The sequence below is a fragment of the Wyeomyia smithii genome, chromosome 1 (genome assembly GCF_029784165.1).
Source record: "Wyeomyia smithii strain HCP4-BCI-WySm-NY-G18 chromosome 1, ASM2978416v1, whole genome shotgun sequence".
NCBI lineage: Eukaryota > Metazoa > Arthropoda > Insecta > Diptera > Culicidae > Wyeomyia > Wyeomyia smithii.
The window spans coordinates 66112014-66241176 of NC_073694.1; the positions used below are offsets into that span (position 1 = coordinate 66112014).

General features: G+C 39.1%; 5 protein-coding genes across 13 annotated transcripts; 2 read left to right on the forward strand and 3 right to left on the reverse strand.

Moving 5' to 3' along the window:
* Positions 1–10408: 10408 nt before the first annotated feature.
* LOC129722582 (serine/threonine-protein kinase S6KL) lies at positions 10409–66221 on the reverse strand. The gene is made up of 9 exons (XM_055676169.1): positions 65784–66221; positions 65324–65487; positions 64534–64765; positions 64343–64466; positions 64112–64210; positions 63887–64045; positions 61391–61479; positions 11204–11464; positions 10409–11084 (listed from the first exon to the last, which is right to left on the reverse strand). Exons 1-9 carry the CDS (start codon positions 65922–65924, stop codon positions 10959–10961), a joined length of 1395 nt encoding a protein of 464 aa, XP_055532144.1. The 5' UTR covers positions 65925–66221; the 3' UTR covers positions 10409–10958.
* Positions 47484–54314, forward strand: LOC129722590 (nucleolar protein dao-5-like). Its single transcript, XM_055676180.1, has 3 exons — positions 47484–47629; positions 47895–48004; positions 52855–54314. The coding sequence occupies exon 3, from the start codon at positions 52856–52858 to the stop codon at positions 53645–53647; it is 792 nt and encodes a 263-aa protein (XP_055532155.1). The 5' UTR covers positions 47484–47629; positions 47895–48004; position 52855; the 3' UTR covers positions 53648–54314.
* On the reverse strand, positions 61684–64024 carry LOC129722599 (autophagy-related protein 101). Its single transcript, XM_055676193.1, has one exon. It carries the CDS (start codon positions 63647–63649, stop codon positions 62993–62995), a length of 657 nt encoding a protein of 218 aa, XP_055532168.1. The 5' UTR covers positions 63650–64024; the 3' UTR covers positions 61684–62992.
* An 11658-nt stretch (positions 66222–77879) lies between the features above and the next one.
* On the forward strand, positions 77880–80223 carry LOC129718583 (polymerase delta-interacting protein 3). The gene is made up of 4 exons (XM_055669503.1): positions 77880–78529; positions 78586–79184; positions 79267–79472; positions 79592–80223. Exons 1-4 carry the CDS (start codon positions 78118–78120, stop codon positions 79701–79703), a joined length of 1329 nt encoding a protein of 442 aa, XP_055525478.1. The 5' UTR covers positions 77880–78117; the 3' UTR covers positions 79704–80223.
* A 419-nt stretch (positions 80224–80642) lies between these two features.
* Positions 80643–118451, reverse strand: LOC129718582 (inositol hexakisphosphate and diphosphoinositol-pentakisphosphate kinase). Of its 9 annotated transcripts, none has more exons than XM_055669502.1 (15): positions 118281–118451; positions 115888–116379; positions 109840–110166; positions 109674–109764; positions 109456–109610; positions 108629–109392; positions 108478–108563; positions 106899–108205; positions 106742–106837; positions 106459–106693; positions 102438–103766; positions 101625–101831; positions 100761–100899; positions 100421–100688; positions 80643–81768 (listed from the first exon to the last, which is right to left on the reverse strand). In XM_055669502.1, exons 2-15 carry the CDS (start codon positions 116128–116130, stop codon positions 80719–80721), a joined length of 6297 nt encoding a protein of 2098 aa, XP_055525477.1. In that variant the 5' UTR covers positions 116131–116379; positions 118281–118451; the 3' UTR covers positions 80643–80718. The 9 variants fall into 9 exon arrangements, with proteins under 9 accessions (XP_055525477.1, XP_055525476.1, XP_055525475.1 ...); XM_055669501.1 differs by having other exon boundaries at positions 106899–108202; positions 108463–108563; XM_055669500.1 differs by having other exon boundaries at positions 101625–101840; positions 106899–108202; positions 118281–118450.
* Positions 118452–129163: the final 10712 nt, after the last annotated feature.

The following is a 129163-nucleotide window of genomic DNA, read 5'->3' on the forward strand; positions in this document are numbered from 1 at the left end:
AAACTTTACTGTAATTTAATTAACACTAAATCTACCGTAGAAAGATAACAATAACAATGTCGTTAACTAAAATCATCTTCCTTTTATCCTCCGCAAATCGCTCCAGTGCTAATTCAGTAAATTTTCCACGATTGTTGTTAACCTTCTGCCGATGAACACTCAGCAAGCAGAGAGCACTCAACCATTGTTGACCTCAGCCAGGTTTTCACCCGACGTAATGTGCTGAACGAGAGCTCAATCGTGCTTGTTTTACATGGTGAAGCAAGTTCAATTTTAATTGCTTTCTCAGTCGCAGGTAAGAACGAACGGGCTTTAGCAAGCAAGCCTATAAGATCCCGGTCTTCCAAGTTCTTACCGTCTGCTCTCATGCTGTTGCAATGTTGATACCAGACTGCCAACTCTCCAGCAAAATTGTTAACGTCATAAAAAAATACGAAAGCTCCAGTTTTGCACTTTAACTCTTCTAACGACATGCGTATTACGTTAACAGGATGCAGCGAGGACAACGCGTAGGCAAGTGCAATATCTTCCATGAACCGTGTTTCCTGTGAGGTTGTTAGAGAATTAAGGTAAGGAATTGTCAATGCTCGATTCCAATACTAAGCTAGTTGATGCAGGTGGGTTTGCCCGGTACTTTTACCGCTGCAATGTCCTTAGTGGATCAACTGAAAAACCTGTGCAATTCCACGCAACATAGGGCAAACATTTCAATCAATTATTTTTGATCTGGCTGATATTTTACACAGATGTTTCAATGGGCTAAAAATGTCGTTTTGTGCTAACGTTAAAAAAATGGATTTTTTTCGGATGGTGGTAAAAAAAAAACTAAGACTAAGGTTTGATTAATTTCCTATGGAAGGTAATTTTGCTAGCTTACGTGCAGAAAAAATCTACGATCTTGCGTGCGGAATTTCGGCAGTTAGCCGGAACGTTCGCCATGGCGGATGAAAATATGCGTGTAGGCATGTTTTTAAATTCTTTTTTCATTTTATTTATCAATTTCTCCTCAAATTTCGCGACAAAATTGTTGGAGTAGATCTTACGCTTCAGGCTTGCCAGAAATCTTCGACGAAACGCAACTTGGGGACGTTGAGCGGGTTCACCAACTTGGGAACCACATCGACATTTAGCCGTTCCATCTCCTCAAATGCTCGCCTCGAATAGTGAGCCGACTCCAGATCCGGTCAAAACACCGTGTCTTCGGCCTTTTGGTATTTTTTGGTGAACGACGCTATTTCCGGCAGGTACTTCGTACTATAAATTCCCCCGTTCTCGGCCAGTCCGGAGCAAAAGAAGAGCAGAAAGTTTAAGAGATTATACCAGATCTCGACGTTTCATGCATTTCTAAGACCATTTTTTTCAGTATCAAGCATTTCACGAACTACCTGTGCATTTCTTATCGGCCGAAAAAGTGAAACTTTGACCGGTTTGAGGCACCACTTTTCGAAGTCCGACTGAGCTGAAATTTTGCAAGAAGACTTTGGCATGTGGAGTGTTAGTACAACGTTAGTACATGAAAATGTGGATGTTGTTATTTGTGTGAATGCGCGATATTTGCATTGAAAAGTTCTGTATCACTAAGCTCGAAGCTCTGACAACAAAAGGCTTTCGGGAAAGTTTATTTATTTCGTCAATTTATTTCGTCAATCAGGGTAGACTACATACAGTTTTACTTACATATATGATAAAATTGTTAATTTTGTCTTCTGTTCAAAGTTTTTCTTATTGCTGCCCTGGACATAGTTACGTCAATGTGTACGCAATATTGATTATATGTGTTCATCATTTGGTTCATAGGTCTGTGGCTCCTCAACGAACAATGTATGCAACAAACATTGTTCCACAGACTAACAGACATAACACTTCGAACAAATTTCCAATAAATTCATCGTTCGGATGATTCCAGTACTTTTCGTTAGTAACACTAGCACCATCTGCTGTCATGTTCGCGCTGCGTCATGTATTTCGACATCAGCGCCAGCGTTACTGCATGTGTCAAATGGGGAACCACAAAATATGTATGAGACTGCATGACAGCGCCCCAGACGGCTTTATCGCGTGATGATTGTTATTCGATTGGAAATTTGAAATGATCGTTTTTTGTGGCGATGGAGCTAGGTTCCAGTGTTACGTCTGTTAGTCTGTGATTGTTCGTTGAGGAGCCACTTGAAACAAACTTCTGGTTCTAAGTATGCGTGAGGGTACATAAAAGTTCAAGTTTTCTAGTAGGTTTTCTGATTTCACACGATGAGAGATTATATCGTTGATAAAAGAGACCTTAGGGGCCATCCACATACCACGTGGACAGCTTTGGGGGGGGGGGGGTTGGCAATGTTCATGGTCCATACAATTTTTTTAGAATTTATATGGGTAGTTGTCCACAGAGGGGGAGGGGGGAGGTCAAAATCGTTAAAAATCTGTCCACGTGGTATGTGGATGGCCCCTTAGCGATTTCTATTCGTTTTACAAGCGTTTCAATGTAATTAACATGCACCGTGATTCATATGATGGGAGGATCAGAGAGCTCCAACCTAGCTTCCTGAGTGCATACAACAAAAACTGTTTTTGAACTGATTCTATTCTTGCTACATGTGTGGGTAGATATGGGCTCCAAACTACACTACAATATTCGAGAACAGATCTTACATACGAAACATAAAGTGTTTTAATGGTATATGGGGTCTTTAAAATTGTAGCTGAACCTTTTGATGAATCCTAACATACTGAAAGCTTTATTGATCATTGTATCCCTGCATTTGTTCCACAAATGTTAGTTTTGAGTCAAGTATTACCCCTAGGTCTCTAAACTTGTAACTCCTTTGAATCAATTGATTTCCTAAAGTGAAACTGAAATCCTGATTGGTGTGTTTTTTCGAGTAGGATATAATGTTGCATTTTTTAATATTAAGATCCAGTAGGCTCTTGGTACACCAATTGAAGAAAACGTTGATTTCATCCTGAAAATGTTGCAGATCTACGCTGTTACGTATCTCCATGTACAATTTCATGTCGTCTGCATAGATGAGTACTTTGGCGCATTTCAATACAAGATTGACATCGTCGACAAACATAGTAAATAATAAAGGACCCAAGTGGGAACCCTGTGGAACACCAGAAGTGACTTTAATTGCTGTCGAAGTTTTACCTTTAAAACGAACAAACTGCGTCCTATTCGTCAGGTACGATTCGATCCATGTTAGCAGTGTCGCTCTCAATCCCATACGTTTAAGCTTATAAAGCAACAGCCGAATATCAACTCTATCGAACGCCTTACTAAAGTTAGTGTATAAAGTTTCAATGAAGTTATTCCTGTCCATCGCCCCTAAAGAAAAGTTCACAAATTCTAATAGGTTTGTTGAGGTAGATCTACCTTTGAACACATTTTTTGATTTACGATTGCCTCAAACATCTTGGGGATCGACGAGATGATTGCAATTCCTCTTTAGTTCTTGATATCTGACCGCTTACCAGACTTAAATATTGGGATCAAAAATTATTCTTTCCAGGCTAGCGGAAAAACGCCTGATTTAAGAGACAGGTTGAAAAGCCAAAAAAGGGGTTCAACAAATGAAGTTGCAAATGTTTTAAGTAATGATGGCGGTATCTGATCGGGACCCGGTCCTTTATTGGCATCAAGGCCTTCAAGCGACGTTAGGATTTCTTGAACAGTAATATTGTAAACTGATACGTCATTTTCTTGTTCTTTTAGGTAGGAAAAATAGTTTATGTCTGGAGTATCCTCTGATGTTTTATAATTGTTTTGAAAAAATCGCGCAAACTGGTTACAAATATCACAACTATTAGCTCCATCAAAGTCTTCAAATTGCATGCGGGATGGATAATTAGAAGTTTTCATTTTTTCGTTCGCGAAGCGAACGGATCGGATTTAATGTTGGCTTCTACTTTCGGATCGGATTTAATGTTGGCTTCTACTTTTGCATTAAAACTCTCATATGCTAAGGATATTTCTACGTCAAGTGCTCTGCAAATTTCTATATAGTTATTTAAGTTCTGAGAACTTTTGTCTTTCTTATAAGCTTTATGTGCCTTTTGTTTTCTGTTTTTGAGATTTCCCCAATAGCACAAAATATTACTTTTAGTGAAATATTACTTTGGTTCACGATAAAGTCTCACGAGCTTTATCAAGTATGTAGTTCGTGAAGCGACAAGACATCACCTTGCGCATCCTGAAAATTGTATGGTACATGCCTGGTCGCGTCGCACGTGAATGGAAATCCTGCTAGCGAAAGAAAAAATTACCTCGTCGCTTGAAAAATAAGCACACGCATTAGCCGTCTGTTTGCCGCCCCTCGATGATTGACGAGCAGGCGACCGCCTGCTTCGCCTACGCGTTAATCCGCCTCTGCATACATGCAAAGCCAAACGGGTTGTTATTTTTCATATCATTATATCTGTTGGTTCTTCCGAGCTGTCACTAATGACAGCCTTTACAGTCAGAGTTACCATTTCGAAATCTGTGTTTTGACAATAAAAATCTGTGACAATCTGTGACCAGAGAAAAAAATCTGTGATCATTTCTGAGATATGAATATTTGTTTAAAAACATAACGAGATTGATTAAAATGCTGAATATAGTTTGATAGTTTGTTACTGAGTCGTTCTATAAATATGTTAGCTTTGATTTTATATTGGCAATAGATTTTTCTCCAATCGATTGAAAAACCTGTTTAGCTTTTAAAATTGTATTGGAACAGTCAACTTGTTTTTTAACGTAGTTTTGTTCAGGTTGGTATTGAGACGAAATTCCCATTTTTTATAGTCAAACCATTTTTTTTATGGGATAAATCTGTGAAAATCTGTGTTTTTTCAAAAATATCTGTGATTTGGAAAAGGAAAAAAAATCTGTGATTGCACAGAAAAATCATGAAAGAAAGACCGATGCTCAGGGCCGGATTTAGCCGCTGGGGGCCCGGGCAGATTTTTTTTTGAGGCTCTCTTTTCTTAAAAAAATTAAGTTGAAATGATTTAACTCTTCGCTGGGAGGTGACGAGCAAAATAATAGTCTCCACTTTGTCTTCACGTCTGGTCCAGGACTAGGAGGGCCCTCGTGTCGAAAGGCCCGGGGCATTAGCCCCCCTTGCCCCATTTTAAATCCGGGCTTGCTGAAGCTATAATGAAAGCGAGGCTGTGCGAAGCATGTTATTTCTCACGTGGGGAATGATATCAACAATGGGAACATACATGAAATGGTTTGCTTCGTACTGGCTTAAGAGAAGAAACGAAGGAGTGCGAGTCCGATATCATCGATAACAGCCATAGCCGATCAGCAGGCTGTCAACAACGCAGTACAAGCCAAAAATGATCAAACTAGGCTGTAATGTCCGAATGAGCTGTCGTGTGCAACACAAGACAACTTTGCTGCCTTGTTTGAGCTTTAGCTGTATGTGAGCTCTTATGAATAGCTTATTCATGAAGCTGTTAGAGTACAAAGAGAGAAATCTCGTCAGTATAGTGTCGCACCGCAGTCATTTTCCGAAGCTTGGTCATTGTTCTTCATTTTATGAATGGTAGAATTTTGTGATTAATCAAACTGAAAGTGAGAAATGATTTATAGTGTCAATCTGTAGAAAACATCACAAAAGTCTATTCAAATAGATAGATACAAGTATGGTGTCTTTGACAAAGTTGTTCCTTATAAAATGTGCTAAAACTTTCCCGAAGAAAGTGATAAAATGACAAATATTTAATGGATCAACAATGCTGAAGGCACTAGGTCTCTAAAATTAAGTTTTTTGGGTCAAAATAATTTCGATCACGTTTTTGCAGCATTGGAAAGAAGAAATTAGGTAGTCTTCTTCTTTTTGCCTTTCTCCTAGAAAGTGCTCAAAAGGGCCGAATGCCGTATATCAATCAACTCAGTTCGACGAGCTGAGCATTTTCTGTATGTGTGTGTGTGTGTGTATGTGTGTGTGTATGTGTGTGTGTGTGTATGTGTGTGTATGTGTGTGAGTAACGCTCTCACAATCTCACTCGATTTTCTCAGAGATGGCTGAACCGATTTCAATGAAATTAATTGCAAATAAAAGGTCTAGTTGCCCCATAAGACCCTATCGAATTTTATTGTAATCGGATTTCTAGTTTAGAGGTTATGTATCGAAATGTAAAAATCACGAAACATCAATATCTCAAAAACTACACAACCGATTTGAACAAAAAATGATTTCAAATGAACGGGCTACCTTAAAAACGCTTAACTTTTGAATTTCATGAAGATTGAACTTGTGGTTCACGAGTTATGAAAAGAAACGTGTTCTGAAGACTGTTTAATCTCACTCATGTTTCTCAGAGATGGCTGGACCGATTTTCATAAAATCAGTGTCAAATGGAAGGTCTAGTTGCCCCATAAGACCCTATTGATTTTTTTTGCAAACGGATTATTACTTTATTTGTTATGTTCAAAAATGTGAAATCCAGCTATGAAAAGAAACATATTCCGAAGACTACATAAACTCACTCACTTTCCTCGGAGATGGTTGAACCGATTTCCACAAAATTAGTGTCAAATGAAAGGTCTAGCTGCCTCATATTACCCTATTGAATTGAACTGTAATCGGACTGTAACTTCGTCTGTAATGTATCGAAATGTGAAAATCACGAAACTTCATTATCTCAGAAACTACACAACCGATTTGAACAATATTGATATCAAATAAACGGGCTAGTTAAGGGTTAACTGATGAATTATGATTGAACACGTGGTTTCAAAGTTTAGCTGCCCTATACGTTCCCTTTTCGTTTGATTATAATCGAACTTAAGCAACCGTTATGTATTAAATTGTTAATAAAACAACGAAAGTCTATTATCTCAAAGATTACATGACTTATTTGAACATAACTAGTGTCATACAAGCGAGTCATCTCTCAAACTTACAAATATCAACCTTCATAACAATTTGATATGTGGTTCAAAAGTTTTGGAAAGAAAAGAAATTTAAAGACTATTCAAAACTATACCTGCTTTGATCAATATATATGGCCTCAACATGATTTAAATGTGGTATCGTACGATTTGAACGTTCCTGATATCGCTCGTGATTGAATTGTTCGAAATTAAGAGTAATTTCTTTTATTTCACTATTTCTTAAGCACTGACATTACTTCAAATTTCATATTTTATACTTCAATTAACATCAATACCAATATTTTACAACCCAAAGAGTGAATATACCTTAATTGGATTTGAGCATTCATGTGAATTTATTTTCACAAATAATAAGTTTGAATGAGAAAGGCTGAGTCTGACCGCTAGGTGGATTAATTTAGGCTTTTAGAGATAGCATGATGCCATCCCCCTGATGGAAACATGGTTTATACTGCATTTTTACTGATTTGAGAAACTACGGAGACTAACTACAACAATGGTTGAAAAATCTAGAGTATGGGCTTTTTTGAAATTATATACCTATTTGCAGTGTTCGATTATTGAGTTTTCACGACTGACATTTTTCAACTAGCACACAAAAACACTTTTCGGAAATGTTTTATTATACTGCAAACTTTTTCCGTCTTTTCGTTCTAGTTTTCACTAACCATGGGAAATTTTTCGGAATTTTCCTCTTAATGTTGCCCAAATTCTAAGGACAAAAAACGCGTTTTAATTTCATTTCGTAATTAGTTTTACGAAATTATCGGAGTTTCTCTAAACAAAACTATTAGCTTATTTAATTATGAATATTTGGCTATTATTAGCAGCGAGAAATTTATTTAATAGAAATTCTAAAGGCATTAACTTTCTACATTATATCGCTAAAAATTAAAAAACTCGAACTCAGTTAGCGAAAAAATAAATACTGTTCGCGGAATTCTTGTAAGTTTTGCTGCAAATATCCTGTGAGCTTATTGAGAAAATCCAAATGCAGCATCAGGCTTTTGTCCAGCTTTATTAAGGGTTCCTCTTATGAAATATTTCAAAAAGCACCCTTTTTCAGCATACAATGTTGCATGCAATCTTCTTGTATATAGTCCGCCACAAAGCTTGATCAAGCGATAGGCAAAACGGAATAATACACTTAATTCAGCACATTTTTCTTTAATAAGGTAATGTATCATGATCGGAACAGTTTAGACTATTTTCATGGTGCATCAATTTTCATGTCACATTTTCACCATTAGTATCGCATTAAATCATGAACAAATTTCGTTTATCGAAATAATTTAATTATCTGTTTACAGAAACAATAATTTATAGCTAATCCGACTTGAATTAATTCAAATATATTAATTTGATCTAATCATAGAATTTGTATCATGATCAGACAAAATATGTATCATAATCGGTATCACCATTTGATTTCAAAATCATTTCAACTCAAGTATTTTAGGTAGACAACTCAACTGTCTAAAACTAACTTTCCAAACAACATCAGAAGATTTGCTTGATGTTTTTGCTGAATATTTGATAGTTTTTTTTAAAAATTTTGCTTATAAAAATTATTTCGACCATAGTACATTTTCGGACTATTCCGATCATATTTTATTTCAAATATTTAGACTCGAGATACCATAAATATTCTTTACCAAAAAACATCCTTCGAATCCTAAAATACAATATATATTAGGTCATTACAAATTTGATTTTCATTTTATGGCCTGTTTGTAACATGTCCGAATTAAATGAAAATAATCAATGTCCAATTTATTTTGTTTTGCTTCTCAAGATTTCAACCCTTTTCGCTTCAGAAAGAATTTCTGGTTACGTCACTGCATCATACAAGTAAAATAAAAAAAAGGAAATATTTATTTTATGTTCGTTAATCGCATTTTTGAATATTTTTTCTATGATTCGATTATCGAATGAAATTTTTTTTGATGTTAAGGATAATCGAGTCCAACCTGTAATAAAAAAATAAAATTCAATAAATGAATTGAAGAAAAGATATTTTAAATGAAAAACTAAGCCAGTAACCTTTTATTATAGGCCCTTCAATTTGACAGTGATCCTTTTTTTTATTAAAATCTTGTATGACTTTTGAGGTGGCAATAAGAAAGAAGTACGATAGAACAACAATTGTTTGCGTAAATGCATTCGATATATAACTTCCACTTTTAATTAAGGTACACCGATGCAAGATAAAAGGCAGAGTAAACTATAACCATAGGCACTGGCGTAGCGTGGAGGGGACGGCAGGGGCGATCCGCCCCGGGTGTCACCCTTTAGGGGGTGACACCCATGAGGAAAATTTTTATACGTGTCACCTTCAAAAGGGTGATATCCGTGAGATTAACTATTAATTGAATGGAATTCGCGGTAAAAATCCCGCGAAAATTAGATAAATTTGCTCCTAAGAATAGGTATTATCTTAACCAAGTTTTCGAAAATGGGTAGATTTAAGGCAATTGAAAATGAACTTGCCAACTCTCACAATTTTTATGAAGACCACATACCACGTGGACAGATTTTTAATGATTTTGACCCCCCCCTCCCCCTCCGTGGACAACTGCCCATATAAATTTTTTAAAAATTGTATAGACCGTGGACATTAGCCAACCCCCCCCCCCCCAAAGCTGTCCACGTGGTATGTGGATGGCCCCTAACTAGTTTCGATACCTTCAGTTTGTCGCTGTTTGGTGTGCCGAAATTATTTCAAGACTGTAATGAAACTCGTGAATCCTAGGAAGAAACAAAGCAAAACATTCCACTGTCCATACTTGATGTCAATGCTGAAAATATAAAATAATTTCACAAGAACATTAAAAATATCACACAACTTAGATTCGCAGCTGCAGCCATAAATTTCAAAATGAACTTCCAAGGACAGCAATGGAAAAAAAATACCTTCGAACTTCGCTTTTGTTTCGTGCCAGCAAGTGGAACATGAGCATACAAGCATGATACAAAAAAGGTTGAAGGCTCTCTGACTCAGAGGCCAAGTTCAAAGCTAGAAACGTTAGTTCTGCGATAAGATTTCTAGATAACATCCATTCTTCTTCCTATACACACGGAAACATAATGTCACGACCGTATGCTTTTCTTCCTGCATATGCTTCCTTCTTCGATTAAGCTAATTATTATCGTGTTAACATGAGTTAAACTACCGCCAGCTTCATAAATACATTAGTGAACAATCAATAAAACACTACCATTATACCCGCATACCACACACTCCATCCCTCATTTGGTTGCTCATCAGTCAGCTAGGAGAGCTGTGGTTGTGGCTTAACATTTTAATGACAATTGGAAGTTTCCGGAAAATGCATCTTCGCAAACTGCACCCAGCAATAACACAAAAGCAATCAACAGACATCTTAAAACAAATTATCGCTAATTTGACTCTAAGCTACTACACGTGTCACTGTAAAATTACTTTAGTGGCAACAAATAATGTAAAGAAGCATAAACCTTTACGTATTATAAATAAAATATACCAGTTGAACTTTATGCCAAATTCAAAATGAATATTATTTCCTCGATTTTTTTTTTATTCTTACTTTACTACATGGACGGTTTTATCTGATATTCTGAATATGCGAAAAACATCATCATCATCTTTCTAGCGATCGAGATTCTCTATTTAAACAGACCAAAGATCAGACCTGAAGTTTATATGTTAGATTACAAGTTACAAAAAAAATAGATTCAGTATAAAATTGCTACACTTTGTCAGCTGTACTCTGTGAACAACATAGAGATTGAAGGTTGAACAATCATTACCCAATAATGGCACTTAATTTTTACCAAAGAATTCTTGCGCGAAGCGAAACCTCCTCTCCACTGGCGATAAGCAAGCTTGTTATTTTAGACCAATCTGTTATTTTAATTTGTTTATCCACATGCTCGCTGACCGCTGCTGCTGGCTAGAAAATCTACAAACAGCGATGAGGCTTCAATTGCGGCACCAATTATTATCTGTGAATCCGTTTGATTCGTCGTGGTACATCAGACGGTTTTACGCCGTGACCGCTCCAGCGTCATATTTATTTTAATGCGGTGCTAATAACTACCAATCGAACTCGAATGACCGACCAGATACCTGTGTAACAGTTTCTCTACCTTGTGCCTCTAATCTGCTGCTGCTGCTGCTGCTGATAGAAGTACCCGTCTCGAACAATTGCCGCGGTGAAATCTGTCGATCAGAAGACAGCTATTGTTAATGAACAAGTAATGATCAACCTTAATAATGTTGAAATTATAATTCAATTATACTAGCTAATGACAGACGATTTTTGTAACCTGCTAAAGTACCTGTTTTGTGCGAACCGCATCCCAGTTGTAATTTTTGTACAGTGCAATGCGCTGTAACTGCAGAACGGATCGGAGCCGATACTGAGGTTTCGTCTCCAGCAAGCGCTTCAACAAATCTTGTTCAGCTGGCGATAAGTCCGAAGCAGATTCTGGCAGTAGCTTCGGTTCCGCTCCGATTGGTTTGCGGACCTTACCGTTCTTGATGAGTCTGTCGATGTCATCGGATTTGTTCAAATACGATGCCAGGTCGAGCTCCGGATACTGAAAAGAGGATAGCAATTGTCAATTAGACATCAGTGGAATATTTTTCTTAATGATAATAATAAGTCCACATTCCACGTGAGCAGTAAAATCGTCCCTTCAAACCCCTTCCCCTCTGCCCCTCGTCCGTGGACATTAACCTTAACAACCCCCCTCATGCACCTCTCTCTTTATCCACGTAGACTTTTTTTACAATTAAAGTTAGAAAAGTTTGTTTCTGTGACTTATTTAGTGATAAAACATACAATAAACAATAAACAAAAAATAAATAAAATCAGCTCAAAACCAGCTAGACCAGAAGCGCCATAACAGAAAAGAATCCCTATCAGAATTTAGCCTAAAAGGATTGAGAAACGCACCAAAAGAAATTGAGTCCCAAATTTTGCTGTTTTTTGAATTATTGAAAACGCTTACCCCACAAAAACGACATAATAGATTCCAAAATCCAGTCTGTAATGACATCTAGTAAAACGAAATTAGAGGCCAAATAAAAAATAGCAAAAACTTTGCTCAAAATTCCTGAAAAGAGCGTCGAAACTACAGAAATTACCGAAGTAAAAATAGATATCCAATATTGATGTGAACCCGCTTACAAAACCAAATCAGAGCTACCAAAAATTTATCATTGTATTGCATTCCGAATAAAATATCCGAAGACATAAAAAAAGTTATTAAGAAGATTGCTTAAAACCAGTGAAAAATTGGCTTTATCTCTTAAAAATGCTGTAACTAGAGTTTTACTTATAATAGCTTTGGGTGAAAAGTGATTTTCATGTAAAATTTTCTCAGAATTTATTATTATTATTATTATTAGTTTGGGCTGAAACAAATTTCGAGCTCTTTTTATGTCAAAGGTTACCAAAGTTGACGAAAAAAGAATATCTTTGTTAAAAGTTTGTATGCAAGTAAGGTATGACGTTTGTAACTTGCGCTAAAATAAATGTTGAAAAATAACGAAAATAACACTTTATTATTATTAATAAACATTTCACTTGCCGTTTGACTACACTCTCGCTGTCACTGGACTTGTTTGTTGCTAAATTAAGGTGAAACGTTTATCATTGTTAATCTGCTGTTAACCCTGCTTGGATTTCGTCCCGTTCACGTTAAGAGCAGATCCACAAAACATGTTCCGTGTTTCCAGTCATTTTTGATTTGGCTGAAACTTTGCATGGACGTTTCTATAGGTAAAAGGCGCAACATTGGTTTAATTTTTTGAAACACGACTTATTTTTAAGAAGCTATTGAAAAATTCTATTTTGGGTAGGTATTGATGATTACAATTTTCCACGTTTGAATATTCGGAAACACACCTGAAGGTATCCAAATGGAGAAACCTGCTCCCAAATCGATCACGTACTGCTTGACGGTAGGCACTTTTCGGATGTTACTGATGTTAGGTCTTTTCGGGGACCAAACATCAACTCTGACCATTATCTCGTTGTTTGTAAGCTCCGCGCACGGTTGTCGAACGTGGTGAAATCTCGCACAGAGAGGACGACGCGTTTCAACATTCAGCGGTTTAAAGCTGATGGCATTGCAGCAGAATACGCCAGAGAGCTGGATCAACGGATCGCAGAACAGCAGGAAGAAGAAGTGGAAGACGTAAATAGGCTGTGGTAATATCCACGGCGCCATCGGAACGACTGCGAGAGAGGTGGTAGGTACGATGCGTGGAAGACAGCGTAATGGCTGGTTCGATGCCGAGTGCCAGAGAGCGACAGATGAGATAAACCGTGTCAGGAGCCGCATACTCACTGCGGCTACGCGTCAGAACAGAGAGAGGTACAGGGTGGCAAGAGCTGCCGAAAATAGAACCCACCGTCGGAAGAAAGGCGAGTACTAGGAGTAGGAGCTCGCCAGCGCAGAGGACAGCTATGCTCAAAACGACGTGCGGAGCTTCTATAAAACTGTCAACAGAGTCAGAAGCAGGAATTTCCCTGTGCCTGTCAAGGACGGCAACCTGCTTACTGAAAAACCGACGGTTGCAGCCAGGTGGAAGGAGCATTTTCAGGCATTATTGAACGGTGAGGAGCCGGATGAGCAGAGCAGGAACAGGATGACGATTGTGAGTGACGAACAAGCTGTGGAGCCACCAACACAGGAGGAGGTGAAAAAGGCGATTAGCGAGCTGAAAATGGCAAGGCCGCTGGGAAGGACGGTATCCCGACCGAACTTCTAAAAGCGGGAAGCGAACGGCTGTACTATGCGATTCACCAAATAATACTAAGGATCTGGGCGGACGAGCAAATGCCGGACGACTGGTTGGAAGGCCTCATATGCCCTATCTATAAGAAGAGTCATCGATTGGATTGTTGCAACAATCGAGGCATTACGTTTCTCAACTCCGCATATAAAGTGCTCTCCCGTATTCTGTTCCTTAGATTGAGACCGTTAACGGAATCTTTTGTTGGCGAATACCAGGCTGGTTTTCGACAGGGGCGTTCCACGACGGATACGCCAGAATCTGTTTGTGGATTTCACGCACCATCTGTTTGTGGATTTCAAGGTGGCATACGACTCAGTGAAAAGAAACGAGCGCTGGCAGATCATGCTGGAACACGGTTTTCCGACGAAACTAATTAAGCTGAGTCGTATGACGCTGGAGGGATCGAAATCATGCGTGCGGATAGCTGGCGAGACATCAGCCGCGTTCGTAACGTTGGATGGACTGAAGCAGTTGGGTGCGCTCTCTAACTTATTATTCAACATCGCCCTTGAAGGAGAAGTACGAAGAGCAAACGTGGTAAGAAACGGTACGATCATCACGAAATCTCACATGCTTCTTGGTTTTGCGGACGACATCGATATCATCGGTATTAACCGTAGGGCTGTGGAGAAGGCCTTCACCCTTTCAAGAGGGAAGCAGCGAGATTGAGACTTGTCATTAACTCTGCCAAAACGAAGTACATGGTAGCTGGCAGGGAGCGTGGAATATTTGAAGTGGTTGACGAATTCGTTTATCTTGTTACGCTTGTGACATGTGACAACGATATGAGCCGGTTGGTGAAACGACGAGTTGCAGCAGCGAACAGGGCCTTCTACGGACTACGTAACCAGCTAAGGTCCCGTAGTTTGCAAACTCGTACAAAACTAGCGCTGATACTCCCGGTGGCCCTTTACGGACATGAAGCATGGACGCTGGAGGAAGCTGATCGACGATCGCTCGGAGTTTTAGAGCGTAAAGTTCTGCGATCGATACTTGGCTGCAAACTGGAAGATGGAGTGTGGCGCAGACGCATGAATCACGAGTTGTACCAAGTATACAAACATGTTGATATAGTAAAGGTAATATACAATACAGCGGGATAGCTTTCAGTGGGCTGGACATGTAGCCAGAATGCCTGACGAGAGAGCCGCCAAAACTATCTTCAGTAGAGTCCTGGTTCTCTAGAGGCCGTCGACTCCGTGGTAGGCCTTGCACGCGGTGGATGTGCGCGGTGGAAGAAGATGCACGATCTGCTGATGTACGAGGAGACTGGAGAACGGCTGCCCAAGAGAGAAGAAGCTGGACATCTCTAATTCGTTCCAACCAAGTAAAGTAAGTAAATTGATGGTTACAAATATTTTAGGGCCAAAACGGTTTGTTTGATTGGTGTGACGTCTTCGGCAAAGTTGGAGATAGCAATTTTGTCTTTCCGAAAAAAAACATACACTCTTTTATTTTTTGAAAAAAAAATTAGAAGAAAAATTAAAAAATAATTATCTAAAAGAGCTCTTTTTTTAAAATCAATTTTTTCTTATATAAAAACTACAAGTAATTACCTAAACAATGCAATCGGTCCGATCATAAAGAAATCAAAAAAAAGTTGTGATTTTTTGAAAAAAAAATTTTTGTTCTTAAGCATTTATGCTCTCGAAAAACAATAAAATTAACAAAACGGCTTAAACATTTTTCTTCTCCTACCAATTTTGAAGTTTTCTAGATGGGGGGTGACCATTATCCACCTAACATAGAGTCTTAATAAATGTTAATCTAACATTGTCGTCAACGTTTTGAAACAAACGGATCTACATACTCTACTTGCGAAACAACTTAAATGATCAACAAATGGCACTTATCATCGAAATTAGAGGCTTATCAAATCCAAACGCTGTGCGATGAAACCATGATTGGAAAAGAATAGAAGAGAGTAAGCGATGGGGCACGAATATCAAGTTATGACAGCAGTCTAGGGCAGTGAACCTCTTTATTCAGACAGAAGCTTAGCGACAAATGTTGCCAGCTGAATCTTTCGTCGTCGAGCAAGAATACCAAGATTGATAGGCTCGATCTCTTTATGGAGGCAAGTTCAATGAGTCACGCCATGGCAAGTTTCTTAAAGCAATTCGAATGAAGCTTTTTGAACTTTTTCGAGTGTAGACTCCTGGTTGATGGGGAAGCCTAATTGGTCACACTAAAGAGCAATATAAAGCTTTCAAGTAAAACGGGTTATAGAACTCTTTGACTATTTTGGTTTTAAACCCCAACTGATAATTAGTCTTAGCAATGCAGGCGGATCGATGACTGGCAACGGAGAGTTTCTTGTTTAGTATCATGACCAAGTCATTTATCTGTTTAACTTTGTAAAGCATGACTCCACTGATGTGATAGTTGAAAATTATAGGTTGCATGTTTCGATAAAACGTCATTACAGAGCACTCAATAATAGTGACAATCAATTTCTTACTATGGCACCATTTATCAACATATCCAGGAACAACTGCAAACGATGACATCCATCTCCAAGCAAAATACCGACGTCATTCAAAAAAATTGTGAACAGAAACGGCCCCCAGTTGCTTCCTTGGGGTACAACGTGTCGATTTCCCTCGATAGTTCCGGATATAACTTTCATCTCCATCAAAAATTATTGTCTCCAGATTTCTTGGAATTAGTGCTGTTGAAATTATTGAAATTAAGAAAAGTGGACGAACTAATCATCGGAACACAACAACTGGAATCCCCTCAGGTCCAAGGGAGAACGAATTTTTCAGTTTATTGGCCTCAGCTTCGATTGTGTGATCTCAAACGTGTCCAGATTAAAACATCAGTGGAAACATCAATGACAGCTTGTTCTATCTCAGTTCAGAGGCAATGTCCGATGAAAATACAGAAGCATAGATTTCAGCAAACTATTCACATATACCAGCATCCGAATTCGATTTCCCACCATCAAGAAATGTAGTCGGTGGAAAAAAGCAGTGACTTATTTCATAATTTCTGCGAAATCGAAAATGTCAATTAAAAATACTATAAGGTATACAGCTCTAGGGTTGTATGAAATGGTGACGTGGTACTGTAATTACAGACATAATAAATTTGTTTGTTCAGTAATTTAGGCCTTTTGATTCTCAGCCTCCCCTTCATTTTTTCAGAAATATATTAAATTACACTCGGAAGAACTTTATAAACTTGGTGATGTTGTGCCTGTAGTGTTTTTTGTGCAAACAACTTTTAACAATTACAACGAAGTTAAAGTTTAAAAAGAATCATTTTTGTTTTTTGCTTTACAAGTTTGTTTCATTGCCAACAATTACTTTCACTGTATTACGAAGACAGCCAATATAAGTATATTATTTTATTTGTAAAGTTGAAAATAAAAAAATATCTATCAATGTTGAAATGTGAAAAAAAAGGTTCTGAATAGATCTTAGTAAAAGGACAAAAAATTCATAGGCACTCGCCGGCTCTTACTCTTCTATAAATTAATATTTTTAGGAAATTACTCGTTCGATATTATGTCGGTCACGATTATTTAGTAAATCTTATAACCGTTGCAAAAATGTTCAATTCTTGTTGAGTAATTTATGTTTTTTTTTATGGTAATCATATTCATGAGATAAACGTTCAATCACCATCAGTAGCAGTCTTGATTGAACGTCGTGCCCGCAGTAATGATAGACAACGAGAAACTAGCGGCGCTCTGCTCCACATATACTCTACGGTACTGTTGCTTTTACCAGCATGTTCTCTTTCAAGACATCAGTTTCTAATACGCTCTAACAGCAGGTTTATAAATTGTTCAAGAGAAGGGGTTATTTCTAGGTTCATGGAAGCGAACTTAAATTGACCTATTGGGACGGGGAGACTCTGTTAATTTTTTTTGGATATTGATACAGAGAATCTGTATGTCTGTGCTAGGAATGCTCGCATGTGATTGGTTCATTGTTCGCGTAAATTTGTCCTTGATACTTTTTATCCTTTTTTACCGCTTTGCAATGAAAAAATTATGATAACTAACGTATTACAAAATTGTTCAACATTTTATCTATCCAACGACATATTGGTTATTGTTTTCCATCATGTGGTTATGCTGTTATTATCGTTTGAATTTTGACGCAACATTTGCCAGTTTCATTTCCAATTATACAGAATACATACCATTATAGAAAACAAAGACGTCAAAGTTAAAATTAGGACATTTTTTTTAATTGCTACGCTTTAATAAAACAATAATTTGACAAAATGCAGCCAAAATGAGTTAAAAAATGTTTCTTAGATACGGAAGAAAATGAAAATTCGTCTAGTAGTATATAAAAAAGTCCTCTGAATGAACGTAAGCTAAGTATTCCGAATTAACTAAAAATGCTTGAGAACGCACCTTGCAACCAGAAAAAACAGCTATAAAAAATAATCCTAAATTTGGTTCGAAATAATAAAGAATATCTTATGAAAGAAAAATCCCGAGAAGAAAATGGTTGGAAAAAACACAAAATTTTCGAAAAACGATTCCAAATTAGCTTGAAAAAAATAAATGCACCTCTGCTAACGAGAAAATATATATTTCACCAATCCACTTCTGATCAACTGTAACGAACAAAAAAAATTAATCGATTTCCAAAACATGAACCTCTTAATTCATAGTTGAAAATACATTGACTCATCCCTTGCAAGTTATCATTCCATCTAGTCAAATGCAAAACAATAATCGCTATGCAAACAACTGATAAGCAACAATGAGCAGAATAGTAAACAACCTTACACCAGCATGCAAAACTATCAGATCACAAACTTGTCTAACCAGCATGGAATCAAAATTTGAAAAGTGACCGAAAAACTCATCGGCAATATCGTGCACTCACTTATCAATAGCGGCTAGAGTGCATTGGATGCCACCCGAACGAGGATTACCTTCCCGAGTGGACACCGTCCTACCGGCCAGCGTTTAATGCTAATCTAAACAACCGGAAATTCTAAATTGTTAAATTTCATTCTATCCCGCAGCCAGAGAGGTGCATACGACGGACCACACATTCCTTGCTTTCCATCTTTCTGCTTACCTGCCTAATTCCTGTTCCCGTTCCCCAAGCGCATAAGAATCTGGAGGGATACTAAGGGGAAAGCTAATCATGGTTTTATATATTTGATTTACTGCGGTCGCATTATTCGCTCGTTGGTTCTCGTTTCAGCCTAACCGTCCAACGTTGCTGGTGGCAGCGTGAGCCAAGCGCTAGTAGCTGGATGGAAGGACGCTTCCGTACGAGAACCTGTTGCGGCGAAACTCATTCCCAACGCAGAAACTATGAGGAAAAGAGGGATTTTCAGCGAATTGCATTCGTCAGAGCAAACACCACAGGGAATTGCATAATTGTGTGCGGTTTGTGACAAAAAATCAGCAAAGAGTTAGAGCGAACCGGAAAGTAATTTACCGAAACCCGATGGCGACTACTATCAAATACTATTAAAACAACTCTTTCGAACGGTTCTAAATAGGATCTTAAAGTTTTTATTACAACAGACGCTGCTGGATACCATATGCTACTTTGTGTAGCGCCGCGGACACAAATCCATTCGTTATCTTGATCGATGAGCGCACTTCCTCGAAAAGTTTCATTCCGAGCACATACCAAGGAACTACGATCAGACACGTTATTTTTCAACCAGATAACAGACAGTGGCATCAACGAAAAAGCAAGCGCGAGCGCGCGCGTAGGTAAGTTCCGGACGCCTTCTCGGTGGACGACGGCTGCGGCAGCGGTGGCGAAATGCGTTCACCGCCGACGGACGATGCAATGATGGTCGGTAATTGTGCTAGAACTTGAAAATTGTCAAGTTCTCGTTGATGCCGACGACTTGCGCTGAATTATCCAATTTATCGCAGGCATTGTGCAAATCACATTATGCCCCATGTGGTGCGTAAAGTGTGATTGAGTTAAGTGACTCCGCTGCTCGATCTAGTGGGGTGGTTTCTGGAATTTTTACTGCTGCCTTAATCTGTTGCCGGTGCAGTGAGGTGACGAAAGAAAAGTTTACGCTGCTATTCACTGGGCATAAATATGTAGTTTATTATGGAGAAATTGTACGTTAGATGCTAACCATACAAGTCAAGGGGGGCATGAACTTGGTAATTTGAACGGTTACGTGAGTTGCATTTGGTGTATCATCATCACAACAAAGTAATACGTTTCGTAATACATCTTTCTTGTATGTGTAGAAGTTTAAAAAAAACGTTCCAATGGAACTTGCAAACTAAAATGATGCAATGTTGTTGAAAGATTTAACCACTGCTGTTATTTGAACTGATTAACCGATCGAAAACAACACATTACTACAAGGGTTCCGACTAAGCATATCTTTGACGTATCATCAACACTGTTACATACGTCAACAAGCCGAAACCGGCAGCTTACTCTGTGAAAAGTTGACAGTGACTCATCCAATTCGGATCGGACGCAATAAACACTGACCAACGCGTCTAGTCATTTTGGGAACCGGCTTTCGCGGCTTCGTTGTTTATTGTTTCAACCAGATTAGAATAATAATGCAACCATCCGATCCGATTCTAGAGTGAGTAATCATTCAAAACTACAGTCTTGTGTGTTATGTTAAATCTTATTTAACATTGTACCTTTTTTTGTTCGATAAGAACATTTCAAAATTAAAAACAGGAAAATGTTTCTCGAAAACCCCACTCAATTACACATGCAAAGTAACGCTCTGGCTATTATTGTGATTTATGTGCTGAAAAACTCGGATGATTCACATGACTCCAGGTACTAATTAAGCAATTTATTTCACATTCTGCTCATTATCATCATCTGTCGCGATAAGAAAACCAAACGAGAAAACACTTCCCCGTATTCATAACCAACAAACATATTGCACAAAACCCCGCATCGATCATTGCTATACTTTAGAATAGCGCGGGTAAACATGTAAATACTTGAAATTGTGCTCAAAAGAGCAGCGTACGGCAAACAATCTCAATCACCTGTGTACCCATTAGAAAGTCTAATAACATCGGCACTGGCAACATTCAATAAATTTTCACCCTGAACTTGATAAGTTTATTCCGTTCGTGGAAGACTGCTGTTTGATTTATATGCATTGCGGATACGACCCGAGATCTGGGATTTTGATACTTTTGAGTAATGCGTTAATGAGCACGTCAAAGGTCACTGTTAAACTGTTAAACTGTTTCCGAGTCATATAAGGTAAAATTCGAAAAACATGCAGTTTCCACACCCGATCCCGATCCCGATCAGAAGGACGAGTCAAAAATTTATTGTGGATACTCCCCTACGTAGTAAAATAACAAAAATTATAACGAAAATGTTTCGACGTTATGACAATTCATGTTGCTGACATGCAGACTTGTTTTATTACCGCTAGTCAAAAATTAGGAGCCGCTCATCAGCAGCCGATGACTTCCTGGTCCTTTCCAGAGTAAATCGGATCAGGTTTTCGACTGCTTCTTGGTCCTTTATCGAGCGCATTTTGAAGATCCGCTCCCGGATATTTTTTTTTCGTTTTTGGTGCACCAGGTGTAAGAAACTTTTTTTTTTGTAGGTGTCAAGGACACATTCCAAGTAACCAATAAACTTAACGAAGTGACTGTTCATAATTTTGATAAACTTTTGATAAGTTAACCCGGTAATAAATTTGCATCTCTTTGGGTGTAATAACGTCTCATCACTACCTCCACTTCGTGGTACCGACTGGGATTGGAGCAACCAAAGGTGAACAATGGAAACTTGGTCGTATTCGAACGGGGAAGGGTTAGCTGTTCTCCTTGGAGGGCAGATTGTCTGAGCGTCTGTCCTTCATGTCAAAGGCGACTCAAACAGTGATTGATCCGGAGTTGACGGCTGAACTATGAAATACAAATTTATTGTGGATACTCCCCTACGTAGTAAAATAACAAAAATTATAACGAAAATGTTTCGACTCTTATGACAATTCATGTTGCTGACATGCAGACTTGTTTTATTACCGCTAGTCAAAAATTAGGAGCCGCTCATCAGCAGCCGATGACTTCCTGGTCCTATCCAGAGTAAATCGGATCAGGTTTTCGACTGCTTCTTGGTCCTTTATCGAGCGCATTTTGAAGATCCGCTCCCGGATATTTTTTTTCGTTTTTGGTGCACCAGGTATAAGAAACTTTTTTTTTGTAGGTGTCAAGGACACATTCCAAGTAACCAATAAACTTAACGAAGTGACTGTTCATAATTTTGATAAGCTTTTGATAAGTTAACCCGGTAATAAATTTGCATCTCTTTGGGTGTAATAACATCTCATCACTACCTCCACTTCGTGGTACCGACTGAGATTGGAGCAACCAAAGGTGAACAATGGAAACTTGGTCGTATTCGAACGGGGAAGGGTTAGCTGTTCTCCTTGGAGGGCAGATTGTCTGAGCGTCTGTCCTTCATGTCAAAGGCGACTCAAACAGTGATTGATCCGGAGTTGACGGCTGAACTATGAAATACAGTGTCTCGCCAAAAATTTATTGTGGATACTCCCCTACGTAGTAAAATAACAAAAATTATAACGAAAATGTTTCGACTCTTATGACAATTCATGTTGCTGACATGCAGACTTGTTTTATTACCGCTAGTCAAAAATTAGGAGCCGCTCATCAGCAGCTGATGACTTCCTGGTCCTATCCAGAGTAAATCGGATCAGGTTTTCGACTGCTTCTTGGTCCTTTATCGAGCGCATTTTGAAGATCCGCTCCCGGATATTTTTTTTCGTTTTTGGTGCACCAGGTGTAAGAAACTTTTTTTTTTGTAGGTGTCAAGGACACATTCCAAGTAACCAATAAACTTAACGAAGTGACTGTTCATAATTTTGATAAACTTTTGATAAGTTAACCCGGTAATAAATTTGCATCTCTTTGGGTGTAATAACGTCTCATCACTACCTCCACTTCGTGGTACCGACTGAGATTGGAGCAACCAAAGGTGAACAATGGAAACTTGGTCGTATTCGAACGGGGAAGGGTTAGCTGTTCTCCTTGGAGGGCAGATTGTCTGAGCGTCTGTCCTTCATGTCAAAGGCGACTCAAACAGTGATTGATCCGGAGTTGACGGCTGAACTATGAAATACAGTGTCTCGCCAGCAACCCAGTCAACATTTTCATACGCATATTCCTGTTTCGATTGAAATATCCGTACTCATACATATCATACAAACTCGCATAAGATGCGCAAAAACAGCATATGCGTACTATTTTGGAAGCGATATACATACACTAAAGTCGCTTTTTATGCGGAGGATACGTGCCGCGTAAAAAAACCGCGTAAATCCTGAATCCGCGTAGAAAAAACCCACGTAGATCCCGGAATCCGCGTAAAAAAAACCCGCGTAAAAAGCGACCTTAGTATACTGAGGAATAGTAGTATGCATTTCATTGATATAAGTATCGATATACGATAATATCCGATTGAAAGCGATTTATTTTATACTGTCTGACGATTCTGCGAATAATTTCGTAAATCAGTCAGCTTCTGGCATGATATACAATAAAAAACTATCTTCAGCTCAAGATAAAAAGCATTGTTTACGATTTTGACTTCGTGAAGATATAATTACGATCATTTTCATTCACTGATATACGATTTGTGGTTGACTGGGAACGCTCAAGACGGTAGCCACGTCGCAAGACTACGTACCGTAACCCTAGTAAGGTTGCAAGCTTAAACGAGCATTCTATGAACAATCCAGAGAATAATGCGAATCGGAACAATCGGTAGAGACCTAGACAACGGAAAAGGGCAACGATTGAAAACTTGGCATTTGGAATGTCAGGATTCTGCTCAAAGCGATCCGCGCAGGCAGGCGTCTTATCGAGAAAGCTGTGAAAAACAAATGTGGAGGTAGCAACCATTCAAAAGAAGAAGAAGGAGAAACGGATTGATAGTGTCCACAACACGGCATAAAAACCGTCATCGTCATGTTTTTCAGGATGCGGGTCAGTGAAGAAGCCCATAATTCGCGGTTAGGGAAAAAGTCCATAATAACATTGCCTCGCCGGCCAGCACTTTCCAGATGTCATCGTTGTGCGGTCAAACTTCGATTCAGATCACTATGTCGTGGAAGGCAATATTCGCGCCCGACTATCTAACGCATTTGAATCGAGATCAGCAAGGAAGATACATCTTAACGTTGAGGCTATCAGTGGAAGGAGTTATCGCCCAAGATTTCACCTGCGTCACCATGTTACGCCAACGCATTCATGAGCGTCCTTCACTTTCAAGATCTCGCTCCACTTGATCCAACCATCTAGCTCGCTGCGCGGCTCTACGTCTGGTACCAGCCGGATTCGAGACGAACACAATTTATGCGGGATTGTTGTCCCGCATTCTTACAACACGTCCCGCCCATTGTACCCTTCCAGCTTTAGCGACTTTCTGGATACTGGGCTCGCCGTATAGTTGCGCTAGCTCGTGTTTCATTCTTCGCCTCCATACGCCTACATTCGCCAGATCTATACGTTTTGTGAAGTTCGTAATAGGCACAACTTCCAGCTATACACCTTCCAGCAGTACGTCTGTGGATTTCTATAGTGCAGTTGTTTCTGACGTTAGCAATGATCAGAGGTACACAACTATCTCGAACTCATATTTGTCGTTGACTACGCTACTGCCTATGCGAGCCTTATCGCGCTCGGTTCCCTCTGCTAGCAGGTACTTGGTCTTCGACATATTAACCTTCTATCCAGCCTTTTCTGCTTCACGTTTCAGCTTCAGGTTTACTGTTCAGCAACCGCTTGGAACGTCCTCCCGACAAGGTCCACGTAGTCAGTCAAAGCTCCTTGCGTGTTTCAAACGGGTTTGATACCGCCTCCGATATCTTCACACAGGACTGTACATCGTGGCCCCAAATTTGTTAGTTTCGCTGGGAAGCCATTTTCGTCCATAATTTTCCATCTACACGTCGAAAGTATCGTCAGCAGCCTTAAAATCGATAATAGGTGGTGGATTTGTTATTCGTGACACTTTTGGAGGATCTACCGCAGCATGTCCGTTGTCGATCGCCTATCCACAGAACCGGTTTGATGACTTTCCACAAACCTTCGTCCTAGCGGCAAGAGACAGCGAATGAGCACTTTGTAGGCTGCGTTGAAAATCGTGACCGCTCGGTAGTTCTCACATTCCAACTTGTCGCTCTCTTGTATATTGGGCATATTACTCCTTCCTTCTTCCACTCCTCAGCATCCCAGATCTGAACCAGATCCATTGTAAAGCTGCTTCCACCTGTGCCTGTGCGGGATGCGTTTAGTTCCTTGTAAAACCTACGTGTTTCTTGAGAACGATACAGCTGCTCTATTTCCACACACTTCAGCTATCCCAGACGGCGCTTTTTGCCGGAAAAGATAGGTCTGCTGTTTTCCTTTCTGTTTGTATCGACTCACGATAACGTGAGTCCTGTGCTGCAGAATCAATGCTCGCGCTGTATTCTTCTCGTCTAGAATCGTTTGACACTCCACGTCGAACCAGCCGTTACGTCGATTCCTCTCAACGAATCCAACCGCCCCTTTCGCTGCGATGTTTATGGCTGCTTTCACAGTTCTCCAGCGGGGCTTCGGTAAGCTCTCTCTCGTCTTGCAACGCTGCCTCAAGGCTTTGCGCATACTCAGTATCGACTTCGAGGGATTTGAGCCATTCCAGATCATACAATGGTGGGCGACGGTAACGGATGTTGTTGACAACCGAAAGTCTTTCGCGCATTTTGACGATCAGGAGATAGTAGTCAGAATCGGCGTTTGCGCCACGATAGGCTCGGACATCGATAATATTCGAGATGTGCCTTTCCTCAATCAAAACGTAATCGATTTGTGGTTTAGTCTGTTGTGGTGATCTCCAGGTGTGCAGATATGGAAGGCTATGCTGGAAGTAGGTACTACGTATGGTCATGTTGTTAGGGGCGGCGAAGTCATTGAATCGAAGGCCGTTTTTAGATTGTAAGCCGGTGTGCGCTGAACCTTCCAATAACCGGTATAAACTCCTCCTCCAGCCCAGCCTGAGCGTTGAGAACTCCGGTAACGATTCTGATGTCATGTTTTGGGCATCTTTCGTATACACGCTCAAGCCTAGCGTGAAAGGCGTCCTTATCGTCATCGTTACTTCCAAGGTGTACGTTAATGATGCTAACGTTGCAGAAACGGTCTCTGATGCGGGTACTATCCAAAAAAAGACTTGCAGTACAATGATCCGAGTTTCCAATCGTTAGTCCGTTTCTGTTGCCTAGAACTATGTCGATTGTTCCGGTCCGTATTGACATTTTTCGCTTCCTGTACTAATAGTTTTCACGACTGGTTTGTAAGGCCTGTAACAAATCCCAGTCTCGCCGGAGTCCCACTCTGGCACCAGAACGTTGATCAGCCGCCCCTAACATGAAGAACATGCGCTGTTTTAAGTCGCACCAACTCGATGAAAAGACGTTCAGGTTGGCGAAGCATTTCCTCTACCGCCGAGATATGGTTAACGCGCCAATGTTTGCGTCACTTTTGTTTGATGGCAACATTGCCCAGGATACACCAACCAGTTGTGTCCGTATTCCAGACTCGAGGAGAAGTGAGATAGCACCTTGTGAGGACCGTAGCTAAGTTTAACCCTCCATCCAGGTTGTCAACTCACCATTAAAATCCCACACAAGGAGTTTCTATAGAGCGATTCGTGGAATCGAGATCCAGACCGTCCAGTTACTTCCATGTGTAATAACAGGGAAGAGAACCTAATTATCGTTAAGTTGCAGGTGGCAAGGCGTTGGTTGAAGAAGGTAGGAGAGTCGTCGAGAGGAACAGGAGAGAAATTGGGTACGTTGGACAAGCTGTATATTCGCCAACCTGGGACGAGGTGAAAAAAGTTGGCAGAGAACTGGTGAAGCACAAAGCCACTGAGAAGGACGGCTTACCGGTTAATTCATCAAATTTCTGAGGATATAGTCTGCGGAGAAACCTACGGACGGACTGAAGGACTACCCTATCTATAAGACATGAATTAGACTGTAGCAACCATCAAGGCACTCCCAAATTACGCTTATGGCATTCTCTCCCGTACCCTGTTTCGAAGTCTGAGGCCGTTGCAGGAAGTCTTTGTTAATGAATACAAGTACGGTTTTCGAGTGGGACGATCTAAAATGGAGCAGATATTCACCTTGAGACAGATCATCAACAAGTTTCGAGAATACAACTTGAGAACATCCCAGTCAACATTTTCATAAGTATAATAATGTTTCGATTCCAATATCCGCACTCATTTATATCATACAAACTCGCATTCGACGCACAAAAACAGCGTATGCGTACTATTTTGGAGGCGATATACGTACTGAGAAATAATGATATGCAATTTATTGATGTACGTATTTATATACGATAATTTCCGATTGTGAGTGATTTGTTTTACACTATCTTACATTTCTGAGCCTACAGTCGTAAATCGGTTAGACTCCACCATGATATAGAATTAAAACTGAATTTCAGCGCATGATAATATGCGTGGTATACGAATGTGCTATACGAAGAGCAGGTGTGCGAAGGAGCGGCACCATCATCACGAAGTCTCGCATACTTCTAATTGTTCACGTTATTTGTCAAAAGACGGAGGCGGCAGTAAGTGATGGTCGATTTTGACATATCTAAAACGCGATGAACCAAGTTGAGACATATTGTGAACAAAACCGCTTTAACAGGCTTGTGATTATATTTTATTTTAGAGTCATATGCTTTTGGTTGTTAAAAAATATTTTATTTTGTGCATTTTTACGCAAAGATTACGTAAATGCTGCTCTAAAGAAACGTACCGTGTTTGGTTCTGTCAAATACGGTTATTTCGATGCTGAGGAATGTCCGTGAGAAGGAAACCAATGAAGGAACTGCTTACTTCGGTATTACAAGTTTTTCACGCGATTGCATGTTTTGGGAATGATTCCAAAAGGAGGAACTGCGGTTTCTTATGATTTGAATCCAAGGGATGTTGAATGTCGTCTTTTCGCCTGTGAACAGGTATTGTGACGCCAGCACTAAATTAACCCTTAAAGGCGCACGACGTTAAAAAATCATCTAAAAACATAAAATCTATGTTTAACAGGTTTACTGCCTTAAAACCAACCAATATGCAAAAAAAATGGAAAGATTTACTTTTTATTGTGCAAATATTACCATGTTGTTTTTAAACAACACTGTGACTTTATCGCAGAATAAAGTCTAAACAATTACTTTTGTTAACAGTAACTTTAAACTTGACCTTTTGTTAGTATAATTACTGATAATTCAAACAATTTCACTAACAACTAACCTTATTTCAAAATTTATTTTCAAAGACAGTCACCACCAGTCGGAAATCTTTCCATGTTTTTTTCCGTTTCCGAGATATTGACAGCAAAATTAAAAACAAAACATTCAAATACAGTACTTCCAGCTGTTAAGTTTTCTTCGTTAGAGTCTAGAGAGCTGTTCTAATGAATTATATATCTGAAAAATACTAAAATACGTATATTTTAAAACGTTTTTAGTAGTGTTGTTTTAAAACAACATTGCGCATTTAAGGGTTAAAGTTCGGAAGTCGGACTTCCAACTTCCGAACCTTCTTCCGACTTTACAAACACATAGAACAACTGCGTGTTAACACAACATGGACTGCGGAAATGATTTCAATGTATTCGTTTTTGTAAACCGGACTAACAACGCAGTGGTGGCTGAGATGGTTGCAGTGTTGCGAGAACACCAGAAATAAACATCGGAAGTGAGCCTGACTGCCAGTTTATCAGCGACGTCTTGATAATTTTTATTCAAATGCACAATACTTCAGCGGTAAAAAGGAAGAGTTTTCTTCATCGCATCGTGACGGGTGATGCACATTAGTATTGTATTCATTACAGCAAACCAAAGTAAAAAAGTCATGAAGACTGCCTGGTCATGCTTCTACGTCGTCGGTTCGGCCAAATATATACGCTGCTGTGTATGTACTGGAATTAGATCGGTATTATTTATTATGATCTGTTGAAACCGAACGAAACCATCACTGGCGGGATGGTATCGACTTGAATGAATACGCTAGAACCGAGCAACCCGAGCAGAGGCGAGAAAAATGATCGTACGGCATGACAATGCTCGGTTTCATACTGCCAAAGTTGTCATATTTCCCAGACATTGCGGCGTCCAATTATTACTTGTTTCGTTCGCACATTATCTGACAGATCAGTAGTTCTGCTCATATGAAGAAATAGAAAAATGGCTTGTTTCGTAGATAGCTCCAACAGACGAACACTTTTATCGTAACGGTATTCGAGCTCTGTAGAAGGATGGGACAAAGTTGTACCTAACGATGGGTAATACATTGAATAATTTGAAGGTAACTTTTTTTTTCAAAATAAAGTTGTATTTTTATTAAAAAAAAAAAACAGGAAAAACGAACTCTGGAATTCACTAAGTGAAAATTATTGAGACTGATAATATTTTATTTTATTTTTTTGGAAATTATGAAAAGATTTCTAAGACTGCGAAAGTTTTAACAAAATATTGAAATACTCTAAAGCACCTTCCTTGCTTTATATTTAAAGATAACAATTAGGGTATCCTAACCTTGAAAAAACGCGTGAAATCATTGGTAAGCTCAATTTACTCTAAAAAAAAGGATTAATATTGAAAACCTTAAAAAGAAACTAAACTATTCAAATTGGAAACTATCTTCTGACGCTAACTTTTACAACACTTACTTTGAATAATGTAATCTGTTGCCTTCGTAAATGTAACAGCTGTCCATCATGAGGGAATGATATTTATTTAAAACTTCTTTAACAAGGATTAAATCAACACCACAAGAAACGAAACACACGTACCCGTATCTCGTTAAATTAAATATCATTAATGATCCGTATCCTCGAATCCTAACCGCTACAGCGTAGAATGCTATAAACTCCTAAACTGCCCGCATATACGACCACCCGGGAAATAATCTCCCACTTTGGAAATTATTTTGTACGTGTCTTATCTGATTCGAGGCAAGAGATCAGAACTCAAGCTAAGACACGGTTTACCGGTTGGGTTTATAGTTGTGTCGCAAAAGCTGAACCATTGAATCAAACAGAACCAAATTGCTGACCACGTGAGTGCAACTTGTGTGCACAGTGAACTTTCGACCTCCAGCCCAACAGAGGCTAAATACACATATTGCTATCAAGACACGCACCGAAATTATTAATGTGAATAATGAATGTCGAGACCGATTTATGCGTCTCGCAATTATCACCCTTTTCAGGACATATTGCCATATATTAGCAACCCGTCGAAAGCATAGAGCACAGGCAACGGCGCATAAATACCCACATATAAATTCAGACAGAAAAAGTGCAATTCTCACCAAATCGCGCCACGGTGTGCTGCACAGCCGGCAGCACGAACTTGGCAGCGGGATGATAAACGCATCGGCGTCGCTTCACACCGCGAGCCAAACCAGCAAACTCAGCGACTGGCATGCACTACAAATTCCCCATATAAATCAAGCGTCTCATTTGGCATTCTTTCCCGGCTGCTATCCTGTCGATTTGTCTACAATCGTTCCTTTGCATAGCAGTTTGTCCATATCCGCCTGACCAGACGCATTGGCACAGCAAACTGTTTCACCATTTCCGGACAACTTTGCTGTCGTCCTACGGCATGGGACAGACAAACCGAATGAACGATAACCGGACTGATTACCTTGTAACTGAAATTGAAACCACCTTCTTTGATAGTCCACAAACTTCCGCGATGCTTGGAACGGCTTCTCTGCGTGTCGATAGGTAAGACAGAACACCGGTATCTAAATTTAGGAATTGTTATATATTCGAAGCTCGTATTTCATTAAATAAAGGCGAAACAAAGCTGTTTTTCAATATAACTTCATTCCAACACAATCAGGACAACAAGTTCAAGTTCGTGATTGAGTTTCACTGAACTTTGACCACCCCCGTTACCACCCGGTATCACAGACACGGAACGTATCCATAAATTTGCTAAAAAAAATCGTTTAAAGCCTTCGGTATAACATTTCAATCTAACCTTTTGTTGGTTGTGGCTATCGGTATCGGTATGATATAGTTCTAGTATCTTTTTGATTAATCAATTTTAAATAGAATTTATATTTAGTTTATGCCACGTGCTGAAGAAATTTCGATAGATGTTGCATTGTTTATGCAAACACATTTCTGACGATACGGAAGAATAATAACTCAGATTACCGAATAGGTTTTTACTATAGCAAATACGTCATTAGGCGTCTGTGTTCACATAAAGCTAGAGCCTTGCATCATCATCGCTTCCACTAATTACTGAAGAGGTCGCTCTTCTGCACCGCCCCTCTACAGGAATATCCTATAGAACGAGTATGTTTTGCTTATATCATCTAACTGGAAGCTATTCTCTTAATGTCATTTGCAACAGGTATCAAACAAGTCATCGTTCTGCAGTTAGAATGAATGTTACAAAAACTCGAACTCTGGTCCAGAACGGCTGCTGCATCGAGCTTGCATGGCAGATACGGTAAGCGTCAACTTATGTGAGGATGAATCATTATGCAACAAAGACGAAGCAAACTCGTCATGGCAATCAAAATGTGCTTCGGGACAGCTATGCAATGTGAAATAGAAAAGACCATTTCCATTCACGTCTATACATTCTTTCATGTTACGTAAAACATTCCACCCCTAGCAGAAAAAGGAAACAGAAACGATAAGGGCCGTGCAGGATGCAACCCAATGCCTACCGCTTTCAAAACAATCCAACAAATGCGATGCTTCCATGTAAAGTGCATCGTTTGATCACACGGAGATTTTGCCTTCCCTGCAATTACCAAAATTGAAACTTTCAACATAGACATGGTACATATCAACAATGCATGTCACTGGATCTGGGCGACTAATGGTTATATAAGTAGATTTTCACTTATATATAAGTAGATTTTCACTTGATAAATTTTGCCTCGATATTACAAAATTACAAAAAAAACGAGCCTACCGCCAGCATCTTCAGCATACTCTCGAAGCAATCAGTTGAAACAACCTTTAAACATCAGAATGCGAAAGGTTCGTGCTGTGCTGCCTCACTGCTCTGATGCTGTGGGACATAATTTCCACCGGCATCTAGAATCCACCCGAATAAGCTTCAGAATTGTCGGCCAGCAAACTAAGCCCGCAACCGTCCACGACGAGTGAAGCAAGAGAGCGAGAAAGGAGCTATGAGAATGCGAGAGAGCCCATCAATCACCTGGCTGTACGAGAGACATGCAAGCAGCAAACCGAATGTGCACCTTCCGCAAAGTTTCTACTAAACAGCAAGGGCAGCCAGATTTTTGTTCTGGTGAAATGTTTACCTATTTTATTTTCTAACTATTTTGGATCTGTACAAGTGCTTCAGTGCATAAAATAATTAGTTACGAATACGAAGTTATGGAACAAATTTCTGTTTCAGTCGGTCATCTAGGGAACGGAAAATAAAGATCTCAAGTGACATAGCCGGATTTAGGAGGGGTCCAGGGTGGGCATGGTCCCAGGGCTCCTCACTTTTGGGGGCCTCCACAAAAGTTCACTTCTCGTGACACATGCCTAAATATAATATAAATAGTTATAGGGGAACTGCTCCATTATTCATCTCATACAACATGAACACACAATTGAAAACAGGAAAAAACGCATATTTTCTAACTAAATTAATCTGCTGATCCATGGAATGGATTCTTCTCATTTCACTTTAGATTGCTCATAACGTAAAATCCTCAAAAACTCAATGTTCACCTCAAATTTCCAAAAACAAGCTTGAATTAGCAGAAATATATGAGATGAATTTCTACGATTCCTTAATTTCAACTGTATGTATTTTCATCGGTTTTCACTGCCTTGAAGGAAATTAAAAGTTGCCAAATCAGTTTCTGTTAATACGAAAAAATTATACTTAAAATGTTGAATTATTCCGACATAATTGACATAAATGGACAGCACTGCAGTGGTTACCTAGGTTACCATATTTGCACGTAAACAGCTACAGCGGATATCTAGGTAACCTACTACGACGGGCTGCAGCTACGTTCATTCGTGATAATGTGATTCATTCATGATTAACAGTCTGATGGATATGGGGGCGTCATGAGATGAATAATTGAGCAGTGATTTAAGTTTTGAGATGGATATGAAATCGTTGTTAAAAATGGTTTGTTTTACAAAATTCAGGATAAATCTAGCTAAGTTTACTTAATATACAATGCTGAACGATTCCATAAGAGTACGTAAGCGTATTTTGTTTATTTGTTCAATGATTTCGTGAAAATTTGGTGTTTAATCCGTGTATTCCGTGCATTCGTGAATATCGGCTTAATGAGATGAATAATGGAGCAGTTCTCCTATAACTTAAACAAAAGATACATGAAAGAACCTGAAAACTGATTCAGGGAATCAACAAAAAAACATACTTAAAACCATCACAGGTTTCAGGATACTAACGGATATTATTCCAGGAGATGTCATATCGAATCAGCCTCTGAATAGGGTAACGGGGGTATTTTGGCCAGCTTTGGGAAGTGTTTGCACAGTTCATTAAAAACAAACACAATTTTTCAACATAAATACCTACTCTATTGCTTCCCCAGCTGGTCTCGAGGTACGATGCTGGCCTAACAAGCCAGTCGTCGTAGGTTCGAGTCTTGACTCGGGAGAGACTGTTAGTGTCAGTAGGATCGTAGCGCTAGCCCCGCAATTGTCGCTGCGAGGTCTGTGTATAGTTAAACAGAAGGTCGAATTCCGATACGGAATGTAGCACCAAGGCTTTGCTTTTTACCTATTCTATTATACCATGGTTAAAAGCTAAGTGCCTATTTCAATATACACCGCTCAACAATGCAATATATTGAAAAATATCCTAGAAAAATCAACATTTCTAAGAAGTACTAAAAACATATTCTGGTCCACCAAATTTTAACTTTGGCCCACCTTTATATCTACAGACGTGTATGGAAATAGTTCGGACTAATTATATTTAAAATCATCATCGGTATTTTTAGAGCAAAAATAGTGGGTTTGAGGAGAACATCCTTCTGCTGTGAATTTTTGTAAATTTTAGGCATCTAAAAATGAAATGATTTGGCTTATAGCGGTTTGACAGGCATTCTCATCCAATTTCATATCGTTAAATGTGATAAATTAAGAAGTAATTATCTGTAAATTGTCACAAGCTGCTTCTTTGTTCACGTGCAACGGCCGAGCGGTAATCAAATCAACATGTTAGAGTATACAGACTGTTTCTATGACATTTGATTGATGTTACCACAACGACGAATTGTTTCAAAAGCATAAATATTTGTTACAATAGCTTCCGGACGTTGATTTGTATATTACCACTTCCTCTCGACTTTGGGTTGACTCAGCCATGACTTTGAATATGTATGAACTAATTTTAAAATAACACTACCTAGAGCTAGTTTTTCGCCGAAAATTATAGTGTAGTATGAATCTTAGGTGTGTTATTCAATGTTGCATGCATAGTTTTCTAATATTCATTGAATTTATCAGATAAAATGCGTAAAATGTTGCCGGGTGGGCCAAAATATGCATGTGGGCCAAAATACCCCCCATAACCCTATTATCTCACTTCCGGAAATACTCAAATTAGGTGATATTTGTCCATCTTAGGCTGTTTTTCGGTAACCAAAAGCCACCATATTGAATTTCACAACAGCGTCTGGAGTTAATTTCAGAACTCTGAGCATCATTGTAATTTCGGAAATTTATTTGTAATATTTATCCGACAGAGGATCTTAATAAATAGGCGGCTAACATCTTGATTACAGCACGATTACTTACATAAAACAATTGTTTTCTATGCAATAATTAAAACAAACAATTATGAGTTGTCAAGAAAAGAGTCTGAGTAGAAATTCAGAGTTTGTCCATTTCTATTGTACTCCAACGCGAGATGACGGATGAGTTCATGCAGAACATAGTTAGTACGTTGCGAAAGTAGCTGTAAAATTCGCTGATGTCATTGAGGGTAAGAGGGGCAGCACAGTTGAAGTGACGACAGGATATTTTGGCAGCCATAGATGTCAGTTAGAATATTGAGTGCAGTTCGGACAAAACTCTTCTACACACTTTCGATACGTTAGGTCCAAAACTCGTAATATGGGTGCCACACGGCACAGGCAGACTCAAGTATGGAACGTACCAGTGAACGATAGAAGGTTCTCGAGGTACCAGGAACGTCAAGTTCCTTGCAAATTCTCATAACTAACTAGTTATGAGAAATTATTGATAATCGAAGTATAATGCTGCCTAGCTGAATGATTAGTGTCCAATAACAGACCAAAATCAGTGACAACGTCGCAATGTGTCGACAGAATGCGGCTTTCAAGTCCGTATGAACCGCATAAATTGAACATTTTGGTCCATACTCCAAGATGAGGAGAATTTCAGGATATTAGTCGTCATGGGTCTGCCGGGGTAAAAACTATGCCGAGATGGTGACTTCCGGTGTTTGTAAAATAGTCAAAAATGATAGAATTCTACCTAATATGTGTACTTCAGTAATCGGGATAATGCCCAGAGACCTAGAGTCGACCCCACATGCAATTTTGAAATCCATGGTTGCAGTTTCCGGCTCCAGGACCAAAAAATGACCAAATACGACCCAATGTGGGAATTTCCGTGATTAGGATGATGCACAGAGGCAATAAAGCGACCTCAAATGCCATTTTTGAATTCAAGTTGGTGACTTCCTGTTTCTTATGATCTCCAAGATGGTCTCGAGGTACGATGCTGGCCTAACAAGCCAGTCGTCGTAGGTTCAAGTCTCGGCTCGGGAGAGACTGTTAGAGTCAATGGGATCATAGCGCTAGCCCCGCAATTGTCCTGTACACTGAATGGTCGGCTGCGAAGTCTGTGTATAAATAAACAGAAGGTAGAATTCCGAATCGGAATGTAGCACCAAGGCTTTGCTTTTTTGACTTACTGTTTCTGAAGTATATCACAAAATGGCCCAAAACCACCTAAAATGAGCATTCCCGGAACCGGATTGGTATCCAGAGGCCGTAAATCGGCCAAAGTTATTATTTTGAATCTCTTTAAAGCCCCCACGTTATGTTCAGAGTGCTGGATAAAAGTTAGACATAAATATATTGATACAAGATAGCCTATCGTTATATTAGCATTAGAGAGAGTTGTAAAAGAATTATTAGTGAAATTCACCGCTTCAGACCATCATATTGATGATTTCTAACCGGGACATAAAACAGGCTGTCGAAATTCTACGTTAACCTTGTGGTCGTGTCTCACACACAACCTCTTAAACTTTTTCGAGAAAAACACATGCACTAAGGTCGCTTTTTACGCGGTTTAAGCGGCTTTTTTACGCGGATTCCGGAATTTATGCGGTTTTTTTTCACGCGGATTCCGGAATTTACGCGGTATTTTTTACGCGGATTTCGGTTTCTCTTCACTCGAATTGCAGAATTTACGGGTTTTTTTACGCGGATTCCGGAATTTTACGCGGATTCCGGAATTTACGTGTTTTTTACGCGGTTTTTTTACGCGGCACGTAACCCCGCGTAAAAAGCGACTTTAGTGTATAAGTACATTATATTTTTATAAACGTTATGGATTATGCTTTCCGAAAACCGTGTGATTAACTAGTTTTATAGCCCAAAATAAGAAAATAAAGCATAAGAAAAAGCGGAAAATGAGAAAAATTACTATTTTCAACTTTGTTGTCGGCATTTTTCTGCTTCCATGAGCTCCCGAGCCAAGTCCTTGTTTTCTTTTCCAAGTTTCAGGTATCTAAAAATGTAGTCCCTATAAGAAATATACAAATACTTCTTTTTTCCCTATACAGGTCGGACTCGATTATCCGGAGACTCGATTATCCGGAAACTCGGAATTATACGGAACTTTATTTTTTTTGTGTCCGTTTTCAATTTTTATTCCGTATTTTTATGTCCAATTTATTTTTTTTTTTGCTTCTCAAGATTTCACCCCTTTTCGCCTTAGAAATAACTTCTGGTTACGCCACTGCATCATACAAGTAAAATAAGTAAAAGAAAAATTTATTTTATGTTTGTTAATCGCAAAATTTCAGTAGTTTTTGTGTGATTTGATTATCCGGAAAACTCGATTATCCGGAATGAAATTTTTTTGGATGTTCCGGATAATCGAGTCCGACCTGTACTCTAATGATCTCCTGAAATTATTTATTGTTTTTTGCCTTTCTCCTAGAAAGGTATAGCAATCACTGAAAAAACCAAAGGTATAAAAGGTCGTATATCAATCGACTTAGTTCGACGAGCTGAGCATTTTCTGTATGTGTGTGTGTGTGTGTGTGTGTGTGTGTGTGTGTGTGTGTGTGTGTGTATGTATGTAACGGTCTCTCAATCTCACTCAGTTTTCTCAGAGATGGCTGGACCGATTTTAATCAAACTAATTGCAAATGAAAGGTCTAGTTGCCCCATAAGACCCTATTGAATTTTATTGCAATCGGATTTTTAGTTTCGAGGTTATGTATCAAAACGTGAAAATCACAAAACTTAATTAACTCAGAAACTACCCAACCGATTTGAACAAAATTGGTATCAAAAGAACGGGCTTGAACCATTTGTAAAATAATTTTATAAGGATTGGACATGTGGTTCAAAAGTTATGTAAAGAAACGTGTAAAGAAAGACTGTTTAAACTCACTCACTTTTCTCAGAGATGGCTGGACCGATTTTCACAAAATTAGCGTCATATGGAAGGTCTTGTTGCCCCATGAGACCCTATTGAATTTTATTGTTACTGGACTTTAACTTTGTCCGTTATGTATAATAATGGGAAATCAGGCTATGACAAGAAACAGGTTTCTAAGACTACTTGAACTCACCCACTTTCTCAAAGACGGATGAACCGATTTTCACAAAATAAGTTGCAATAGAAAGGTCTAGTTGCCTAATACGACCCTACTGAATTTTATTATAATCGGACTGTAACTTTGTCTGTTATGTATCAAAATGTAAAAGTTATGAAACTCCATTATCTCAGAAACTACACAACCGATTTGAACAAAATAGTCAAATAAACGGACTGTCTTCAAAACCTCTAAATAACGAATTTTATGGTGATTGAACATGTAGTTTGAAGGTTATGAAAAGAAACGTGTTCAGAAAACTGTTTGCCAAAGATGGCATGACTGATTTCAACAATCTAGTTTTAAATTAAAGGTTTAGTTGGTTTATTGGTACCCATTTCCTTTGATTATAACACTGGTTGACAAAACCGAATAAAATGCTGCTCTAAAGCTCACAATAGTTGCCCTAGAAAGAAAACAATTCAAAGGAAAATATTTTTTCATTTTTTTGAATTTCTCCTAGAAAAGTATAGCAATCACTGCAAAAACCAAAGGTATAAAAGTGCTTCAGAGGGTCGAATCTCGTATATCAATCGACTTAGTTCGACTAGATGAGCATTTTTTGTATGTGTGTGTGTATGTATGTAACGGTCTTCCAATCTCACTCGATTTTCTCAGAGATGGCAGGACCGATTTCCATGAAACTAATTGCAAATGAAAGGTCTAGTTGCCCCATAGAACTTTATTGAATTTTATCCTAATCGGATTTTTTGTTTCGAGGTTATGTATTAAAATGTGAAAAACAACAAAACTTCAATATCTCAGTAACTACACAACCAATTTGAACAAAATTGGTAGCAAAAGAACGGGCTTGTTGAACCATTTGTAAATTAACTTTTTAGTGTTTGGACATGTTGTTCAAAAGTTATGCAAAGAAACGTGATTCGAAGACTGTTTAATCTCACTCACTTTTCTCAGAGATGGCAAGACCGATTTTCACAAAATTAGTGTCATATGGGAGGTCTAGTTGCCCCATAAAACCCTATTGAATTTTATTGTTATTGGACTTTAACTTTGTTCGTTATGTATAATAATGGGAAATCAGGCTATGAAAAGAAACATTATCCTGAGACTGCTTGAACTCACCCACTTTTCCCAGAGATGGCTGGACCGATTTTTACGAAATAAGTTGCAAATGAGAGGTCTAGTTGTCTCATAATAGCCTACTAAATTTTATTATAATCGGACTGTAACGTTGTCTTTTATGTAACGAAATGTGAAAATCACGAAACTTCATCATCTCAGAAACTACACAAAAGATTGGAACAAAACAGGTATCAAATGAACATGCCCATGTCTTCAAAACCATCGATGATTTTCACAATGGATAAACATGTGGTCCAGAAGTTATAAATATAAACGTTTTCCGATGAGTTTATATCATTCACTAATTCTTGCCTTTCTTCAAGGAAGGGGTAACTATCACTGGCAAAACCGAAGGTATAAAAGTGCTCCAAACGGTCGAATGGCATATATCACCCAACTCAACTCCATGAGCTGAGCATTTTCTGTATGTGTGTGTATGTGCAAATTTTTAACCTTACTCGATTTTCGCAGAGATGACTGGATAGATTTTCAAAGAATTATTTTCAAATGAAAGGTCTAGATGCCCCATGAAACCCTATTATATTATATTGCAATCGGATTTTTAAAATAAAACCAAAGGTATAAAAGTGCTCCAAAGGGTCGAATGTCGTATATCAATCGACTTAGTTCGACGAGCTGAGCATTTTCTGTATGGGTGTGTGTGTATATGTGTGTGTATGTATGTATGTAACGCTCTCCCAAACTCACTCGATTTGCTCAGAGATGGCTAGACCGATTTTTATGAAACTAATAATGCAAATGAAAGTTCTAGTTGCCTCATAAACCCTATTGAATTTAATTATAATCTTATCTGTTATGTATCAAAATGTAAAAATTATGAAACTTCAATATCTCAGAAACTACACAACCGATTTGAAAAAAAATTGGTTTTAAATAAACGGGCTACCTAAAAAACCCTTAACCTTTGACTTTTATAAAGATTGGACTTGTAGTTCAAAAGCTGTGGACAGAAGCGTGTTCTGGAGACTATTGAATCTTACTCATGTTTCTCAGAGATGGCTGGACCGATTTTCATAAAATCGGTGTCATATGGAAGGTCCAGTTGCCCCATGATACCCTATTGATTTTTCCTGCAATCGGACTATTACTTTGCCTGTTGTCTTTAAAAATGTGAAATCCAGCTATGAAAAAAAAAATTTCCGAAGACTACTCAAACTCACACACTTTTCTCAGAGAATGTTGAACCGATTTCCAAAAAATTAGTGTCTAATGAAAGGTCTAGTTTCCTCATAACTTCGTCTGTAATGAATCAAAATGTGAAAATCACGAAACTTCATTATCTAAAAAACTACACAACCGATTTGAACAATACTGATTTCAGGTGAACGGGCTAGTTAAGGGTTAACTTACGAATTATAATGATTGTACACGTGGTTCAAAAGTTGTGAAAAGCAAGTCATATTAGATATAGTTTAACGAATGATATATCGAGTCTACATATAATCGAGTCCAACCTATATATGAGTACACCCAAGTAACAATTTCAGTTTTAAGATGTACCTGAAGAAGTTTTGATTGCTTGTTCTTTAAAACAGGGCATAAATATTATTATTCTCACAAACTGCTACAAATCAGCCGTAAAATCCCCATAAGATCAAGGAGGCCCATGCTAGAGAAGGTTCTCAAGGATAGTTCCTAAAGTTTGCTTAAAACTCTATATTTTTATCGATATGTACTCATGATGACATTCAGGAGTTGCTCACAACCATGAAAAAACTGTAACAAATTTCGAGAGTTTTATAAATCAGGTTCGCAACTCTTCTTTCTAGCTTATTTCGCTATGAACAGAATTTATTTATTATTTACATAGATCAATTTATGAAACAAATCACATCGATCTTCCTTTTTCCAAAATGAATGTCATCGCAGTCGTTAAATAAAATGGGTAGATAAATCTACATGTATTTTCAAGTTCATTCAAGTTCAAATTTTCATTTGCCACGAAAAATTTATACGTTATATGACAAAAAAGTTTGTAATTTTCAACGCGCCATGATATCACTGGCAAATTAGTAATTTATTTAGAAAATAAAAAATATATCTGAATTTTCGTTAAGTTCGGGTTTGCTGGACTACGGAACATTTTACTAAACTTTGTGTTCAGCATGGTCAACATTCACTACTGAACTGCCAGAATTATTAGTAGCATTAAGAATCTCGGCCTTTTATTACCATTTAATTACAAATGGCTATTATTTTGATGTAGTTAATCACAGTCTGTTCGCCATATTCGTCGTTGGTTTTATTTTAATCCCTCATAAGACGGCTTCTAACTAAAAATTCTTGAGCAAGACTAATAGAATTTTTTTAGTATCTCGTTAAGTTGGCATTTAGTTGTTGCATTCACGGAGAAGAATACTTGCGCTTGAATAAAACTTGCTTGAACTTTTCAAGACAAACAAATTTTATCTGAGATAGCCCCCTCTCCCGTTTGACAACTGTTTGTTTATAGTCAAGCACCATTTTTGTGATCATTGCTGTTGGAAAAGTGTTACTTGTAGCGATATTTGAACAAGAAACAATAAATGGTTTAGAATAAACATCCGGTGTATTTTATAATTAGGGTCTTAACATGAGCAAAATGAAGAAATGCAACATATTGCATAAAGCAGGGGAATGAATACCATTTCTCTGTCATTCTCAGGTACAAGTCGGACTCGATTATCCGGAATTTTAGATTCGATTATCCGGAATTTCATTTTTTCGGTGATCGTTTTAATTTTTATTCCGGAATTTTACCTTTACCACCCCTTCTGGCATATTTGTTACCATTTATGTCATTTCCGGCATGTTTGGGACATGTTCGATTTAACCACAGGTAACAGATATCCAAGCTAGAACAAAAAACTTCACAAATCGTGTGTGAGATTTCAAATTCTTACTCGTTTGGAATGCTAACGACATCTTTCTGCAACTTGCGACTTTAACCACTTTAGTGATGGCAGCGCTGGATTATATTCAAAGCTGCCAGACGCATGAAAATTCTCACAAATAGTAGAGTCGCTGTTTTTGCAACGATATAACATTGTTTTTGTGAGGTTTGTGTGTGTGTTTTTTTTTTTTCATATTAACACTAAAACAAACAAATTTGTCGCAAATATAAACTGGGATTGAATAAAATTGTCGATTATGTACAAATTACGGCTGCTCCAAATTTTTACATTAAAAAACGGCAACGCTTCTTATTCCAATAATATCGATTAGAGCTGGAAAACTATCGATTGTATCGTATCATTGACCATTAAGTGTTCTTAGCGCCACCATACTGCGTATTGCGACATGCTAAAAAACCGTTGCGTCTTTTTACACATGAAGCAAAATTAGCTTGGATGTCTGTTATCTGTGATTTAACTGAAAACGCAGACAGACGTCCAAGCTGAGTTCCAAACTTGTGTAAAGCTTTTTGTAGTAGCAATCCGTAACCAGGTAGCGCTACCAGTAACGCCAGCCTCGTGCACCAGCGAAAAAAAATGTATTGTAGCGATAAGGTCACCAGGCGGCGCTAGTGTACAAGTGATTTATAACGCAATTTACTTTGAAAATTTACACGGAAATTTTGATCAATGTTGTTCTTGCTTGGACGTCTGTCTGTGCTGAAAATAATCAATGACCAATTTATTCTTTTTTGCTTCTCAAGAAACAATTTCTTGTTACGCCACTGCATCATACAAGTAAAAAAAATAAAAAAATAAAAACCTGTTTATTTATGTTCGTTGAAATGTTTTGGTAATCGAGTCCGACCTGTATTGGAATTTCTACCATCTTATATTTCATGTCCGTTAGTGAGTATTGAGGTTTTGCTGTTTTTAACATTAAAAGTAATATACCCTTAAATGACTTGATTTAGTATGAGTTAGTTGCTTGAATGAGCTAAAAAATTTTGTATATTCTAGATCCTTTTCTTTTACCAATTTTTTTGCTCTTTCATGATACAAAATGTGTTTAAGAAAATTTTATGGGCACATTTTCAAGATAGATTCATCATAAAGATAGGTACCATAAAACTATCGTAAGACTCGAATGAAATTTTATGGAAGTTTCTCATAGGTATTTTGAAAAGGATATTGAGTGCGTTTCGAAACCGCTCCTCACGCTTATTACACTTATTGATGAAGGAGTTTTATGGAGGACTCTTCAAGTGTTCTTTAATTACTCTTGGGAACTGTTGATAAATAATAACCAAAAGTACTTAAATAAATGTATGATAAAACTCGAGCGTGATAAATAAATCCAGCAAACATTATCAAGGGGCATTTTTTTCTGAAATGAAGTGTGTTGTGTAGATCTATTTTAACAAATAATAAGTACGAATGAGAAAGGCTTGGTCTGACCGCTAGGTGGATTAATTTAGGTTTTCGTTTATTGCTAAAAATGTTGAAAAAAAAGTCAAATGTCGCGTTTTTTGTGTTCTAAGACTGGGAAGCCTAATGGACAAATAAAAAATACGGATCTATTTTTTTTAGTATTGAAAATTTCTTCGATTTTAAGAAAAAATTTTTTAATACCCTCCACTGACCCCCACACCAAAAGGCTCACAAGAAGCCCCCGGTAATGGACACTTACTAAGAATTGACACTAAAACACGGAGAAACTAACAACAAAATAAACAATGTGACATCCCAGTGTAACTTTATTCCATTGAAGAGACTCACAGAAAAAAAAATTGAATCTAATATTAAAGGTGATTACGTTTGTATTAAAAAATTACCCATCTCTTTTACAGTTTAAATTAACTATAATGAATACAAAAATATTTGATATGAAAACAAACCGCAATAAATTGAAGCACTTCACAATATTTTTCGTCTAAGAATCGCTGTATGAACCATTGTACATATAAATATATTTCCCCATATCTCTGGGACACCTTGAAAAATATCCACCAAACTTGACATGCATGTTCTTCACACATTAGAAAGCGTATTCGAAATAAAAAGGCAGGGTCTAAAGAGGGAGGGGCTTGATTCCGAACAAATCCATGGATAATTTCCTCTTTTTGTAAGAAAAAATACACGCCTCTAGCAAAATTTGATGCAGCTCTCAGCCACGCAACAAAACAAAACATATCGTGTTGCGACTTAGAAGGAAGATAATCGAATTCTTCTCGTGTCGGATGGAAGCAGACACCAAGACTACAACACTCTGAGCCACGCGACAGTATATTACGCTGTTGTGTGTTGCATCCAGCGACTGCGGCTGGAAAACAACAAAATTATGTTGAGTTCGAAATACCTGCTGTGGAGTTACACTATAACCGTCTTTCTTAAAACGTCTCTATATTTTGTATGACGTGTAATGGATTTTTTCCTTTCGCTTTTGGAAGCAGCCATTACCATTTTCATCCACAACAGCAATATAAGCGATTCTTATCAGAAACAATAAATTTTACAAAGTCTTGAGGAAAGCTTAGTTGAATGCATCAATTCTTAGAACATTTTGCATTGTTTTGACCATTACAGACGAAATTATAGACAAAAAACTGATTTTAAGAAGGGGTGTTCCACAAAAAACTCTATTTTGTCGTGTTCAACGTACAGATAGGACATCGCAGTATTCAGCAATTGTTATTCTTTTAAAATTTTCCACAACTTTGCTGAAGAAAGCAATCCGGTATAATGAAAATTAGAAAAAATATTTTTTTTATCTAACTGTTAGGTGGATTGATCGAAAAACCAAAAACGCCAAAAGTAAGGCCTTGTTCTATGAAACAATTTTGCTGAAGACATTGAGTACATAAAATCAATTTTTCATAGTGAAATCTAAAACGATCACGATTTTTCGAATTTAGACCACTGTGCACTGTGGGATTTTCAAATGAATCTTTCCACCAATTGTAAATGTCTTGAAGCATAATACTCGGAATGTGTGGAAACTATTTTGGAGTTGTTTCATAATACTGTGCCTGGAAAACGTGCTTTACATTGAGTATTTCGTCGTTTTAATATCACTTTTTTTAACTTTACGACCTTCAAAAGGGCACAACTCAAAAATGTACCGTACGATGATTTTGAAATTTTGACAAGAGATTCTGGACGTCATAACGAATCGAATGGTGTACTCAGATTCTTTGGTGCATTTTTTTTATAATAACGGTCTGTGGGAGCACCGTGATATAGCGTGTGTGGCTAGCATGTGTGGCTTGCTATATAGCGTGTGGCTAGCATGTGTGGCTTGCTATATAGCGTGTGTGGCTGGCGTGCGTGGTTTGCTATATAGCGTGTGGCTAGCGTGCGTGGGTTGTTATATAGCGTGCACCATCGTAAAGTTCAGAAAATTGTTATTTGAACTGTTATACTTTAGATGGGGAATGCACTATCTGCCCTCGTCTATAGTCTCTTCATAGCCACTGCTTAATTAAGATATCTTAGTACATCGCGATACAAAAGACAGACATAAAACAATTCAATTTCATTCTTGTTTTGGATACGGCAGCAAGTGAAACCGCATAGCTGCACATAGCTTCTGCTGTTGTCCATTGTCGTTACCGCTGCCGGATATAGAAGTAAACGTCACCTGGAGCAGAGAGACCATTAAATTTATTAACCCCAATCGAGTGTATTCCCAAACCTGTTCCAAGAGATACATTGACATAAGACAGGCTGTAGTATTCTACGTTAACTCTGCGGTCGTGTCTTATAAACAACCTCTTTTTGGCGAAACATCACATGTTTAAACCAGGGATGGTGTTCTGTACTCTACGTTCTCTATGGCCGAAAGCGTCGTGCACGTCAAATACGTGCCACTCGATGACGATTTCATCAACCAAAAAAAACGATTAATTTGAAATTTTTCTTAATAGGCAATAATGCCGCTAGTGTCGCTATAGGCAAGCGTGCACATTTATTATCACAGACAAAAACCGTTAGTAATGCCGCTGGTGTTGATTTAGGCAAACGTGCAAAGACAAGAACCGTTTTACGAAAATAAGTTAGTAGGCAGTAAGCTCACATGGTGGCGCGTGAGTGTAATGTTTCGAATGAGGACGAAGATTTTACAGATTTTTTTTTCAAAGAGGCACGTCTGTTTGTCTGTGCTTCAACTATGCGCCATAAAATCTTTTGCGCTGATCAAGTGTTAACTGTACTACACATCCACTAGTGCAGCGGTTTTCAACCTGGGGTACGCGTACCCCTGGGGGTACTCGAAAGCCTTCAGGGGGTACGCGAAAAAACACCAGTAATGGCGGACAAAGCAATTTTTGTTATACTACTTCGTTTTTTATTCAATTTTGCTCTAAAAACATGACTGTAGCAATCAAACAAACCATAGTTCAACCTGAAATAGACTACCACCACATAATCTTATAGTACTCTCTCCCACTATGCGAGAACATTCCAAGCGGATATCCAAGTACAACGGATATGAAAAATTACGCCAAGAGGTATGCGGACAAAAGAAGGTTGAGAACCGCTGCAACAGTAGAAGAAATCAAATTCACAGAAATGGTTGAAAAGCTATAATTTTTTAAGGGAAACTATTTTGAGCTTAAGGACAGCGGTTCTCAACCTGGGACAAAGGATTTTATTTTTTTTTTTTTTTTTCAAACACATACATCAAGTTCAATGCCCTCATGATTTGCGAATTCTTTTGAATTCGGTTTTCACAAGCTAGTTTCGGAAAAACGAGCTCAAGGATCACACTAAGACCAAGAAAACTGTAACATTTTGTTTTGCTATGATTTTGGTCTGACACATATCGCAAATGGACCGCACATTTATGAACAAAAGAATGTTGTTCATGGTAGAACAAATCTACTCGTTTCAATCAAACCGGTCACGAATAGTTCCAGCAGCTTCCGAAGAATCATAAACACAACCATTACCTTTCAAATCAATGGGTTGTTTTGACGATCTAATGACCTAAGTGTAAAATGTAATTAAGATTGTTTACTGTTTAGAAGTGACGCTGAGTAAACAGTATTTATATATTATGTTATTATTTTGTTACAGATCCTTGTTACTTGTGAAATAATGAACTTTATATCTGTATACAAAAATGCCACATTTAACACTTCTTATCGAATTTAGAAAAAAATCTTCCAGCTCTACTATTAAAAATACACCTCCAATTTTTCAAGTAATATTCAAATGAACAACATCGTCTAAAAACGGCACGCAATCAAGTAACTAAATAAAAAAATACTTTTGACGAGCAAAAAAATTACTTTTCCAAATTACAATGTTTGTAACTTTTTACAGAAAAAATAAAAACTGAACCCAAAACTCAACAACCGATGTAAAGAAGTATAATATATAAACCACTTTTTCCGAAATTTAGTACAAAGAACATTTTAAAATATCTTAATATCTGTTCTGTTTTTGTCCATTCTAACTTTATCTAAATGTGGTTTTCTGATTGTGCAATATTGCGAACCTTTTTTTATTTGAGATATGACTAACATAAGTTCCAAGCATGACAAAAGTGCGAGGCTTGCAATCAGTTTTTCATTAAAATATATATGTAATGTATTATTGTTTGGTTTAAAAATCTACCTCAGTTATTATAACACTATTTTTACCTAGATCATCTTGTATTACGAATACATGTTTGCTGATATGTGCTCAGTACATGCTCGGAAAGAGGGTATCAAAATCTACAGGTGCACAAAAAAACTACTTTCCCACAATCAAACTGCCAGCACTGTTTTGCTCCTGCTCTCCTTAAACGGAGCATCGTTTCGTCACACAGATTCGGCCGATGCTGGGTAGACGGAAAGAAGACACGACGAAAATTTTCCATTCAACATGAGAAGAGAGAACCGAAACGAAAAGCATACCCACCGTGTGTCGCTTGCTGACTGCCGCCCATAAACTGTGGGTAGGCAGGCAGCAAGCAGCCCGACCGACCGAGTGCAATTCTTTAATTCCGAACAGGAGCGCACCAAACCTATAAAAGCGGCGGAGAGTGCTGGGGTACGCGTCAAACTCTTCCTCGTTATCAAAGCGCATAGAAGGTGATTATCGTTCTCTGATTCAGATTTTTTTTAAGTGATTTTGTCCTGTTTCTAGTACTGATTTGTTTTTGCTAGATAGATGCTGAATATGCACTTCACTGTATTGTGTTAATGCAATTTAGCTTAGACAACCGATTTGTGTTCTGTGTGTGAGAATAAAAAAGTGATACTAATCAGTTTTTTCTTCGTTTTCTCGGTTAATGAAAAAAAAATCAACGAAAATCTCAACCGGTGCATTCGGATTATCACCACGATTCCTGTGTAGGCATTCGAAAATCCACTGAAATACCGAACGTTTGGAAGAATCGCAGCCGAAATCTTAACAATTCAAACCTTGTGATATTAATTGTAAAGCAACGTGAGAACGAATCTCAGGTAAGTTTACATTTTTACCTTAAAAGCTAAGACGAAAGCAATGAAAGCAAAATGTGTTATTGATTGCACTTTCTATGTAGTAGGCAGAAAAGTAAATCCCATAAACAAACACCTGATTTGAGACTTGGAATAAATTTTTTTATTGACTGCAAATTTCAAAGGTGTTTAAATATGTAACGGGTTTTCAGTTACGTGTATTGTTTTTTTTTTTTTGGAAATAATAAGACCAAATCGCCATGTTTTAATTTCGTCAATGACTGGAAAATTTGAGCTTCATTAATTCGTTTTCTGCCTATCAGTTCAACGAATGAATAATTTAAACCTCTCCAGCGCATAAATAATGCAATAACGCCAATTTACCGTGATCGTGAGATACCGAGAGGAAATGCAACAGTAGATTCTGCTCAATTAATGTTTAATTTCCCGCTCGAGCCACGGGTTCTCAGGTGGCATGACCTCAATTAAACCGAGCTGATAATCAATTTGTGCTTTAAATTTAAAAGTCAAGTCCCATGAGTCACTCGGCCGATTCTCCTACGTAAGTTGCATATACAAAGTATGACCGGGTGGGGCCACTTGCCACCAGAATAAGAACCTATCATGCACGACTTGCCATAGTTCGGAGCTGTCGAGAAAAAGCACTCGGCGCATAATGGCGCAGAACAAATCGGTGGAAAAGATTCAGCACCGACAAAGTCTGTGGAGCCGCCTGCAAAATTTGCAATGCAAAGCACGCGTGCACCGCTGACTGCAATCGTCGATTACGATGGTGTTTTGTTAGTGAATCATTCTTCTAAAAAATATGAATATAAAAGGTTAACTGAGTCAATGACAAGAAAGGAGATAATTTTGCGATGTTTTAGAAGCAGTGCCTAAACTGGCGCTACCTAAAAAAACGAGTATTCAGAAATGAAAACAATACAGAGCTTTTTGAAAACGAACAAGGTTGGTATCCAAGTTCAATAAGATCAGAACGTGCGTCTTCGAGTGGAAAGCTATAAATTTTCCACTGGACATTCAAAAGGTACGTTAAACAGAGACGCAAATGCGCGCACCGCCTAGCCTAGAACCACGCGCACAGCGGTTACGTTTCAGCCCAAGGCCACGATCATGATCCGCGCGCACCCAGAAGAAGTACAAAAAGAAAAATAATGTAACAACGAGATGAAACACTAATTAAACTGATCATTTATAAAAACTCAACCTTACGTGGAATCCCCTTCTCGAGCATCTCTCGAGGAAGCAATTTAGTCGCGTTTTTTTCGCGCCTCTTCTTCCGACGCTGCCACGCCGTAAGAACTCAATTACAAAGGTCGCACAGCACGGCGTTCAATCAAACTGAAAACCTGAAGCGGATCGATAAAGCCGTCGATCTTCTCCATTCGCCAATCGTTTTACTAATTGCAAACCGGCGCAATTCAACCCGTCAATCGCTTGCTAGTTTGAAAAAATTCTCGTTTTTTGTGTTTCATATGCCCTCTTTGCTACTGATCCGATCCATGAACAACAATTCGGACCTCACGCGGTCGTGGTCGCGTTCTGTTTCAAGTTCGCGCGGTTTGGATAATTGACATGAACAACAACGATGAGTGCACAAAATTGTTAAACTGTTCAATCAATTAATAAAAATTGTTTCCACCGCCGGCAAGGTTTGGGAAGTGAGTTTCTAAATTTGAGTGTGGTCATCGTGGCGTATCCCCACGCTTTCGAACCAAACTGTGATTACACCTTCACTGTCGCATTTCAAATTTTGTGTAGTTTTCATTTAACATGACAATTTTGGGAAACAGATTGTTATTTTTTAATTGACCGTGTTACTAGCTATGCTTAATTTTTCTCTACATTACCTCCGCTGCGAGTAACTTCTTCTACATTTAAAGTAGGGATGCGAGCCGACATTATTTATCAAATAAACGATTACGTTGTATGAATCTGCAGTTGTATTGTTAACCGAACGTACAATAACAATTCGTTCACACACTTTCGGGCTCTATAATACCACCCAAATAATATTCTTCCTTTACTGCATTATTCGCAGACTGTTCGCGTCTCGACTGTCTCGACTGACACTATATTGCAGAAAATTTCACCAGAACAAAAGGAAAAAAAATTCAACATGACACGCGAATAACTATACACTACCTCTCCTCGATTCATCCCATCCAATTCCCGAAATTTGTTTCACGTTCGGCACAGCGACGAAATGTTGTAGAAGAACAGCCTACCCATTTCTATTGTCCTCGATGAAAGGGACCAGCATCCGTTCTCGATAAAATGAGCCTTGAGTAGAATCGGTTACTGTTTCCTTCTATCCCAACCTCCAACATTCACGTAACCACATACAAAATATACAGCAATTCTAGCCGATTTCAACATGCTACCCTTCCATTCACTCACATGTGCATAATCCAATTGGTTACGATTCATTCAACTGTGTAGAATGATGCTAGAATTGCTCAAACAACAGAAAACCCATTGTACCCGATGAAGATTGAATCTTATTGCCGGTATGCATGCTGCCGATCTTCAAATCTCTGCAAACAGTGGAATGTCCGGAGAACGTACAAGTTAGTGTATCCATCCGGACGCCTGTGTGCACACAATAAAAAGCATTGTGCGAGTTCATCTTCAGCTGGAATCAACAAGCACGAATAGATTCACCCAGAGAATGTAATTATGTGAATATCCCGGAACCATCGCGCACTGAATGTGCTCATGCGTTAATTGGACTGTGAACACTAAGGCTGAACTTTACAGAATTGTATTCTGCAGGGGTCTATAAACGTCAACATTTTGCCTACCAATCATATATTCATCACGGCGGTGATATTTCATTTCAAATACTTACAAAACTTATCTTATTCATTGAAAGTGCACATTGTACTGAAAACAAATGTTGAGCTCTTGTTTTTTCCATCTAAAACGACATTTACTCGAGAATAAGTCTACCGAAAAAATGGGACGTTTACTCTATTTCACTTGTTTTAGGGCAAACCAACCAAAAAGTGGGTACCAGAAACGCTGGTACACCCAACGCAAACGGGGAACATTTTATTACTTTAGCGCAATTTTTTATTACTTATTGTGTCTTATGACTGCGCATTATACACAAATAGTAATAACCGAAAAGTAACAAAAATTATGACGAGCATACGCTTGTATGTGTTTCTGCAGGAGAACATACAGCCAAGCACCGCAATGCATGTGTTAGCAAGACTTCACTCGCTGCATTTGTATTGATACAACGATCAGATTAATTTTTGTCCCCTTCATTCACACATAATGAGAATCTCACCCGTCAACCTCAAATGTCTAATTAGAAACACTTTCGTTTCGTCTCCCAGTGTTTACTTGAAATGAAAATATGTTATACTGTCTGAACAGAGTTGCCGAAGTTGCGAATATTGTTCTGGATGGGCACGAGTATGGTATTTTCAAACAGGTGCAAATGAGTTTCCATGAACCAATGAGTATGTGTTTTGGATAGCTTGCAAGAAAGCGAATGTTTTTGTTTTTCTCTAACGCAATTTACAGATCGTGATGTCATTTAAAGACGCATTTCAAGTCTTTGAAATCATCAACGTTTGCATACTCTATGACGGGGAAAATGCTGCTTGGCAGCTCTTGTCATATTCTTTCTCTACTCCGTATGCATACAACGCCAAGTATAGATGACAGTTCTACAAGGTATGCTATTCACGTCGATGCATTAGGATTAGTGATCGTTATGAACTTTTTCCAATTTTGTATGAAATTTGAAATGATTTTGCATTTTAAACTAAACTTATAGAACATACTTTCCTGAAAAGTTATAGAAATGATGTTGAAACATGTTTTATTTGTGGGGAATACATAAACATGCTGCGGTTTAGGTAAAATATGCTGTTTTTCATCAATTTGCCGGTAACCTTTTTGCACTTTTCGTTTTTTTTTCTTGTACTCTAATAGTGCTTCTAAATAGAGTCGCTTATGTTTCATACAGTAACAAAAGTCATGAGCTATGACAATGACTAAGATTATGCTCCAACTATTAGAAATATAACAATTTTATATATTTTATTTCGGCATATTGCCGCAATTTTTCACACTAAATCTAAATTAATATCAATCTCTAGTGTGTTTCAACTGGAGATTCACTCTCCAACCAAAAAAATCAGATATAAAACAACATAAAACGAGAAATTTCCAAAAATGTTCTGAATTCCATACAAAACGCGAAATTTTTCATAACGAGATTTGTTTGTGTGCGTGGATAGACAAAAATGTAGCATACCTTGTAGAACTGTCATCATACTTGGGCATACAACGAGCGAACTAATACACGCTCACCGGATGAATTGGAGATGGAAGAAATTTGTAACATGTGCAACATATGCGACGGTGTGTGATTTTTTCTACTTCTGATGGAAAGGGAGCAGTTTTTGACAGAAAAAATCTTGCATGTGGTTGAAACGACCATTATTAGATAGTCGTACTCCCGTAACACGTGCTAAATATATAACAGTATGTGTTGTTACTTGACTGGGGAAGAATTTTATTACCTTTTAAGTAATAGGTTTGTTACCCAAAAAAACAATTTGGCGCTATTGCTTCTAAAGTAATAAGGAAAAGTTTTGCGTGTACCAGAATCAATGAGTGGTAGATGGAAAATGTATGGAGTTTGACAGCCACAAGAGCCCCCTGGTATTCTGCTACCTTTACTGCATGCATTAAAAAATGGGTAGAAGATGGCTGAAAATAATGAACACTGAGCGTTTTCCATGCAGGCTTGAAAATTAACACTTCACCCTATTCGTTATGATATTGACAACAACTAATCATGTGTTTCTCTCGGTTTTAATTTCTTCCAGAATGAAAACCCAACTAGTACTGTTCGTGGCAGTGTTCGCTATCGTGTACACATCACCCCTGCCGCAAGCAGTTGAAAATGTGAAAGCTTTGGAACCATCAGTAGACGTGGCTGCCGAACCGGCACCAGTTGCGGAGGAAACAACTGCGGAAGCTAAAAGCGCTCCCGCAGCTACGGAGACGGTCACGGACGTACCGACCGAGGCTCCCGCTACTACAGATGCAGCTGCCGATCCGGCACCCGTAGAGAATGCCGCAACTTCAGTTGCCGATAGTAACACTGTCGAAGAAGTTCCAGAGGTACAAGCCAAATCCGGAAGCGAAGCTGCTGCTACACCAGCTGCCGAGACAAAAGAGGTGAACTCCAATGCCGTGGATACTGACACTGTTAAGTTAGCTGATGCCGTTGAACCGGCCGCTATTGCCTCTGATGAAGTAGCCCGCGTCGTTCGCACCAACACAGAAGACGAAGCAAAGAAGGATGTCGTTCAAAATCTCGAACAAGAAACCGGGGAAGCCTCCGTAACCACTGCAGCTGCTCCAGCCGAAGAGAAACCCGTTGAACAAACGGAAGCTAAGTCAGCGCCTGTCGAGGAAGCCGCTAAGCCTACGACAGCTGTGGTGACAGAAGCTACCGCTGAACCTACCGTAGCCGTTACAACACCCACTACCGCTACTGACAACAAAGCGGAATCTGCGGCAGCTGCTGTATCACTCGCTGTAACAACCAAACCCAAGCAAGACAGCTCAGAAGAAAGTAAAGAAAGCCAGGAATCAGACGAGGAAAAACCGTAAACTTAGCACACAACATTTGAACGAAGCCGCATCGAGAGTTATTGTGCCAATTACACTTACCTCCTAGATTGTATTTTTCTCCCTTCATCACACCAAAAGGCTTTGCTCAGAACACATCCTCTAATACGCATGTTGCAATCCTGATAACGCCTTAGGATGCAAATAACTATCATTGCAGAAAATCAATCGAAACAACGACATCCCTGATCAGAACAAAAGCACAACTGTTTTAACTAAAACCAACACTTAGGCGTAAAGCAACCACAAAACTTTCTACGAACAGCTTAGAAATACGATAAAATCCTAATCGAAAGCCTGCAGAATTTGACTAGCGAGATGCAGTTAACTTAACGAGTGTTGAAATAGAATCAACTTACACATTTGAAGGCTTGTGAGTTTGCAAAAAAAACACTGATGGCAACGGAACGCGGTGCGTGAACTGCACACTTCATCGGGTCTTTGCGGCAAAGCGAACACAGCTCCCCCAGTGAGTAGACTTTGCAATTACAGACAGGTGGCTGTTGTAGCGGGCCAAATATTCTCCCAAGTCAATTCAATTCGAAACCCCCTAATAGCGAACTTCTGTGTAGACTGAAAATTATACAAAAAAGTACATGACAAATGTAAAATCGAGGTGTAATAAGTTAAATACATTTTAAGTTATTAACGCAATGTTTATCATTCGAAAGAAACTAATCTTCCCGACGATCGCGGCACAGTGAGTGTGAATTGTGCAAAACAGTAGTTTCATAGGTCAAACTTCAAGAAAGTTTCGTTTTCATTTTTTTTTTTCGCAATATCATCAAAGAACCCTCGTTGTATTTTCCCACATATTCGTATAAAGCCTCCCAGCTAGTCTCGGGATGCGATGCTGGTCTAAGGAGCCAGCTGTCGTATGTTTGAACCCCGGATCAAAAGAACTAGTGTCAGTAGGATTGTAACGCTAGTCCCGCAATTGTTCAGTGCACCTAACAGTTGGCCAAGAAGTCTGTGTGTGTTTAATAAGGTCAAATAGCGTCGGATGAGCTAAATGAAAAAGCGGTCAAACGAAAATAATTTTATTATGGAAGGTTAGGTTTAACAAAAAAAACAACAATTTAAATAGTCATTTCAAATCGAAAAGCTTAATATATATATATATATATATATATATATATATATATATATATATATATATATATATATATATATATAAATATATATATATATATATATATATATATATATATATATATATATATATATATATATATATATATATATATATATATATATATATATATATATATATATATATATATATATATATATATATATATAACTTCGTTAATGCATCCATTTCCAGGTTATTTTGAATCGAAGTAGAGTAAATTACAAAATAAACACTGAATCATACATTAAATCCAAAGCAAATCAAATTTCTCCTCAAATTAGTTTTTTTTATTTAAACTAAACTTTATTTCAAAACTTTCGAAAAAAGTCCTGGATGGAGAAATGTAAGAAATATTTTTACTTGAGGGTTAAGTTTCAAAGATTTTTTTTTAATTCCAGCATTTTTGAGAATAACAAGAAGGCTTATTTTTTATATGAAAATTCGTTTTTGTGAGTAATTTGTGCTTTTACAGCAACAAACACATATTTATTGAAATCTACGATCTATATAACACAATTCTTTCTTTGACATCAAAGTGACAAGTTTTTCGTTTTTAAATTACTATTGTGGTTGTTTTAAATCATTAGAATACAAATATTTAGAAGTGTTGGAATTATATATTTATTTTTTTTGAAAACTATACAGCCGTGAAACGCATATCAGTCCCAAATGCTAAGTAAAAATACACGAAAAACAAATTAGAAGTGATAAAAAATAGCCAGATCAAAACCGAGACAAGCTTCAACGGAGCACGTATCAGATCTTGCGAGGACATTTTGCATAAGATTTAACAATATTTTAACACTTTCAAAATAAGTTACTTCCAGGAGAACAAACAACTTTTATAACTGTAAACATCAATAAACTGAATCAGTTTTAATGGTTATAAATACTGAAACTAATAGGCGATTTTTTACATGCTGTAGTACAAAATAATCGCATGTCAGTCCCACTATAATTTATACTTATGTAATTCTTATGCATTGTTTTTTATCAAACAAAAATATCAAAAACAACCAAACCTATCAATCTGAGAAGAAAACGTGTCAATATTGGAAGCGGATCGTAACGAATTAAACATTTCAGTTCTTCTCTCGCTGTTTTCTCCGTTCGATGATTTCGCAGATGGGACTGATTTTTCATTTCTCCATCCTGGACTTTTCAGAAGTTGCGTTATAACTTTAAATCTCATTGAAAAAAAATTAAAAAGTGAACTTTGTTTTAAAATAAAGTACAACGTTAATTTTAAGTTCATCAAAAGGCATACGTCCTTTAAGAAAATTACTCTCGCCTCGAGTCTAAAAAAAATCCGCGCGCAAAGTTTCATTCAAATGAAGAATGGTCGAGTAAATTTTTACGCACCTCTCGATCATTTAGCGTGATGTTGCTCTAGTGAAAATATTTTCGTACATATGCGAAACAGGGTGCGGCAGAAAAAAAAAATATGTTCAAGCTTTAATATTGGGGTAATTTGTGTTACTAATGACATATTTTTGTTAACAGTGCATTTTGTTACGTTTATTTCGAAGTGGTGCATCGAAACATCGTAAACATTTTATGGCAAACTTGTGAAAATGTATACCAAAGAAGGTATCATGAGGTTGCTGCTCGCCCAGATGACGCCGAAAGATGTTTCCAGGGTGGCAGAATGTCATTTATCCACAGTTTATTGCATCAAAAAGTCTACCTGATCAAATCGACCCGCGCAAAGATTCCTCGTAGCCCGGTACGTGCCATCAGGAAACTTGGCAAGAAAGACAACTTTATTGAAAAATCAATGCAAAGAATCATCATAGAAAACTTGCACGCATATTCCAGAGCTAGAGTGGTAAAAGAGCTTCAAGTGACTCATTCGAAGAGATTTCATTTTTCTCCGTTTTCTCCGGCGAAAACCTGTTCAACAACGATGCTGTGTCCTACAGCCGCACTGACCTTCCATTTCACCAAAGATATTTGCGAATGTTTTGGGACTTGGTGTGTTCAACAGTTTCAAAATGCCTCCTGCCTTCATTTTCATTTTCGAAATGTATATCTATTTTAAAGAACCAAGTGCGTCCCTGGTTGAAAATCTTCTGGATGGAGCGCCAAATCACGTGTCGAATTTTTTTTTTTTTTTTTTATTCTCGCTTATTTTCCGTCGGTCTATTTCCGCCACTGTTGTGGCCAATTACCGACGCCCAGGGAGGTGACTCCACACCCAGGTCCCTAACTCACGACCCGTTAATTAACGGACCGGCGCCAACGGCTTTACTTCCTCATGCGATGGAAGGCGTGATCCCAGAGATTTTTCGCCTCAGAAAATCTCCCGGTGTCGGCTAGGATTGAATCTAGACCAGTTGGGTTGGTTGTGAGTGGATCACGCCACCCCACAACCATCGACACCTATGTCGGCGGTGGGATTCGAACCCAGGCGTCGAGCGTGGCTGGCGGAGACGTTACCAACCACACTAGGCCCCGCTCGACGTGTCGAATTTGACGAATATGAAGTTTTGGCCGAAAGATTTGGGAACGCCAACAACACTTTCAAAATAAGTTACTTAGCAGTCCTGATCTGAAGCCCTCGGATTATTCGATTTGGGCATATGTTGATGCACAAGCCTGCAAAGCTTCTCATAACTTAAGCGTCATTTACCTGCCGGTTTTCCACTTCTCGGGATTCGGGAAATGAAAATTTGATATCCCGGAAATAAGGAAAATTGCAAAAAAAAAGTAAAAAAGTGGCGATTAAATAAGAAAGACAACTTCATTGAAAAATCAATGCAAAGAATCATCATAGAAAACTTGCACGCATATTCCAGAGCTAGAGTGGTAAAAGAGCTTCAAGTGACTCATTCGAAGAGATTTCATTTTTCTCCGTTTTCTCCGGCGAAAACCTGTTCAACAACGATGCTGTGTCCTAAAGCCGCACTGACCTTCCATTTCACCAAAGATATTTGCGAATGTTTTGGGACTTGGTGTGTTCAACAGTTTCAAAATGCCTCCTGCCTTCATTTTCATTTTCGAAATGTATATCTATTTTAAAGAACCAAGTGCGTCCCTGGTTGAAAATCTTCTGGATGGAGCGCCAAATCACGTGTCGAATTTTTTTTTTTTTTTTATTCTCGCTTATTTTCCGTCGGTCTATTTCCGCCACTGTTGTGGCCAATTACCGACGCCCAGGGAGGTGACTCCACACCCAGGTCCCTAACTCACGACCCGTTAATTAACGGACCGGCGCCAACGGCTTTACTTCCTCATGCGATGGAAGGCGTGATCCCAGAGATTTTTCGCCTCAGAAAATCTCCCGGTGTCGGCTAGGATTGAATCTAGACCAGTTGGGTTGGTTGTGAGTGGATCACGCCACCCCACAACCATCGACACCTATGTCGGCGGTGGGATTCGAACCCAGGCGTCGAGCGTGGCTGGCGGAGACGTTACCAACCACACTAGGCCCCGCTCGACGTGTCGAATTTGACGAATATGAAGTTTTGGCCGAAAGATTTGGGAACGCCAACAACACTTTCAAAATAAGTTACTTAGCAGTCCTGATCTGAAGCCCTCGGATTATTCGATTTGGGCATATGTTGATGCACAAGCCTGCAAAGCTTCTCATAACTTAAGCGTCATTTACCTGCCGGTTTTCCACTTCTCGGGATTCGGGAAATGAAAATTTGATATCCCGGAAATAAGGAAAATTGCAAAAAAAAAGTAAAAAAGTGGCGATTAAATAAGAATTATTTTGTCATATAGGAGGGAAAATTGAAAAAATGATTCCATGATTCGAATTCGCAAGAAACAATAAAGAAAAATTGATTAGCTTTCGAAAAGAATCTGATAGCTGTTTTTAATGTCAAAAATCTGTGCGATGAAGTAAAGTAATTCACAAACAGGTGATTTAGGTTGTCAATAAAAATCTACTTTTCGAACTTCTCAGAAAAACTTTGCATGCAACATTTAAATAAATGAAAAAAAAAAAGAATTTTTAAAATTGATTTTTCGTGCTTAATGTCTTAGAAATGCCGGAAACGTTGAGATCTGGTGTTAACTCAAAAAAAAATTTTGGGAAATAACCTGAGACTTGGGACTAGAAGACTCTTCATGTCACTTAAGCCACGTCAAGCGAAAGACCTTTCTAATTAGCAACCTGGTAGAGAGAATTGACAGACGGTGCGGAACGAAGGAGAAAGGGTATCTAGTTCCGTTAAGAGTTAATCACAGTTAAACGAAATTGTGCAGACGATTACTGGATGCGAGAAAAATGTATACTTTATAATCAAGGCGATTGAATACAACAGTTCTATAAAATCCCTGGATAATAATAAAATTTAAGGTTCAACTAAATAACAGTTTGGTTTGATACAAAACATATGTAATTAAATAATTTGCGATACTGAGGATAAATTTACATTGTGGCGAGAACATACAATTTCACAGTAGAATCTAAACAATAAATATTTTTTGTAGTTCTGAACATTATACTATCCAATGAGCATACATCTAAAACATCCTATGTATTTCTGAGACATCTGGCATCAATCATATCTGACTCAAAAGCTCTATTTCCCGAAATCCGATAGAGTCAGAGGTCAAATTTTGTCATACATTCCATTAGCACTCTGAGGAGCATATTGATAGACAAAGAGTAAAAAAGATTATTAATACTGTTCAAGGCCTGGTTTGCAAATAGTTATGCAGTCTTGCTCAACAATGTCCAGAACTATACACAAAAGGGTCTAAAATTTTAACTCCATTTACCAATAATTTTCATTGCAGAAAATATTTTCCGGGATCCCGGGATTTGTATGAAAAATTCACGGGAATTGAAATTTCCAAAAAAAAATCATCCCAAGACGTCCAGAGAAGGACGTTCTATTCAGGAGAGACTATGTCAGAAGAATCGTAGCGCTAGACCCGCAATTGTCGCGTACACTTAACTCTCTCTTTCTTCTGACACCACAAGTTTAATTGCACAGAACCTTTTGAAGAATTTAGCAATCTTGCTCAAAATGCATAAATATATTCTTGAACAATATTTAGCGGAAAACAAATCTTTGAAAAATACGGGGTCAATAATTTTTAAATGAGAACAGACCTATGAAAATAGGCTGCACCTATGCTCCAAGACCGGGAAAAGACACCATTGTCGCTATCAGCAAGCGACCATTCCAAAGGCGAAGATTAACTTTGTAAAGATTTGTAAAAAATCACAGTCGGTCATGTACTGTTTTCGTCTTAACGATAAGATACAAGGTCGCAGACTGGATCTTTGAGTACTGTTATTACATTCATACGCATTTTGGTAAGTATCCCAAGCGCATCAGGTTCAATCGAGCAGAGGCATATTCGAGCGAAGCACTGATGTAGTTATGGAGGAATCCATCTCGGGATCTTTACCCGATAATCACCACAACAAAATGGAGTAACGGAGTAAACACGACCCATGTTAAGTTTGGTGGAAATCGATTCAGACATTCAAAAGTTATGCTGGAGCATCATACAATCATACATAAAAAAACTTGTCTTTTATATATTGGGTTGAGTCATTCGGTTTTGAACAAAAGATTTCTACACTTGTATTTTCAACCAATTGTCTTCACTCCAACCACCTAAATACCAATCGATAGTAGACACTTCGAATGTCTTTACCAAAATACAAATAACTGAATCGATTCAATAGTGATCATACAACAGTGGCTGGAAGATGGAAAACTAAAGTGAGGAATATTGGTATGTTCTATTGTCCTATTACCGGAAAGGGAAGAACGCAATACAGGCACATAAAAAACTGTGCGATGTATACGGTGCAGACTGCTTAACAAAACGCCAATGCCAGAATTGGGTTGCCGAATTTCGTTCCGGTAATTTTATTGTAAAAGATGCGCCACGTTCAGGAAGACCCTTCAGGTTGTGGACAACAAAATAAAGGCAATAATCGAGGCAAAGCGCCATTACACGACGGGAGAGATGGCAAAAGTTCATCCACAAACACGGACAATACATAACTGAATGAAATTATTTCCGTCTATAAAACTATTGCCTTTGAATATCATAGAAAACCCGAAATGACCTATGACTCAACCCAATAAATAGATTCACACACATTAAAATCGCTTTTTATGCGTAGTGCGTAAAAGCCCACGATAATGTCGAAACCTGCGTAAAAAACCGCATAAATTTTGAAATCTGCCAAAAAATGCGTGAATTCTGCAATACGCATAGGTACAAAAACTTTACTTGTGAAAAGTATTTAATGATTCTTGTTAAATACATATTTTCAAAAAAAGACTAAAGAGCAGAGCTAAATCAACCTGCAATGAAGATAAAAATCGAGAAAAAATAAAGTGGTGTGTTTGATTGAAATCGTGTCCTCTCCAGATTATCTGCCGATCTGGGAAAAAATATACCACTTTTAAAATGAATAAATATGTATAAAAAAATCTCATTGTATCTCAATGTTTCATTAGTAATACATCTTTATGCTTTCAGATGGGTATCGCAATGTTATATAACTTTGCTGAGGACACCCTTCGACCAAGCCGTTTTGGTAACATGAATATATTTATGACACCATTAGAACAAAAAATGCGGCAAAGACGCAAAAAATCACTTACCTCGCCGGTGTACATCCGACAGGCCAGAACTCCCATAGCCCACCAATCGATCGCGTGACCGTACGGTTCACCAGAAAGAATTTCCGGAGCTGAAATACAAGCAGTTGTTGCAAGAGAAAGAAGAAAAAAACATTTGTTTAGCAAAATAATTAAAACTGCTACTTACCTGTAAAAAATGCAGAAAACGTTAGAAAAAAGAGGTTAGCACAGAAAGAGTTACTGACCGCCTGCGTACTGAGATCCTTTCAAGCTCGTTCTACTGGGCCTTCTTTCGATACTAATTTTCAATCCAATTTATTATTTTTTTTTCTATTTTTATTGTTCTTTCATACTCAATTGCTGAGCTATATTTTTTTCTAATTTTTGTTTTATAGTTTCCAAGAAAATACATTTACATTGAAGTGAAACTCAGCACTACTCTAATCACTAATCATATTACTTTTTCAATGATTAAAAAAAATTACACATTTTACCGTTTCAGTTTTTGTTTCTTCTCGCCTATTATACATTGCAGTGCTTCTAGGCAGCATGGATTCCTTGCTCCTTCACAACTGAAACATCCGTTCCTTTCAACATTCTATGTTCTCAACAAACACCAGGGCTCAGCGGCCTTTCCTAAACACGCCCGATACATATTATTCTCTCCGCAGGATCACAATAAGCTTTTGTTTCCTAACTCTGGCTTAATACATAACACTGAAGTCACAGTTCAACATTCTAGAAGAAATATCCTAAGACTGCAGAACGCCTCGAACGAAAGTAGACGAGTGCGCAAATTAAAACTTATCCAAGCATGAGTTTGTATCATTCTTGTGTTAATTTTTTTTATTCGGATTGTTCTTATACAGGGTTATGCTCTACTTAAATTACTGAAACTTTCGGATATTTCAAGTTTTAGTTTTGCTTATTTGCCGTCTTCTTTGGCTGGTAATATGCGCTTAACCGACTTAAAATCCTGTACTATATTGTTGTTCATATATATTTTTTAAATATACATTCATATCTACAAATTACAACTCGTACGTACACTGATAGGATTAGGTTGAAAAGGTAAATCGTTATGGTTCAAAAGATTTCGATTTGAAGTCTCGTTTGCATATATACGAAGTAAACCTTGGTAATGGCGGGAGCTTACATGATATGCCCACTGAACATAAAAATGCCGAGAAAGTGTTATAGCTCAAATAAAAATAACGAACGCATCAAGAAACCAAACAATTGGTTACATATTCTAATCTATTTATTGAGTACAGACTATGCTCGGCATTAAAATCAAACCTCAAATAGTCATCTTAACTGGTCGCAGTAATCGAAACGATCAAATAAGGCTAAACGAATTAGTTATCCATCCGATTCCCAAACACTACTTATGAGTTGAGAGAGAAATCAACTATCAAATGGATATCTTAGCCGTAGAGTTTAAACACAAACACACTAGAATTAATGTCCTCTTTACAGTCATCAAACATTCATATACCCGTCACACATCTTTTAAACCTAAAAATACAGGTTTCAAAAGCTCATCGAAAGCCTAGCTTGATGTCTAACAATCTTTCTGACGAGGGCGACCGTTACCATCATAAACATTGCTGCCTTCAACAGTCACAATGAAAGAGTTTCCTTAAATAGCTTCTTTACGGTTTTTCCCACAGAGTTGGTACTTGGGCCGGTGGTGGTGAATTTGAACTGAAACAGATAGGGTTGCACATCGGGGTAAGACGTATCAAACACCGAGTCCAACTCCATCTGATTGGGCGTTTTCGGGAGATAATCATGCCGGTTCATTACCTCGCTTATGTACACAATTTTATCCGACAGCATATCGCCAACACGCTCCCGACAGATCTGCCGATCGTCTTCGTTGGTGAGGTTTATGAGTTCTAATCGAATAGTCCATACCTCCCACGGGATGCTTTCGCTGAGGAACGCCCAGCGCCCCTTTCTACGTTGGAAGAATTCCAAACTTATCTGCCCAGTTCCGGAGCTTTCGTTACTGCGCAGCTGCCGGCTGAACTCGCCGATTTCACGTTTAATTGTCTCATCCAACCTCGGTGAAGTACAGCAAACGTATGTAAAATCAATGAAATCGCAATCCACGTCCATGTAACCAATTGTTCCTACCGAATACCTGGCTTCTCCTTTATACATAAACTTGCCCAGACTGCGATGAAAAAGGATCGTGTGGAAGATGCTTGACACAGCTTCGTCCACTTGACGTCCCTCCATCGTGAGATCGAAGGTTTGCGAGCGTGCATTCATCCTGACTACCTAATCACTGCCACCAACTCTTCACAATGTTTAGGCACCTCTGGCGTTCCAACTTACACTTTTCGTTTCTTAACCATTTATTTGATCACGCCTCCACGAGCAACTGACCAACAGATGCAAACATCCACGGAACGGAAGTTTGCTGTTATAGATTCAGCAGTAGCAACAACAGCAGTAACAATGCTAAACACTAGTCACAGTAACGAATAAATTGAAACAAAGCTTTACCCATGTACTGCAACGTGCCACAAAGCGTCTTCGTCCGGGAACCGATGCTCAGCCACTTGCTCAGACCGAAGTCAATCAAACTAATGTGATAGTCCTGATCGAGAAGTACATTTTCCGGCTTCAGATCACGATAAATTATACCAGCCTGGTGGAGAAAATCTGCAAAAGGATATTTATCCAATCAATGAAACTGTTGTCCTTTTTGTATTATGTTTATTAACACACCAAGTGCCAGGGCGATTTCAGCAACATACAAGCGAATCAACGCTCGAGGAAAGTTCTTCAACTGCTGGAAAAGTTCGCCGTTGGGATAAAAGTGGGACACTGTAAATATATTCGAAATTATTTATAGTTTGAAGGCAGATAATTGAATGTAATTTGGTATTTGAATTAGATTGCGAATAATTATAAATACAAATAAACAGAACAACACGAGATTGTTAATGACATACTTACACAGGAAAACCTTTTTCTTATTTTGCCAGTAATGCACACATTTAGTCAAGAACGGATGATGACCGCAAACGGTCTGTATATCAACTTCGTCTCTCAGCTGCTTTATAGCACTGCTATTGATGATCTGCAAGTATATCGCGTTTTACATACCTACACAAATTCCCTCTCTCAAATTTTATGACGCTTCCTACCTCTGCTTTACTGAGCACCTTCAGTGCATAAATCGTTTGTTTGCCTTCGACAACTGCCTGCACCTTGTAAACTCTGCCGAACGCACCGTTCGCTATATGATCCAGGAATCGATAGCGCCGCTCAGCGTTACAGTCAATTGGAAAATGCGGTAGAAAAAGCGCTTCAGCATTCGTTACCGGCCAGCAGGTTTTTGACAGCAGATGCTCGTTAGCTAATGTTGATTCATGCCACCTTCAAAAGAAGAAATATTGCGAATAAGCGATAAGTTTTATTTTCTATTTACACCTTCGAGGTGGTTGCAAGTGGCGATTTTTATCAGTTTAACGCAGTCGTTTTGATTAACAGCTCATCAAAGACAGCATGTGTTTGTCGCTCTTTCATCAACCTCATCGTAAGTAGGTCAACCAAAATTGAAAACAACTCCAAGCGAATCGCGCAAATAATGCGCTGTAATTCCAAGCAAATATGGTTGGGTATTGAATTGCGCAGCTACTGTGGTAGAAATGACTTTTATAATAATTTATGAAATGTTAATAAAACAAAAAGAAATTATTAACTTAACTTGACGGTAAACAATGTCGTCAAAGGATCAAGAGAGGTAGATTCAAGATTTAAAATTTGTATATTGCTTTTTGATGTCTAACGCCAACTTTTTTCGATAGCCGCGAAATATAATAAAAAAAAATTCAACTTAAATTTTTAATAATCACATAAAATTTATGCCAACCACAAATATATAATTTTTAACCGTGGAATTGAAAACAATGTCAGCCAAACATAAATACATACCTTCTTCGCGATACGCGACACCAGGGGCGACTATTACGGGGCGGGTGCTGCTTGCGTCTAGATTCAATACCGGGCAGAGCCGAACAGGATAAAGAGCTGGAAAACTTACGGGAACTTTCGTTCAAACGGTCGAACACTCCGTCCACACTGCTAGAATGTCTTATCTGTCCAAAGCGACGGAAAGAGAATCAAGAGAAGAAAAACAGAGTATGACGTCAATGTATCATTTAAAAAAATCCTGGTCTTTTTCCCTGTTGTAACTAATATTGTAAATTAAGCGAAAGTCGTGCATTGAATTGATACAGATAGATTTTATTCACTATAATTAACTTCCACGTTAACTACCATCCAATCATTTTTTTCTTTCAATGATTTCTTCGCTTAGAATTGGTATATGCGCTTAAAATTTACAATACGCAAACAGAATCAGGAAATGATTAGGCAAACCAGCTGAACAAACCTGTCTCGGATGTTTTGATTCCTTGGCAATCAACAGCGATGATGGAAGTGAAATAGATGAAAATGATGATGATAATGACGGTTTAACAGCAGCAGATTCCTCCTTTGGTTGAATGTTGGTACTGCTGCTAGCGTTTCCCATACAAACGAAGAAAAAAGAACTGACAATCTTCTTCGCCCCTTTGTAGGGAGAATAAAAACTGAAAAACTCGAATACTTTTGCGTTTCCGGAGTATGACTACATCACTAAATGAAACCGTACACACTAAAGGACATTTTTGATATATAATAACGGCTTTTACTACCCGATAGCACTAGATTCTACAGAATATAAAAATGTCCTTTATTTTTCGTATCACTTTGTGTTATGCTTCTAGCTTTTGTTCAAGCGAAGAAAAAACGTCGCAAACCAAATTGTTTTTGTCATTAGTCAGCCATCATGACGGCTGACAGTAGCAGGGTTACCAGAAGTAAAAAAACATTTTTGGGTGCCAAAAATGCAAGGGCTGGCAAGTTACCTTCAGAGTGATTTACGATAAGGGCGCAACTGGCAAAAGATAAACATAGGGGAATATCAGTTTGAAAATTTGCAAGTACATTTTCAAATTGTAATAGACCTTTTTACGTACGAATGTGTTAGTGCAACTAGTTGAGGAAAATATTTACAAATAGCTGTTTTGTTTGCAATGCTATGTTTTTAGCAGCTGGACAAATATTCAGTTGAACACTCATTATATGTTTTTTTCATTCGTGATCAGGAATCGGAAGAAGCTGCTGAACATAATCGACAAGAAATGGTAAAAAATGATAAAAGTCGAAGCAACGAGATGCGATGATTTTTAGTTTAGAAGAAACAAAAGCAACTTTACCCTGGTTCACATGTTTACTAGTGTGCGTAGGTGAAAAGTCACTTATCTCTATAGAGATAAGTGACGTTTTACCTACGCACACTAGTTAACGTGTGAGCCCGTGTAGAGTTGCTTTTGTTTCGTTTTTCGCGTTTTGCATTTCTACAAACCACTTGCAGCAACAGTTGATCTCGCAGAAACGGAGCTCATCCAGCTTTTAACGCACCATAATGGCGGCTGCTTGAATGCTCGTTCGTAATTTGTGAACTTCTCTGCTTACGTCAGATTCATGATTTCTGCAGTTTTGGCAACATTAATGTTGCCAGATTAATTGTTTTTCTTGCGAAACACATGAAGAGTCAAACTGACGTAAGCACAGTTGTCAAAAGGGTAGCTAATATATTAGGAATTTTGCATTTATAGCGTCCGCCATTATGGCGCGTAAAAAGCTGGATTCGGCTGTTTCGCAAGCACTGGCAGTCTTTTGACGTGTACTTGAGCCAAACAGCAAAGATGACTAGAACAAGATACCTGACTCTTGCGGAATTCATCAGACATGATTGTCGCTGCGCATGAGCAAAAGTCAAACTAATTTATACACTGTTAATATGATGTATACTTAACGCCAGAATCAACCGAATCAACTGAAGACAAGGTCAAGACATGACTGCTGAAAGGTGAAAGAATTTTTTCAGCATCCATGTGGACGACTTTACGGTGCTGCCATCTGAAAAATGATAACGTGTACAAATGTTTAGTTCTGAAACATGAAACTTTCCGGAAGAATCAAGAATTATTGGCGCATCATTTCAAATTAAGCGTACCATCAGAACTCCCTGATAACCGCTATGAGCACGCTCTACAGCCAAGTTTCCCACTCTTGCCGAGGTTAATAAAGCAAAAATCGGGTATCCCGATGAACCTGATCATATGCACAATGGTTCTGAAACCTGATTTGCGACATATCAAACTTTAAGTTTTGGTAGAATGAGACCTGAAAATAAATATTATTCCTTAATATAAACTCCCACTCTGACAGTCAACTTCACACTTTTCTTTCGTACTTTGAAGTGCAAAAGATACGGCAATAGCATTAAGTGCAAAAAATGACAATATCATTAATCTGCATGTTATCTTAAGCGTCGAGCTGACCAAACTGCTACACCTTTTTCATATACAATCTTGAACAGCTTAACGATCGATGACGGACTATGCACGATAAATCGGTTTTGCTCATAGTGACAATTTTATGAGAATTTAATTTATCAGATGGCAGGTATCTTGTTCTAGTTATCTTTGCAAACAGTCAGAGAAAAACGGCTTCAAGCAAAAAGTATGAGGATGACGTTCGTGACAGGGATGTGTAAAATACACGAAGACTTCAAACTGACGTACACTGAAAAAAATAACACGCCCATACAAAATGCTTTTTATACATATGAATACCAATAAACCAACCCAATCGTTTTAACAGGTCGACCTACACGCTGCTTCATTTTAACTCTAATTTGATTAGGATCTACTCAGTTTGGTATTTTTATGCAAAATGTCAAAAAGTGAGTTATCGGGTACTGGATAATTGAGTAACATTTACCCAAATTTTCATAATTACCATGTTTACTCAGTTTTGAGTTATTATCCATGATGTTTACTCACCCCTGAGTATATGTATATGCCAAAAGTTTTCAACAGCGATATTATCTGTTTCCGAAGAACAATTGGTGTCGCTCTTTATTCGTTTGCTATCAGTAAGTATTTGATCTTTCATCAAATCAATAATTTCCTAATCAATTACATTACAAACAACATGTAACAATATTCCATAACAATTTCAGCCCAACATAATTATTGCAGAGGATTTGAAAACATAAAAACATCTCTTCAAAATGAACAACCGCATGTTGTGTGTCCTGCGATGCCGTTTTTAAGTCGGGCTTTTATTCGTGATAATGAACGGAAACATTTGTATCGATGTACAGTGCCCAATACATGCAATCGATACAATTTAAATCCCTCGCAGTGTTTGGTGACGGATGATGACGGATTTTCTGGTGTGCGTACTGTACAAAAACATGAGCCACAGTTTACGGGCAACTGTGAACCGGTTGGTTGCCGCATTATATAAAGATGAAAAATAAATCTATGATTTTGATTGTTCTGAATTTATTTTATTTATTGAGTTAGATTTACAAAAACCAGAAATCATCAAATTTCCAAATTTAGGCAAACTGGGTAACTTGTACTCATTTTCGTTAATTCCTGGTTTGCATAAACAGAGTAGATTCTAATCAGTTTTTGACGTATGACGCCCTTACTCAGAAGTGAGTAACCGTAAAAGTACTCAAATTAGGGTACCTCCACTTTTTTCAAAAATGGGTCATATCTAACTCACTTTAGAGTAACAAATAATGAGCGTGTATATCGATTTTTATTGGAATTCACGGTATTTTGATGTGTTTTGGCATTTGACGCGTTCTATCATTGAAATATGTGTATAAAAAGATTGATTTTGGTATGCATGACATGGCAAACCGAAGTGTAAGACACTTGATTTTGTGCTGTGAAGTGGAACGCAAGTGTATTCCACTCAGATATGAAATGTTTCATCTATTAGCACAGAAGTAACGTGTCGATTTTTATAGTGTAAACAAAGTATGAGTAATTTATTACGAGCTTTGCATTATATCGTCCGCAATTATCGTGCGTAAAAAGCGTAAAAGGCTGGATATGAATAAATGCCCAGAGATCTCCCAGATGGTCTCGAGGTACGAAGCTGGCCTAACGATTCAATCGTAGTATGTTCGAGTCTCGGTTCGGGAGAGACTGTTAGTGTCAGTAGGATAATAGCGCTAGCCCCGCAATTGTCCTGTACGCTAAGCAGTCGGCTGCGAAGTCTGTGTATAAATGAACAGAAGGTCAAGTTCCGAATCGGAATGTAGCACCCATGTTAAATAAACGCCCAGTCGTGAAAATACTTACCTTTTTTGACGAGTACTCCATCCAGGAAGAGTTTCACGAACGTATAAGCCTACGATTGCGGATGGTCAACGAGATACCATCCTGTTTGTGACTTCTGAAGAGGATGCTTCATATCAGCTTGATCTTACCTACAAACGGTATCAAGAGTGGGGACATCCCAGAAGTCCAAAACTGATATTCTATGGAAGCCTTCAAAATCTGGCTGGCAAGTTCTGTGTATTTTACGACGACTTGAAATATTCATTACCAAACGCGCGTCGGGCTGTAGCCGTGCTAATGAAAATAAGTGCTGTTCTTCGAATTAAGCACTCCAAACCAAGTAAGCTCGTTTGGATTTTCATTAGCTTTTATATATACAGACACAATATAAGTGAAAGATACGTATCAATAGATAAGTTGGAAATATACTTGAACGGCTGCAATCATGTCTAGTGATAAGTACAAGTGCTTTGTACAGGGATGCATTAAGCACTACTGTTCCCCTGCAGAATATATCCAACATCTGATGAAAATGCATCGAGTTCCACTAAACTATCGAATACAGTGTACGTATATCTTTCGTGTATAGCAATTTTCACTAACTTTAGCCGATTTAAGAGACATATATCAAATCACGCATCTAAAAGCACATTTGGTCCTATGAGTGCCGATACCTTAAAAAATGCCTTGCCCAGCCATTCTTCAATGCTAGTTCCTGTATCAACGATCGCACCGAAACGAGATAACAGTCCAGTGTACGCTACTTCAGAGTATTCAACAATACAGATTAAAGAAGCTGCTGCAGATTTCACTCTACAACTACACCACAAGCACAACCTATCAAGAAAAGATGTTTACACAATCCAGTCAGACTCCCAGTTGGTATTCTCAACTTTTGCCAATGAGATAGCAAAACTGCCATTGCAGGATCCTGATGCTGAAACAGTTTATTTGTTTAATACTTATTTAGATACAATGAAATCAGTGTTTAGTGAGATAGACACAGACCTATCTAGAGAAAAAGAACCTTTACAAGCCACCAAAAATAATAACCGTGGATGGTTCGTTCGTAACAGAAATTGATTTTTTAAACTAAAAATGTCCTATTAACATTGAACAGAGTAAACACCATATGATTTTAATGAATGTCGAATTTCAATTGAAATCGTTTTTTGAAACACCTGGTATCTTCGAAAAAAATTACAGGAGGGTTGCGTGCAAAGCCACGACCGCAAGGATGAAGTAGAATACTTTTACAAGAAAGAAAACCCGGCTGCTTGCGTGTCAGTCATTTTTTAATTTGTTGTTCAAATCAATATCGGATAAGATACCGATCACATCTTGGCGTTATCACTGACAGTGCGAATAAAGTATTCCTTGTGATAAAATAAACAGTGAAAATCTGATTTAACACTCAAAACTAGACGGCTCATCTGTTGTCAAAATGAGTCAGCTTTTCATTGATTGCATTTACTAGTGCCCGCTATCGCACAGAGACTGCATTTCACTAAAATGCCTCACTGCATCGGCTGCTATCGATTCCAAACCCGCTGCAACTGCTACGCTATCCGTAGCCATGCCAATGTTTTGGCCGCTATGCGCTACTATTGGTATCCGCTGTCCCTGCATCAGCTTTCCGGATGTTGTGCTCATGACTGAAGGAAAAGATAATTCAGTACGTTCTGAGACACGGAGATGAAGCCAAATATATATCTGTTCCAAATTTCTTGAAAGTGTAAATTGATTTAAGAGTAAATATTAACTCTTCAATTAGCTTTTTATTTCATCCTGAAAAGGACAATTTGTTGTTTAATTCAATGTCTGATAAGATGCCGATCACATCTATGCGTTATCACTGGCAGTGCAAATAAAGTATTCCTTGCGGGAAAATAAACACTGAAAAGCTCTCCAGAACGTTCTTTTCGTTGGATACATTTGCTAGTGTGCTAGTGTGACAGCATTTCACTAAAATGCCACACTGCATCAGCTGGCCCTGCTTATATTGATGCTGAGACCAACGTCAACCGCTGCACTATCTCCGTTGTCACAGTAGTGGACGCTTCCGTTGTCATAGGTATCCGCTGCCCTGCATCACCTGGCCTTGCTATTGATGCTGAGACGCGCTCCGCTATCCGTTGCCATACCGCAGCTGTGGCCGTTATCCGCTGCGCTGCTACTGCTGCTGTATCCACTACTGCTGCTGAGGAAGGACTGCTCCTGTTGCAGTCTAGAATTATAATGAGCGGCTTCGAGTGAAACAGGATCTTATATAGGCCAAATTGCACATTTCAAATGGCAAGGTCTATGATTCTGTCGACCGTGCTTGGGAAGCAATCATATAACGACCAATCAGAGGCCGAATTTTTCGTTTTGACAAGGCTTGACTATTTTCAATAGTACATTAGTTTGAATAATAAAATTACAATTATCTGCATTTGGGAAGAATCTTAGAAGATTTTCCAATCTATTGCTGCAAGAACGAAGGAAATCCATCGAATACTAAGCGATTTATTAGCATTTGAAATTGGACATATTTTTCACTTTTTTCGGTTGTAGATTTTCATTTTACATCCCTATGTAGCCGAACTTCCTGAGAGAAGTATTCTACTTCAAAACTGTGGAATATATAGAAGAACTTGAAGAAAGTAATCGAATCGGCCATTTTATTATTGGTACAGTTTGGAAAGAAATAAAACAAAAATACCCAGGAGAAATTGTTTTACCGTTATCTTTCTATGCGGACGAATTCGAGATCAATGATAATTTATCTTCGCACAGTAAAAAACATGCGATTTGTGGCATGTACTATACCTGTCTCGCAATATCGAGAAAATTCGCATCCAGACTCTGTAACATTTTTGTATGCGCGATTGCAAAGAAAGTCGATATTCAGGCGTTCGGTATGAATAAGATGATCAGAAGAGTGATAGAAATGTTTAATGCAATTGAATGCGGTGTAATACTCAAACTAGATAATAAGTCTGTATTTGTAAGATTTGCAGTAGTACTAGTGCAAGGTGACAATTTAGGTATACACAACATGCTTATGCTAGCGGGAGGATTCGGAGCTAAATATTACTGTCGTTTCTGCCGACGATCGAAGGAAGTCCCAACAAAAAATTTTGTTGGATAACAGCTTGTTAAGCTATAGTTCAGTCGAAATCCATCGAATAATAGCTTATTAGGCTCTAAATCGACATAATTGTTTGTTGGGGTATTACAACGCGATACTGAGGAGTATGCCTCTGATATGCGAAACGAGTATAACTGCAATAGTGATATCGCTTTAGGAAAGCAATGTGTTACAGGTATAAAAGGAGAAACCGAATTTTCAAAATTGTTATCGTTTAAAGTTACTCAAAATGTTTCCGCAGATGCAATGCATGATCTTTTTAGTGGGGGAGTATGCATGCATGGATTTAGAAATGCTCTAAAGTGTATAATTTATGTGAAAAAATATATCACTCTCGCAGAATTTAATTCGCGACGAAGAATCTTGGGAAAGCAAGCGTTAAGTGACGCGCTGTCAAGAATGCCAGATCTAGAAGAAGCATATGAAGTAACACGCAAAGCCAAAACATTGAAACTAAGAATGACAGCAGCGGAAATGCGCGCTTTTTGTCATTACTTTCCATTCATAGTTGGCCCATTTGTACCGGAAAAAGTCTCTATATGGGAATATGTTAAAGCTCTGGTTAGGGTAGTTGATTTTTGCTTGCTTCCTTCCTTTTCTGATTTTGATATTAGTAGTTTAAAAATGTTAGTGAAAGATCATCATGAATTGTTCTTGAAAAGTTTCCCGGATGAAGTGTTGCGACCAAAACATCACCATATGCTACATTACGGCACTGTTATTGAACGCAGTGGTCCAATAAACCAGCAGATGGGTTTTTTGGCTTCGAGGCTAAGCACAAGCAGTTCAAGCAGTATGCACACATAATGTCTTCCCGTAAGAACATATGTTATACATTAGGGATTAAAGCATCCTTGCAGTTTGGTTTTGATTTACGTAAGGCTGTGTTTTTCAATACCGAATCAAATGATAATTATTTTCCAATCCAGTTGGAAACAAAACCATACTTTCCTTTATTAGTTCACTGTGATCTACCTAGCGATAAATCTGTAATCAAATGTTCATATAACTGTACCATTTTCGGAACTGTTTATAAAAAAGGAGTGTTTTTAACAATAACTACATATGGCGTAACAGAACTCTATGAAATCGAAGAGATATTAAAAACCGATTCTGATTTGTATATTGTTGGAGTATTATGGGAATGTAATATGTTCAATGAACATTACCAAGCTTTCGAAGTAAGAAAAAGATCAAATTTATATTTCATAAAACTTTTAAAAACTTTTGATGGGCAGCCTATAATGGTACACAACTGTAAAGACAAAATATATTTTAGAAAGAATTACCAGTTCACCTTTCAAGATAGCGATATTTAGTTAGGAAAATATGTAATAAAAGAAGAAAATAAATTGTTGAAACTATTCAATTGTTTTACTGTTATGCAGCACAGATTCCCATATATCTTCATCATTTAGCATTACCATTTTTGAAATTTATATGCAACAACTTACGAAAATCATCATTCTACATTTGGCTGTCATATGAAAGATCTTGGACAACTGAACAGAAAAAACATTCAATTATATTGGCAGTACATTTCATATTTAAAACAACATTTTCATATATTAATTGGTATCAACATTGATACTGTAATGGATGACACGTGAATATTATATGTTTCTCTTCTAGAATGCTAGTGCGGTGTATTGATTGAGTCGTAAGTGTATTCCACATCAATATGAAATGGTTCGGCAACTAGCACCGATGTAAGTGAATTCCACTTCATAATGCTCTTCGTATTATTTTCAGTGTAGAAGATAAACAGTTTGCGGCTGAGTATTTGTATGCGAGCTCGACGTGAAAACTCCTAGTGTATTTGTTTCGTACCAAGATAAAGTGAAGCACATTGTGATATTAAGAGATTTGTCTAAAACTGAACGCGGTCTTATCCAAACACCGCGCTTGAATCAAAGGCCGCGCTGAGTTGCCAGATGTATGCTGTTTTTATTTGCATCAACCTTCATTGGTAAAGAATCGGGAAAATCCTTGAAAAAATCACTGCTGGAGACAGTGGAGACTAAAAAGGATTACTAATCACCAGAGGAAAATTAATTGGATCATATACTCACTTCGTGGTTTCTGTTTTAAGCATTATGATATCAATCTATATTAGAGTAATCTGTAAACCTGGCACCCCTGACGCCGCCTTCAGTGTGTTGCCAGAATCGAAGTTTGTTTTGATTTTGGAAAGGGTTGCCAAGGCAGGTGGATTTAATCTTGGCTGTTGCTTACAGTGTCCCAGGGAAAATAAAATCGCTTCGGCAATCAAGAAGGGCATTTGGTTTCAGAATTTCGGTTTATAGCGCGGCGAATAAGTTTCAGTGAAACTCACAATAGTAGATAACGTTTTTTATAATCAACAGTACAGAAAACACCCATGGGGATGGTAGCCCTATCTAAGCTCTGTTTGACAGTAGGCAACATATCGGGCCTCAACCTTAAAATAACACACCGAGGCAGGAGCCCAGCAAAAGTTTCATATACATACTTATTACTTTCACTTCAACATAGGAAGAGATACCATGATGCCATCCCCCTGGTTGCACCAAAGAACTCCGGAGTGAATCGCGATTAGGACGCAACTAACAACATGTAAACAAATCGTTTTATTACACCATTGATTTCGAAAAGACTTAAGCCTGTAGTACACTCTTTGACCGAGTGTCAAATATTTGTCACTTTTTGACAGATAAAAATTTGGTCAAAGATAATTATTTGTCACTCTCCAATTTTAACATGGGGCAAACACGGGCAAACAACAACCATGATGTCAAATAAATTTGACCATTATGTCAGAAGGTCAAATATTTGACCATTAGACAAAGAGTGTACTACAGGCTTCACAAAATTTATGGCAAGAATCCTTTAAAATTATTTAAATCAAGATTTAAGTGAAGGGTGTCAAAACAGTTTACCCAAAATAACAGATACTTTAAAACTAGGCCCTTTACATTGTTTTGAAGCAACGGGCTTATTTGCGAAATATTGTCGTAGCACAAAATCGGAGTCGCGACTAGAGTTGTGAGCGACTTTTCGCTGCGACTTTACTGTCAATGTCAAAATAAACTGCATTTCGTTCTTCGTTTTTTTTTGTTATTCAACACAGTTAGGAAGGAGCGCCAAATTTTTATTCAAGAAAAATGAATAATTAGTGTTGGAGTTAGTTAGCAATGGATAACAACATACCAAATAATGTTCGCCGAAAACATGCAAGTTCCAATACATTATATCATGCGTTGTGTGGGTACTGCTTTTTGGGAAAAGAGAAGATATAGAGCTTTCTGATAGCTCAGTCACGCACATTAAATTCGGGTTTGCTTCATAAATGACTCTTGCTTAACTCTACCTGGGGTTAAGAAAATCGTAAAATGTAGTCTTTTTTGAGTTGCTCGGTACTAGAAATCAAACGTTCATTTTGTAAGATACTATCCGCCAACAAATCACACAACCCGCGCAGGAATAAATTATTTAATGAAACTTGTTATCAATTTTACCGCCTTGCAATGAAATTAGAGTGATAACTAGCATATAACAAAATAGTTATACATTTTATCTATCCAAAAACATATTGGTTATTGTTATCCATCATGTGGTTATGCTGTTATTGCGGTTGAAATCTGACGCAACATTTGCAATTTAATTTCCAATTTTGCAGAATACAATATTTCCCTCCTTCACTTTCGCAAGTAAAAACCAAACCAATATCAACAGAGTCGTCAGGGCCAATAGACCATTATACGAGACGTTTCTGAACTCAATTCATGAATGAAATTTCGACAGAAAGCTTGGAACCGCTGATATAACGCACGTAAAAGCAACATCAATATCAGCAGGATCCGTGATATTTGTCAGTTCGTAAAATGGTCTACACACTTAACTGCATAATGTTTTCTCGGTAAAGTAAAATACCGAACTACTTGAAAACATTTTCGTTTACCGTTGTTCCGTAACAAAATTACTGAGAATTCGGAAACCGAATGTGTTTACCGGAATACCGTAAATTTGTTTGCCGAAAAAATCCGTAAAACAGCAAATTTCCGAGTTCAGTGAACTAAAATACCGAATCTCGGAAGCTTGACATCGTTTAACCGAGATCTCGTTGAACCAAAAAAGCTCTTACCGAGATTCCGAAAAATAGAACTGTCAAAATAACGAAAGCTTCACTATCAGTTTTGTTCGTGTTTCGGTTTAGATGTAAAAGGAACAGGTTTCGCGATTAATCATCATTCCGGAGAAATCTGTAATATTCAGATTAACCTAAAATGTTGAGTAAGTATACAATATTATGTCTCAGATCTTAATTGTGTTTATTGCAAATATAATACTAAAAGAAAACAATTAATTCTTTCCTTACTCAATTTTGTAGGTTAACGACTCGCTTCGCAGGATGGAAGTTGCAGTGATGGATGTTGTTTTATTTCCAGGAAGCAACATAACTCTCCTGTCTTTACCAGTGCTGTAAAAAGTTGAATCATTTGACTATTTTTAATAAAATTATACGGATAATTAATCGTTTTCATCATTTCCTGGATTTATCTGAGAAATCGCAAAATGCGTACTTCAGTAAATTTTACCGAAATTTTCGTAATAATACGACAGTTGAAATTTCCGAGTCCCGGTAAAATATTACCGAGAGTCTCGTTTAAGTTTGACAAGTTGTCAATTGTTGATTTTACAGAATCTCGGTATTTCGATGTATTACCGAGATTTTTACCGAGATCTCAGCTGTTGAAATCTCGGTAATTCATTTTACCGTACTCGGTGATATTATCTAAGTGTGTATAGATCATTGCACGGTAACGTCTAAAAAAAAGAAAGAGTATAATATTTGACAGTGGTCGCGGGTTTGTTTACATGGACTTGTAAAATTTTCGGCTCGAGTGAAAATGCGGACGTGTGTTGTTAAGAATTGCTTTACTGCCTGGTAGTAACGAATTCGCATAGGCGGAAAGTTGTCAAATCTTTTTCGTAATCGTATCATTCATTTTCACTCTTATCACTGAACGATGAAACTGAAAAATCTAACACCTTGTAAACAAACCTGTGGGAAATCTCAAAAAAGTGAGGTTATTTTTTGTATGCGTTTCGTTGAGTGTAGGAAATAATATCGATATAAAAGTTCCGGAGATTATCGATATTAGTATCGCCCACTTTTAAAGTCAAATCCAGAAAAAAATGTTGAGTTGAGTTTTCGGCCATCGTTATCGTTGCGCTTATGGTGTAGCAGGCATAAAATCGTAATATTTATCTATATAAGGTTTCTGGGGAATCATTTTCCCTAATATACTTTTGTTGTGAAACTAATGCATCGATTTGTTCGTTATTTACCGAGTACTTAAAAATACAAATACAATTGAAATTTTGCGAAGTTCGGTGTTCATTGATTAAACAAGATGGATGCGATGAGTTTAAGTCTGGATGAGATTATCAAAAAGAAATCTATCGGTAAGCGTACGAAACCCGGTAAAGCAGGAGCAAAAAAACGCACCGGTAAACCTACTAAACAGGGAAAACGTGCTGCTGCAACGGAAACACGTACTCGACCCGGTGGAAAAAAGGTTTTGACCAGCCCAAGCCGGAAGAAGAAGTTAGAAAGTTTGAAAACTCGTTCCCCGATTGGAAAACCGAAAGTAGTGGTTGATGCGCGTATGAAGATAATACAGAAAAAACGAGCACATATTCGAGATGCGCGCGATAAACTAATTGAACTCGCCCGAAACAGTGGAGATGCTAGGCTACGATTGCTAAAGCGCAAAGGCACCCTCCCTCCAGGGAGTGGAATGCCCAAGAAAAGGATGTCCGGAGGTAAATGTTTGCAGTGTTTATTATATTTATACCTTATTGTGCGTATTCTGTTGTAGGAAAGTTATTTCATGAGGATCTGGCAGAAGACTTTGAAATGAAGGTAGACCTTCGACGCCCAATTGTTCCTTTGAAACGAACCGTTCGAAATGAAATGTTTACTGTTCCCAGTACAATGCCCCCATTGCCAACATTCAGTCGTCACGTTCGCAACTCGCCTCCACCACAAACGTCATCTTCATGGAGCAGCGATCCATTCGATTGTTATGAAGTGCATACCAGTCGTCCGACAGTTCAGAAATCGCACGCTCCAGTTCCTCTTCCTCAGTACGATGATCTTCCGCCAAGACGTAGCATTGCCAGAGCTAGAACACCACCCCTGCGCCCGATGTATGCTGACGATCGACCGCATCTTTCGTCCACCATGCGTGCACGCTTGGAGTGCGCTCCTAATCAAAGCGAATCTATGGGCATCTTTGCCAAAATGCCTCCAGATGACCATTATCATAGCAGCAACAATACCAGCAGCCGTCAGCAATACAGTCATCATCACCACCATCAACAACAGCCTCAATCTCCGTCGCCATCTCCACCCATCTCCGGATACAGAATTGTCGTCAGTAATCTGCATTCTAGTGTGACACAGAATGATATCAAGGTATACCTGCATGACATGATAATCTTTGATTTTCTGGTTATATCAATTTAGAAATATCTAATTATGTTATTTCAACTCGAAGGAACTTTTTGAAGACATCGGTGACCTACTAGAATCGCGTCTTGTTCGTCCAGGCGTGGCGGAAGTTATCTATCGCACACTGAAGGATGCAGAAGAAGCCGTAGACACGTACCATAACCGCCAACTGGATGGTCAACCAATGAAGTGTCTGCTGGTCAAACCGCGTTCCGCGAACAAACCAACTGCACCGGCCATCAGTTATTCGAGGTGAATGATCTGTTCTATTCTGACGTTTTGTTTTTTACTACTACTTTTGTAAGCTCACTAAGTGCCACAAATCATAATCAACAAATGACAATACAATTTGATCTGTTTCGCAATCACAGCTCGTCGCGGTCGTTGAAACCTTCCTCGTTGTCGTCATCGGCGGCCAAAAAGTCACAGGTTGAAATCGATATCGACGCTTTGCACACGGTCCTATTCAGAAGAGATCACTAGAAGTCACAACTCCACCACACCATTTGCCCTCTCACGATCAGACATTTGTTCCGAACATCAGCATTCGACAAAACAAAATTAGGGGTTATAAATAAAAAGAATGAAAATTTATTTAAATGTTTGGAAATTTCGTAAGAGCTCAAAGTGTGTTATTGTTCAAAGCCTTACTCTTGAAAACAGGAAAAGATTTTCGGTCGAATGTGGATATATCAAAGAAATAGAACAAAACAAAAATTGTAAAATTCAACAGAATCGAAAATCTGGCCTGAAGTTTTAAATGTAAGGATATTCCTTCACTTGTTTCATCATGTATTGCTAGAATCAGGCAAGACATTGCTTTTTAGCTCAGCCACTACACTACAGCAGACATCAAAATCAAACACTTGTATGAATCCATTCAGGCTCCGTAACATTTATCAGAACCCTTTCGAACAAGCAAGACCTCTCATTATAAAACAGTTGCTAGATGTGGAACGCTATGGAAGACAAAATGACCAACAAATAAAATCTAGCAATTATATGCATTGGTGTTGTTTTGCTCTGTTTATATCACAATTGTGTATGATTTTCTTCGTTAATATAAATAATTGGAAAATGTTATTATTTAACAGTAAAACTAAGCAGATCTTTACCGAATAGAACAATAGTTTCAAGGATTTTTTTTAAGATAAATTGTATTGAGCTGTAAAAAAAATAATCAAGAAATTAGGAGCACATTTTTTCGAAAAACCCTTAAAATTCTGAACTATTTACGACGAAAATCATCCCCAGGATAATGAAAAAACAACATAGTGAAAATTTTTGTAGTGTTCATGCAAAGCATCTCAACTACTTTACCTCTAATTCACTTACGATGGTAATTTTTATTCCGACACAATTTCTGAACCATGGGCAGACAGCGGATAATTCTCAGGGTTTATTAAGTAAGCTGAAACATCATTCTGAGAACGATAGAACAGAATATTTACTTTTTTTTCTATATATCAACTCCTAATAGATTAGTGAACAACATTTATCAATGAGTCTGTGGTTTGGCAGAGTTCTGCCTTGCTGGATCGTCTTCCACCACTCTAGCACCACTCAAACTAACGGTAACAGTTTCTTCGTGCAACTGTTCAGCATCTGCGATTACTCCGGTTGAAGTCGAATTTTCTTCCCTAGTATTCAACGCCTCGGATACGATGGAAGTCGTGAATCTTCCGGCACCAACCCTACTGTTAGTTCCAGCCGGGTTAACTGATGCTTCCTGCCGAACCTGATTTTTATTATATTTATTGGTGCAATCCCGTCCACTAAGTTGATTTGATATTGTTGGGAGCAGCACTGAACTCGAAGTGGACGGCCTCACGATATCACTGGCTCTTCGAGTAACAGCTTCGAGCTGTAAGTGATGATAGTCTGTTTTACCATGAAAACTTTTGGTAACTCTTGTTATGCGAGGAGGTTCGATAAAACTCTCCCGTATCATTAATGCCCCAGGCGTTGGCGCGTTCTTTAAACGGGCGGCCATGCATTTGTTCGTTTTCGAACATTTTTCTTGCTCCAATTCAAACTTACTCGCTAAATTTCGCTCCAAGTTGGGTATGTCCTTCTGCAGCTCATCGAACGACATGTGAATGCGACTCGGTTGATGTTCGTAGGAAGCGGCGTGCTTTAAAACAGCTGGACCTCGATCTCCGAATTTGTGCGATTCCTGGGATAAATTTTTCGCTTCCGTGCGAGAATCTTTTTCATATAAACTAATTTGTTTTTGAATACGGTTACCCCGGAAACAGTTGTCTACTTTAGCAGTGGCTCCAGCGGATGATGCTGAAGGAATCCCACCAGAGTTTGCAGATGACACTGGTGGTGTAGGAGTGTCACTTCGCAGGTGTATGAGCTCATGGCGCGCGTTTTTCATATCGAACAATAACTCCTTCTGCAACTGTTTACTACTGCAAGTAGAAGCTAGCGTCAAGTTTGGGTTGGATGTTCGTCCAGCATCTTCACCAGCTATAGCTAAATCACCGGTGCTGAGACAGGTGTCTGTCGAAATTGTGGCATCATCGTCATCCTCCTCCGCTGTCTGTAAGAACAAAGAATTCTCAGTAAATTAGAGTCACATGTTGCGTGTAAGAGCTACAAGATGTTTAAATGGTTCAAAACTGTGATAACACATGAGAAGAAAATTCGCAGCTAGCAAAACCATTTTTGACAAAAATAATTTATTTTCATAGTCACCGTTTTATGATTGTATTTTAGTTATGATCTGCACCGAATACGGTTCACACGGAAGTTATTTGCCGTTCACTGCAGAACCTAATTTCGATAAAATAAATTTAACAAAAAAAAATGATTCAATTTAATTTTTTATTTACCGTGAAGGTGCCATATTCTGCGCAGTTAAGACAATTTCAAAAGTTCAACCCTAGTTCGCAGATTTTTTACATGCATTCAAACAAATAAAAATCGAAAATACCGAAAAAAAAGTTAGACACATGTACAGCCAAAAACAACAGTATGAGAAGAAAATTTTGCATTTATGTTTGGTGCCTAATTCTGCGCACTTGCTTGAGTATGTTCCTAATTCTGCGCAGTTTTGTTCCTTATTCTGCGCAGCCAAAAAATAACATTGATTGTTTTAACAAAATTGTTTATTTAAAAGGAAAGTAATTTAAACATTTTCTGTAGAAGTTTTTCCATCATTTGAAGCCTTCGTTAATGTTTGTTTTTGGCGCTTCTCTTGTACTAACTGCTTTTTCTTTTCACGGGCTACTTTTCACCTTGCAAAACTCAGTGGTCTGAAGAGAAACGTGCGATTTATGGCCATCTATGAAAAGTAAAATGGGAAGAGCTACCTTGTATCGCAGTAGCCATGGGTGGAGAACATTTTTAAATATTCATAAAAAATCTCATGCCACCGATACATTTTTTTCAATAGACCAACCATCTGGATTACTATTGACGATTTCTGCCGGCAGACGGGTTTCAACGAAACTAGGTCGCCCAATCGATTTAGGGTAATGTGCCACAGATGTCTTTAACCTCTGAGAATCCACCCGAAATCCAGCTCTCGCTATCTGAATAATCCAATCGACAATCCGGCCTACCTCTTGCGTTGTGAACGCTTTTGGCCTCCCGCAATGCGTCGCAGAGTTCAACTAAACACCAGCTGAAAACTTTGCACGAAGTGTGCTTTCGAGAATCCCATATTTCCTTGCGGTTCGGCGTATGGAAAAGCCTTTTCTTACCTTGTCCACATTCGCAAGCATTTTGTTCTGATCATATTGCATGTGCTTCCGCCTAATTTTGCCAGAATTCATCTCCGTAAAACTGCGCATAGTTAGGAACACAAAAAACAAATTTGGTGCGTAAATCTGCGCATTATTTTTTTGCACTTTTTCAGTACTATGCGCTACTTAGCGTAAGCTAATATTTCATTTTACCTAAATCATGACTAATACTAACTTTTATTACAAAATACGATGTTTGTTCCTAATCGTTGCACTCGTTTTAAGAGGAAATGAATAAAACTATTTCCTGCCGTTGTCTTTTCGTTACTACGAACAAAGGTGTTTGCGACGTTGATCGTATTGACAATTCAGATTTTTTTTCTTTTATTCGCATGTATTCTTGATATTATTGTGTCCACTGACACAGAATCAATAATTCTATTTAAGAAAAATAAAATATTATGCTCATAGTTACAAAAAATACAATAAAACATAAGTATAATAAAAATTGCGCAGAATTAGGAACTGCGCAGAGTTAGGCACGGTAACGGTAATTTTGATTTTCTAACTTCTGGAGCACTTTAACCCGTGGTTCCCAACCTTTTGTGTTTCACGGCCTTTTTTACTATAAGAACAAAGAGCTCTGCGGCCTTCTTTGTGAAGCATAAGTAATACGAGGCTGTGGTTGTCTGTCTCATATCGTCCTGCATGTCTAATGTCGTTTTCGTTTTTGCGGTGTAGCTACCCCGCGGACTACACTTTGTCCTATCACTGTTTTTTTACATTTTCCGGACTATCCCGGACTACCCTTTTTCTGTCCCGGACAGTCCGCGCAAGAAACAGAGTGCAGGTTCGAAGATACTAACACATTCACACGTATGTGTCAAAATAAAAAAAAAGTGTCAAAATCGGTTTGCTTTGATTATCGTTCTTCGCGTGTCAAACATCAGGTTTAATTTAATTTATTTTATTTTGTTATTTTGTCATTTTTCAGTAAATTGGCAAATTTTTTGTACAGTAGCACAAACGCGATAAAAGACAATGGCTATAATGACCAATATAAAAGTGACAGCTACCTCTGGTATTACGCACACCATTGCAACTGCTCGGAAAGTGTTTTTTTTTTCAGCAGCAAAGCGTAGTCCGGGACGGGATAGTCCTGCCGTAAAAACGAATTCGACATAATATTTCATGTATTGGTCTTCATTTGTGTAAGGGTCCAAAATCCGCTTCCAACAAATTTCAATCATATGTTGAATATATGTTGAGGCCTTGCAACACCGCGACTCACCTGAAAGGATTTCGCGGCCCATATGCAGGCTGTCAACCCCCGTTTGGAAACCACTGACTTGAACAGTGTCAGTTCAATGTAACACAGTATTATACATTCACCCGAGGTAAAATTACAGTTCCATCAATCAATTCGAAAGGTTGTCTCAGTTTGTTCTTTACCGTTTGTCTGTATCCATGGTTACACTTTTCGTGAATGTAATGTATGTATTCCAAAAATAATCTAAGTGAAAAACTTAAGAGTTTATTAAGTTTGCTCTAGTCTAGTTTGATCCATCCAGTACGGCCGGAACCTTGCTGGCAACCGTATCTTTCGATTGGGTCTTACAGGCGCTGGAACCGGAATTGACACTGGATCTGTCTGCGCTAGATCATTTTATTCATTGCAGTCACCTAAGAAGTAATGTGACTCATTAGTTTTCAGTTCCTCTTCAGGTGCTAAATTTGGTCCCACTGGTAGAACAGCTGGTACCGCTAGTTCAAATCCACCGACGAATATGGACAACGGACCATGGTCCATGGACCATGGCTAAATCCCAAACTAAAGCAAAGCAAAGCCTTGGTGCTACATTCCGTATCGGAACTCGACCTTCTGTTTATTATACACAGACTTCGCAGCCAACTGTTAAGTGTACAGGACAATTGCGGGGCTAGCGCTACGATCCTACTGACACTAACAGTCTCTCCCGAGCCGAGACTCGAACCTACGACGACTGGCTTGTTAGGCCAGCATCGTACCTCGAGACCAGCTGGGAGAGCTCCCAAACTAATAATTGATAAATTTGATGTGCAATTCCGGTCGATCCTGGTCAGTAACGAAGTGGCAACCGGTGGTGATCAATCAATCTCAAGCTCAAAACTCGTAGTTCGCACGAGTACGATCCATTTAGTGATGCGCCTTGCAGCTATAAGAACGGTCTATAGATTCACAACAAATGAATGCGTAGCTCTTCGGTTGTATTAGAGAGGGGTAGATCCTTGCTGTGCCACTTCTCTTCGTTTTCGTATAAAGAGGACGGTTCACTTGGGGCGTTTCTACTGGATTAGACCTGAATAAGAAACATTGCGGGTGGAAGCAGCACTTCAATGAACATCTGAATGGCGCTGCAACAAACAGAAGCGGAACTGGAACGAACCTGGGAGTGTTAGCAGTAGATGACCGGGTACCAGCACGAAATTCAGCGAGAGATTGGGAAGCAGAAGAATAAAAAGGCCAACGGCAAAGACGACGCGCCGGGTGAGCTCTACAAACATGGTGAAAGAAAAAAACTTGCTAGAGCACTGCATTGGGTTTTTTCCAAGAGGGAAAAACTATCGTGGCATTACGCTCATCAACGCTCCAAATACTCTCCCAAGTTCCATTTCAACGTCTAACACGTTTAATCAGAAGGTTCATGGGACAGTACCAGGCGGGTTTCATAAGAGCCCGCGCAACCGTGGACCAGATATTTTCAACCCGACAGATTTTGCAAAAATGTCGTGAGTACAACGTGTTCACGCATCACATTTTTATCGACTTCAAAAAAGCCTATGATACAGTTGATCGAGAACAGCTATGGCAGATCATGCACAAGAACGAGGACATTCCCCTGGATAAACTGACGCGGCTGATCAAGGCTACTATGAATCGTGTAATGTGTTACGTGCGTGTTTCGGAGATTTTTTTTGTTAGGGAATTAGAATTACGTTGTCCATTGATGTGAACTTTTGTAATATATCCCAGTCAATTGCTATACGTGTCTCCTTGCAAAATACAATGAGCACTATTGTTGAGTGATCAGGTACCTGCACCGACACGCTCCCAGTCAGGTGAAATATGGTTTATGAAGCCAATCACCTTCCCAGGATTCAAAGCCCAATTCTCTTTGGGCTGTAAACAGCCACTGCCAAGAAACCTTGATCTGCTTCAAATAATGCACCACAACTGTACAGTAGATGTTCCGATGTCTCGCTTTCCATTTTACAAAAGCGACAGATATCATCTTGAACCCGGCCAATGTTCTTTAAACGATATCTACTCGGACAGTGCCCCGTTACTAGGCCGACGTATGTACAAAGAGCACTTTTGTTGGGCTCTAGGAGCTTTTTCGAATGATTCTCGTTTGGTGTTATAAATCTTTTAGATTGGGAACACTTTTTGACATCCAACCAATTGGTTATCACCTTCTATTCCTCACAGCGTTTAAGCTCCATTTTCACTGCACAGTTTGATATACCGCAGAAAGGTTCTGGGCCGATAAACTGTGAGTTAGATTCTTGTTTTGCAAGTTCGTCTGCCTTTTCATTCCCACCAATTCCACAATGTCCTGGAACCCAATACAAATTTACTGAGTTTGTTTGACATAGCTGTCGCAATGTGAGAATACATTTCCAGACAATCTTGGATGTACATTTATAAGCATCAAGTGCCATCAGTGCTGCTTGACTGTCAGAGAAAATACAAATATTTGCATGTTTGTATTTCCTAGTCAGACACACATTCGCACATTCAAGGATTGCAAAAATCTCTGCTTGAAACACTGTTGGCCAGTGTCCCATTGCCACTGAAACATTAATTCCAGGGCCAAAGATTCCTGCACCAGTTTTGGTACCTTTTTTTTGGCCATCTGTGAAAAATATCGTTGAACCGGGACGGACATCAGGAACTCCGACTTCCCAGTCTGTACGCGACGTTTCGCATACCTTGTAGGGAAAATCATGAGGTGCCATGTTTCGGAAATACTCTCGAGTCCCCTCGTGTCATGCCGAGGATTGAGAAAAGGTGATCAACTTTCCTGTTTCGTTTCTTACATCGTCCTCAAAGGTGTTATACGAAGAGCGGGCATCGACACAAGTGGTACGATTTTAACGAGGCGAGTTCAGCTTAAAGGCTTCGCTGATGAGGTGCCATGTTTCGGAAATACTCTCGAGTCCTCTCGTGTCATGCCGAGGACTGAGAAAAGGTGATCAACTTTCCTGTTTCGTTTCTAACATCGTCCTCAAAGGTGTTATACGAAGAGCGGGCATCGACACAAGTGGTACGATTTTAACGAGGCGAGTTCAGTTTAAAGGCTTCGCTGATGACTTCGACAAACCTACACTAGACTAAAAGCGGAAGCTAAGCGTATTGGACTGGTGATCAATGCGCCAAAACCAAAGTATATGAAAGTAAGAGGCTCTAAGGAGAACAATGTTAACTTCCCACCCCGGATCATCGTAAACGGCAATGAGGTTGAGCTGGTAGACGAGTTAGTGTACTTAGGATCGCTTGTGACCGCTGACAACAACACCAGCAAGCAGATCTGGCGACGCATTCAAACGGGAAATCGTGCCTACTTTGCAAGACGCTGAAAAACAATATGATCGCTGAGTGCGCCGCCGTAGGAAGCTGAAAAAACAATAGTTAGACTGGTAGTCCTCTATGGGCTAGAGACGACAACACTCTCAGAGGACCTCAACGTCCTTGGAGCTCTCGAACGGAAGGTGCTGCGAACTATCTACGGTGCAGTACAGACTAAAGACGAAGAATGGCGTTGACGCATGAATCATGAGCTGCACGCGCTGCTAGGAGACCCCCATTCTGCCCATAATTCAAAAATTGGCTAATATGCCATAGGCATCAAATCGAGAAAAACGCATTTGAAGGGTTTTTGTCGGTACAACATATTTTGACTGTTTATGACAACTTTTTTATTGAGTATATCACCCTTCATATATGCTGGAACCTTGCCGTTGAGTTGAAACAGAGAAATCTGTAGAGAAATTCCATCCGCCACGTATTTTTAACACAGTAGTCGTTTTTTTTTTTTTCAATTATAAACGAAACGATGTGCAATTTGGCTAATATCCATACGATGTGAATTATATCGTACTCGTTGATGATGAAGATAGTTTTAAATTTAATAAAACAACACGGAAGCACAAGTGAGGATGAAAAGGACGACGAGACACTTGTTACGTGCAGCAATATAACAATATAACGAAAATATTATTATTCATGGTAATCTCACAATCCCCTTTCCTATTTTTTCTCATCAAATCCAAAATGAAATCTGAATCTTCTCTTTAATAATATTACTCCTAATCAAAAAGCTAAATATCAATTTTAATGTAAAGATTTATGACAGAAGGAAACAGTCAAACGTTTTGATCATTGGGTTTCGCGGCACAACAAATAAATTCTTGTAGCATCAAATATTCTTCGTGAAAAAGTCAAATTTGATGCAAGGGCCTTACGATCGCTCACCTGTCGCCAGTAACCACCAAGCTTCAACACACTTTCGAAAGTTAGAAGAAACACAGTACAATAATAATACACTGGTTCGTGAACATGCCACAGGTGCTTATTACGGGAGTCACTTCACGGTGAAATATATTTCACTCTCACGCTCACTTCACTTTTTTAGACCTATTCCCGATTCCACCTCAAGTGAGGTGACAAAAATCACCTCCGTGGAGTGAGATTGACAGTGAAGTGAAATTGAGAATAGGACAAGTGAAATGAGATTGTTTCCCAGCTCAAAAATGTCTAAGTCCCAGAAAGTCGTTTTTTCCCGTTTTTTTAGATAACACCAGATCTTGACGTGTTCTGCATTTCTAAGACATTCGGCATCAAAAAAAAAAAGTTTTTTTCGGTATCGAAAATTTCCTGAACTAGTTTGCATTTTTTTCATCGGGCAAAAAAATGAAAAATTGACCGCTTTAATGCACGGATCAAACTCTGATTCGCTTCGTTACTGAAGAATAAATCCAATATTTACCATTAGATCACAAATCAATCAACTTTAAGACTTATGGCAGCTTGGTGGAATCATTTCACCGTTCAAAATGGTCGTGAAATAATTCCACGCGAAACGTCGCTTTTTCCGCTCTCACTTCACTGATATGACACTCATAATAACCCAGATCCAAGGCAGATGTCACTTCGCGACGTTTTTCTCACTTACGTGAGTCCCGTAATAGGATTTTGTTCACTTCACTCTGATTTCACCGTGAAGTGACTCCCGTAATAAGCACCACAGGTTCATATTGGATATTAGCCAACTTCTCAATTATTTTGGATATTAGCCAACATTGTTTCACGTTTGCTGCCTTCCCAAATGCATTTTTTGACAATCGGCTTTCGTAGGGACCTTGTTTAGGGTGTGTACTACACGAGAAATTGCACATCTGGTTAAAGTTAACAGTTAACCTGGTTAAAACATTTTTTTTCAGTTACCCCTCCGGCACCAGAAACAGGGGAGCACAGCGTGCACGATGGCTGTGATACCGAGTGATAAGACGCCTGGGAATTGAGACGACTTCTTGATACAGCACAAGCCACCTCGGCCTTAGCCTGCTAGGTAAGGTAAGTAAGACTCGTTGCGCCTGACTGTCTTCAGATCGGATTCGAATTTGGTGATACATTTCTTGGATATCTCCGTCTAACTCCGCCTGTGACGGTTCTCTTTAGTTTAGTGTAGCCTGTACGAATAGACTTAAATTATTGAGAACTGGCGCAGAGGGTCCAAAGCCCCTGGAAAGGAGGATGGTTGTAACAGCTCTTAACCATGGCTGTTACGTAAAATAATGGTTAAACCCCTAAGCTAAGGTGTGACGCGACCCGTGCCGAGAGATGAATGGTGGGGGGAGGTTTAATAAATTCCCAGCCGCTAACGGAGTCTGTGGAATACCTGGCGCCCTTCCACAGTAACCTAGCCTTCTGCGTTAGGCTATCGTGACACGCAGATGACCCCTTCTTTCGTGGCAAACTCGTGGGACTAAAAACTGGAGTTTAACAAATTTTCAAAAAAGGGCCCCGGCAACCTCAACCTGTCGGAACAAATGGAGCCAACACACTCCATGGCGTGCAGCCCCACAAGGCTGCACGCTACAGGCAGAACCGAGGAGATGGAACTGGAGATGAATTTCAACCTCGACAGCGAATCGCTGGACGGAGGACCTTCAGTTTCATCACTAAACCTCGGTTCGCCAAGCGGGAAAGAAGAGAGCCCGACGGACAGTCTTCCCGATCCGGAGACACAGCCGATTGACAAGGGGAAACCTAAGTCACCTCGTGCTGATGTCAAACGGCTCTCCCAATCGCAACGGCGGCGTCTTAAAAGACTGCTAAGCCTGGGCCACTCACGCGAGGAGGCCATAGGCATAGTTCGTCAACCAGTCGACCAAGCTGACCGCTCAGTTCAGGTCGCAACCAAGCGACAGCGGTCGACTGAGACAGCGTCGCCAAACACAAGCGCTAAGGACCTGAGCAGCAAAAAGCCCCGGGACTTGGCTTGCGCGGAGCCCCCTGCACCGCGACAAACGTCAGGGGTAACATATAGGGAGATGCTGGAGGCCACGAGCCTGACTATCACAACGATAGACTATCCAGCCTCCCTACTTACCCCTGAACAGTTAAAAACTGTTCGAGATGCCATTCTGGACTGCATTGCGGACCAGGAGTCACCGGCCATCAGGCCCAAGTTTAGGAGCTGCCGCCTAAAAAACGGTACCCTACAACTTGACTGTGCCGACAACGACACAGTTAGATGGCTGGAGACCACGGCGTCTTCTCTCATACCGTGGGAGGGAGCACACCTTAGTGTCTTTCGCACGAAGGACCTGCCGAAGGCCCTAAAATTTGTAGGGTACTTCCAGGACAGTGTGGACACCACAAATGAGAGTATTCTCCGTCTTCTCCAAAATCAGAACGACGGTTTCTCCACACGTGCATGGCGAGTATGTCATCGCAACGTTACTGGAAAGACTGTCGAATTGATGGTGGAGCTGGACCAACAGTTTGCTAACCTCATAGCGGCACAGAGCTTCCTGCTGAACTACAAGTACGGCAAAGCACGCATGCGGCAGGTTGGCAGAAAGTCCTCAAACACAGGCGCGAAAGGTTCTGGTGCGAAGGCAGGAACGGTACGTTCGGAGACTCCCTCAGGGAGTGTACCGCTACCACCTGCTCGACGCACTCCCGCGATAGCGAAGAAGGTTCCGCCGAAAAATCGAAAGAGGAGTAAGCGTGAGCATCTGAACAGTCGCGACCCTCAGGGCCGAATTCCGCCGCCTAAACGTGAGAGTAGCACTTCTGTCGCCTACTGTCTGCTGCAACGGGAGCCTGTTGCTGAGGGTATGCAGACTACCCATCCCAGCGTCACCGCTGATGGCAACCGTCCGCCAATCGGATCTCAACCAGATCCGACGAAGGACGCGCTGCCAACAAAATGAGCAGCATACGCTGCGTTCAGGTGAACCTCCATAACGCAAAGGGCGCCTCTGGTGTTCTTTGCCGGAGGTTCACCAAGGATCAGCTATCTGTGGCGCTGATCCAGGAACCATGGGTCCACGACACCAGGATCCTTGGCTTAGCCAACAGAAACAGTAAGTTGGTCTATTGTAATCAACAGTCAAATCCCAGGACTGCAATTCTGCTGAACAGAAACATTAAATTTGTTCCCATTACAGAGTTCATCCAACGGGATTTGGTTGCCATTGCGGTGGAAGTCCCGACAACCAACGGCACTCAAGAAGTGGTTGTTGCCTCCGCTTACTTCCCGGGGGACGAGGACGATATACCGCCATCCGAAGTCGCAGCACTTGTGCGATACTGCCGAAGCATCAACAAGCCACTCATCGTCGGCTGCGATGCCAACGCGCATCACACAGTCTGGGGCAGCTCGGATGTCAACACTCGAGGTGAGTACCTACTTGAATACCTTACTCCTAACAATGATAATGTATGCAATGTGGGAAACGAGCCAACTTTCAGTAATGCTATTAGACAAGAGGTCCTAGATCTCACTCTATGTAGCGCCTCGATAACGGAGAAAGTCAAGAACTGGCATGTCTCTGATGAACCCAGTTTATCAGACCATAGACACATCAGATTTGACGTCGAGGCTACTCCTCTGAGAAGATAACATTTCAAGAATCCTAAGAAAACCAACTCGAACTCTTTTAAGGAACATTTGGTCAATCGAGAACATCCTGCCACCAAAATATTCGAACTCCAGGTGAACTGGACATCGCAGCAAGTGACCTACAGCACAGGATCACGGAAGCTTTTATGTCAAACTGTCCGTTAACAAATCGAACAGTCTGCCGTGATGTGCCCTGGTGGAATGAAACTCTCAGCAACCTTCGTCGGGAAGCTAGACGCTTGTTCAACAGGGCTAAAATCACGTCCAACTGGGAAGCCTATAGAGCATCCCTTACAAAATACAACGCTGAGCTACGCAAAGCCAAAAGGAGGTCTAGAATTCGATTCTGTGAAGACATTCAGACTCTACCTGAGGCAACGCGACTGCAAAAGCGATGTCCAAAGATCACACGAATGGTCTTGGGCAGTTGGAGAAGGAAGATGGTAGTCTGACTGTCACCACCAAGGAAACGCTGGATGTTCTTATGAACATTCACTTTCCTGGATCGACAGCAATCTCCGGTTCGAACGTCGAAGAGTTACAGAGCCTCGAATCCAGACGCATAACGTCACGTGACTCCGCAGCGCTCGCTCGTAGAATTTTCACGGAGACTTCTATCAACTGGGCACTAAGCTCTTTTGAGCCTATGAAGTCACCAGGACCGGATGGCATTCTACCAATCTTTCTACAAAAATCGGACGGAGTCGTTATGTCCGAACTCATCAGCCTCTTTCGAGCCAGCTTTACTATGGGACATATCCCGGTCAACTGGCGGAACGTTAAGGTGGTGTTTATACCGGAGCCGGGCAAAAAAGACAAAACATTGCCCAAAGCTTTCAGACCTATAAGTCTGACGTCAACTCTTCTCAAGTTGATGGAGAAAATTACGGACAACTACATCCGCAGTGAGTTTCTGAAGGAGTTACCCTTACACAAGCATCAATATGCTTATCAAGAGGGTAAATCTACTGAAACCGCTCTGCATTGCCTAGTGACGAAGATCGAGAAGTCCTTGAAATATAAAGAGACAGCGGTCTGCGCTTTTCTTGATATTGAGGGAGCTTTCGATAACACGTCCATTGCATCAATTTACACGGCTCTACAAAATAAAAGAGCCGACGATACTACAATGAGCTGGATCCAAGCAATGCTTTCGAGCAGGAAGATCACAGCTGCATTGGGGGATACGTCTGTCACAGTAGGGGCAGTGAAAGGGTGTCCTCAAGGAGGAGTTCTCTCTCCACTGCTATGGTCACTGGTGGTAGATGTTCTCCTAACCAAGCTATCACAGCTGGGCTTCTAAGTCATTGGATATGCTGATGATATAGTCCCTATTGTTCGGGGAAAATGTGATGCAACTCTATCTAGTCGTATGCAAACGGCACTTAACACCACCTCTCAGTGGTGCTCAGAAGAAGGGCTGAACATTAACCCCGCTAAAACGGTCATTATACCATTTACCAAGCGAAGAATGCACACAATCATTCCTCCGCTACTGAATGGGGTAAGACTATGTTTCAGCAATGAGACCAAATATCTTGGAATCATCACCTAGACTACGCTATCAAGAAGGCAACTTCAGCTATCTGGGCTTGCAGTACACTGTTTGGCAAGACCTGGGGGCTAAAACCACAATTAGCGCTCTGGTCTTACATCACCATTGCTCGGCCACGTATAACCTACGCAGCCCTCGCATGGTGGCCTAAAGTAAATAAAAAGACAGCTCAGGCGAAACTTACCAAAGTCCAACGATTGGCCTGTCTCTCAGTTACCAGTGCCCTGCGCACAACACCGACAGCAGCCTTGGAGGCCTTGCTTTGCTTACTTCCTCTACATCTCCATGTGAAGAAGGAAGCAGAGCTTGGCGCACTAAGGCTGCAAAGAAATACAACGATACTCGAAGGTGAACTAACGGGTCACCTAAGCATCCTAAAGGAGTTTAAGCTGACACCTTTAGTAACAACAGTCTCGGACTGGATGGAAGCGAAGCCAAACATGGACGTTCCATATATAGTGATCGACACAGATCGCTCCATGTGGAACAATGGAGGGCCGAGTCTTCCATCGGGCACAATCCGCTTCTACACGGATGGCTCAAAAATCGGACCCCAGACTGGTTCAGGGATCTACGGACCAGGTATAAAGGCCACTATCTCAATGGGTAAGTGGCCAACCGTCTTTCAGGCGGAGGTATACGCAATATATATCTGTGCTATAACATGTCTACATCGCAAATATAGACATGCGAAAATCGGAATCTTTTCGGACAGTCAGGCGGCACTAAAGACATTAAAGTCTGCTACATGTGTCTCCAGACTAGTCTGGGAGTGCATCGCAACACTCAGGGAACTCTCCCGCCTCAACAAAGTTATGCTACTTTGGGTACCCGGTCACTGCGGAATCGAGGGAAATGAACATGCCGACAGCCTCGCAAGACAAGGATCTAATCAGCAATTCATTGGACCGGAACCGTTTTTGGGTACTTCCACATCCGCCAATCAAGGCGAACTAAGTACATGGGAAAAGCTAAAGGTAGCATCTCAATGGCAACATGCGCAGGGTTGCAGGCAAGCTAAACAGTTTATCTACCCTAACCCTACGGTTACCAAACGGCTACTTAGTTTAACTCGTAGTGAACTACGCATCATCACGGGACTTCTCACTGGACACTGTCCTGCTCTTTATCATTTAAAGAAAATCGGCAAAGTCCTAACCGACTATTGTCGCTTTTGCAACGCTGAACCTGAGAGCTCAGTGCATTTGCTTTGCTTTTGCGGGGCTCTTGCTTCATCGAGGTTTAACTTCTTTGGAAGTTACCTCTCAACTCCATACCAGGTATGGAGCACCAATCCCAAAACGGTCACAGGTTTCATCAACCATGTAGTTCCGGATTGGGGCACAGGCTTACAACCAACTAGCTCAACTCCATCAATGAGTTCGAGCATCTTGTAATCTGTGTAAAGTAATCGGGACCAGCCACAAAAGACAAACATTCCTGTCGCAGTGGCGCTTTCTACCCAATGCCCTTCAGGCATACAAAAAAAAAATCTCCGTCAAATCCCACCGGACGTATTCGAAGCAGTTCTGTGTTCAGCGAATTAGAGAAATCAACGCAGCTGCGTCTCGTTTTACGAGGACATACAACTGCATTCAATGTAGATACCTGACCGCTGAGCTAGGTGTCTGCATGAGTTCTACTTCGTTATCTTATGCATATTCCTTCAATGCTGAATCTCTTTCAAGCTTTCGTTCGAGTGCCTTCGACCGCTTTGTTATTGCTCGAAGATTGCTTTCGCTGTTCTTCTTTCGGCTAGGTGACACTGTGTGCAAATTGAGGCTTGCGCTCGGCCTTCGCTTTCCAGAACCGTATACCGTCCATCCAATTTCCGATCACACAGCAATCGGGTTTGTTTTGCTCAGGGGCATTTGAAGAAGATCATCCTCAATGATCAAATAGCAGCGGGGATTTTCCAATTTAGATAGACGCCACGACGCATTCCGGTAGTACACGAATGGGTTGAAAGACACCAGGAGAAATAAACTTTCACCTGACACGGATCATGTCAGGCCATGGTTGCTTCAGGCAGTATATCCACAGGTTCATGTGTCCCGAGTGCGTGGATGCGGAGGAGATCGCTGAGCAAGTATTCTTCGTATGCCCTAGTTGTGTGCGTGCGAGGAGCGACATGATGGTAGAGAGCGGGCAAAACACAACTCCGGACAATACAGTTCGGAAAATGTGTGAAGACCCGAACATTCGAAGCCTCCCAGATTGTTCTGGAGCTGCAATGTGTGTGGCGAGTCAACCAACAACACGGTGGTAGCTAACTGCCAGTCTCCAGGTGATTAGTTAGGAGGCAAATGAGTGGAGAGGGTATTTGTTGTATTTGTTTAATTGTTTATTGGACACAGGCTGCCAGCCCGTTACCCCTCTTAAATCATGATATAATACATCTTTGCGTTTTAGGTATATTGCTGATTTTTAAATATCATTTTGATCTTCTTCGAATCATTTCTGGAGTCATATTCATAGAGATTACGTCCTGCAGATTGTTGAACTTGTTCATAAATGTTCATCTCATAGATTGTGCTGTCCGACGACGAAGAGAATTCGGGCTTTCGTTAAAAGTGAGTCGGTCTGAGTATTTTGCAGAAGATCACCATATCTGCGATCTTATGACTGCTACTTATTGGTGCCTTAAAGCGAATTTACGCTGAACTGATTCTAGTCGTTGATTTTGCACGCCATACTTTGGTCGCAAAACCACAATCGCAAAATCCAGTTTTGTTCTGACGAGGCTGATGTAATTTGCAAAAATTACATAAGGATCCGTTAACTCCCGATACCAATAAAACGCCTTACGTCAGACTTGGGTCGCTCAAAGCTAAGATAATGGAGGTGATGATCTATGAAGGGGGCATACGCAAGAGAGAATCCAGGGCCTATTCTTCAGGTAAATATCTTATTTTAAGAAAAAAGTTCTTTCAGCTCCTTAAAAAAGGTTTAAATTATTGAGAAAATCACGAAGGTGAAAGGCAATTTCATTAGATACGGCATAAGAAACTTCTTTGAGGCGATTAGAGCTATCAAGAACTAGAGTGTGTCATACCTTGTCAAGTGTAATGACAGAGAATGGAATCTCATTACCAAAAAATTGAAGCTGGTCAAAGCAGAACTTCAAGGCAAGGTACGATTTGATTATTGGCGAAGGCGCTGGCAATGCCGTGTTGTATCATTTTTCTCCTACTGGTGATTCCAGTTTTGACCGAGCAGAATGCTGCTCTATTTTTTCCATTGTTTCCTTCAACAAACATAAATGAACATAGACATAAATAAACATTGGAAGTTCCATCCAATTCGGAAGCCTAGAAGACAAGGAGGTGGGCACACGGCGGAGCTCAAGACGGCACGATTGCGCTTTTATTGTAGACGAGCGGAAGGTGTTAGATGCTAGAAGGCACTGGAAGGTTCCAAGAAGGTACTGACAATTTTCGCCAGCAAGGCATTGGTACTTATTACGGGAGTCACTTCACGGTGAAATCAGAGTGAAGTGAACAAAATCCTATTACGGGACTCACGTTAGTGAGAAAAACGTCGCAAAGTGACATCTGCCGTGGAATCTGGGTTATTATGAGTGTCATATCAGTGAAGTGAGAACGGAAAAAGCGACGATTCGCGTGGAATTATTTCACGACCATTTTGAACGGTGAAATGATTCCACATAGATGCCATAAGTCTTAAAGTTGATTGATTTGTGATTTAATGGTAAATATTGGATTTATTCTTCAGTAACGAAGCGAATCAGAGTTTGATCCGTGCCTTAAAGCGGTCAAATGTTCATTTTTTTGCCCGATAAAAATAGCAAACTAGTTCAGGAAATTTTCGATACCGGAAAAAAACATTTTTTTAAATGCCGAATGTCTTAGAAATGCAGAACACGTCAAGATCTGGTGTTATCTAAAAAAACGGAAAATGACTTTCTGGGATTCAGACATTTTTGAGCTGGGAAACAATCTTATTTCACTTGTCCTATTCTCAATTTCACTTCACTGTCAATCTCACTCCACGGAGGTGATTCTTGTCACCTCACTTGAGGTGGAATCGGAAATAGGTCTAAAAAAGTGAAGTGAGCGTGAGAGTGAAATATATTTCACCGTGAAGTGACTCCCGTAATAAGCACCATTGTCACGCCGTGTGTGTATTCGGGTTTTAACAACGTTGATGTTGATGGAGACGAATGAAGGTTCGGTAATCATTCTCACCCTAAAAAAACCTAAATCAATCCACTTAGTGGTGCAGAAACCTTTGTTATACTAACTATTACTGGTGCTTATTACGGGAGTCACTTCACGGTGAAATCAGAGTGGAGTGAACAAAGGTGCTTATTACGGGAGTCACTTCACGGTGGAATTTATTTCACCCCCACGCTCACTTCACTTTTTTAGACCTATTCCCGATTCCACCTCAAGTGAGGTGACAAAAATCACCTCCGTGGAGTGAGATTGACAGTGAAGTGAAATTGAGAATAGGACAAGTGAAATGAGATGGTTTCCCAGCTCAAAAACGTCTAAGTCCCAGAAAGTCGTTTTTTCCCGTTTTTTTACAGATATCAGATCAGATGCTTATCTCCCGAAAGCTGTAAATGTTTCTTACTATTCGCAAATCTAGGTTTAACGTACAATTTAGTATATATTTTATAAGAAGTGAGGACGGGAGCTTCGGAAGAAAAGGAGCTAAGTAAGCATTGCAGTTTTTCTAAAATCTGGTTCAAATTTCCGAGAAAAAGCTTAAGGGTAATTTATTTACACCAGTTAAGACGCACTACGAAGAGTGTAAAGATTATGAAAAGTTGTCCATGATTGTTGATTTCCTTCGAGAAATAAATAGCGATACGAAAAAAGAGGGATAGAGAAGAGGAAAGAGCAGTGAGAGAGAAAAATTATCCAGAAAGTAAAATATCCCATGTCTTAAAATATACTTTGCCCAAGCAGCAAAATTTGTTTCGATTATGAACTTTGTGCATCACAGCAACAAATTCTTATGCGAAATTACGTTGCAGTTACATCTCAGTTTCTTATACAATGACAAAAAAAGCGCAGGAGGTGGAGCCAATTGCAACATTTTCGTTGTTTCAGCACAAGTTTCAAGAATGAAACCGCAATGTGTATGAACTAATGCATGGAATTTAAAAACAACATGGTAAATGCTGCATGGTAAAATTTCACCTACGAAGATGCATCGTAACAGCAACTAGGGCGCAATAGAAATTTTGTGGCGTTGTGGTAAGATTGTAAAACGGAAAATGGTCAGAATGGAAAGAGATTGTCTGTATAGCGATTTATCTTTGATTATTTCCAGAAATTTGAGGATTCAACTCCAGTTATCAATTTCTATTCACTTTTCTCGTTTGAACTATTTACATCATTTGCTGTACAAACACTTGCAAGTTCATGGCTCAGTTTAAATTATTGCTTCCCTTATCATGCTAATGGTCATTACCAGTTTTAATTTTGCTTCTTCAATTCACCAGTACCTCAGCGTGATAATGAAATTCAAAGCAATTTATCACATTTCGTTGTAGAGACCCACACTTTTTGGACGACTTCTAGTCCAAGTACCCAAAAGTTTTAACGCAGTAAATAACCTCATCTCAAAAACAAATATAAGGCGAACGATCGAGCAAAAGTTGCTGTTGCATGGCTTCAGAACATGACAGCAACTTTTAGAAGTATTTTTGTGTGTTTGTTTTTTGTATCTCGCAAGCATCACGTTGGCAACCTATATGCTCCACCCACTAGATCTATTCAGTGAAGGTTAGGTTTTCAAATGCCGTTTACACGTTTCAACAACAAATCGAACCTCGCAAATTACGTTGTTGGTGTGAAGATTTTTGAAGCAGCGATGCAACTTTAGTTGTTGCTTGTTTCTTTACAATTTCATCGTAGTAACAAAAAATGTTTCTTAAAACCTTTATAGTGCAACAAACGATCACAATTTATTTTTTTATTATGTTTCAATTGTTGCTTGGGTGGTCAAAACTCTACAGTTCAAGCAACCAATAAAAGATCGCACTCAGTATGATTTTCAAAGATCTCTGGGGCTTTCATTTGAGCATGCGAACTTCAAAATCGGAATAAGCGTTCTGTAAAGAGGGTTTTTTTCTTGTTATTTTCCTTTTTTGGGTCGATTTTGATATACTACACATATAAACAACATATTTACACATACATACGTACAGGCACACATACACCAAAATACATAAATTGTTCAATTCGTCGATCTGAGTAAATTGGTATACAACACATGGCTCTCCGTGCCATTAATTTTGCCTTAAAAGTTGAATTTCTCATATAAAAAATACTCTTTGATCAATATTTTAAAGTCTAAGCCACTAATCAAAAATCCACTCGGTAGCATTCTGGGAGAGCTTTCGTTTGCGCATAAGATCATCAAAATCGGATATTGCGTTCTGTAAGTAAGGTGCGTTAGTATTTTGCGGCACATACATACAGACAACATACATACACACACATACACACGAACAGACATTGCTCAGTTCGTCGAGCTGAGTCGAATGGTATATACGATTCGGCCCTTCGGATCTTGGATATATTTTGCGTTTTTCGACCGATTTTATAACCTTTGTTTAGTATAACAAAGGTAATAGTATAACAAAGGTAAAACAATAACTAAAAATGCCATGCTAGTAAATCGACCTATTATCGTTCAATCAAATCGTTTATAGGTCTTTTTGGTTCGATTCATGGATTCGAGTGGCTGATTCATAACTAAAACCACAATATGTGAAAAACGCTACATAATACTTACCAAATCACAGTTTGTATTGGTGGAACCTTTCGTAGCATCGTTGGTATTGAATTCCCAATCTGAACATGTACTGATGGGAGTTAAATCTCCGCTGATGTCCAATGTGGCGTCCTTGCTAACAGGTGGAATTCTGACGGGACTGTCCAAACTGATACTGGTCGCGAGCTGGTCATAGTTGAAGTGCGATCCCAGCACGTTCAGGTCGTTATCGATTATCGGGAACACTTGCGGCAAATCATCCCGATTGATTCCCCCTCCGACAGCAAGACTGGTCAGTTAGCATGAAAATAATTCAAGATCAGTTAGTCGCTATAGAATTTCGATAGAAGTTCTTTCTTACCCATCAGTGCTGGTGATACTGGCCGACATGTCACTGCTCAGGCAGCCACGGGAGAACATGTCGCTATAGTTAGGAGACGAAGGACCCCCACTGGACATGGCGCTAATGCTACTTGCCATGCTCGATTGGCCGCTCCAGCCTTTCCGTTTACGGAAATATTTGCACGAATGAAAAACGAAGTTTCGTTTTGTTTATGACGTGTACGAGGGTTGTTATGAAATAAGCAAAATAAAAACCGAAAATGACCATAAACCAAACACTAAGAATTATCTACTGCACATGGAGTGAAAAGATTTGAATTTAGAGCAGATGATTAGAAGTGGTTTTTATCGCAGTCACTTTGTTTGTGTGGTCGTAGATGAAAGTTTTTTGGCATAATCACTACTCTACTGAACATCAAAATCTCACGAAGGTAGATTAAATAAACAGATAATAGGTCAACGAAAAAGTATTTATTCATTGATTCATTGAATGAAAGTATATATAAAGGTGCTAACTCGTACTACACAATTCAGCTAAAAAGTCAAAACTCTATGCTAGAAATAATAAAGCCGTTTCTTTTGAACTCCTACGCTCATGAAATCTGAATATACACATAAAAATAGCATACGGACATTTATAGCTTACGATAGTTTACTGTCACCAAACGCAGGAAAATGCATTACATATTGTGACGTGTACAGTTTTCATTGATTTGAACAAGCTGCTTAGAAAAATCGGAACAACCTAAGTAGAACAGTAACAGTAGAAAATTCTTTAGGAAACTGCTAGCTAGGAACAAGAACAATCTTAAAACAACATAAAGTACATGTTTGCCATGGGCGATACACAGCGTAATAGACGGGAGAATGCATTAACACTTACTCGCCGCTGGAAGCACTGGTCGGTCCGGCACTGCGGGGCTCGGTACGGGGGTCGGCATCGGCGTTGATGGGTACTTGGGCGGAGAGGAAGCCGGCGTCTTGAACAGTGGCCCGATGGTCATCTTCTCCAGGAACTGATCCAACTGGCGCAACGATAGGGCGTTGTGCAGGGTTTCCAGTGGGCGAATCGGAGGCACACCGCCGAATCCTTCAATTGCTTGAAGCGAATATACAGAGAGAAGAGGTTCATAGGAGGAAGGCGATGATGATGCAGACGACAGTTACAACATATTTCGCAGGAAGAGGAAGAGAAGGGGGAATTTGCGACTCATGGTTAACAAAACAGGAGTTTTGGAAGATGCATGTGTCGTCGTGGAAAGGAGACATTAATTAATTGACATTCATGATAACGTTAGATATTTGAGTGTCTACTAAAAAGAATCAAGTGAAGACAAGTGCACAGAGTTGTTCCATATAACAATTTACCTTTATTCTACGGATCAAACAGTTTTATTTTGAAAATTTTTTTTAAACCGAATCTACGAAATTCAACAAATGTATGTTGTACGAAAATTCATAAAATAGGTCAACACAATTATGTATTACTATTTCATATTAGTTGGAAAGAGAAAATTTTTGATATTAGGAAATGTCAAACCCAGTTAATTTGAGCTTGGGACGATGACTTTCTCATTGCATCTTTTGACATACTCAAAGATAGAGGAACAACTCGCGCGGATCACAAACACTGTTTTTTTTCCGTTGTATTCAAACTACTTGAAAGCAACACACACATGAAAGTCCAAATAATTACCTGACGGCGATGCCGTGTTCGGAATCATGTCACGCAGGTTCGGTGCCGAGGAGCTGCCACTGATGACCGCGGTGCTGAACAAACTGTTGGTGCTGGTAGCCATCTTCTTACCGAAGCCACCTAGCATCTTAAAGTAGCTCATCTGGCCGGCAATGCTGTGTCGTTGACGTCTTACAGCTGCACCACCGGTAGAGGAATGAGACGACCCGTGGGAGGAAGAAACTGCGCAGACGGCACCGGTTCCGCCCCCAACGGCAACGTTGCCGCTGTCGGTCGGATTTGTGCTGCTGTCTGTCGTATACGATTTGACGAATTGCGAACAGTGAGGTTTACAGTTAGGTGCAAGGTTACTGTTATTGCTGTTAGTTGTGGGTGAATTGAAAGAGCTGTTGGATTTATCATCACTACAACTAGCAGCAAGGGTGACACTTTCGTGGGATGTGACCGGGAAGATCTTGTCCAGTAAGGATTGGAAACCCAGAGTCGCGTCTGTCATATTTTCATCCGGGGGAGGTGTTGTCAATGAAATGAAAGTTATAGTTCCCTTAGTAGGGCTAGAAGCTTTCCAAATTTCAAAATCCTCCTGCTCTTTGATTGGTACGAGTGAACCAAGAATAGGCAATCCAGGATCACTAGCAACTCGAGGTATAAATGGAGGTTCAGTGGAAATGATTGGCTTCTTTTCGTTCGTTGCGATAGTTTGCGATCGGGACATGGGACTTGGGCTACAGTTTAAGGACTTCATGGGGAATAGAAGGGTGTTGGTAGAGCCATCATCAAGAATACGAGGCGTATTAACGTCTGCCAAGTAGTCCAAATCATTGAAACTTTTACTGATAAAAGGTAACGATAAATATAACGTTGATTTGTAGCCATGATCATTGAACAAGGATAATAAATTGTCCTTTTCCGGATCGTTTGAAAATGTATAGGAACGAGCCCTGCTGCTCAATGGGTATTTGTAATGGAAAGGATCTAAATCATGACAAGCGCTGTAATATCTCGACGTGTCTGAATCTGAGTCCGAAAACGATGACACATACAGCTCTTGATCGGCCATGTTGGGAGTAAATTCGCTTATAGAATCACATGAATAAGACTCTCGCATAAATAAGCATTGGCATGATAAAGGTCTTTCATTGGTTGCAGCCGTTGTTGTACGGTATCGATCTCCGAGTTTGCTAATAGCTGGAGTCTTCGAAGAAACAGTTAAATAACTGATTTCGGGTGTTTTTGGTACCAAGGATAAATCAATAGAATATAGTGGCAACTCGTTCGTGGCCGATTGATAGTTAGGGATGGACTCTATCTTGACAGACAGCGTTTCGCCTGTACGCATCAGAAATTAGATTTGTTATAACACACAAACAACCATACGAATTGAGTTAAATAAAGAAATAATAATACAAACAATAGGTAATAGAACAAACAGCAAATTGTTATCACACCAATTGAAAACAGTTACCATCAATATAATTTGACAATGAGATTAATTTTTATACAATGCCGGTAAATGTATTTATAGTCAGCCATTTTCACAAACAAATATAGTTAATATTCAAACACAGTTTTTTCACGAAAATAGAAAGAAAAAGAAGAACAAAAAGAAAATATTATGATAAATGTGAAACTGAACCCATATCCCTTGTTTAGTTAGGTCAGTGTAAAATGCGCTTTTGTAAAATACTTCCAGAACCAATGCAAACGACAAAAATTTTAGCGTTGTTAATGGTGTTCGAACGACTGTTTTGTAACGTTAAATCCGTGTTAACACTTAGATCGCAGTTCAGAAATTTGATGGGATAGTGTTGGATTCATCAAAAGATATTTTCCCTTTCTTTTCATGATCAAAAATTTACTGTAACCTCGCAATTCAATAGGCGTAGTACCAAAAATACAATTTGTAATTTGAATTTCCAGAAACAATAGTCACACAGAAAATGAACTAGTCGAATTCGAATATATTGTGTTAGTTTCTTTATCATGTTTCTCAATTTATTAAAAAATAAACGATTATAATTATCGGTGCACAAAAACTGTTGTCTCTACAATGAATCTTCCAGAGGTTTATTTAATTAAACCTCGAAAGAAGTCCCGAATTATTCAAAATCTGATAACAAACTTCAACATAAGTTCGTCGCCTTTTTCCTTTGAAATCAATCAAGGTGCTTTGTTAACTACAATTATTACAATTATTGTAGCATTAATAAAACTAAGCGCAAAAGTCAGCATTCAGATTTGTTTGCTAAGCTTAGTATGTATCTAAAAGAGCAAACGGGAAGCGATGTCACGTGTGTTACTGAATTTTACATTTAATTTTTTACTATTTGGTTCATACTATTTGTTATCAATGAAGTAACAGTATACATGATGTACCAACACAGTAGATTCGTATGGCTAACAGGGTCACCCTGAGAGATTCACCAGATATACAAGGTCACCATTAAATAACAAATATAAGAAAACTAATATTTTAGGACTACTTATCGCTTTTTATCATCATAGTGACATTAATTACTAGTGGAAACACACAAAACTATAAACTACCAAGGAAAGTATTCGCTGACAAAATTTTGACCTCGTATTGGCCAAATTTTCGTTTGATTAGTAACAATTCATTCTTTACTTTCGACCTGGTAGTAAACAGAATGTTATTCATTCTATATTTGTATTTTTTTTCCACCAGTAATTCCCTGCGAATTGTGAGTTTAGATAAACGCAACAGAAAAAATATCAAAAACACGGAACAACTGCCGGCCAGATGAGACTACTATCGTTCTTTCTTTGTTATTGGAGCGCGAATCAAAATTACTAGAAGCAAGCAGGTTCACTGGTAGACTCGCGGACGATGTTGGTTTGAAAAAGACAAAATATATATATAGTTTACGATGTTTAGTTGTAGCGTTGTAGAGTTTGGACTTCAAAATCAGGACAAGAACCAAAAAGAAACCGATAAAGCAGACAAGTAAGCCCCGAAGCGAACGAAATTGAAAAGAATTGATGCGAAGAATAGGAACAGTTTTTTGTGTTAAAGGTAGATTTTGAAAAATAAAGTAGTTCAGCGCAGCATGGTAACAAGTGAGAAGGTGTAGCGTGTGATGAATGGGGAAACTGCATATGGCAACAAAGCATTCAGTCAATTTCGCATATCAGTGTTATTGAAGATTCAAACATTTGTCTGATTTGCGATTTACAACCGAAGATTTCAAGCAGCATTATGAAACAAAATTATAAGTGCATAGTATACATAGTTTTCTTTGTACAACAAATGTTTATGAAATTACTCCAACAGAAAATAGAACTTCCGAGCAAAATTGGAAGCAGTAAAAAACCTAGTAACTTTTTATGTCTGTCGATGCAATGAATTATTTTGCTCGATTCCTAACTTCGAGTGAAAATAGTTTCCATAACTCTACATAATAAGTACAACTCATATATCTATAATAAGTACAACTAACATACAAATTGTTACAAAACTTTGAACGTTAATTGATGTATTCAAAAAAAGATTGATGCGAAAAAACATACTATTCCAAATGAAAATTGTAAAAGTACCATTTGATAGTTTAATGCAACATAATTATTGATACTTCGAACAATAAATTCTAGAAATTGTTCCACTTCAGTTAAACTAAAAACGTTTGTAATAAAAATAACATCGTTCACGATATAACCTATCCATAACACGAAAAAAAATATTTACTGTCATGTATAATAAAAAAAACTGTAAACATATACACATATGAAAACACATTAAAGGATAGGAAAGGAAAATGTTCTTCATTATGTTAGGCGATGAAAGTACAAAGCCAATTTACATTGCATTAAAACGGGGTTTTGGTCTTGTTAAGTTTGTCCGATTTTGAATAAATTTTTTTGAAAAGAGATAGAGAGAAATAACCGACGACGCGAATTGCAGTCTCAGTTAGGTTAAACTGATCACTAAGCAGAGACTGTCGTATCCGGGAAGTACGAGTCATTGCTAGGGAAACTAGAAAATGGCGCTAACCGCGATACTCACCCTTCATTCGACCCGGTTTACCATGCTCAAACGATCGTGCTGCCCGTGGTTCGTCTGGGCTACGTGGTCTTTGGCCACTGTTTTGTTGCTGCGCCGCTAGTTCCTCGCTGAGTCTTTTCGCCAAATCCATCGCCTCATGTCCTGAAACGGTGTGACATGAACCAATCGGGATGGGCTCGGACGATTTGAGTTTACGCATGCGTCTTTCCTTAATTTTCGTCGAATCTACCAAAAACTTTAGCAAACTTTATAACGAAACTTTAAACTATGGTTATCATATTACGTTATCTCTGGGCAGAGTTTGTCCAGATTCATTTGAATTTTCCTCCTCGGTATCGTTTTCCTCGTCAATTCTAGATGTACTCTCTTCATCTCCGCTCTTCAATTGTAAAACGTTCTTATAAGTATAACAACTTAATTTATTGACTTGTACAACTCACCGCATTTTTCGACGTAACAGAATCATTTCGGCTGTGTGGCCTGAATCCTGGTCCAGGAGGTAAATTCTTTTGAACACAACAATTCACACCGGGACTAAAATGCAGTTCAACATGAAAGCGTTCCTCCGAGCAAGGGTCTTTGGTAGGATCTTCGTACAACATTATCACAATTTGTGACATATAGTTCAACTCTGATACCATGGACACATACTCCATTGCCCGGCGCCACTGTTCGTCGGTCAGCACATTCAGAAGACCACCGTGACGAAGAACTGTCAGTAGAGAATGAACGTGACTCTCGCTGGTAAAATACAGCCTAGTTCGAACATGACGACCTGGACTTGACACACCATGACTATATCGTGGATTTAAACGATTCACACTCTCGTCACCAACTTCCTCTATGTTGCGTTGTAAATCTGCACGAATTTTCTTTAATAAGGGTGTGCAAATACCCTGCCCGATTGTCAACTTTTCTTGCACAGTTAGACCATACTCTTGTGGTATCACAATGTCCGCCAAATATTTAGCGTAAATATACAATTCCTCAGCCAAATCAAATTGAAGCGTATGCTGGTTATGTTGAAGGTCGTATTTGATACAGTCATATATATCAGGTATTTTGGATATATCGAAATTTTTACTTTTAGTACAAAAATCCTTTTCGATTTTGCCCCATCGTCGGCCCATCAATTCCCAAGTTTCTCCGTGATAAAGCACAGCTTCTCTAGTTTTGGGATCATCTCTTTTAACAGCAACAACGGCCAGTAGTGATTGTATAAGCGACTGAACATGAATGCAACATTTCACGGGATTTTTTACAAAGTCCATTGCCAGATTTATACTAATAGCATTGCCGGGATTTATCGCTACGCGATCCTCGATTGTGAACTCCCTATCGATTTGCATTAACTCGTGTAATCTTGATTTCGCCATATTTTGATACTTGCTTGAATCACAGTCATTATCGAGAAGTCCATTGGTATTCGCACTTTTGACCATCTGTACTAGAATAGGAGTGAGTTCACCCTCCAAAGCCAGCAGACCTTTAGCGAAAGCTGCAGCCGTCATTTGGACTCGACCTTCATCTGAAGCGTAAATTTTCAAATCATGTCGAAACGTTGAGTGCAGCCTTAATAACCCTAATCCCTGCGCACCAAGGCCCTCTTTACCATCACGACTCTGACCGCCAGGATACATACAACGGAAAATCCTTCCCAACTCTTCGGCCTGAATGCGCCCAGCGGGGGTTAGTTCGCCGCCCCACTTCAATATCAAAACTAGGGAAGGCTCTTTTGGGGCATCTACTGTTCCGCAATGAAATGATTAAAAGCAGAATAAAAGTTCGTATCAGAATGCTGTATTCGTTATATGCCGGAAAAGGAAACCGGCCAGAACTAAAGAAGCTATAGTTAAAGCGCGTGTGCAATGAAAGGTTTAAAAAGATGCAAAATATTGATAGGTGCACTGAGAGTTTGGGAAAAAATACTGAGAATATTTCAACCCATACTCTCCGTGATAAGCGACTAAGCCTAGCATCGACAAAACGCAAAACTAAACGTACTAGAATGATGTTTACCATCGTCAGAACTTGATCCTCTGGGTCGTCCTTTCGGTTGATACTTCATTTGCACTTTGCGGTTAATTCCAGAAAAATGACCATACCTGCGAGATGCCAAAAATAAAACATAAAGCTAACTGATGTAACCAGCTACATGTTCAAAACTCACATCTCCAAGACGCTTTTCAACTGCTCTAATTTGCTCTGCTTCTCTTCAATTTCCGAATCTGCTGCTTTAGTCTGTATTTCCGCTAGCAATGAACGTGCGATATCCAGAATTTCTTGCAACTGCTTTGGCCTTTTCAGCTTAATATGACCATACTTGTATCCATCGTACTTTTCGAAAATCTCGAAAAATTTGGGATGGCGTACTTCTACCTTCATTTTCTGTTTCGGTGTTCGATCCCCATGTCGTATTACAGCAGTAACACAACGCAGCTCCATCATTTTCCCAAATGTCGTTGGTACAATCGGTGGATCGTCCAGTTGGAACGGAACGGACCACGGAATGTGCAACGTCGGAGCCAACTCACGCAGAATCATGTTTCCCATTATTCTCGCGCAATCGTCATAATACTTGTTGGAATTCTTCACGAAACTAAAGCCGTTCACATCACAGACAAAAGATTTTCCGTTGGCACGAAGAAGATCGAATCCGCAGACGGTTTGCTTAAAAGCAAGGCATACCTTGCGTGAAATCAACTTTTCTGCGTTGTTTAAAATGACCGGATAGCGAATTTCCTTTCCATCACTGTCTCGTTCGACTTTGCCGTCCAGTGCTGGACTTTTTCGAGCTTCAGCATGTGCATAATCCGGACCTACTGTATAAACCTTAACGTCAGTGCCGTCTGTAGGCATAAAATCTTCATAAATGAAAGAACCCGTTTTACGAACACGGGATTCTGGTGAGTAAACACTACTTCGGCTACCAATCTGTGGGATTTTAAATGAGTATTAATAAAAGTAAAATTTTATAGAAAAAGGTCAATGAATCACCTTTCTAAATAGTCTCTGGCTACCACCGCCAGCGGACGTAGGGTAATAAATGTAGATATTATGATCTTCGGCTGAAACTGGTTTTTCCACAAAAGGTTTGTTGAAAGTAATACCATTTACTTCTACATGATCCTCAGATTCCACCAGTTCGTGATCTGGAACACACAAAAGTGAAATAGTTATACAAAAACAGTAGAAGTAACTTGTATAGATCGTACGTTTAGGATCGGGAGAATCTCTATCTAAAACCGCGTACCGAGGTATCTCAATTCCTTCCTTCTCCAGTATAGAGTATACACGCCTTCGATCCTGCAAAGAAAGTTTAAAAATACTCCCCCGTTCACTGTACTTCCGCCACCGACTACTACAAACGATGCTTACTACCTGTATATCGAACTGCATGTGCAAATTATTTATCACGTACGGCTGTCTCAGCTGTGCATACTGGATTGCCTTTTCCAGCGGAAAACCCTTCGAATGGAATGAAATCAAACAATCACAAAGAGGCCAATTCTCCACCGGCTCCTTAAGGATGATCTCCTCACTGAACACGATCATACGTATGAATTCGAACTCCTGCAACCGCGTTAGTATCTCCTTCATCGGTTTAGATTGAGATTTTTTGGCCATAGCACAGACGGCAACCACAACCTGCTTACCGGCAGCCGACGAATCGTCAGAATCGAGTCCATCGGTAGATTCTAGATCGCCCTAAAAATGCGCAAGAAAACGAAAGCAATTTTAGTGTTTTGTTGCTGTGAGGTGCCTCAACGTTCACCTGAACACATTTTCTTTATCACTCATGGGATCAACTGCAGAACAAAGTTTGTTTTGCTATATCACAAAAAAAATAGTGTGAAACATAAATATTATTAACAAGGACATCCATCGGCCATGGAACACTGCCACTTATCTTCTGCCGCTGACAATTGTTTTTACCATTACCTGCCGTGTTATCGTCATGATTTACAACGCAAAGTATCTCCTTTGCATTTAAACCTACAAACTGTTAACTTCTAGCTATTTCCATATATCAGCTGTACAGCATTGGCCGGCCATAACGCCTTTCGCTTTTTTCGCTTTTCGGTGAAATTTAAATTTACGTGAAATGAGTGGAGAAAAAGGGTAAAAAGATATCAACTGCAAACTCTAAGTAAGGGTAGGGAGCTCGAGCCTCATTTTTAGGACCCCCAAAAATCTGTTGCATTACGTATATATTTGAGTCTAATGATACCGAACGTAACTGTGGAAAGCTCTTTTTCGAAGATGAAACTGATTGAAAATAGGTTGCGTATGGCTATGGTGTAACTCTTGTAATATTCAAGCTATAAGCGACTCTTTTCACTCGAACATAGCTGAGCTGAGGGTTTATTCTTTCGCCCACTTTGATTTGTTTTGGCATTCCGTAAACAGTGCCCAAAATGTCAATGAACGAAGATGTGCGCGAACGGATCTTGTACAGCCGTAACGAAAAGTGTTACCTTTTGATACATGAACTTGTAAAAAAGCTTAATTTGCCCCAAGACCACAGTCCAAGATGTGTTAAAAGTTTTCTGAACGTTTAAGTGTCGTTTGAAAACCAAAAAGTGACAAAAATATTGGCTGTGCGGATAGTTCTTTAAACAGAAAGGCGCAGAGAATTTTGTAGAGCAACCCGAACGGTGGCTCGAAAAGTGCGAATGTCCCCAAGATTCGTTCAGAAATCAAAGTTACGGTTTGAAGTTTTTTAAAGGCAAGAAACTCTCCATCCGCGACGATAAGCTGACTTTGACGCCAAAAACACGTACGTCGTGGAAGACTTCAAACAACTTGCAATTTTTACAAACAAATCTTTAGACCAGCAATGCTTTATGCTGTACCGATCTAGTCAAGTTGCTGTTCAACAACGCTTCGAAGGATTCAGAAAAAAATCTGAAAATGATTTTGAAGCGTCCTCCTTAATTTTGTAAACTCGAATTACATAGACTTACTGATGTTGAAACATTAGAAGCTATGTCAAATAAAACTATTAACAATTTTCGACAAAAAAGGTTTGATTCCTCAATTGCTACGATAAGCTCTTTTTATAGCCAAATTAGCAAATAAGGTAGTTGTAAGTTTTTTTTTGACAGCAGGGTGGCCACTCAAAACTCAAAATTAAATTCCCGGTTTTCCCGGTTCGTTCAATTATTTTTCCCGGTTAATTGTACTTCTGAATTCTGCAGTTTTCAATACAATTAAGGATTAAAAAAGCGTGACTTTCGATTTACATTCCAAAATGCTCAAAGTCACTTTTTAAACGTGTTCAGCCTTATTGAAATCTAGAGATATTGTCGCAGAAATTCGAAAAACGTGACGGACGTCATCTTTTCCGAGAAGTTTTCACCTCAACCATATAAGAATCAATGTATAAAAGAATTATTTTACACGTTTCTTGCAAAACAAACGTCATTTTTACCAGGCCAATCAGATTCTCACAACACTTTAAACACATTACTTCACCAGCTCACGCATCTCCTCATTTATCCGTGCAGCCTCTTTCTGGGTGTCCGCGAGAAGTTTTGCCTTTTGCTTCTATCGCTTTAATAGCACGGGCTGTGGCATTCTTCTCCCGGGCCTCTTCATCTTGATCTGACTGCATCTTCTTCTTTGCTTTTAACGATTCAACATATCGGCTATGTGAATTACGAGCGTAATGCATCAACGACTTGGTGATATCCATTTCGTCAACTCCACCGACATCCTGTACTGCATCGTATAGCAAGCGCTGCGCTACAAGTCTTTCCTCTTCCAGATTCGTGACTACGCACTCCTTGTTCACGGAGAAACCTCGCTCAAACGTGTTTTGCCATGCGATAGATTCAAAATCTTCTTAATATACACGGTAAAGTTAAGATGGTTCTTGCCTGAACCAGCTATCAATCAGATCGATACAAATAGTATCAAGGCGCTTCTCGCTACTGTGGTAGGAAGTCAGCAATGTCTTCGTCGAATGCATACTTAATAGTTGTGAGTATTCTTGACGACATCTATCAGCTACAGTTCCCGCTCCAGACTATTTGACTGCTACTTTCGGGGAGCTTACCATGGTCAAGTTAGCTTTCAAGAGGAAGATGAATAAAAACAAAAACTGATATATGCACTGTAAGAAATGAGTTGAATATACCGTCAGCCGGGGTGAGATTGTGTCATCCAGCCCGTGACTTTTTTTTCTCGCTTATTTTCCGTCGGTCTAGTTCCGCCACTGTTGTTGTGCCAATCACCGACGCCTGGGGAGGCGACTCCACCCAAGACCCTAACTCACGACCCGTTGATTAACCGGCGCCAACGGCTTTACTTCCTCATGCGATGGAAGGCGTGATCCCAGAGATTTTTCGCCTCAGAAAATCTCCCGGTGACGGCTGGAATTGAATCTAGACCAGTTGGGTTGGTTGTGAGTGGATCACACCACCCCACAACCATCCACACCTATGTCAGAGGTGGGATTCGAACCCGGGTCATCAGCGAGGTTGGCGGAGACGTTACCAACTACGCTAAACCCCCGCTTGAGCCCGTGACTTGTCAGCCATCTTTTCCGGGTCAAAAGACTAGTCTTTCTTGGTCAAGTATTCAAGGAAACTTATACAAAAAATTTTGGTCTTGTTATCGCCTTGAGATGACTGACAAACAATGGGTTTGTATGGCACAATCTCACCTCGGCTTGTAATGTTCAGTGAAATTCCCGTTTTTTTCCGGTTTCAAACGATTCCAGGTTTTTTTCCGGTTCTCCCGGTTTTCCCAGTTGGGTGGCCACCCTGTTGACATGTAGGTTTAAATCCCTAATTGCGAAAGTAAAAAATCCTAACAATTAAAATTACAAACTTCTAATACCAGTCACCATTTGTGATTGGACACACATACTCATTATTTACTACTATGTATCATAAATACTGGAGCTAACAAATAAGTAGCTCTGAACAAATAAGTGCTCTGAGGCTGAACCGGTAGGCTAATCTAAAAGAAGGAGATCTAACAGTACACCTAAGAATACTGTAAGATTTCCAAGTAAATAATCTAATGAGAAGTAACGAGGATTGGATGGAAAAGAAATCAAACTTCAAAATTCTCTGCAAAATACAAGATACAAAACGGGAAAGTTGGGAACAAGGTGGGTCCAGATATTGTGACAGCTCACTTTGCTTCTACTCAGACGGTTTTAAAATAAACGATACCGGTAGAGCGGGACAGAGATTAATGAATTTCTCCCCATGGGACATTGGCCAATAGTATTCCAGGCAGAGATGTACGCCTTAAGGTGAATCGGGACGTGGTCGCGATCAACTCGAATTTTGCAATCTAATTTTTTCTTGATTTATGAAGACTACGTACATGAAACTTTGATCAATTGTTTTCACAACTGTTGCATGCCTGAAGTAGCAATTTGAGTGCTGTTTATTTAGTGGAAGCCGAATTTTTTACGATCAAAATACAGAAGTAAAAAAAACTCTAACCTCAAAATTGTATAGGAAAAGGCCACAATCCCGATTCACCTTAATAGAACGCGCAAATACGTGTCCTATCGCTCCGACAACTGGCTAAGAAAAACCAAATTCATTTTTACTGGGGTTCTCTTTACTCCGGAATCGAAGGAAATGAGAAGACCGACCCACTAATCAAACCAAGATCATCCACAAACTTTTTGTAGAGTCTCACCGAGCGCTTTAGAAGCTGAACCCGGCGAATGGGAGAAAGCAAACTGGGATATCACAAGCGAGTTACGCCAAAGAGCTTCGTTCTTCTTATGCTAAATAAGAAAGACCTGAGGTCATTCATAAATCTAATCACATGGCACTGTTCGAGTAAGTATCATCTCAAGAAACTAGGTAAACTTGATGATGATAAATGTCGCCTTTGTGGCATCGAAAGCGAAACATCGGAACGCCTGCTGTGCGAATGCCGAGTAATAATACAACCGTAAACCTGTAGATGTTTGGAGATAAAGTCCCGATGAGGTAATAAACCTACATGCAATGTAACAAGAACATTAACTCGCCAAAAGGTGCTGAACCTGCTCGCACTCAGAGTAAGTTGGAGTATACCACAGTAGTTCAAATAATGGTCGCAGTGGTTCAGTCTCCTACAAATGAAAAAATCAGTTTATACCTGTGGCAGCTTCTGCTCATCTTTTTCTCACAATCAACGAAGAAATTTACCAGAAAAAGTGTCTCCAAAAACGATAACTGCTCTTCTTGAAGAACCATGATGTTAATCCTTTGTTTTGATCTGATTTGACATCATGTCACTGTGCAATACCGTGATTGAGTGGTACGAATCCAATAATGTCAATATTGTACCAAAAACCGCCAATCACCCCAACTGTCCACAGCTACGCCCAATCAAAGGATATTGAGCTCTGGCCGACGCTTTCCGAAAAAAAAGAAGGATGTCAAGGATGACAAACATTTTCATCAAATCCGGGCCAGAGCTACCAACAAGATAACCGATAACATCATATCAAGAAGACTGGGAACTCTGCCTTAGATTGAGCGACAGTCTTGGCAGCGCAGTATTTTAAGTAAAAGTGAAACTGACGCATGCTAGTGTGTGTGTGCTGGCGATGCGAATGCAAGCCGAACACACAGGCCGGACCACCATATACGCACACTCTGTCTTCGCAGCAATGTAATTACCAGCATAGTAATCCATAGCAAACTTCCACCTTTAATAGATAGATTGCGCTGTTTGATTTGACGCTTGTCTTTTGTATGGGATCGATCCAGAGGTGCCAGTCTTCTTGGTATGATGGTTTTGGTGATTTCGCAAAGTGATTTGATTTATATTGGGCCGCCCTCACAAGACTCGGATCTCGAGCATCCACAATCGTGAATGCGCCTCTGATTGCAAATTTTGGTAAGATTCAATGAACTTTTCTCTTGTTACGAACGTTTTTTTTTTCTTACTTTGAGTATTTGTAGAAGCAGTTCTATGCATGACAAAAATGCGTTTTTCGATTATTATTTCATCCTACGTATTGCGGTAGTATATGAAATTATTTAGTATACTAAATTCTATAGTCGGTTGCAACTCACCTAATATCAGGCTAAACTAACTTGAAAATGTTACCTGTCACCATTGCATTCTTTTTGCGTTTATTTTAATAATTTTTAAAATAAAAAAAAATTTGACATTGATAAACAAAAGTTTGCCATTTTTTAATAATTTAATGAACCTGAATCTTAGCTTTTATCATTTGAAAATGATCTATACAATAAAAAAGGACATGTTCGGGGTTTAGAGACGTATTCTAAATATTTGCCTATTATCACAAAAATAATGTTAGTCACCAAAATAAAACAATTTCAAAGCCATAATCAATCGTTAATAATTCTGTTCCTTCCTGATCTATCATAATACATCAACACATTAAACTAAATTGGGCTAGTACAAAATATACTTAATTGACAATAGTCGTACATTCATACATTCGTCACAATAGCAGATGAAATCATCATATTCTGCGTCGTTTGTAGGATCTTCGTTGCTGCCGTACTCATCGTAACCGTAAACATCGGAAATCTCCAATTCGTCATCAACTCGAGGAGTGGCACTTTCTTCACCGCCATCAGCGGATTCTGTACTTATCACTGGCCTGTTGTGCCGACGCTTTCGTCGAGGCCTTTTCAATCGCCACCAGTCTCGCAGCCAAGACCACTCCATTACACCTTTTTTCTTTGATTTATCGGGCGCACAATTCACTTTGAAGAACGATTTATTGCACTGTTATAGTAATCGATTGAGATGAACTACTTCCCTTCTGTCGTACGTATACTTTTTCATTGTTTACACAAATACAAAACACACCAATCGCACCATAGCGCCGCCTAGTTTGTTTGTCTCAGTGATGCTATCATTGAACTCTCTTCATTTCTTCGTTTCTAGACCATCACGTCAAGCTAATAAATGAAACTTTTCCCAAAAATTAAACGTAGAGAAGCGATCTGTTACAAGCCGGCGCTACACCTCATTTAACGATCGAATCGCGCATACAATTACTCCTGCCTCAAACGATCTTCTCGTGACATAGGTAACCGAGTAAAATCATTTTGCATCTATTTTTAGATGAGTGTAAATCAATTCACGCATGTAGAACTTCTTCCAGCGTATCCGAAAATGTCAAGGTTACCGGTAATATAGTTCGTTGAGTTTGAGTCATATTTGCCTAGTAAGTCGATGTTAGGATAGCAAAAAACTGATGACATATGGGTGACTAGATTAACTTTTAGCTGTCAGCTGATTTCAGGTGTAAATCAATATGCTTCAAAAAGTCGCCTGCTACACGTTGTTTTCAACGATTTCACGTGCACAGCGCTGAAAAAGTAACCTCGAACTGACCGTAAATCAACAACTATTAACGTAGGCGTGTTAACTGGGCATAATTATACTATAACGCTTGTCAACAGATGTGCATGAGAAGGTGTGATTGAGATAGAAATCACTTTCTGATTGAAAAGAACTCTTATTCAAAGAGAATATTTTTGTTGTATTTGTGAAAATGTTTGAAGTTATATAACTGATGTATAATTGTTTGATTAGCAAATATTCTTAAAAATAAGTTCGAGAATAAGGGAACACAATCTTCGAAGGAATGTTTAAGATTATCAGTTCACCTGATATACTTAAATCCCAGTTATGCGCGTCACTAATTTTTTTGCCATTTTCATTCATGTCATTTGCGCAGAATATTTTATTAAGATGTTTGCCGTAAGAGCCGATTTCTTCACGAGTTGCAATAAAAACCAGCGTACAGTTGCAAGAAATACTGACCCACTATCTTCCATTCCACTCAAAATCTCGTTTATAAAAAATAAATAAATGTATAAATCGGTATTGCAAAAATCACTCTGTTTTAGGATTTTTTGTTTTCTAGATTTTTTTCTCGATTTCGAAAATTTCATTGTAGCACCCAAAAATTTAATTCGCGCAGCGGTAACAGATAGGCATATTAGACATGAGCATTGACGACCCGTTAACAGCTGGCAGCTTTCGACCCAAAGAAGATTCTGCGGTCCCGGTGATATTGAAACCAAAGTGCCTTTCTGCCGAGAACATAGGTTCTATACCCTCTAATGATATAGCAATGATAACAGTAATTTCGGTTATCACAATACCTACTATCTGTAGAATACAGGTTAGAACACTATCCATAAATGTGCTATACTTCGGTAAATAACCATCGACAAAAATAGTATCAAAAGACAACTATCCACCTATTCCATCTATTTGTAGCACGCTATCTATTCCGCAGCATTGCAAATGACGTGCATGCACCCGTTATCACCTTCTCGATGCCGTAACTAAATCATTTGTGTGCAAAATTAATTCAGCCACAGTATCAAGGAGACAATATGCAAACGACGGTGCAGCTACTCACGCTCAAGGAGAACAGGTGCGTAGGCGAAGAAATGATAAAAAAACTCATCTTCTTACTAACATCCATTTCATGATGAGACAAAAAAGGTAATACAATAAAACGATATCGCAGGTACCGCTAGAAATGATCCACATAGAGTGGGTCCAGCCTAAAATTTTCAACTATTCAATCATATAGGCAAAATCAATTCATTTGATATTCAATAATAGCTTTGCCTTAACCACAAACGTTGTTGTTTCTAACACCAACTTCACAGTACAATACAAGAAAGTTACTATCAGTCTCTCACGTGGCCTGTTTTCGGTCGAGATTGCAGCACATCTATCAACTCGATCCCAACGTAAGGAAGTGGACGCTTTTTCACCAACAAGATTTACACTAGTGTAATACGAATAATTCAGCGAATCACGGCACAAGATTGATTTCTTTATCAGACCTCTCGAGAGCTGGTTTATTTTGTCGGCTGGCGCTCCAAATAGATTATTGACAAAGGACCGAAATGGAAACAGTTCCAAGCGAAACGAAAACGCGCACCGTCGATGTTTCGTTTTTGCATTCAAATACGGTTACGACCGTTCAGCACTGTGTTCGCGAGTAAACTAGAGAGAATCAGCGCCACAGTTCGTTCGCCGTGTGCGATGTGAGCTGCAATAAATAGGGATTACCAGTACTCATAGAAAACACAACAACACTAAGCATCTGTGCTGAGATTACAACAAGATATTTTATAATAGTGAAGCGTTTTGTCTTCCTTATCGAAGAACGGTTATAATTTCGTTCTGTAACTGACGCGTAACTGTGGTGCGATATTAGCAGGAGGAACGAGGTTTCGATATGACTCTTCCCTTTGGACAAACAAGTGCTTCGTATAATAAAACTAACCAGAGGTAGATTAGTTTTCTTCAGAGAATCGTAATTGATAAAATAGGTTTCGCTTACAATCCAACTGGGAGAGGAACGTTTTCATAGTAGAGTATAGTAGCTTGAAACGGAAAGTGTTGCATATGAACACGAAATGTTTTGCAAATAAAAAAATAAAATTGTACGAATAGTATCATAATTTATATCAAATCTTTTTATTAATTATTCAAACTACAAAAATTAAAAAAAATATATTAGACATGTTTTCAGATTTTCGTTGATTTAGCAAAGATTACGAGCGAGCTATTATAATTGTACAATTGTTGAAAAACAATAATACTTCACTCGATGTAATAGTTAATTACACGTTACGTTCCAAAACTTCTGCATTTTCACTTTAGTTGCCAAAAGAGACAACGTGCAAAAATTTTTGTTTTTCCGTACATTTGCCAATTATTCGAGTTTGGCTTACGGTGACTGTATAAAGTCTAGATGATTCTTCACAAAATTGTGCTATTTGTTAGTTCGGTGAAGGGTAAATTAAAATTTGCACAAGTTGGAACGCGTTGTTTTCTGCAACACGGGTAACAACACACAATATATCACGAGCGGTTTCAAATTACAATTCATCCCAAAACCGGCTCTGATGACTAGGGTAGGTATGTACTACAATCAGGAAAGATACTTATCAATTATTTAAAATTAATAGTGATAAATTTTCGCACTACTAGTCAAGCATATCCATCTTGCGTTAAACATGGAACGGTATGTACTTAAATACAGAGAAAATCCGGATTGTCTCGCTTCATGTCTGTATGACTCATATAAATCAAATATCGGGTATAATCAAATAGTATTGAATGTCGTATAGTGAAGGTGTAACTGGGTTGAAATATATTTATCTAGTATTCGGTAGGTTTAACGGACTGGAAAACTATTCAAACAAGTGATGTTTTGTAAAAATTTCTTCACGCACAATCTGCCCATAATCGCAAAATGATCCTGAATACCACAGACAGAAAATCGAGAAAAACGCATTTTAAATGTTTTTGCCGGTACAACAAGTTTTGAACGTCCTAGATAACTTTTATAATGAGAATATGACCCCTCATATACATATACTGGAACTCAGGACTATGCTCTCGCTGTCAAATCTCATATATTTGCTGCGTACTCAACATCTCAACGGTCCCCTGACAGATACGAAAAAAGTCCGGCTAAAATTCCATTTAACTTGAAATGGATGGAAGAACTCTCTACTCTCATATTAGAAAGAGATAGAATGATGTCATCCCCTTGCTGGAACCATGCCGTTGAGTTCAAACAGAAAAATCTGCAGGTAAATTCCATCCTTCAAGCATTTTTAAGGCAGTAGCCCGTTTTTCAATTATAAACGCAAAGAAAGTTGACAAATTCGTGTGCAATTTGGCTAATGTGTATATTCTTAGAATTATATCGCGTTTGGTTTGTGAAAAAATTATTTAAATCATTTGAAACAGTATGGCAGTACAAGTAAGACCGAGAAGGACGGCGAGACAGATGTTTCGTGCAGCCCGATCAAACCATTGTGGAAGCGTGAGGCTCTTGAGACAGAAAGAAAGAAGCAACTCCGTCACACTGTAATTTATGGAAGCTGCCAGTCCTGCCACCTGCCTTGTATATACGTTTTAAACAGAAATAATTACAAGATACCGAATCAACTACGAATATTGACAGAAAACTCCAGGCCACAAAACCATCTCGAAAGTGTGCTAAAACAATTGGTGTACATGCGAGTTGAAAACTTTTTGGATAAAATTGTTTCCCATTTGCTGCCTCTACAAATGCATTTTTTGACAATCGGCTTTCGCAGGGGTGTTGTTTGAGGTGTTTACTATCACAAGGAACTGTTTTATCGATTTTGGTAAAAATGGCATATTATACAATTGTTTAATTATGAGCAGCAATGTCTAAACTACTTTTCTCGAGCACCTTAACTACATTTCGAGTATATGTTTTTTTTAGAGTGGGGCGTGTTTATATGGAAAAAATAAAACTTGGTTGCACAAAGCCAGAAACAAGTTTTTCTGTTCTATTTGGGGCCCTAAACATATCTAAATTTATCGAAAATCGATTGGTTTTGTCTCCGCTTTTTAAATTTGTATGAAGATTTGTATGGAAAAACCTTTTTTTTCGCTTTTCCCATTCTAGAGAGCCCAAAAAGGCTTAAAGCATACGTTTCATGACTTCGAGGTAGGTTTTTGATGCTTAACAACTTTGCCAAAGACACTAATGAGCTAGGATGTCCCTAAAAAGTGCTATGGCTATTCAAAGTTGACTATGTCGAATTAAATGCTGAAAACCATTTCATCTGCCAATACTACCAATGTACCGGCATTTGTCTCCCAGATGGTCACGAGGTACGATGCTGGCTAAACAAGCCAGTCGTCTTAGGTTCGAGTCTCGGCTCGGGAGAGACTGTTAGTGTCAGTAAGATCGTGTAGCGCTTGCCCCGCAATTGTCCTGTACACTAAACAGTCGGCTGCGAAGTCTGTGTATGAAAAACAGTAGGTCGAGTTCCGAATCGGAATGTTGCACCAAGGCCTTGCTTTTTTTTACCGGCATTAGTAGGATTTTCATCAGAAGTAACCTTTGCAGCACCTTGTAGATCCTAGCTGTTCAGTGTCTTCGGCAAAGTTGTTAGGCATTTGAAATACTATACTTTAACGTAATAAAGTTAATTAATGAAGCATACTGAGCAGGCTTGTAAACGGTCACCATTTTCATTTGATCTCGCTTCCTTAGCGTGCGTCACAGTCGGCTTTCGCTTGTAAATGTAAAAGAACCAAACCATCGCCGCTCAGCTCACAGAAAGAAAAGGATAGTCAAACGACGCTCGCGTATCAAATAGATGCACACTGTCAATCGTTAAGCGATGTTATTTCGGCCTATTTCTGTCTACTTCGTTCATTTATGTTGAGAAATATTATTACAAGATCAATGATATAAATAATTTCCAGGATACACGCACTCAACGGGCGTAATTCTCATTTCTAGAAAAAATGTCAAAATACGTTTGAGAAAAATAACGTCGCACAGTGGGGCTAATTGGTCTGTTGGAGCGACAAAACCTCATAACTTCTTAACAGTTGTTTCCACAGTGTTTATGTCTTCGGCAATGTTGTTCACCAAAAAAACATCTTTTTGAAAAATGTATTCAGGCAGCTTTAATTATTAAAGTTGTCGAACATATAACAACTATAGGACGGACCGTTAACGAGATAAAATTATTTTCATTATTCATAAATCCAAAATTTCAGTAATGAATCATAGCTAATACATGCTCATAGCTAATACATTGAAAGCATACATATGTTTCAATTTAAGATATATTCGAATTTCCGAGTCATCATGAAATGAATTATTGGAAGTTTGTAGTTGCCTTTGTATAGTTTTTGCCAACCTATGTGTCATCATTTTTGAAAAAGAATATAAAATATAATTTTAATGTTATTGTTTGTGACAAAATATTTCAAATAAGAACATTGTTCAATTAAAGATTAGTTAGTCATGTTCCTATTTCTAAGAGCTCCTCTTGTTATATTTTATTCCATTTGGCATGGATTATGGATACTAAACGCTTACTTTTGTTTAAGACAATGTTTATCCAATAACAAACTGTTTCCTAGTACTAAAAATTATTTCTGAGGGGTCTTCATACTACTGGACGTCAGTTTTGAAAGACCCCCGAACACAATTATGGTCGTGTTGCATACACCAGCATTTAGCAAAGCCTATTGTAGGAAAAACATCGATACGGACCCTGCTGATGAACGGTTTTTTACATTAATTGACATGAAAACAATCGCTGCGAAAACTCGAATTACTCGGTAAGTCGCAACTAGTAGCAGCTGATTTCTAGTTTATTACTGGCCAATACCTTGTATTTTAGTACAATAATAGTGTCATAGCAGAACAACGTAGAACTTTATGTTTTTCATATTGCCGAAAATGAGGAAAAAGTACAAAAAAAACTTGTTTTACATACTATGTCCCTTCGAACCTATTTTCAACAAAACTGTCTTAATATCACATTACCTTTTAGTTTATACTCTATTTTATGAGGATCATATGAGTTAGCTAATTAATTTCTAAGTATTTGCATGCCCTACTGGAAAATATCGATGAAAATTTTTTCTTCCATTTTACAAGTCTTGTAAATCCTCACTTTCACAATATTATAGCACATTTCCTAAATTATTTTTTAAAGCAAATTATCATGATTTCCAGTCGATAACATGTCTACTGCAAGTAGAAAATAAAATGAGGCATGAAAACTGAATTTCGTTTTTTTGAGTTTTGTCGCGACTTTTCTGGGTTCTACCCTACAGTGCTTCGTGATGGCGATACTCATTTGACATGTTTGTTTAAGAATGCATTCCGACAGTGAGCCTTGGTAGCATCAGAGGAAGAAGAAGACGATTATCGCAGTGAAAAGTGGTTCTACCGTGACCATTTCGAAGCCTGATACTGAGCTCTCTAAAAAGAGAAATGCAAAAAAGTAGGGTTTTTCATACAAATTTCAATACAAATTTGAAATGCAATACGCCATCGGAGACAAAACCAATCAGCTTCTGGTAAGTTTAGGATTTTTTGAGGTCCCAAAAGGAACCAAAAAACGTAGTTCTGGAAAATCTATCATTTTGCCCCACCCTAATGTTTATGTTGGCATGGTGGTTGTCAAGCTGTTTTTCTTTTTCACAAAGAAGATTCACGAAGTAGTTAGAAAAATTTTCAAGAGCAAAAAAAAGGAATTCTTACAATCAATCGGGAAATACTATAACCGGTTCGGAGACATATGGATCAAGAACTGGAGGTTTGGACTCAAGAACGGTTCGTGCAACCGGTGGAAGCAGCGTGGCTCTGTCGATCGAAAAACTGAAAGGGCATGACAACTATGCTTCGTGGGCGTTCGCCATGAAAATGACGTTGGTTCGGGAAGGTTCTTGGAGCGCTGTAATACCAAAGGAAAGAGAAGTCATGGATGAGGATGCTATCCTGAAGGCACAAGAAGGCTCAAGAAGCCTGGAACCAGCTCAAAACCCTCTTTGAAGATGACGGAATCTATCGTCGGATCGGGTTGCTGCAGCAGCTGACATCGATCCGGCACGTAAATTACGACAGCATGGAAGCGTACGTGGATGCGTTGGTCTCAACCAGTCATAAGCTTATGGAAATCAAGTTTCTAGTGGTTGACGAGTGTCTCGCTTTACTGCTGCTGAAGGGATTACCAAAGTACTGTGCACCGATGGTAATGATGGGCTAGAAACCGTCTGCACAGGTTTTGAAGGCGGACGCCTCAAAGGCCAAAATCTTGCAGGACGTGAAGGCCAAGCATGGACCACTGAGCAGTAGTTACGAAAGAGCTTTCTAAAGCAGAGGAACACAACAGCAACGATATCGCGGGCAGCGGTTTGAAAAAGCTGAAATTTGAAACATGGAGCGTGCTACAACTGCCGCAAGGTGGGTCATTATGCAGCAAATTGTCCGGCAAACCGGATACATCCAAAAGTAAGAAAGGACGAGCAATGTGTGTCGTTTTAGCGGTGGGCAACGTCGACCAAGATGAATGGTACTTTGATTCTGGTGCTACTACTCACATGGCCAGGCCTAGATCAAATTTCCAAGCGAAGCAGGAGATCTCATGTCAAGTTGGAACTGCAAACGAAAAATGTATGACAGCCAAGGTAAAAAGTATCGTGAAACTAGATTGCCTCGAAGGAGCAGTGGACGTGCAAGACGCACCGGAAGTTTCAGAGCTGGCGGCAAATCTGGTATCAGATAGTAAATTCTGCAGCAGAGGCTTCACGATGGTTTTCACAGCGTAAGTAAGACGACAGAAGAGGCGGGGTCAGAAACCCTACACACTGAATTCATCTCGGCAAACTTCCCAACAGATGATCGAGCTCGGCGAAGTTTTTAACAAATGTCAGCGATATATTTCGACGAACATTTAGCAAATATATTGATCTACCGTAAACCAGCATGTATTGACAATTTGTTTGTTGATGTTCTTCAATATTGAGCCGAAAGCTTGTAAAACATTTCGCTGTATTTATCAGTTGTTGAGTTCTCGGCAATAAAATCAAAGTGTATACGTTGATCGCTTGAAGATATGTGGATCCGTAGATGCACGTGCCGAAGCAGAAGAAAAAACAAGCTGGACTCCAAATCGACAAAATGTGTGTTCGTTGGTTATTGGAGGACACAAAAGGTTGCAGATTGTACAACCCGGAGACCAATGAAGTCGTTATTAGCCGTGATGTGAAGAACGTGGTGTGGCAAGCCGGTAGACCCAGTTGAATTTCTGGAGATCGAATTTTCCGATGCAGCAGACTGCAATACGACCCGAAAATGAGACAACTGGCAGTCAACCAGAACAAGCAAGTAATGAGGCGGCAGTAGTAACTGTTGAATCGATAGTAAATGTAAGCAGCAGTTCAGAAGAATTTGAAGATGTGGACGACGAAATTGCGCTCCCACTGCAACTTGAAAGGCCGGCTCACAAGCAGCTAGAGTTGAAGTGCAGCGGTAGGGAGCGCCGGCTTCCAGGCAACTAGGATACCTTTATTACTCATAGTGTGTGGCCAAAATGTTTCTCAACAATCAGCACACGAAATGCTGCGGTTCAGGATATTGAGCGAATGAGCGATCCAACCACGTACAACGAGGCGTTGAATAGACCAGACCGAGAGTTGTGGATAGCTGCTATGAGAGAGGAAATCGCACCATTGGTGATCAACCAGATGTGGGTGCTTGGAGACTTTTTGTGGCTACTTTGAAATTTTCAATAAAAAGAAAAATCTAAGCATGTTACAGAAACATATGGAAGTCGCCAAATGTTGGATTAAGATCGTTCAGCTTCCATAATTTGTGTATGATACAATAAGCGCGCAATAGGTTTCTTGTGTGGCATTCGCCAGTAGCGTTTTTTTGTTTACCGATGGAATGAGACAAATATTATCAGCTTTACGGTTGCATCAATGTTTGAATAATTTATAAGTACCGGCAACTGATAAGACCTGACTGCTGCACACTGTACATTTTTGGCAATAAACTTGTAGCTAGGGATCATTTTCTGCGTAACTTTGGCAGTGTCGCTATAGTCACTTATTTCATAGAAATAATGGGTAGAATAGTTTATTTTTGGAATAAAAAATTAAATTTATAGTGCGAAATGTATCGAGTTCGATTTTATGAGCCGTCGTGAATATTTTAAAAGGTTTATTCGGAAACCGTTCTCTCTATAAAAATAACGGCAGTATATGAATATGTAACACTATAATTTGTTGATGAAAACTAGCTCTTTGCTTTAACGAATTATGCAAGCCACAGATAAGCTTTGCTTACAGACGTTTTATAGACAGTCTATATGGTTAAAAAAAATTAAATAATAATATAAGCCTTGCGCAGATTATCGTGTATTTGTTAACTTAGAGTAGGAACTAGATGAACAAATTATGTTTTTTTTTCTTTATTAAAGAGGCTTTCAGCTTTTAGCTGATTCGCCTCTAACTAGTCATGTTTATTGGCACATGTTTAACAGCTCTTTAAGCAAAAATAATTGAACATTGAGAAAGGCGGCATCCATAAATTACGTAACGCTCATAGGGGGAGCGAGGGTATCAGCGTTACGTAACAAAAAATCTCTGAGCAGACTCTCCAAAAACGAGCATTTCTATTAAGCAAAAACTTCTGCAACGTTATGTAATTTTTATGGGGGTAGGTGTTGGCGTTACGTTTCGTTACATATGGGTGGATGGGGGTCCAAAAAAAATTTTTTTGCGTTACGTAATTTATGGTAGTTGCCAAACAGTATAAAGTTATTCGTGGTGATATTTATTAGTATACTATCAACGTTTTATTATTTATTCCGAATCGGAATAAGATAAGGGTAAACTAATGATCATTTTTCGCGTGCTCGTGATAGATTTGTGAATTAATGATAAGATGCTCATGAATAATTCGAACTTTTAGTTTACCTTGCCGGTTCAACACAAAATTACTAACGGAACTTTCGAATAATTGTCTGATTCAGAAATATGTACAGCAAAACATGTATAGCACACGTAGGTTTTTGAAAAGCCTACGCATTACGTTTCCTTGGTTTTCGGAAGACCGCAAACAAAAATGGGTAAGTTTTATGTGAAATTCAATTGATAAATACCCAGAACTCTAACCTTGACCAGGTAACCTGGTTTATCCTTTGTATCCCGATGAAAGAAGTTCTGAAAACGATGAGGTGCGTTTCGATCGTTAAAATGTACAAAAGCGAAAAACTCTACATTAACTTGCTCAATAGTATCGCGTCCAAGTTCCATATTACGTAATTCTAGCCATGAATTAAGGCTGCCAATCGATAACATGGAAAATCTATTTATATCACACACCCAACTAGTACGTACCCTTCCAATTGTAATGATAGCACCATCCTCTCCTACATAAAATCCGGGCTTGCCGGAAGATGTGTATCCCGTACTTCCGTTTTCCTCGCTGCCGTTGTTGTTGCTACCACTGCTGCAGCTGTTGGCCTGCTTCAGGCCCTGATATCCCGATTCCAGCTCCGTGTACGACATTGTCGTTGGGTGCAAATTCTACTCCAATATTATAACTTTTTTTTCACTCTCGGCAAGTTACATGAACATTCCATTTATCAGGCATATTTAACATAAGATTGTTTTAATTACTTCTACTTTCTGCAACAATGTACAATGTTAGCAATTTTAACAAATATTATTTTTCACTAATGATTTCACTACACAAGCGGATATGAACACACATTTTACAGGATTTTGTTAGGTATTCGTTTACACATTGAGTTAAATTAGTTTATTTCGCACAACCTCAAACTGAGGCCATATTTTCAGCTTACATAAAACAGCAATAACTCGTCCTGATCCTCGAAAACGTCCGACATCTTTGATTCATTATTGCTTGTCTTCTCCGCAGCATGGAACTGTTTCCGTAGGACGTATAAGCAAAAGAAATGAATGACAGTCGCAATTATTCCTGTCCCTCTGTCAGTGTGCCGAGCAAAACAAAGGCGCTAAAAACACAAATTCCGTTACAAGGTCACGCACACGCAAGCAAACCGGCTTTTGCTTATAAAATAGCGGGACTGCGCAGTGGGGAAAGGACAACAACATTTCCAATATGAACCTGCGGCAGTTTGGAGCAAAACAAAACGAAGATGAACGGCGTCACGTAAGAACTATGAAAAATACACAATAAAAAACATTGCTGTAGGGAACATTGAAAAAAGCCGACCGCATTAAATTAGAAATGAACAATTAAGGGATCATTTAAATAATACATAACGCTCTAGGGGGTGGGGGGGTATTCAGCGGAGCGTTATATTGCATGTGGCAAACATGTAAAATTGCGTTACATGGGGGTAGGTGGGTATTGAAAATTGCCAAATTCCGCGTTATGTAATATTTGAATGGTTCCTAAAAAGGATTGGGTTGTATGATATTTAGGTAACGATTTTGTTTTTTCTGCACCTTAAATCCTTCAAAATATTTACAGTAGTAAATACATAAACAGGGCCGGCGGTTCATGTGGGTAGTATGGGTAGTAGTACCCACTCGGAAAATATCCATGTGGGTACTTACCCACACGGAACTATCTGACAAAACCCAAGAAAAAACGATATCGTTAGGCGAGAGGTTATAAATCTACAGATTTATGTACAGTTGTTAAGTTTCTCAGTGAAAAGGATTTTATATTTAGTTGTATCAGTTACGATAGAGAATTTCATTTACGATAGAGTTCTAAATTTCATTTACGATACAGTTCTAAAGTTAACAAAACTTGTAGTGAAAATTTCCCATGCCAAATTTGAGCTCAATCAGACTTCGGGAAGTAGAGCCTCAAAGCGGTCAAAGTTACAGTTCTTTGATCGATGAAAGAAATGTTCGAGCTGGGAGTGTCTCTTGTGTGTTCTGGTAAAGCTCGAATCTCCCAGCCCAAAAGTTTCCATGTCCCTGAAAGTAATTTTTTTTTAAACAATTTTTCATGAAATAACATCAGATCTCGACATTTTATGCATTTCTAAGAGATTTGCTATCAAAAAAATAGTTTGATTTCGAAAACTTCAAGAACTAGTCTTGTGCATTTTTGGGCTGGTCAAAAATGTAAGACTTTCACGACTGTAAGTGAAACCTTATCAAAAGTTCAATTGAGCTCAAATTTTGGATGGAGACTTTTTTCGAGAAGACAAAAGAAGGCTAACCCTAAAGTTAATTGAAAAAATGCTCAAAAAGTGCCGATTTTTCATGGGTTTACCTTTACACGCACTGGCGAATCTACCCATGCAGCATCAATCGTAGTAACCCATGAGAAAAAATTGACTCGAACTCTAACCGTAATGACGAAAACAGTGAAGCTACTCTGCTCAGAATTATGCGCGATCACAGG

Coding starts and splice junctions, on each gene's coding strand:
- LOC129722590 (XM_055676180.1), top strand. CDS start 52,856: ATGAAAACCCAACTAGTACTGTTCGTGGCAGTGTTCGCTATCGTGTAC.
- LOC129722599 (XM_055676193.1), bottom strand. CDS start 63,649: ATGAATGCACGCTCGCAAACCTTCGATCTCACGATGGAGGGACGTCAA.
- LOC129722582 (XM_055676169.1), bottom strand. CDS start 65,924: ATGGGAAACGCTAGCAGCAGTACCAACATTCAACCAAAGGAGGAATCT. Junction 65,488..65,783: donor AATCAAAACATCCGAGACAG/GTTTGTTCAGCT, acceptor CGCTTTGGACAG/ATAAGACATTCTAGCAGTGT. Junction 61,480..63,886: donor TGGCACGTTGCAGTACATGG/GTAAAGCTTTGT, acceptor CTTGTATTTCAG/CTCCGGAAATTCTTTCTGGT.
- LOC129718583 (XM_055669503.1), top strand. CDS start 78,118: ATGGATGCGATGAGTTTAAGTCTGGATGAGATTATCAAAAAGAAATCT. Junction 79,185..79,266: donor TGACACAGAATGATATCAAG/GTATACCTGCAT, acceptor TTCAACTCGAAG/GAACTTTTTGAAGACATCGG. Junction 79,473..79,591: donor CCGGCCATCAGTTATTCGAG/GTGAATGATCTG, acceptor TCGCAATCACAG/CTCGTCGCGGTCGTTGAAAC.
- LOC129718582 (XM_055669493.1), bottom strand. CDS start 116,130: ATGGAGTGGTCTTGGCTGCGAGACTGGTGGCGATTGAAAAGGCCTCGA. Junction 109,765..109,836: donor TGCAGTTCGATATACAGGTA/GTAAGCATCGTT, acceptor CTTTCTTTGCAG/GATCGAAGGCGTGTATACTC. Junction 106,838..106,898: donor CTGTTACGTCGAAAAATGCG/GTGAGTTGTACA, acceptor TTACAATTGAAG/AGCGGAGATGAAGAGAGTAC.